This window comes from Manis javanica, chromosome 17 (assembly GCF_040802235.1).
Source record: "Manis javanica isolate MJ-LG chromosome 17, MJ_LKY, whole genome shotgun sequence".
In the NCBI taxonomy this organism is placed as follows: Eukaryota; Metazoa; Chordata; class Mammalia; order Pholidota; family Manidae; genus Manis; species Manis javanica.
Genome location: NC_133172.1, coordinates 13,810,978 through 13,955,156, shown reverse-complemented (window position 1 = coordinate 13,955,156; position 144,179 = coordinate 13,810,978). Strand labels below are relative to the sequence as shown.

At 43.8% G+C, this 144,179-nt stretch overlaps 1 protein-coding gene and 1 pseudogene across 1 annotated transcript; both read right to left on the bottom strand.

Moving 5' to 3' along the window:
- Positions 1-64,401: 64,401 nt before the first annotated feature.
- Positions 64,402-143,521, bottom strand: LOC140847038 (uncharacterized protein C2orf78-like; annotated as a pseudogene).
- On the bottom strand, positions 105,081-106,531 carry LEUTX (leucine twenty homeobox). Its single transcript, XM_037013912.2, has 2 exons — positions 106,463-106,531; positions 105,081-105,768 (listed from the first exon to the last, which is right to left on the bottom strand). Exons 1-2 carry the CDS (start codon positions 106,529-106,531, stop codon positions 105,319-105,321), a joined length of 519 nt encoding a protein of 172 aa, XP_036869807.1. The 3' UTR covers positions 105,081-105,318.
- Positions 143,522-144,179: the final 658 nt, after the last annotated feature.

The following is a 144,179-nucleotide window of genomic DNA, read 5'->3' as shown; positions in this document are numbered from 1 at the left end:
AAAAAGACACATGCACACCTACGTTTATTGCAGCACTATTTACAATAGCCAAGAAACGGAACCAACCTAAGTGTTCATCAGTAGATGAATGGATAAAGAAGATGTGGTATGTATACACAATGGAATATTATTCAACCGTAAGAAGGAAACAAACGCTACCATTTACAACAACATGGACGGAGCTAGAGGGTATTATGCTCAGTGACATAAGACTCCCAGAGAAAGACAAGTACCAAATGATTTCACTCATCTGTGGCATATCCAACAAAGCAAGAAGTGAAGGAACAAAACAGCAGCAGAGTCACAGAACCCAAGAACGCACTAACAGTTACCAAAGGGAAAGAGACTGGGGAGGGTGGGTGGGAAAGGAGGGATAAGGGGATTAACGGGCATTATGATTAGCATACATAATGTAGGGGGGCCACAGGGAAGGAGGTATAGCACAGAGAAGACAAGTAGTGACTCTATACCATCTTACTATGCTGATGCACAGTGACTGTAATGGGGTATGTGGTGTGGACTTGATAATGGGGGGAATCTGGTACCACAATGTTGCTCATGGGATTGCGTATCGATGATACCTTAATAAAATAAATACATAAATAACATCATTCCCTCTGGAGAATGTAGACTCTTTCACTTCTTAATGACAGTGCTAATAAACAACTCTAAAATTTTTTATTCAAAATATAAGAAGAAGAAAATAAAAAACAAATAAAAGACAAAAGCAGTCCCTTTCTCCCGCCTCCTGTTCTTTAGGGCACTGGTTCTCAACCAGGGCAGTTTTGCCCCTCAGAATCCATGAGGTCATGTCTGGCGACATTTTTGGTTGTCACAGTGGGGGTGCTACTGACATCTAGTGGGTACAGACCAGGGACACTGCTAAAAACCCTATAGCACACAGGACAGTCCCCACAGCAATGAATTATTACACCCCAAGTGTCAATACCACTGACAAACCCTTCCAGTAGTATGTGATCAAAAATCTAATGTGATATAATTGCTACGCATATATCATCTCTAGGACATATAAGAAACTAGTAAGAGTGACTGTCTCAGGGCAGGGGAAGTGAGGGTTTGGGGGAAAAGAGGCGCGGTAGGGAGACGTTGATTTTAAATACACACACACACACACACACACACACACACCGGTTTGTGCTTTCTGTATTTTGTATATGTACATGTCATCTATTCAAAAAATAATTTTACAATCATCAAAAAGTGGTCCGTGTGGCTCTAGACTATAATCTCAATAGACTACCTTCAGCTCACAGAGAATGACCAAACGTAAAACAAAAAGAATGTGGCCTATCATGTCGAGTGAATCCTGAAAGAAGAGCTAGAAAATCCAGGTTTTCTTACTCCAAATTGTGGAACAGAGCATGTCACTAGACCCAGAGAATGGTTCCTTACTCACAGAGTGAGGATAATGCGCCCAACTCAGAGCACACTGAACTGTGAAGACCAAATGCAGTAAAGGAGGTGAAATACTCTATGAACTATTAAAAACTATACAAAACACTATTATTTTTTTAAGAAGGACCTAGTATTATGAAAGATTAAGACTAAAAATGTAGATGAGACACTTTAACATTATTCCCTTCCTAAATTACACATCATTTCATTATCACTGCGGCTTTAGGAGTTGTTGCCTATCCACTGCACTGAAATCTTCTATTTATGCTGCCTACCTAAGATGTAAGTAACTCAGGGGAAGGTCTTACGATAAGCCACACAATCTGTAGGTGCTCAATACTTATTTGATGATTTGCATGATTACGATAAAGGTTAAGAAGAAAAAATTTTTCCTGAATCACTCAATTTGCTATAAAATAAGCAGAGATGAGGAATCTTGGCTCTGCTAATCTTAATAACAATCCTATGATGGGCTGCCTTAACACAGAAAAACATTATTCAAAACAAAACCTGTAATATTTAACCACCAACTCTCTTGCCTAACAGCTGGGCCATGTGGACACAGGCCAAAGAGCTAGGTCTCTTACTCATGAAGTTATTGCGTCATGAAAATAATACTTATGTGCTACTCATGTGTTTGAATGTCAAGGATAGCCAGTGCATAGGAGCTGCCAGTAAAAATGATCAATACGAACGATGGTGTCAAGTTCTCCAGTTTCAGCAATTCTGAGCGGAATAAAGGAGCACAAGAGAAGAATGAGTGAGGCGTCAGTCACGGGAAATGAAGAAGGAAACCGGAGGTGTCTTACGTGATGTGCCTGCTTCCCCGTCTTGAAAACAGACAAGGCAACAGAACAGTGCAAAGGGCTCAACAAATAAGACACATCTAAGACCACAGGTGGCCAGAACTCCTGCATCCCCAATGAAATCGAGCCCAATCGTGAGCACTAAGGCGTCATTAAATACACACATGTGGGTTGAAACCCTTTAACTCCAATTCTTTCACTTTACACTTTATTTTTGGTCCTAACACAACGGATGCCATCAAATGCAACCAGTAGTGAACCTCAAGTCCATATTTTAAAAGAAAAACCTGATCAAAAAGGGGCCTCTGAACTTCATTGAATAAGGCTGGGAGTGAGAGTAAAATGGTAGTATTTGAGCTGCCTTTGGTAGGATTTATATAGAATCAACTAAGGTTAGTTCAGCATTCCTGAAGTATAGACAGTGAGGGCAAAAGTGACACAAGATGGGGCTGGGCAAAGGGGGGGGGGGGTTCTAGACCACGCAGAGTCTTAAAGGTCATGGAAAAGAGTTTGTTTTTATTCTTAAGCAAAGTTTTTGAGCGATATTTATGAGAACTTTCCAAGTTACTTATTAAAAAAATGTCTTATGTGAAGAATGGACTGGAAGGAAACAAGAATCGATCAATATATACACTCATCAGGACAAATAGATGAGGCAAGTCCTATATTAGGATGCTGGTGGAGGAGAGAGGACAGATTCAAAAGATATTCAGGACATAAATCGAAGGAAGGGGATTGAATGAGGTATGAGATGGAGGAAAGCAAGGTCTCAAGGAAGACGGGTTCACTGAACATTTTTTTTGTTCAGTGAACATAATTTGAGGAAAGCAAAGCCTCAAAATTAATCGTTGGAATATACGGAAGCCGATTTCTCAAATGAGACCTCTTAGAAAGCAACAGGATGCCCTTGGCGATTCCTGGGAACAACACACACATTTTTTCGGTGAAAAGTTGGGTTGTACTGGTGGGTTTTTCTTTCAACCTTTGCTCTTCTTACTCCTATTTTCTGTGCCAAGATGGCACAGCTTGAGGAATGCGGCGGACCCCGTTTCGGTAAGTAAGGGCTGTCCCCAACACTGACAGGCCCATCTTAGAGAGCAGTCCGTCTCTCTGTTTCACCCGGGGAACCATGGCCCGCGCCTCCTGTCTAGAAGGATGGGGAGAAATCAAAAAACCAGGCTGTCCACATCACCTCCTGCGAGCGGAGCAGCGAAAGCGTCACAGCCTCCCGGGAAGAGGCGGGCGGGCCACGCGCGGCGGCAACGCTCAGGCAGCTACCGAGGCCCAGGAGCTGCGGGCGGGACGGGCCCGCACCGGGCCGAGGCTGCTCACCTTTCGGGGGCGTGGCCTGCACCCTTCCTCTTGCCGGAGGGCCGTCCGGAAAAGACGCGTCTCTGGCCCCAGCGGTGGCGGGCACGATGCCGTCGGCTCCTCTGCGCCCCAAGATGCCGCCCACGCCACGCCAAGAGCGACAGAGCCGCCGGGCCGGCGCCCTCGGCGACAACTGGGTTTCCGACGGGAAGACTTCACGCCGCAGCGCCTCGGCTCCTGCTGCTGCGCATGCGGCACCGCCCGCGGTGCTGTCATCCCCGCGCCGGCCGACGGGATTCTGCGGGCTACAGCGCCCTCCTCAGCCGGCGGTGGGTAGCGCAGATCCATGAGCCTGCAAACCCCTCAGAATCCGAAGAGCACACAGGTCACGGACAGAATCTAAGTGAAATCCCACCCCTCCGCTTCTTTGTGCGGTTCTTCAAACATTTTTCAAGGCGTACTATATTCCTTTTCGCTGTATATGGTTTTTTTTAAGCTTGTAAACTGATGGTTTTTCTTGGCTTTTTTTTTCTATCACTAATTGTATATGCATTTAAATATCTCAGTACCTACGTGTTCATATATGGGTGTCCTCTATTTTATATAAAAGCACCACACTAGACATATATATTCTTCAACCTATCTCAGATGCTGATTTTCCTGGTCAATTTATGCAAACAGCCTTTCTGTTCTTTCTAATGGCTGCAAAGTACTCCACTGATCATAAGTACCACCATTTACATAATCTGATTAACTTTCAGTTGCTTTCAATTTTCTGTCCTCCTTAAAGACAGGCTGCAATGTGAACATCCCTATACATGTATACAACTATATCTAAATTCGTACTAGAATTCTTGGAATGAAGGATATGCAAACTGAAAATTTTGCCAGATACTGCCTAACTACTCTCCAAAAATATTGTATCAACCTACCTTCCCACTCTTAGTGAAACTACTTTTGGGTTCCTGTCATGTGCCAGGTGTCACGCTAGAGGTGGACAAGTACGTATTTACATTTTAGAAAGTATCGAGAAATAACAGAGAGGTGAGAATGAAGCTTCAGTCTGAAATCTGCACACAGTACCAGGCATAAGGATCTGTACTTGTTAGAACAACTCTGAATTCTGCCACAGCGGGACAGCAAAGACAGCATGTCCTACAGTATGTCTGAAGGCAGAGTACAGTACTAAATGACAGATTAAACTGAGGAAAATTATAATACAGAATTTTTTTTCTAATTTCTGAAAGTACCTTACGTACACTGTTACTGTTCTTTGCAACCATCTAGAGATGGGAAAACAGAGAAGTCAGCGTTATTGAATGAATGAATGAATGAATGATTAAACGAACGAATGAACGAATGGGTAAAAAGACCACTAGCTTTAACATTCCTGGGACACTCATATTCTGGCCAAGTTTAAATCCACAAGCATTTACAATTTGAATTATGATCATTAAGAGGGGGTCAATGTTAGTAAATTGCTATTTGGAAAAAGAAAAGACGTAAATTAGCCTGGCATAGCTTGCAAAGTTACAATTAGGTAACTCAAATTTAGTGATAGATATTCTTTGAGAATTCATGAAAAAATACCCTTTAGAATAAAATCATAAAATATTAGAATTCATGAACAAGACAACCAATAGGCATGTAGAGCCCAAAAGAACAAATGGTACAAATATCTACAGACATGACTATATACAAACTGTGGTATGAATCTATCAGAAACTAGAAAAACTGTATTGATCCTGCACTTCCACTTTGCTAAAAGATAAAGTTTCAAGTGGAAACAAACTCAGTTATAGCAGACACAAGAAAATCCAGACTGAGGCACAACAGAGTTTCCAGAAAGTATGTGAACTAACAAGGATTGGGTCTTTGGGTGGGACTGCGTTCAGCATGAGGTAAAAAGAACGCCTTAATAGGTATGTAGTGGGATGGGAAATACAGGAATGAGGGCTATTTGGAGCACTGAACAACATAATTGACACTAACGAAATCTACTGCTATCTGGGAGGGCCCCCAGGTACCAAACTGCAGGGGTTTAAGGGATTCCAGTCTTGAATCAAATCAAAAAGTGACAATGGAGAGAGTAAGGAAGAGCCTCAGGGGTGGATGGACTTGTTCTGTTATACCAAGACACTCCCAGTTACCCCAAAGAAGAGTACGAAATACTGGAGGTGGGCCTCTGGGACAAGGCAATACCTAACCATAAACGTAAGTCTTTAAGTCAGGGAAGGGCTTAATGCTAAGTTCCAGAGTGTTAGACCAAAGCTCTTTAGGTTTTTCCTCCTACATTTAAGAGTCCTGTAGAGCTTAATGTGTGTTCAGCCTGCAGGTTAACATCAAAAGGCTGCATCTATGGAAAGAAAATAGTTACAAAGGTTGGGAACCAGGAAAGGCCTAATTAAGGACTTGCCTAAATAGAATTGAATGTTGGAACTGAATATTTTCATATGTAAACATTTTCCTGCTACCAGAATTTGTCTTACCACAATTACCACAATCTTACATGACCGAACTAACCTGCATTACCTATCGATGCCCTTGATTCCCATGGAAGCGGAGAAGACAGAGACTGGTGTGGCTTGCAGACATTTACCATATATCAGTAGCCTCACATTACATGCTAATATCACGGAAGAAGGCTATCTCAGATATGAAGCTTAGGGAGAAAATCTTAAGAAACATTTCTTTTCTTTTTTTCTTAATATATGTTTTTTTTTGTATCATTCATCTACAATTACATGAAAGACATTATGTTTCCTAGGCTCACCCCTTCACCAAGTCCCCCCCACATACCCCTTCACAGTCACTGTCCATCAGTGTAGTAAGATGCTATAAAATCACTACTCCTCTTCTCTGTATTGCACAGCCCACCAAGTGCCCCCCCCAACACTATACATGCTAATCATAATGCCCCCTTTCTCTTCCCCCACCCTTATCCCTCCGTTCCCACCCATCCTCCCCAGTCCCTGTCCCTTTGGTAACTGTTAGTCCATTCTTGGGTTCTGTGATTCTGCTGCTGTTTTGTTCCTTCCGTTTTCCTTTTTTCTTATACTCCACATATGAGTGAAATCATTTGGTACTTGTCTTTCTCTGCCTGGCTTATTTCACTGAGCATAACACCCTCTAGCTCCATCCATGTCGTTGCAAATGGTAGGATCTGTTTTTTCCTGTTACCTGAGTAATATTCCATTGTGTATGTGTACCACATCTTCTTTATCCATTCATCTACTGATGGACATTTAGGTTGCTTCCATATCTTGGCTATCGTAAATAGGGCAGCGATAAACATAGGGGTGCATCTGTCTTTTTCAAACTGGAGTGCTGCATTCTTAGGGTTTAAGAAACATTTCTAAGCTGAAGGTCCATCCTACACTTCGGTACCCATCACAATCTCTTCTCAGATAAGCATCAACCCCCATCACTGAAAAATCTCATATCTGCTAATAGGAAAAGTAAGTCTACAAGTGAAATATGTGTCTACAAGTGAATATGTGACCTATAAAGGAAAAAGAAGTTCCATCTATGCTCTATCCTCAGGTGGATTCTTGGCACGTCATATCACATACCTCGTGCTCATCACACTGGAAACGTCCCCAGATCAATCTAGGCACCTCTAAAAGCATGCCACAAGGAATAGATGCATACATTTCCTCCACCAAACCAGCTTACACCACATATACAGATCGCTAGCAACTCAGCCCTACCTCACTTCGTCACAGTTCACAGAGCCTTTAATGCGTTCCACTAAACAAGGGAGCAAAAACAAAAGCAATCCAGCCACTGGCTGCAGGCATCTGTCCTTATGTTTGCAGGCACATCGGGACTCACCAAAACGACCCTTTCACAGACTCCTTTTAAATCTCTCCACTAAATCCATCAAGTCAGGTTAGTTCACGATGCTTCAAAATAACAACCATCAGGAGGAAAACATGCACCATGTCGTACAATGTTGGGTTCCTTAAAAATGGGACAAGGAGAAACCATGTAGACGAAACCACAGCATTTAAAAACCACCCATAGTGTACACACCTGCCAGTGAGTGAGTAAATGAGGTGCTCTGACATCAAACAAGGAGGGAAAATATATTTAAGATTATTCTCTTTAGGGTACAGAATTCATGGCAATTGGTGCACTATCACGCTACATAAAATATATGTAATATATCTTGAACTGTCTCTTCTGTTAATAAGAGGCCAAAAATGTGTCAACTTAATTCTTACAGAAACTGAAAAATCCACACGAATCTCTCTTTTCCTCTATCTGTTCATCTTGCCTGTTCCCTGTTCTCCAGGAAGGGCCTCCTCTTTCTCTAACTATTCTCCTCTTCAGGTTGCCTGCCTTGCACCCAAGCATGGACCCAAGATTCTACAGTGGTGGGTTGCAAGGCGGGAGGACGCTACTCTGCCACACTGGGTACACTGTGTGAGAAGGAAAAGGGAAGATAAAGCGATGCCTCTCGTGTATAAAAGAGTGTGATGGCAGGGTGCCCAGGCAGCCCAAGGAGCCACAGGCAACGAATCATGGGCAAAAGAACTGCAACCAAAGGCTGGAAGAGGAAAGGTCTGCAATCAGCGATGTCTTCTAGCTGTCTGGCGTTTGCATCTAATGGGCAGAGTTCATTTTGCGAAGCATCAGGCACTGAGAAAGAGCACCCCTGCTGCTGAAAGTTGACGGAAAGTAACACTCACGAGCGGAAGAACGATAGATCAAGGCTTGTCCCAGAAACAATGCCTATAATGAAGAAAATGAGGAAAGCAGAAGAGAGAGAGAGAGAGATGCAAGAGCAACCTGGATTCGCCCACACCAGCCCAAGGAAGACAGGATTCAAGGGGAGGAAACCAAATGGACAGATCCTTGGACCACATCTCTCCTCGCAAGGTGCACTCAACAAACTCATCCAATTCTTGGACCAAGTTACAAAAAGAGCTCCTCAATCCCTTCTTGTGCTCCTCAAAAAGGGCAAGTTCATTAAGCAGATCAACTGATACGATGTCAGAACAAATGTAACCAACTGTTCAACGTAAATGCTGCTCCTTCCTAGGGATATTATATTAGTTAAGAGTACATATAATGGGTAGTGTTATGTCACAAAATGTATTACAAATAATTATTAGCTTTTTATATTAATGAATATCTGTAAGAAATGTTGGGATGATTTCCCTAACATAAGATCCTGGGGGGAATGGGGGCTATCACACCTGTCCTGTAGGATTCCCCCTTCACAGAGCACAGCCATTTAGGTGTTGTTTTAGCTCGCCTACTACTGCCTCCACCCAATCCTGTCTTCTTGTTGGGAAGCTGACCTCCCTATTGGCTACCTCGTACCTTTAAACTGCCAGCTTGCGACATCATTCTCCCACCAACCTATCACCACCTGTAGAATCTTGGGGTTCCCACGGAGCTGACTGTAAACAGACTTGGAGCACGGCAAGTGACCAGTGACCGGTAATCTTCGTGCTGGACACACGTACTCTCTGGCTTCAGCCACTCAGACATCCTCTAGCATCTTCTCCTCATCTCTGGGATCTACAGTTGGTGTTTCCTGTTCTTCTCTGACCATGTCAGGTAAGGAAAGAAACTCTTACAAGATTTTCATTAGATTTTTTTTTGCCCCTAAATTTAGTAGCAGGTTTAAAATAGCATGAAATCATGGGAGAAAGTGTTGAACTAGAACTCTGGAGACCTCGTTTCACTTTTGACTTTGACATTTACTAGCTGTGTGACTTTGGACAAGTCACTGACTCTCCAAGAAAATCTGGTTTTTGCTCATCTGTTACATTAGGATGGAAGATTGCTTCTCTCTGGTCCCTTTCTCTTCCAATATTGAGTCTTAACGGGCACCCATGTAGAAAATGAAATCAGAGGCATCTTGAAAGTCTTTCCACAGAAACAAGGGAAAACAAGGTGGTGTAGAAAACTGGCAGCATGTACTGAGATGTATCATCTGTAGTGGCCGCCCTCCCTCCACTAGTGTTTCAAATTTTCTATGTTTTAATTTAATGATATTTAAAAGGAAATAGCCACACATTTTGAAGTGTTCTATCTAAACCAGGTGAAAAGAGAAGTACGGGGAGAGGACAAAGAAAAGGCAACTCCAAGCAAGCTGAGGAGGGTGAGCCGTCCAGGAGCAAAGTCCGGGCAGAGGAAAAGCCAACCATGCCCAGAATGAAGCGCAAGAAAAACCAACCTGAGCTCAGCCAAGAGAACCGTAAAAGACATCGAAGCACGCTAGGCGTGCACACGCTGGAGCCTGTGCAGGTTCTTCACGCGCTGGGGAAGAAGGCTGATAAGGAAACTGGATTCTCTTCTTCCCAGGCCTTGGGAAATTCAAGGAACCCCAAAGACCCCCAGCCACCTCCGGCCACCAAACCGTGGCTGAATACTCCACATGAGGGTAAAGGCCTTGGGAAAACTCATGCCAGAGCCCAGAAACCAGACGGCTGTGTCCAAAGAGAGTGTCCATCTCCATCCCAGGATGAACGGCCACCTCCTGGGAAGGTCACGTTGGTGCCTCTGCCTTTTCTGACTGAGGACAGGCCTCAAGCTCGCCGAGTTCCTCGGAGGCCACAGTCTCTGGCCTCACGCCGGCCAGCTCTGGCTTCCTCTACCCGGCCTGGATCTACGGACGCAGCTCAACCTACTGCAGTCGGTTCGTCCCGGCAAGCAAGTGCATCTTTGACAGGTCCCGCCTGCTCATCTCTGTGTCCAGTCCAGACCAACTCAACCCAACCGCACTTCACCAACTCTACCCAGCCCAGGGTCACCCAGTCCGCTGCTTCTAGACCTGCACCCTACAGAACATCATCTCGCACTTCCCTCCAGCAGGAGCCCATTCCCACTGCTGTGCCCCAGCACGAGCCTCCACCCAAGCCTCAAACCCAGCTTCCACCCCAAGAATTCTGCTTCCAACCCCGGCCATGGGGGAAACCTGATATTTCTGGACCAGTAACATCAAAGCCCATCACAGAAGAGCAGAGGCCAGAGCGGGAGGCTATGAAGAGGCGGGCTCAACGAGAGCGGGAGAATGCTGCCAAATACACCTTTGCGGGGAAAATACAGTTTTTCATTGGGAGGGAAAAGGAAATGGGAATTGCTGACTTATACGGCTACATAAAGTAAGAGCTGATAGGATTGTTGGTGCCACTTTGGTTACCAGCTGTAGACAGACAGATAACAAGTTTCCCCACATAGACAGATAGATAGATAAAAGTTTCCACACATGGATAGACAGATAGGTTTCCACACGTAGGTAGATAGATATAAGATCCTCTATTTATACTCATAGATTTTAAAACAATAAAACATTAAATGTTAATAGAATTAATAGAGGTATAATAATAAGAAGCCTTTGGAGTTTTGATGTGCTTTCAACTGTGGTTTCTCTTTGGTGGGAGTGGGGATGAGAGCCTGTATGAGAAAGACAGACCTGGAAGGTGGACGGCACGTCAGGGAAAAGGGGTAAGAACTGGGGACAGAGGAAGGAACTCGGCCCAGGGTCAGGAAGGCCAAAGGGGGTGGGGGAGAGGTTACAGGTTTATAAAAAGGGAGCCGGCATGTGGGAAATGGAAGAAGTAAGAAGCGCATCAGGGCTAAGGGTCAGGGTTAACCCCTTTGAATAGTTGAAGATGGCAGGAGATGCATCTAGGTTGACCAGGAGAAACGTAGAAAGTCTCTCATGAGGGCTGACATCATGTCTCATGACCACCAGGTAGGTATTTTGGAAAACCAGGGATTCAGGACACAACTCCAAAACTTTGGGCTGCCTAATCCATGTATGATTCTGGCCGGGAGCGGCGAGCACAAATCAGAGAAGAATCTGCCAGATGAATGGCAGGGGCTCAGAGCTATCCTGGGGGCAGCTGATAACAGGGGCTGAGTCCAGCGAACTGCTGCGGCAGGAGCCCCAGCCAGAGCAGGGCCTGGGATTTAAATCACCGTTTACTCAACACCTGCGCACCAGGCCCGAGAGGCACACTACTGTCTCTATCACTGTGCCACTTCATTAGTGAGGCTCAGCCATGGACTGAGGTCACATTGCATGGGGGTAAATTCCACTCCTAGGAATTTACCCTAATATGCCTCCGAAGTCCTTGGTATTTCAGGCGCCCTTAGGTGGCCAACCTGGCTTTCAGAGCACGGCACCCGGAGCTTCACGGCGGACCAGATGAAACTTCGGACGGGCCTAAATGTTCACTTGACAGGGACAGTCCTCCTCCATCAACCCTGGCCCGTGCAGCCTCCTCTAAACATCACTAAACACCTAAGCCCACAAGAAATATCTCCCTGGAAGCACCCACTTCTTCCAGGTGTGAGCGATGGGAGTGTGTGCGTGCTGGGTTGCCCTGCCACCAACTGGAGGCCCAAGGCTCAGGATGGTCCAGAGGCGCTCCTCAGGAGAAGGCCCCTTCGGGCAGCCACGGGGAGGGCACGGGACTAGACAGGAAAGGGAATGGAGTGGGGAAAGGGGGAGAGGAGAACCGCAGATAATCACCCTGGGAAAATCGGTGATTTACATTACGAAAGTTATTGAGATATAATTCACCAACCATAAAATTCACCTCTAGAAACTTTGGTAAAATCAGTGGCATTCAGCACATTCACAAGCTTGTGCAACCGTCATCATTATCTAACCCACAACATTTTCATCATTCCCCAAAGAACTGCCCCTTACACATTAGCAGGCACTCCTCATTCCCTCCTCTCTGCACACCCTGGAAGCCTCTACTCTGTTTTCTCTGTGTGTGGATTTGCTTGTATGGACATTTCATACATATGAAATGATACAGTATGTGACTTTTGTGTCTGGCTGCTTTCACTTAGCCTAATGTTCTCAGAATACATCTATGTTCTACCATATGTCAGTATATTTTCATTCCTTTCTATGGCTTTATAATACTCCATGGTGTGGCTCTACCGTCAAAGACCTGAATGTAAGTCATAAAACCATAAAACTCTTAGAGAGACACATAGGCAAAAATCTCTTGGACATAAACATGACCAACTTCTTCCTGAATATATCTACGTGGGCCAGGGAAACAAAAGCAAAAATAAACAAGTGGGATTATATCAAAGTAAAACGCTACTGTACATCAAAGGACATCATCAGTAGAACAAAAAAGCATCCTACACTACGGGAGAATATATTTATAAATGATATATCCGATAAGGGTTTGACATCCAAATTATATAAACAGCTTACACACCACCAACAAAAAAGTAAATAAACCAATTAAAAAATGGGCAGAGGAGCTGAAAAGACACTTCTCCAAGGAAGAAATTCGGATGGCCAACAGGCACATGAAAAGGTGCTCCACGTTGCTAATCATGGGAGAAACGCAAATTAAAACCACAACGAGATATCACCTCACACCACGTAGGATGGCCAACATCCAAGAGACAAACAACAACAAATGTTGGCGAGGATGTGGAGAAAGGGGAACCCTCCTACACTGCTGGTGGGAAGGTAAATTAGTTCAACCATTGTGGAAAGCAGTGCGGAGGTTCCTCAAAAAGCTCAAAATAGAAATACCATTTCACCCAGGATTTCCACTCCTAGGAATTTACCCTAAGAATGCAGGAGCCCAGTTTGAAAAAGATGGATGCACCCCTATGTTTATCACAGCACTATTTACAGTAGCCATGAAATGGAAGCAACCTAAGTGTCCATCAGTAGATGAATCGATAAAGAAGATGTGGTGCACATACACAATGGAACATTAGTCAGCCTTAAAAAGAAAACAAATCCTATTATTTGCAACGATTATGCAACAACATGGATGGAGCTGGAGGGTATTATGCTCAGTGAAATAAGCCAGGCAGAGAAAGACAAGTATCATAGGATTTCATTCATCTCTGGATTATAAAAACAAAGCAAAAACTGAAGGAACAAAACAGGAGCACACTTGCAGAATCCAAGAAAGGACTAACAGTTACCAATGGAAAAGGCACTAGGGAGGACCGGTCGGAAGAGAGGGATAAGGGGGAAAAGCCGCAGCACGATTAGCACACATAACGTACAGGGGGGGTCGGGGGTGGGGCACAGGGAAGGCAGTATAGCACAGAGAAGGCAAGTAGTGATTCTGTACCATCTTACTACACTGATGGACAGTGACTGTAATGGGGTATGTGGGGGGACTTGATAATGGCGGGAATCTAGTAACCACAATGTTGTTCATGTTAGTGTATATATTAATGATACCAAAATAAAAAAAATTAATGAATCAATAAAACCACAATGATGTATCAGAACACACCAGTTAGGATGGCCACCATCCAAAACACAAACAACAACAAATGTTGGTGAGGATGTGGAGAAAGACGAACCCTCTTATGGTGCTGGTGAGAATGTAAATTATCAATTAGTTCAACCACTGCGGTAAGCAGTTTGGACGTTCCTCAAAAACTAAAACTGGAAATACCATTTGGCCCAGCAATTCCACTCCTAGGAATTCACCCTAAGAAAGCAGGAGCCCAATTTCAAAAAGACACATGCACACCTACGTTTATTGCAGCACTATTTACAATAGCCAAGAAACGGAACCAACCTAAGTGTTCATCAGTAGATGAATGGATAAAGAAGATGTGGTATGTATACACAATGGAATATTATTCAACCGTAAGAAGGAAACAAACGCTACCATTTACAACAACATGGACGGAGCTAGAGGGTATTATGCTCAGTGACATAAGACTCCCAGAGAAAGACAAGTACCAAATGATTTCACTCATCTGTGGCATATCCAACAAAGCAAGAAGTGAAGGAACAAAACAGCAGCAGAGTCACAGAACCCAAGAACGCACTAACAGTTACCAAAGGGAAAGAGACTGGGGAGGGTGGGTGGGAAAGGAGGGATAAGGGGATTAACGGGCATTATGATTAGCATACATAATGTAGGGGGGCCACAGGGAAGGAGGTATAGCACAGAGAAGACAAGTAGTGACTCTATACCATCTTACTATGCTGATGCACAGTGACTGTAATGGGGTATGTGGTGTGGACTTGATAATGGGGGGAATCTGGTACCACAATGTTGCTCATGGGATTGCGTATCGATGATACCTTAATAAAATAAATACATAAATAACATCATTCCCTCTGGAGAATGTAGACTCTTTCACTTCTTAATGACAGTGCTAATAAACAACTCTAAAATTTTTTATTCAAAATATAAGAAGAAGAAAATAAAAAACAAATAAAAGACAAAAGCAGTCCCTTTCTCCCGCCTCCTGTTCTTTAGGGCACTGGTTCTCAACCAGGGCAGTTTTGCCCCTCAGAATCCATGAGGTCATGTCTGGCGACATTTTTGGTTGTCACAGTGGGGGTGCTACTGACATCTAGTGGGTACAGACCAGGGACACTGCTAAAAACCCTATAGCACACAGGACAGTCCCCACAGCAATGAATTATTACACCCCAAGTGTCAATACCACTGACAAACCCTTCCAGTAGTATGTGATCAAAAATCTAATGTGATATAATTGCTACGCATATATCATCTCTAGGACATATAAGAAACTAGTAAGAGTGACTGTCTCAGGGCAGGGGAAGTGAGGGTTTGGGGGAAAAGAGGCGCGGTAGGGAGACGTTGATTTTAAATACACACACACACACACACACACACACACCGGTTTGTGCTTTCTGTATTTTGTATATGTACATGTCATCTATTCAAAAAATAATTTTACAATCATCAAAAAGTGGTCCGTGTGGCTCTAGACTATAATCTCAATAGACTACCTTCAGCTCACAGAGAATGACCAAACGTAAAACAAAAAGAATGTGGCCTATCATGTCGAGTGAATCCTGAAAGAAGAGCTAGAAAATCCAGGTTTTCTTACTCCAAATTGTGGAACAGAGCATGTCACTAGACCCAGAGAATGGTTCCTTACTCACAGAGTGAGGATAATGCGCCCAACTCAGAGCACACTGAACTGTGAAGACCAAATGCAGTAAAGGAGGTGAAATACTCTATGAACTATTAAAAACTATACAAAACACTATTATTTTTTTAAGAAGGACCTAGTATTATGAAAGATTAAGACTAAAAATGTAGATGAGACACTTTAACATTATTCCCTTCCTAAATTACACATCATTTCATTATCACTGCGGCTTTAGGAGTTGTTGCCTATCCACTGCACTGAAATCTTCTATTTATGCTGCCTACCTAAGATGTAAGTAACTCAGGGGAAGGTCTTACGATAAGCCACACAATCTGTAGGTGCTCAATACTTATTTGATGATTTGCATGATTACGATAAAGGTTAAGAAGAAAAAATTTTTCCTGAATCACTCAATTTGCTATAAAATAAGCAGAGATGAGGAATCTTGGCTCTGCTAATCTTAATAACAATCCTATGATGGGCTGCCTTAACACAGAAAAACATTATTCAAAACAAAACCTGTAATATTTAACCACCAACTCTCTTGCCTAACAGCTGGGCCATGTGGACACAGGCCAAAGAGCTAGGTCTCTTACTCATGAAGTTATTGCGTCATGAAAATAATACTTATGTGCTACTCATGTGTTTGAATGTCAAGGATAGCCAGTGCATAGGAGCTGCCAGTAAAAATGATCAATACGAACGATGGTGTCAAGTTCTCCAGTTTCAGCAATTCTGAGCGGAATAAAGGAGCACAAGAGAAGAATGAGTGAGGCGTCAGTCACGGGAAATGAAGAAGGAAACCGGAGGTGTCTTACGTGATGTGCCTGCTTCCCCGTCTTGAAAACAGACAAGGCAACAGAACAGTGCAAAGGGCTCAACAAATAAGACACATCTAAGACCACAGGTGGCCAGAACTCCTGCATCCCCAATGAAATCGAGCCCAATCGTGAGCACTAAGGCGTCATTAAATACACACATGTGGGTTGAAACCCTTTAACTCCAATTCTTTCACTTTACACTTTATTTTTGGTCCTAACACAACGGATGCCATCAAATGCAACCAGTAGTGAACCTCAAGTCCATATTTTAAAAGAAAAACCTGATCAAAAAGGGGCCTCTGAACTTCATTGAATAAGGCTGGGAGTGAGAGTAAAATGGTAGTATTTGAGCTGCCTTTGGTAGGATTTATATAGAATCAACTAAGGTTAGTTCAGCATTCCTGAAGTATAGACAGTGAGGGCAAAAGTGACACAAGATGGGGCTGGGCAAAGGGGGGGAGGGGTTCTAGACCACGCAGAGTCTTAAAGGTCATGGAAAAGAGTTTGTTTTTATTCTTAAGCAAAGTTTTTGAGCGATATTTATGAGAACTTTCCAAGTTACTTATTAAAAAAATGTCTTATGTGAAGAATGGACTGGAAGGAAACAAGAATCGATCAATATATACACTCATCAGGACAAATAGATGAGGCAAGTCCTATATTAGGATGCTGGTGGAGGAGAGAGGACAGATTCAAAAGATATTCAGGACATAAATCGAAGGAAGGGGATTGAATGAGGTATGAGATGGAGGAAAGCAAGGTCTCAAGGAAGACGGGTTCACTGAACATTTTTTTTGTTCAGTGAACATAATTTGAGGAAAGCAAAGCCTCAAAATTAATCGTTGGAATATACGGAAGCCGATTTCTCAAATGAGACCTCTTAGAAAGCAACAGGATGCCCTTGGCGATTCCTGGGAACAACACACACATTTTTTCGGTGAAAAGTTGGGTTGTACTGGTGGGTTTTTCTTTCAACCTTTGCTCTTCTTACTCCTATTTTCTGTGCCAAGATGGCACAGCTTGAGGAATGCGGCGGACCCCGTTTCGGTAAGTAAGGGCTGTCCCCAACACTGACAGGCCCATCTTAGAGAGCAGTCCGTCTCTCTGTTTCACCCGGGGAACCATGGCCCGCGCCTCCTGTCTAGAAGGATGGGGAGAAATCAAAAAACCAGGCTGTCCACATCACCTCCTGCGAGCGGAGCAGCGAAAGCGTCACAGCCTCCCGGGAAGAGGCGGGCGGGCCACGCGCGGCGGCAACGCTCAGGCAGCTACCGAGGCCCAGGAGCTGCGGGCGGGACGGGCCCGCACCGGGCCGAGGCTGCTCACCTTTCGGGGGCGTGGCCTGCACCCTTCCTCTTGCCGGAGGGCCGTCCGGAAAAGACGCGTCTCTGGCCCCAGCGGTGGCGGGCACGATGCCGTCGGCTCCTCTGCGCCCCAAGATGCCGCCCACGCCACGCCAAGAGCGACAGAGCCGCCGGGCCGGCGCCCTCGGCGACAACTGGGTTTCCGACGGGAAGACTTCACGCCGCAGCGCCTCGGCTCCTGCTGCTGCGCATGCGGCACCGCCCGCGGTGCTGTCATCCCCGCGCCGGCCGACGGGATTCTGCGGGCTACAGCGCCCTCCTCAGCCGGCGGTGGGTAGCGCAGATCCATGAGCCTGCAAACCCCTCAGAATCCGAAGAGCACACAGGTCACGGACAGAATCTAAGTGAAATCCCACCCCTCCGCTTCTTTGTGCGGTTCTTCAAACATTTTTCAAGGCGTACTATATTCCTTTTCGCTGTATATGGTTTTTTTTAAGCTTGTAAACTGATGGTTTTTCTTGGCTTTTTTTTTCTATCACTAATTGTATATGCATTTAAATATCTCAGTACCTACGTGTTCATATATGGGTGTCCTCTATTTTATATAAAAGCACCACACTAGACATATATATTCTTCAACCTATCTCAGATGCTGATTTTCCTGGTCAATTTATGCAAACAGCCTTTCTGTTCTTTCTAATGGCTGCAAAGTACTCCACTGATCATAAGTACCACCATTTACATAATCTGATTAACTTTCAGTTGCTTTCAATTTTCTGTCCTCCTTAAAGACAGGCTGCAATGTGAACATCCCTATACATGTATACAACTATATCTAAATTCGTACTAGAATTCTTGGAATGAAGGATATGCAAACTGAAAATTTTGCCAGATACTGCCTAACTACTCTCCAAAAATATTGTATCAACCTACCTTCCCACTCTTAGTGAAACTACTTTTGGGTTCCTGTCATGTGCCAGGTGTCACGCTAGAGGTGGACAAGTACGTATTTACATTTTAGAAAGTATCGAGAAATAACAGAGAGGTGAGAATGAAGCTTCAGTCTGAAATCTGCACACAGTACCAGGCATAAGGATCTGTACTTGTTAGAACAACTCTGAATTCTGCCACAGCGGGACAGCAAAGACAGCATGTCCTACAGTATGTCTGAAGGCAGAGTACAGTACTAAATGACAGATTAAACTGAGGAAAATTATAATACAGAATTTTTTTTCTAATTTCTGAAAGTACCTTACGTACACTGTTACTGTTCTTTGCAACCATCTAGAGATGGGAAAACAGAGAAGTCAGCGTTATTGAATGAATGAATGAATGAATGATTAAACGAACGAATGAACGAATGGGTAAAAAGACCACTAGCTTTAACATTCCTGGGACACTCATATTCTGGCCAAGTTTAAATCCACAAGCATTTACAATTTGAATTATGATCATTAAGAGGGGGTCAATGTTAGTAAATTGCTATTTGGAAAAAGAAAAGACGTAAATTAGCCTGGCATAGCTTGCAAAGTTACAATTAGGTAACTCAAATTTAGTGATAGATATTCTTTGAGAATTCATGAAAAAATACCCTTTAGAATAAAATCATAAAATATTAGAATTCATGAACAAGACAACCAATAGGCATGTAGAGCCCAAAAGAACAAATGGTACAAATATCTACAGACATGACTATATACAAACTGTGGTATGAATCTATCAGAAACTAGAAAAACTGTATTGATCCTGCACTTCCACTTTGCTAAAAGATAAAGTTTCAAGTGGAAACAAACTCAGTTATAGCAGACACAAGAAAATCCAGACTGAGGCACAACAGAGTTTCCAGAAAGTATGTGAACTAACAAGGATTGGGTCTTTGGGTGGGACTGCGTTCAGCATGAGGTAAAAAGAACGCCTTAATAGGTATGTAGTGGGATGGGAAATACAGGAATGAGGGCTATTTGGAGCACTGAACAACATAATTGACACTAACGAAATCTACTGCTATCTGGGAGGGCCCCCAGGTACCAAACTGCAGGGGTTTAAGGGATTCCAGTCTTGAATCAAATCAAAAAGTGACAATGGAGAGAGTAAGGAAGAGCCTCAGGGGTGGATGGACTTGTTCTGTTATACCAAGACACTCCCAGTTACCCCAAAGAAGAGTACGAAATACTGGAGGTGGGCCTCTGGGACAAGGCAATACCTAACCATAAACGTAAGTCTTTAAGTCAGGGAAGGGCTTAATGCTAAGTTCCAGAGTGTTAGACCAAAGCTCTTTAGGTTTTTCCTCCTACATTTAAGAGTCCTGTAGAGCTTAATGTGTGTTCAGCCTGCAGGTTAACATCAAAAGGCTGCATCTATGGAAAGAAAATAGTTACAAAGGTTGGGAACCAGGAAAGGCCTAATTAAGGACTTGCCTAAATAGAATTGAATGTTGGAACTGAATATTTTCATATGTAAACATTTTCCTGCTACCAGAATTTGTCTTACCACAATTACCACAATCTTACATGACCGAACTAACCTGCATTACCTATCGATGCCCTTGATTCCCATGGAAGCGGAGAAGACAGAGACTGGTGTGGCTTGCAGACATTTACCATATATCAGTAGCCTCACATTACATGCTAATATCACGGAAGAAGGCTATCTCAGATATGAAGCTTAGGGAGAAAATCTTAAGAAACATTTCTTTTCTTTTTTTCTTAATATATGTTTTTTTTTGTATCATTCATCTACAATTACATGAAAGACATTATGTTTCCTAGGCTCACCCCTTCACCAAGTCCCCCCCACATACCCCTTCACAGTCACTGTCCATCAGTGTAGTAAGATGCTATAAAATCACTACTCCTCTTCTCTGTATTGCACAGCCCACCAAGTGCCCCCCCCAACACTATACATGCTAATCATAATGCCCCCTTTCTCTTCCCCCACCCTTATCCCTCCGTTCCCACCCATCCTCCCCAGTCCCTGTCCCTTTGGTAACTGTTAGTCCATTCTTGGGTTCTGTGATTCTGCTGCTGTTTTGTTCCTTCCGTTTTCCTTTTTTCTTATACTCCACATATGAGTGAAATCATTTGGTACTTGTCTTTCTCTGCCTGGCTTATTTCACTGAGCATAACACCCTCTAGCTCCATCCATGTCGTTGCAAATGGTAGGATCTGTTTTTTCCTGTTACCTGAGTAATATTCCATTGTGTATGTGTACCACATCTTCTTTATCCATTCATCTACTGATGGACATTTAGGTTGCTTCCATATCTTGGCTATCGTAAATAGGGCAGCGATAAACATAGGGGTGCATCTGTCTTTTTCAAACTGGAGTGCTGCATTCTTAGGGTTTAAGAAACATTTCTAAGCTGAAGGTCCATCCTACACTTCGGTACCCATCACAATCTCTTCTCAGATAAGCATCAACCCCCATCACTGAAAAATCTCATATCTGCTAATAGGAAAAGTAAGTCTACAAGTGAAATATGTGTCTACAAGTGAATATGTGACCTATAAAGGAAAAAGAAGTTCCATCTATGCTCTATCCTCAGGTGGATTCTTGGCACGTCATATCACATACCTCGTGCTCATCACACTGGAAACGTCCCCAGATCAATCTAGGCACCTCTAAAAGCATGCCACAAGGAATAGATGCATACATTTCCTCCACCAAACCAGCTTACACCACATATACAGATCGCTAGCAACTCAGCCCTACCTCACTTCGTCACAGTTCACAGAGCCTTTAATGCGTTCCACTAAACAAGGGAGCAAAAACAAAAGCAATCCAGCCACTGGCTGCAGGCATCTGTCCTTATGTTTGCAGGCACATCGGGACTCACCAAAACGACCCTTTCACAGACTCCTTTTAAATCTCTCCACTAAATCCATCAAGTCAGGTTAGTTCACGATGCTTCAAAATAACAACCATCAGGAGGAAAACATGCACCATGTCGTACAATGTTGGGTTCCTTAAAAATGGGACAAGGAGAAACCATGTAGACGAAACCACAGCATTTAAAAACCACCCATAGTGTACACACCTGCCAGTGAGTGAGTAAATGAGGTGCTCTGACATCAAACAAGGAGGGAAAATATATTTAAGATTATTCTCTTTAGGGTACAGAATTCATGGCAATTGGTGCACTATCACGCTACATAAAATATATGTAATATATCTTGAACTGTCTCTTCTGTTAATAAGAGGCCAAAAATGTGTCAACTTAATTCTTACAGAAACTGAAAAATCCACACGAATCTCTCTTTTCCTCTATCTGTTCATCTTGCCTGTTCCCTGTTCTCCAGGAAGGGCCTCCTCTTTCTCTAACTATTCTCCTCTTCAGGTTGCCTGCCTTGCACCCAAGCATGGACCCAAGATTCTACAGTGGTGGGTTGCAAGGCGGGAGGACGCTACTCTGCCACACTGGGTACACTGTGTGAGAAGGAAAAGGGAAGATAAAGCGATGCCTCTCGTGTATAAAAGAGTGTGATGGCAGGGTGCCCAGGCAGCCCAAGGAGCCACAGGCAACGAATCATGGGCAAAAGAACTGCAACCAAAGGCTGGAAGAGGAAAGGTCTGCAATCAGCGATGTCTTCTAGCTGTCTGGCGTTTGCATCTAATGGGCAGAGTTCATTTTGCGAAGCATCAGGCACTGAGAAAGAGCACCCCTGCTGCTGAAAGTTGACGGAAAGTAACACTCACGAGCGGAAGAACGATAGATCAAGGCTTGTCCCAGAAACAATGCCTATAATGAAGAAAATGAGGAAAGCAGAAGAGAGAGAGAGAGAGATGCAAGAGCAACCTGGATTCGCCCACACCAGCCCAAGGAAGACAGGATTCAAGGGGAGGAAACCAAATGGACAGATCCTTGGACCACATCTCTCCTCGCAAGGTGCACTCAACAAACTCATCCAATTCTTGGACCAAGTTACAAAAAGAGCTCCTCAATCCCTTCTTGTGCTCCTCAAAAAGGGCAAGTTCATTAAGCAGATCAACTGATACGATGTCAGAACAAATGTAACCAACTGTTCAACGTAAATGCTGCTCCTTCCTAGGGATATTATATTAGTTAAGAGTACATATAATGGGTAGTGTTATGTCACAAAATGTATTACAAATAATTATTAGCTTTTTATATTAATGAATATCTGTAAGAAATGTTGGGATGATTTCCCTAACATAAGATCCTGGGGGGAATGGGGGCTATCACACCTGTCCTGTAGGATTCCCCCTTCACAGAGCACAGCCATTTAGGTGTTGTTTTAGCTCGCCTACTACTGCCTCCACCCAATCCTGTCTTCTTGTTGGGAAGCTGACCTCCCTATTGGCTACCTCGTACCTTTAAACTGCCAGCTTGCGACATCATTCTCCCACCAACCTATCACCACCTGTAGAATCTTGGGGTTCCCACGGAGCTGACTGTAAACAGACTTGGAGCACGGCAAGTGACCAGTGACCGGTAATCTTCGTGCTGGACACACGTACTCTCTGGCTTCAGCCACTCAGACATCCTCTAGCATCTTCTCCTCATCTCTGGGATCTACAGTTGGTGTTTCCTGTTCTTCTCTGACCATGTCAGGTAAGGAAAGAAACTCTTACAAGATTTTCATTAGATTTTTTTTTGCCCCTAAATTTAGTAGCAGGTTTAAAATAGCATGAAATCATGGGAGAAAGTGTTGAACTAGAACTCTGGAGACCTCGTTTCACTTTTGACTTTGACATTTACTAGCTGTGTGACTTTGGACAAGTCACTGACTCTCCAAGAAAATCTGGTTTTTGCTCATCTGTTACATTAGGATGGAAGATTGCTTCTCTCTGGTCCCTTTCTCTTCCAATATTGAGTCTTAACGGGCACCCATGTAGAAAATGAAATCAGAGGCATCTTGAAAGTCTTTCCACAGAAACAAGGGAAAACAAGGTGGTGTAGAAAACTGGCAGCATGTACTGAGATGTATCATCTGTAGTGGCCGCCCTCCCTCCACTAGTGTTTCAAATTTTCTATGTTTTAATTTAATGATATTTAAAAGGAAATAGCCACACATTTTGAAGTGTTCTATCTAAACCAGGTGAAAAGAGAAGTACGGGGAGAGGACAAAGAAAAGGCAACTCCAAGCAAGCTGAGGAGGGTGAGCCGTCCAGGAGCAAAGTCCGGGCAGAGGAAAAGCCAACCATGCCCAGAATGAAGCGCAAGAAAAACCAACCTGAGCTCAGCCAAGAGAACCGTAAAAGACATCGAAGCACGCTAGGCGTGCACACGCTGGAGCCTGTGCAGGTTCTTCACGCGCTGGGGAAGAAGGCTGATAAGGAAACTGGATTCTCTTCTTCCCAGGCCTTGGGAAATTCAAGGAACCCCAAAGACCCCCAGCCACCTCCGGCCACCAAACCGTGGCTGAATACTCCACATGAGGGTAAAGGCCTTGGGAAAACTCATGCCAGAGCCCAGAAACCAGACGGCTGTGTCCAAAGAGAGTGTCCATCTCCATCCCAGGATGAACGGCCACCTCCTGGGAAGGTCACGTTGGTGCCTCTGCCTTTTCTGACTGAGGACAGGCCTCAAGCTCGCCGAGTTCCTCGGAGGCCACAGTCTCTGGCCTCACGCCGGCCAGCTCTGGCTTCCTCTACCCGGCCTGGATCTACGGACGCAGCTCAACCTACTGCAGTCGGTTCGTCCCGGCAAGCAAGTGCATCTTTGACAGGTCCCGCCTGCTCATCTCTGTGTCCAGTCCAGACCAACTCAACCCAACCGCACTTCACCAACTCTACCCAGCCCAGGGTCACCCAGTCCGCTGCTTCTAGACCTGCACCCTACAGAACATCATCTCGCACTTCCCTCCAGCAGGAGCCCATTCCCACTGCTGTGCCCCAGCACGAGCCTCCACCCAAGCCTCAAACCCAGCTTCCACCCCAAGAATTCTGCTTCCAACCCCGGCCATGGGGGAAACCTGATATTTCTGGACCAGTAACATCAAAGCCCATCACAGAAGAGCAGAGGCCAGAGCGGGAGGCTATGAAGAGGCGGGCTCAACGAGAGCGGGAGAATGCTGCCAAATACACCTTTGCGGGGAAAATACAGTTTTTCATTGGGAGGGAAAAGGAAATGGGAATTGCTGACTTATACGGCTACATAAAGTAAGAGCTGATAGGATTGTTGGTGCCACTTTGGTTACCAGCTGTAGACAGACAGATAACAAGTTTCCCCACATAGACAGATAGATAGATAAAAGTTTCCACACATGGATAGACAGATAGGTTTCCACACGTAGGTAGATAGATATAAGATCCTCTATTTATACTCATAGATTTTAAAACAATAAAACATTAAATGTTAATAGAATTAATAGAGGTATAATAATAAGAAGCCTTTGGAGTTTTGATGTGCTTTCAACTGTGGTTTCTCTTTGGTGGGAGTGGGGATGAGAGCCTGTATGAGAAAGACAGACCTGGAAGGTGGACGGCACGTCAGGGAAAAGGGGTAAGAACTGGGGACAGAGGAAGGAACTCGGCCCAGGGTCAGGAAGGCCAAAGGGGGTGGGGGAGAGGTTACAGGTTTATAAAAAGGGAGCCGGCATGTGGGAAATGGAAGAAGTAAGAAGCGCATCAGGGCTAAGGGTCAGGGTTAACCCCTTTGAATAGTTGAAGATGGCAGGAGATGCATCTAGGTTGACCAGGAGAAACGTAGAAAGTCTCTCATGAGGGCTGACATCATGTCTCATGACCACCAGGTAGGTATTTTGGAAAACCAGGGATTCAGGACACAACTCCAAAACTTTGGGCTGCCTAATCCATGTATGATTCTGGCCGGGAGCGGCGAGCACAAATCAGAGAAGAATCTGCCAGATGAATGGCAGGGGCTCAGAGCTATCCTGGGGGCAGCTGATAACAGGGGCTGAGTCCAGCGAACTGCTGCGGCAGGAGCCCCAGCCAGAGCAGGGCCTGGGATTTAAATCACCGTTTACTCAACACCTGCGCACCAGGCCCGAGAGGCACACTACTGTCTCTATCACTGTGCCACTTCATTAGTGAGGCTCAGCCATGGACTGAGGTCACATTGCATGGGGGTAAATTCCACTCCTAGGAATTTACCCTAATATGCCTCCGAAGTCCTTGGTATTTCAGGCGCCCTTAGGTGGCCAACCTGGCTTTCAGAGCACGGCACCCGGAGCTTCACGGCGGACCAGATGAAACTTCGGACGGGCCTAAATGTTCACTTGACAGGGACAGTCCTCCTCCATCAACCCTGGCCCGTGCAGCCTCCTCTAAACATCACTAAACACCTAAGCCCACAAGAAATATCTCCCTGGAAGCACCCACTTCTTCCAGGTGTGAGCGATGGGAGTGTGTGCGTGCTGGGTTGCCCTGCCACCAACTGGAGGCCCAAGGCTCAGGATGGTCCAGAGGCGCTCCTCAGGAGAAGGCCCCTTCGGGCAGCCACGGGGAGGGCACGGGACTAGACAGGAAAGGGAATGGAGTGGGGAAAGGGGGAGAGGAGAACCGCAGATAATCACCCTGGGAAAATCGGTGATTTACATTACGAAAGTTATTGAGATATAATTCACCAACCATAAAATTCACCTCTAGAAACTTTGGTAAAATCAGTGGCATTCAGCACATTCACAAGCTTGTGCAACCGTCATCATTATCTAACCCACAACATTTTCATCATTCCCCAAAGAACTGCCCCTTACACATTAGCAGGCACTCCTCATTCCCTCCTCTCTGCACACCCTGGAAGCCTCTACTCTGTTTTCTCTGTGTGTGGATTTGCTTGTATGGACATTTCATACATATGAAATGATACAGTATGTGACTTTTGTGTCTGGCTGCTTTCACTTAGCCTAATGTTCTCAGAATACATCTATGTTCTACCATATGTCAGTATATTTTCATTCCTTTCTATGGCTTTATAATACTCCATGGTGTGGCTCTACCGTCAAAGACCTGAATGTAAGTCATAAAACCATAAAACTCTTAGAGAGACACATAGGCAAAAATCTCTTGGACATAAACATGACCAACTTCTTCCTGAATATATCTACGTGGGCCAGGGAAACAAAAGCAAAAATAAACAAGTGGGATTATATCAAAGTAAAACGCTACTGTACATCAAAGGACATCATCAGTAGAACAAAAAAGCATCCTACACTACGGGAGAATATATTTATAAATGATATATCCGATAAGGGTTTGACATCCAAATTATATAAACAGCTTACACACCACCAACAAAAAAGTAAATAAACCAATTAAAAAATGGGCAGAGGAGCTGAAAAGACACTTCTCCAAGGAAGAAATTCGGATGGCCAACAGGCACATGAAAAGGTGCTCCACGTTGCTAATCATGGGAGAAACGCAAATTAAAACCACAACGAGATATCACCTCACACCACGTAGGATGGCCAACATCCAAGAGACAAACAACAACAAATGTTGGCGAGGATGTGGAGAAAGGGGAACCCTCCTACACTGCTGGTGGGAAGGTAAATTAGTTCAACCATTGTGGAAAGCAGTGCGGAGGTTCCTCAAAAAGCTCAAAATAGAAATACCATTTCACCCAGGATTTCCACTCCTAGGAATTTACCCTAAGAATGCAGGAGCCCAGTTTGAAAAAGATGGATGCACCCCTATGTTTATCACAGCACTATTTACAGTAGCCATGAAATGGAAGCAACCTAAGTGTCCATCAGTAGATGAATCGATAAAGAAGATGTGGTGCACATACACAATGGAACATTAGTCAGCCTTAAAAAGAAAACAAATCCTATTATTTGCAACGATTATGCAACAACATGGATGGAGCTGGAGGGTATTATGCTCAGTGAAATAAGCCAGGCAGAGAAAGACAAGTATCATAGGATTTCATTCATCTCTGGATTATAAAAACAAAGCAAAAACTGAAGGAACAAAACAGGAGCACACTTGCAGAATCCAAGAAAGGACTAACAGTTACCAATGGAAAAGGCACTAGGGAGGACCGGTCGGAAGAGAGGGATAAGGGGGAAAAGCCGCAGCACGATTAGCACACATAACGTACAGGGGGGGTCGGGGGTGGGGCACAGGGAAGGCAGTATAGCACAGAGAAGGCAAGTAGTGATTCTGTACCATCTTACTACACTGATGGACAGTGACTGTAATGGGGTATGTGGGGGGACTTGATAATGGCAGGAATCTAGTAACCACAATGTTGTTCATGTTAGTGTATATATTAATGATACCAAAATAAAAAAAATTAATGAATCAATAAAACCACAATGATGTATCAGAACACACCAGTTAGGATGGCCACCATCCAAAACACAAACAACAACAAATGTTGGTGAGGATGTGGAGAAAGACGAACCCTCTTATGGTGCTGGTGAGAATGTAAATTATCAATTAGTTCAACCACTGCGGTAAGCAGTTTGGACGTTCCTCAAAAACTAAAACTGGAAATACCATTTGGCCCAGCAATTCCACTCCTAGGAATTCACCCTAAGAAAGCAGGAGCCCAATTTCAAAAAGACACATGCACACCTACGTTTATTGCAGCACTATTTACAATAGCCAAGAAACGGAACCAACCTAAGTGTTCATCAGTAGATGAATGGATAAAGAAGATGTGGTATGTATACACAATGGAATATTATTCAACCGTAAGAAGGAAACAAACGCTACCATTTACAACAACATGGACGGAGCTAGAGGGTATTATGCTCAGTGACATAAGACTCCCAGAGAAAGACAAGTACCAAATGATTTCACTCATCTGTGGCATATCCAACAAAGCAAGAAGTGAAGGAACAAAACAGCAGCAGAGTCACAGAACCCAAGAACGCACTAACAGTTACCAAAGGGAAAGAGACTGGGGAGGGTGGGTGGGAAAGGAGGGATAAGGGGATTAACGGGCATTATGATTAGCATACATAATGTAGGGGGGCCACAGGGAAGGAGGTATAGCACAGAGAAGACAAGTAGTGACTCTATACCATCTTACTATGCTGATGCACAGTGACTGTAATGGGGTATGTGGTGTGGACTTGATAATGGGGGGAATCTGGTACCACAATGTTGCTCATGGGATTGCGTATCGATGATACCTTAATAAAATAAATACATAAATAACATCATTCCCTCTGGAGAATGTAGACTCTTTCACTTCTTAATGACAGTGCTAATAAACAACTCTAAAATTTTTTATTCAAAATATAAGAAGAAGAAAATAAAAAACAAATAAAAGACAAAAGCAGTCCCTTTCTCCCGCCTCCTGTTCTTTAGGGCACTGGTTCTCAACCAGGGCAGTTTTGCCCCTCAGAATCCATGAGGTCATGTCTGGCGACATTTTTGGTTGTCACAGTGGGGGTGCTACTGACATCTAGTGGGTACAGACCAGGGACACTGCTAAAAACCCTATAGCACACAGGACAGTCCCCACAGCAATGAATTATTACACCCCAAGTGTCAATACCACTGACAAACCCTTCCAGTAGTATGTGATCAAAAATCTAATGTGATATAATTGCTACGCATATATCATCTCTAGGACATATAAGAAACTAGTAAGAGTGACTGTCTCAGGGCAGGGGAAGTGAGGGTTTGGGGGAAAAGAGGCGCGGTAGGGAGACGTTGATTTTAAATACACACACACACACACACACACACACACCGGTTTGTGCTTTCTGTATTTTGTATATGTACATGTCATCTATTCAAAAAATAATTTTACAATCATCAAAAAGTGGTCCGTGTGGCTCTAGACTATAATCTCAATAGACTACCTTCAGCTCACAGAGAATGACCAAACGTAAAACAAAAAGAATGTGGCCTATCATGTCGAGTGAATCCTGAAAGAAGAGCTAGAAAATCCAGGTTTTCTTACTCCAAATTGTGGAACAGAGCATGTCACTAGACCCAGAGAATGGTTCCTTACTCACAGAGTGAGGATAATGCGCCCAACTCAGAGCACACTGAACTGTGAAGACCAAATGCAGTAAAGGAGGTGAAATACTCTATGAACTATTAAAAACTATACAAAACACTATTATTTTTTTAAGAAGGACCTAGTATTATGAAAGATTAAGACTAAAAATGTAGATGAGACACTTTAACATTATTCCCTTCCTAAATTACACATCATTTCATTATCACTGCGGCTTTAGGAGTTGTTGCCTATCCACTGCACTGAAATCTTCTATTTATGCTGCCTACCTAAGATGTAAGTAACTCAGGGGAAGGTCTTACGATAAGCCACACAATCTGTAGGTGCTCAATACTTATTTGATGATTTGCATGATTACGATAAAGGTTAAGAAGAAAAAATTTTTCCTGAATCACTCAATTTGCTATAAAATAAGCAGAGATGAGGAATCTTGGCTCTGCTAATCTTAATAACAATCCTATGATGGGCTGCCTTAACACAGAAAAACATTATTCAAAACAAAACCTGTAATATTTAACCACCAACTCTCTTGCCTAACAGCTGGGCCATGTGGACACAGGCCAAAGAGCTAGGTCTCTTACTCATGAAGTTATTGCGTCATGAAAATAATACTTATGTGCTACTCATGTGTTTGAATGTCAAGGATAGCCAGTGCATAGGAGCTGCCAGTAAAAATGATCAATACGAACGATGGTGTCAAGTTCTCCAGTTTCAGCAATTCTGAGCGGAATAAAGGAGCACAAGAGAAGAATGAGTGAGGCGTCAGTCACGGGAAATGAAGAAGGAAACCGGAGGTGTCTTACGTGATGTGCCTGCTTCCCCGTCTTGAAAACAGACAAGGCAACAGAACAGTGCAAAGGGCTCAACAAATAAGACACATCTAAGACCACAGGTGGCCAGAACTCCTGCATCCCCAATGAAATCGAGCCCAATCGTGAGCACTAAGGCGTCATTAAATACACACATGTGGGTTGAAACCCTTTAACTCCAATTCTTTCACTTTACACTTTATTTTTGGTCCTAACACAACGGATGCCATCAAATGCAACCAGTAGTGAACCTCAAGTCCATATTTTAAAAGAAAAACCTGATCAAAAAGGGGCCTCTGAACTTCATTGAATAAGGCTGGGAGTGAGAGTAAAATGGTAGTATTTGAGCTGCCTTTGGTAGGATTTATATAGAATCAACTAAGGTTAGTTCAGCATTCCTGAAGTATAGACAGTGAGGGCAAAAGTGACACAAGATGGGGCTGGGCAAAGGGGGGGGGGGGTTCTAGACCACGCAGAGTCTTAAAGGTCATGGAAAAGAGTTTGTTTTTATTCTTAAGCAAAGTTTTTGAGCGATATTTATGAGAACTTTCCAAGTTACTTATTAAAAAAATGTCTTATGTGAAGAATGGACTGGAAGGAAACAAGAATCGATCAATATATACACTCATCAGGACAAATAGATGAGGCAAGTCCTATATTAGGATGCTGGTGGAGGAGAGAGGACAGATTCAAAAGATATTCAGGACATAAATCGAAGGAAGGGGATTGAATGAGGTATGAGATGGAGGAAAGCAAGGTCTCAAGGAAGACGGGTTCACTGAACACATAAAAGCAAAGCCACAAAATTAATCGTTGGAATATACGGAAGCCGATTTCTCAAATGAGACCTCTTAGAAAGCAACAGGATGCCCTTGGCGATTCCTGGGAACAACACACACATTTTTTCGGTGAAAAGTTGGGTTGTACTGGTGGGTTTTTCTTTCAACCTTTGCTCTTCGTACTCCTATTTTCTGTGCCAAGATGGCACAGCTTGAGGAATGCGGCGGACCCCATTTCGGTAAGTAAGGGCTGTCCCCAACACTGACAGGCCCATCTTAGAGAGCAGTCCGTCTCTCTATTTCACCCGGGGAACCATGGCCCGCGCCTCCTGTCTAGAAGGATGGGGAGAAATCAAAAAACCAGGCTGTCCACATCACCTCCTGCGAGCGGAGCAGCGAAAGCGTCACAGCCTCCCGGGAAGAGGCGGGCGGGCCACGCGCGGCGGCAACGCTCAGGCAGCTACCGAGGCCCAGGAGCTGCGGGCGGGACGGGCCCGCACCGGGCCGAGGCTGCTCACCTTTCGGGGGCGTGGCCTGCACCCTTCCTCTTGCCGGAGGGCCGTCCGGAAAAGACGCGTCTCTGGCCCCAGCGGTGGCGGGCACGATGCCGTCGGCTCCTCTGCGCCCCAAGATGCCGCCCACGCCACGCCAAGAGCGACAGAGCCGCCGGGCCGGCGCCCTCGGCGACAACTGGGTTTCCGACGGGAAGACTTCACGCCGCAGCGCCTCGGCTCCTGCTGCTGCGCATGCGGCACCGCCCGCGGTGCTGTCATCCAAGCGCCGGCCGACGGGATTCTGCGGGCTACAGCGCCCTCCTCAGCCGGCGGTGGGTAGCGCAGATCCATGAGCCTACAAACCCCTCAGAATCCGAAGAGCACACAGGTCACGGACAGAATCTAAGTGAAATCCCACCCCTCCGCTTCTTTGTGCGGTTCTTCAAACATTTTTCAAGGCGTACTATATTCCTTTTCGCTGTATATGGTTTTTTTTAAGCTTGTAAACTGATGGTTTTTCTTGGCTTTTTTTTTCTATCACTAATTGTATATGCATTTAAATATCTCAGTACCTACGTGTTCATATATGGGTGTCCTCTATTTTATATAAAAGCACCACACTAGACATATATATTCTTCAATCTATCTCAGATGCTGATTTTCCTGGTCAATTTATGCAAACAGCCTTTCTGTTCTTTCTAATGGCTGCAAAGTACTCCACTGATCATAAGTACCACCATTTACATAATCTGATTAACTTTCAGTTGCTTTCAATTTTCTGTCCTCCTTAAAGACAGGCTGCAATGTGAACATCCCTATACATGTATACAACTATATCTAAATTCGTACTAGAATTCTTGGAATGAAGGATATGCAAACTGAAAATTTTGCCAGATACTGCCTAACTACTCTCCAAAAATATTGTATCAACCTACCTTCCCACTCTTAGTGAAACTACTTTTGGGTTCCTGTCATGTGCCAGGTGTCACGCTAGAGGTGGACAAGTACGTATTTACATTTTAGAAAGTATCGAGAAATAACAGAGAGGTGAGAATGAAGCTTCAGTCTGAAATCTGCACACAGTACCAGGCATAAGGATCTGTACTTGTTAGAACAACTCTGAATTCTGCCACAGCGGGACAGCAAAGACAGCATGTCCTACAGTATGTCTGAAGGCAGAGTACAGTACTAAATGACAGATTAAACTGAGGAAAATTATAATACAGAATTTTTTTTCTAATTTCTGAAAGTACCTTACGTACACTGTTACTGTTCTTTGCAACCATCTAGAGATGGGAAAACAGAGAAGTCAGCGTTATTGAATGAATGAATGAATGAATGATTAAACGAACGAATGAACGAATGGGTAAAAAGACCACTAGCTTTAACATTCCTGGGACACTCATATTCTGGCCAAGTTTAAATCCACAAGCATTTACAATTTGAATTATGATCATTAAGAGGGGGTCAATGTTAGTAAATTGCTATTTGGAAAAAGAAAAGATATAAATTAGCCTGGCATAGCTTGCAAAGTTACAATTAGGTAACTCAAATTTAGTGATAGATATTCTTTGAGAATTCATGAAAAAATACCCTTTAGAATAAAATCATAAAATATTAGAATTCATGAACAAGACAACCAATAGGCATGTAGAGCCCAAAAGAACAAATGGTACAAATATCTACAGACATGACTATATACAAACTGTGGTATGAATCTATCAGAAACTAGAAAAACTGTATTGATCCTGCACTTCCACTTTGCTAAAAGATAAAGTTTCAAGTGGAAACAAACTCAGTTATAGCTGACACAAGAAAATCCAGACTGAGGCACAACAGAGTTTCCAGAAAGTATGTGAACTAACAAGGATTGGGTCTTTGGGTGGGACTGCGTTCAGCATGAGGTAAAAAGAACGCCTTAATAGGTATGTAGTGGGATGGGAAATACAGCAATGAGGGCTATTTGGAGCACTGAACAACATAATTGACACTAACGAAATCGACTGCTATCTGGGAGGGCCCCCAGGTACCAAACTGCAGGGGTTTAAGGGATTCCAGTCTTGAATCAAATCAAAAAGTGACAATGGAGAGAGTAAGGAAGAGCCTCAGGGGTGGATGGACTTGTTCTGTTATACCAAGACACTCCCAGTTACCCCAAAGAAGAGTACGAAATACTGGAGGTGGGCCTCTGGGACAAGGCAATACCTAACCATAAACGTAAGTCTTTAAGTCAGGGAAGGGCTTAATGCTAAGTTCCAGAGTGTTAGACCAAAGCTCTTTAGGTTTTTCCTCCTACATTTAAGAGTCCTGTAGAGCTTAATGTGTGTTCAGCCTGCAGGTTAACATCAAAAGGCTGCATCTATGGAAAGAAAACAGTTACAAAGGTTGGGAACCAGGAAAGGCCTAATTAAGGACTTGCCTAAATAGAATTGAATGTTGGAACTGAATATTTTCATATGTAAACATTTTCCTGCTACCAGAATTTGTCTTACCACAATTACCACAATCTTACATGACCAAACTAACCTGCATTACCTATCGATGCCCTTGATTCCCATGGAAGCGGAGAAGACAGAGACTGGTGTGGCTTGCAGACATTTACCATATATCAGTAGCCTCACATTACATGCTAATATCACGGAAGAAGGCTATCTCAGATATGAAGCTTAGGGAGAAAATCTTAAGAAACATTTCTTTTCTTTTTTTCTTAATATATGTTTTTTTTGTATCATTCATCTACAATTACATGAAAGACATTATGTTTCCTAGGCTCGCCCCTTCACCAAGTCCCCCCCACATACCCCTTCACAGTCACTGTCCATCAGTGTAGTAAGATGCTATAAAATCACTACTCCTCTTCTCTGTATTGCACAGCCCACCAAGTGCCCCCCCCAACACTATACATGCTAATCATAATGCCCCCTTTCTCTTCCCCCACCCTTATCCCTCCCTTCCCACCCGTCCTCCCCAGTCCCTGTCCCTTTGGTAACTGTTAGTCCATTCTTGGGTTCTGTGATTCTGCTGCTGTTTTGTTCCTTCCGTTTTCCTTTTTTCTTATACTCCACATATGAGTGAAATCATTTGGTACTTGTCTTTCTCTGCCTGGCTTATTTCACTGAGCATAACACCCTCTAGCTCCATCCATGTCGTTGCAAATGGTAGGATCTGTTTTTTCCTGTTACCTGAGTAATATTCCATTGTGTATGTGTACCACATCTTCTTTATCCATTCATCTACTGATGGACATTTAGGTTGCTTCCATATCTTGGCTATCGTAAATAGGGCAGCGATAAACATAGGGGTGCATCTGTCTTTTTCAAACTGGAGTGCTGCATTCTTAGGGTTTAAGAAACATTTCTAAGATGAAGGTCCACCTACACTTCGGTACCCTTCACAATCTCTTCTCAGGTAAGCATCAACCCCCATCACTGAAAAATCTCATATCTGCTAATAGGAAAAGTACGTCTACAAGTGAAATATGTGTCTACAAGTGAATATGTGACCTACAAAGGAAAAAGAAGTTCCATCTATGCTCTATCCTCAGGTGGATCCTTGGCACGTCATATCACATACCTCGTGCTCATCACACTGGAAACGTCCCCAGATCAATCTAGGCACCTCTAAAAGCATGCCACAAGGAATAGATGCATACATTTCCTCCACCAAACCAGCTTACACCACATATACAGATCGCTAGCAACTCAGCCCTACCTCACTTCGTCACAGTCACAGAGCCTTTAATGCGTTCCACTAAACAAGGGAGCAAAAACAGAAGCAATCCAGCAACTGGCTGCAGGCATCTGTCCTTATGTTTGCAGGCACATCGGGACTCACCAAAACGACCCTTTCACAGACTCCTTTTAAATCTCTCCACTAAATCCATCAAGTCAGGTTAGTTCACGATGCTTCAAAATAACAACCATCAGGAGGAAAACATGCACCATGTCGTACAATGTTGGGTTCCTTAAAAATGGGACAAGGAGAAACCATGTAGACGAAACCACACCATTTAAAAACTACCCATAGTGTACACACCTGCCAGTGAGTGAGTAAATGAGGTGCTCTGACATCAAACAAAGAGGGAAAATATATTTAAGATTATTCTCTTTAGGGTACGGAATTCATGGCAACTGCTGCACTATCACGCTACATAAAATATATGTAATATATCTTGAACTGTCTCTTCTGTTAATAAGAGGCCAAAAATGTGTCAACGTAATTCTTACAGAAACTGAAAAATCCACACGAATCTCTCTTTTCCTCTGTCTGTTCATCTTGCCTGTTCCCTGTTCTCCAGGAAGGGCCTCCTCTTTCTCTAACTATTGTCCTCTTCAGGTTGCCTGCCTTGCCCCCAAGCATGGACCCAAGATTCTACAGTGGTGGGTTGCAAGGCGGGAGGAGGCTACTCTGCCACACTGGGTACACTGTGTGAGAAGGAAAAGGGAAGATAAAGCAATGCCTCTCGTGTATAAAAGAGTGTGATGGCAGGGTGCCCAGGCAGCCCAAGGAGCCAGAGGCAACGAATCATGGGCAAAAGAACTGCAACCAAAGGCTGGAAGAGGAAAGGTCTGCAATCAGCGATGTCTTCTAGCTGTCTGGCGTTTGCATCTAATGGGCAGAGTTCATTTTGCGAAGCATCAGGCACTGAGAAAGAGCACCCCTGCTGCTGAAAGTTGACGGAAAGTAACACTCACGAGCGGAAGAACGACAGATCAAGGCTTGTCCCAGAAACAATGCCTATAATGAAGAAAATGAGGAAAGCAGAAGAGAGAGAGAGAGAGATGCAAGCGCAACCTGGATTCGCCCACACCAGCCCAAGGAAGACAGGATTCAAGGGGAGGAAACCAAATGGACAGATCCTTGGACCACATCTCTCCTCGCAAGGTGCACTCAACAAACTCATCCAATTCTTGGACCAAGTTACAAAAAGAGCTCCTCAATCCCTTCTTGTGCTCCTCAAAAAGGGCAAGTTCATTAAGCAGATCAACTGATACGATGTCAGAACAAATGTAACCAACTGTTCAACGTAAATGCTGCTCCTTCCTAGGGATATTATATTAGTTAAGAGTACATATAATGGGTAGTGTTATGTCACAAAATGTATTACAAATAATTATTAGCTTTTTATATTAATGAATATCTGTAAGAAATGTTGGGATGATTTCCCTAACATAAGATCCTGGGGGGAATGGGGGCTATCACACCTGTCCTGTAGGATTCCCCCTTCACAGAGCACAGCCATTTAGGTGTTGTTTTAGCTCGCCTACTACTGCCTCCACCCAATCCTGTCTTCTTGTTGGGAAGCTGACCTCCCTATTGGCTACCTCGTACCTTTAAACTGCCAGCTTGCGACATCATTCTCCCACCAACCTATCACCACCTGTAGAATCTTGGGGTTCCCACGGAGCTGACTGTAAACAGACTTGGAGCACGGCAAGTGACCAGTGACCGGTAATCTTCGTGCTGGACACACGTACTCTCTGGCTTCAGCCACTCAGACATCCTCTAGCATCTTCTCCTCATCTCTGGGATCTACAGTTGGTGTTTCCTGTTCTTCTCTGACCATGTCAGGTAAGGAAAGAAACTCTTACAAGATTTTCATTAGATTTTTTTTTGCCCCTAAATTTAGTAGCAGGTTTAAAATAGCATGAAATCATGGGAGAAAGTGTTGAACTAGAACTCTGGTGACCTCGTTTCACTTTTGACTTTGACATTTACTAGCTGTGTGACTTTGGACAAGTCACTGACTCTCCAAGAAAATCTGGTTTTTGCTCATCTGTTACATTAGGATGGAAGATTGCTTCTCTCTGGTCCCTTTCTCTTCCAATATTGAGTCTTAACGGGCACCCATGTAGAAAATGAAATCAGAGGCATCTTGAAAGTCTTTCCACAGAAACAAGGGAAAACAAGGTGGTGTAGAAAACTGGCAGCATGTACTGAGATGTATCATCTGTAGTGGCCACCCTCCCTCCACTAGTGTTTCAAATTTTCTATGTTTTAATTTAATGATATTTAAAAGGAAATAGCCACACATTTTGAAGTGTTCTATCTAAACCAGGTGAAAAGAGAAGTACGGGGAGAGGACAAAGAAAAGGCAACTCCAAGCAAGCTGAGGAGGGTGAGCCGTCCAGGAGCAAAGTCCGGGCAGAGGAAAAGCCAACCATGCCCAGAATGAAGCGCAAGAAAAACCAACCTGAGCTCAGCCAAGAGAACCGTAAAAGACATCGAAGCACGCTAGGCGTGCACACGCTGGAGCCTGTGCAGGTTCTTCACGCGCTGGGGAAGAAGGCTGATAAGGAAACTGGATTCTCTTCTTCCCAGGCCTTGGGAAATTCAAGGAACCCCAAAGACCCCCAGCCACCTCCGGCCACCAAACCGTGGCTGAATACTCCACATGAGGGTAAAGGCCTTGGGAAAACTCATGCCAGAGCCCAGAAACCAGACGGCTGTGTCCAAAGAGAGTGTCCATCTCCATCCCAGGATGAACGGCCACCTCCTGGGAAGGTCACGTTGGTGCCTCTGCCTTTTCTGACTGAGGACAGGCCTCAAGCTCGCCGAGTTCCTCGGAGGCCACAGTCTCTGGCCTCACGCCGGCCAGCTCTGGCTTCCTCTACCCGGCCTGGATCTACGGACGCAGCTCATCCTACTGCAGTCGGTTCGTCCCGGCAAGCAAGTGCATCTTTGACAGGTCCTGCCTGCTCATCTCTGGGTCCAGTCCAGACCAACTCAACCCAACCGCACTTCACCAACTCTACCCAGCCCAGGGTCACCCAGTCCGCTGCTTCTAGACCTGCACCCTACAGAACATCATCTCGCACTTCCCTCCAGCAGGAGCCCATTCCCACTGCTGTGCCCCAGCACGAGCCTCCACCCAAGCCTCAAACCCAGCTTCCACCCCAAGAATTCTGCTTCCAACCCCGGCCATGGGGGAAACCAGATATTTCTGGACCAGTAACATCAAAGCCCATCACAGAAGAGCAGAGGCCAGAGCGGGAGGCTATGAAGAGGCGGGCTCAACGAGAGCGGGAGAATGCTGCCAAATACACCTTTGCGGGGAAAATACAGTTTTTCATTGGGAGGGAAAAGGAAATGGGAATTGCTGACTTATACGGCTACATAAAGTAAGAGCTGATAGGATTGTTGGTGCCACTTTGGTTACCAGCTGTAGACAGACAGATAACAAGTTTCCACACATAGACAGATAGATAGATAAAAGTTTCCACACATAGATAGACAGATAGGTTTCCACACGTAGGTAGATAGATATAAGATCCTCTATTTATACTCATAGATTTTAAAACAATAAAACAATAAATGTTAATAGAATTAATAGAGGTATAATAATAAGAAGCCTTTGGAGTTTTGATGTGCTTTCAACTGTGGTTTCTCTTTGGTGGGAGTGGGGATGAGAGCCTGTATGAGAAAGACAGACCTGGAAGGTGGACGGCACGTCAGGGAAAAGGGGTAAGAACTGGGGACAGAGGAAGGAACTCGGCCCAGGGTCAGGAAGGCCAAAGGCGGGGGGGGAGAGGTTACAGGTTTATAAAAAGGGAGCCGGCATGTGGGAAACGGAAGAAGTAAGAAGCGCATCAGGGCTAAGGGTCAGGGTTAACCCCTTTGAATAGTTCAAGATGGCAGGAGATGCATCTAGGTTGACCAGGAGAAACGTAGAAAGTCTCTCATGAGGGCTGACATCATGTCTCATGACCACCAGGTAGGTATTTTGGAAAACCAGGGATTCAGGACACAACTCCAAAACTTTGGGCTGCCTAATCCATGTATGATTATGGCCGGGAGCGGCGAGCACAAATCAGAGAAGAATCTGCCAGATGAATGGCAGGGGCTCAGAGCTATCCTGGGGGCAGCTGATAACAGGGGCTGAGTCCAGCGAACTGCTGCGGCAGGAGCCCCAGCCAGAGCAGGGCCTGGGATTTAAATCACCGTTTACTCAACACCTGCGCACCAGGCCCGAGAGGCACACTACTGTCTCTATCACTGTGCCACTTCATTAGTGAGGCTCAGCCATGGACTGAGGTCACATTGCATGGGGGTAAATTCCACTCCTAGGAATTTACCCTAATATGCCTCCGAAGTCCTTGGTATTTCAGGCGCCCTTAGGTGGCCAACCTGGCTTTCAGAGCACGGCACCCAGAGCCCCATGGCGGACCAGATGAAACTTCGGACGGGCCTAAATGTTCACTTGACAGGGACAGTCCTCCTCCATCAACCCTGGCCCATGCAGCCTCCTCTAAACATCACTAAACACCTAAGCCCACAAGAAATATCTCCCTGGAAGCACCCACTTCTTCCAGGTGTGAGCGATGGGAGTGTGTGCATGCTGGGTTGCCCTGCCACCAACTGGAGGCCCAAGGCTCAGGATGGTCCAGAGGCGCTCCTCAGGAGAAGGCCCCTTCGGGCAGCCACGGGGAGGGCACGGGACTAGACAGGAAAGGGAATGGAGTGGGGAAAGGGGGAGAGGAGAACCGCAGATAATCACCCTGGGAAAATTGGTGATTTACATTACGAAAGTTATTGAGATATAATTCACCAACCATAAAATTCACCTCTAGAAACTTTGGTAAAATCAGTGGCATTCAGCACATTCACAAGCTTGTGCAACTGTCATCATTATCTAACCCACAACATTTTCATCATTCCCCAAAGAACTGCCCCTTACACATTAGCAGGCACTCCTCATTCCCTCCTCTCTGCACACCCTGGCAGCCTCTACTCTGTTTTCTCTGTGTGTGGATTTGCTTGTATGGACATTTCATACATATGAAATGATACAGTATGTGACTTTTGTGTCTGGCTGCTTTCACTTAGCCTAATGTTCTCAGAATACATCTATGTTCTACCATATGTCAGTATATTTTCATTCCTTTCTATGGCTTTATAATACTCCATGGTGTGGCTCTACCGTCAAAGACCTGAATGTAAGTCATAAAACCATAAAACTCTTAGAGAGACACATAGGCAAAAATCTCTTGGACATAAACATGACCAACTTCTTCCTGAATATATCTACGTGGGCCAGGGAAACAAAAGCAAAAATAAACAAGTGGGATTATATCAAAGTAAAACGCTACTGTACATCAAAGGACATCATCAGTAGAACAAAAAAGCATCCTACACTACGGGAGAATATATTTATAAATGATATATCCGATAAGGGTTTGACATCCAAATTATATAAACAGCTTACACACCACCAACAAAAAAGTAAATAAACCAATTAAAAAATGGGCAGAGGAGCTGAAAAGACACTTCTCCAAGGAAGAAATTCAGATGGCCAACAGGCACATGAAAAGGTGCTCCACGTTGCTAATCATGGGAGAAACGCAAATTAAAACAACAACGAGATATCACCTCACACCACGTAGGATGGCCAACATCCAAGAGACAAACAACAACAAATGTTGGCGAGGATGTGGAGAAAGGGGAACCCTCCTACACTGCTGGTGGGAAGGTAAATTAGTTCAACCATTGTGGAAAGCAGTGCGGAGGTTCCTCAAAAAGCTCAAAATAGAAATACCATTTCACCCAGGATTTCCACTCCTAGGAATTTACCCTAAGAATGCAGGAGCCCAGTTTGAAAAAGATGGATGCACCCCTATGTTTATCACAGCACTATTTACAGTAGCCATGAAATGGAAGCAACCTAAGTGTCCATCAGTAGATGAATCGATAAAGAAGATGTGGTGCACATACACAATGGAACATTAGTCAGCCTTAAAAAGAAAACAAATCCTATTATTTGCAACGATTATGCAACAACATGGATGGAGCTGGAGGGTATTATGCTCAGTGAAATAAGCCAGGCAGAGAAAGACAAGTATCATAGGATTTCATTCATCTCTGGATTATAAAAACAAAGCAAAAACTGAAGGAACAAAACAGGAGCACACTTGCAGAATCCAAGAAAGGACTAACAGTTACCAATGGAAAAGGCACTAGGGAGGACCGGTCGGAAGAGAGGGATAAGGGGGAAAAGCCGCAGCACGATTAGCACACATAACGTACAGGGGGTGTCGGGGGTGGGGCACAGGGAAGGCAGTATAGCACAGAGAAGGCAAGTAGTGATTCTGTACCATCTTACTACACTGATGGACAGTGACTGTAATGGGGTATGTGGGGGGACTTGATAATGGCGGGAATCTAGTAACCACAATGTTGTTCATGTTAGTGTATATATTAATGATACCAAAATAAAAAAAATTAATGAATCAATAAAACCACAATGATGTATCAGAACACACCAGTTAGGATGGCCACCATCCAAAACACAAACAACAACAAATGTTGGTGAGGATGTGGAGAAAGACGAACCCTCTTATGGTGCTGGTGAGAATGTAAATTATCAATTAGTTCAACCACTGCGGTAAGCAGTTTGGACGTTCCTCAAAAACTAAAACTGGAAATACCATTTGGCCCAGCAATTCCACTCCTAGGAATTCACCCTAAGAAAGCAGGAGCCCAATTTCAAAAAGACACATGCACACCTACGTTTATTGCAGCACTATTTACAATAGCCAAGAAACGGAACCAACCTAAGTGTTCATCAGTAGATGAATGGATAAAGAAGATGTGGTATGTATACACAATGGAATATTATTCAACCGTAAGAAGGAAACAAACGCTACCATTTACAACAACATGGACGGAGCTAGAGGGTATTATGCTCAGTGACATAAGACTCCCAGAGAAAGACAAGTACCAAATGATTTCACTCATCTGTGGCATATCCAACAAAGCAAGAAGTGAAGGAACAAAACAGCAGCAGAGTCACAGAACCCAAGAACGCACTAACAGTTACCAAAGGGAAAGAGACTGGGGAGGGTGGGTGGGAAAGGAGGGATAAGGGGATTAACGGGCATTATGATTAGCATACATAATGTAGGGGGGCCACAGGGAAGGAGGTATAGCACAGAGAAGACAAGTAGTGACTCTATACCATCTTACTATGCTGATGCACAGTGACTGTATTGGGGTATGTGGTGTGGACTTGATAATGGGGGGAATCTGGTACCACAATGTTGCTCATGGGATTGCGTATCGATGATACCTTAATAAAATAAATACATAAATAACATCATTCCCTCTGGAGAATGTAGACTCTTTCACTTCTTAATGACAGTGCTAATAAACAACTCTAAAATTTTTTATTCAAAATATAAGAAGAAGAAAATAAAAACAAATAAAAGACAAAAGCAGTCCCTTTCTCCCGCCTCCTGTTCTTTAGGGCACTGGTTCTCAACCAGGGCAGTTTTGCCCCTCAGAATCCATGAGGTCATGTCTGGCGACATTTTTGGTTGTCACAGTGGGGGTGCTACTGACATCTAGTGGGTACAGACCAGGGACACTGCTAAAAACCCTATAGCACACAGGACAGTCCCCACAGCAATGAATTATTACACCCCAGGTGTCAATACCACTGACAAACCATTCCAGTATTATGTGATCAAAAATCTAATGTGATATAATTGCTACGCATATATCATCTCTAGGACATATAAGAAACTAGTAAGAGTGACTGTCTCAGGGCAGGAAGTGAGGGTTTGGGGGAAAAGAGGCGCGGTAGGGAGACGTTGATTTTAAATACACACACACACACACACACACACACACACACACACACACAGACACACACACTCCGGTTTGTGCTTTCTGAATTTTGTATATGTACATGTCATCTATTCAAAAAATAATTTTACAATCATCAAAAAGTGGTCCGTGTGGCTCTAGACTATAATCTCAATAGACTACCTTCAGCTCACAGAGAATGACCAAACGTAAAACAAAAAGAATGTGGCCTATCATGTCGAGTGAATCCTGAAAGAAGAGCTAGAAAATCCAGGTTTTCTTACTCCAAATTGTGGAACAGAGCATGTCACTAGACCCAGAGAATGGTTCCTTACTCACAGAGTGAGGATAATGCGCCCAACTCAGAGCACACTGAACTGTGAAGACCAAATGCAGTAAAGGAGGTGAAATACTCTATGAACTATTAAAAACTATACAAAACACTATTATTTTTTTAAGAAGGACCTAGTATTATGAAAGATTAAGACTAAAAATGTAGATGAGACACTTTAACATTATTCCCTTCCTAAATTACACATCATTTCATTATCACTGCGGCTTTAGGAGTTGTTGCCTATCCACTGCACTGAAATCTTCTATTTATGCTGCCTACCTAAGATGTAAGTAACTCAGGGGAAGGTCTTACGATAAGCCACACAATCTGTAGGTGCTCAATACTTATTTGATGATTTGCATGATTACGATAAAGGTTAAGAAGAAAAAATTTTTCCTGAATCACTCAATTTGCTATAAAATAAGCAGAGATGAGGAATCTTGGCTCTGCTAATCTTAATAACAATCCTATGATGGGCTGCCTTAACACAGAAAAACATTATTCAAAACAAAACCTGTAATATTTAACCACCAACTCTCTTGCCTAACAGCTGGGCCATGTGGACACAGGCCAAAGAGCTAGGTCTCTTACTCATGAAGTTATTGCGTCATGAAAATAATACTTATGTGCTACTCATGTGTTTGAATGTCAAGGATAGCCAGTGCATAGGAGCTGCCAGTAAAAATGATCAATACGAACGATAGTGTCGTTACCCTTCAGGATCCGAAGCGACACGCCCAAGGTCTTGATTCTTCTCTAGGCTTTATTGTCTAATCTCTCGCGGAGGTTACAGCAGTTGTCGGGCAGCTCTTCTCCCTCCCGGCGGGCTCCCTTATATTCAGTCACCCAACCAATCCAGGACAGTATCATGCGTGACCTTTAAGTGGATAGGTGTCACACGCCACTCTAAGCGGGCAGCACGAGCTGTGCACGGGTACGGAAGTCTGCTGGGCCAATCCCCAACAGGGAAGAGGGCAAAGGGTGGTGAGCAGGTGTCCAGCTAGAGTGGGGCTCAGCCTCGGCCGTAGGCCGGACCCCCACATCTCCCCCTTTATTGTTTTATAACCAAAGGGCTGTCGGGATCATGCCTGTCTTAGGTCGTCCGGAGTCTGCGGCATTCTTACCCGTCCTCAGGCAACAGACAGCTTAGGTCTGTGCCCTGTCTTAGGTTGATATGCGCAGCTCCCGATCTTACCCGTCCTTGACTACTGATCCAGCATATTAAGCCATACTCTAGGGGAGATGCCTTCCTCTAGTGCTGCCAAGGCCTGCAACAGGACCTTCCGTTCTCCCCATTGCTGTTTATGTAACAGACTTTCCTCCCAAGCAGGAGAGGCCCACAATTAGCAATACCAGTAATACACCCTCATATACGCAGCCCACATACAAAACCTCCCCCAAGAGGTCCAATTGTTCTTGAAGAAGGTTCATGCGTTGGTTGACCAAGGCCATCCCATTCTTAAAATGTCCATTGATGACGTTCTGCGCTGTCATTGCCGAGGCAGTGGCCTGGGACAGACCATTCAGCGTCTTTGCCGTAGGAATGGTGATAGTCAGTGCGGCGGTGGCTGCAGCTGCAGCTTGGCTCCGCCGTCGCCTGCTGTAGGATCCACGGCAGGAGCAGAAGCAGTGCGATCATCTTGTACCTCTGCTCCGGGGTTTTCCACTCTGTGTATCAGACGTTCAGGCACCCAAACGGGGTTCTGCTGGTCCTGTGGAAAAACACAAACCGAGCCTCGGGTCCAGATTATCACTGGGTCCGGGCCTTTCCATGTTCCTTCCAACACATCCTTCCACAAAACTTTAGGCATATGTTTTGGATTGGATTGTTGGCTGTGCCGCTCTGCTGCACTGCGGCCATTTTTGTCCAGTGTTCTAAAGTCTTCTCCTATTCCCCCTTTTTGTTTATATAAGGCATTCTTGAGGGTGAGGTGGGTGCGTTCCACCATACCCTGACCCTGAGGGTTGTCTCTAGCTCCCTGCTGCTCTCATGACACAAAAGGATGTCATCCATATAATGATTGATGATTATCAGGGGAAACTGTTTCCTGACAGTTTGTAAGGCCTTCTTTAAATACACATGGTGGGGCTATTAGCCATGCCCTGTGGCAATAAACCTTTGACAGTCTCTGGGGTGAAGCGGGATGGAGAAGAAACAGTCTTTGATACTTTTTCCTAATTACAAAAATAGGTGTGTTCCATGGCGAGGTAGAGGGCTGGAGGTGACCAGCTGCTATGTTCTTGTACTAAAGTGTGGGCTGCTTCCTTCTTTTCTTTGGTGAGGGGCCACTGAGGTACCCACACAGGCCTTTTTAGGCTGTTTTCCCTCAGTGGCCCCGAAGAAAAACCCAATCCTGGTCTTCCGTCCCCATCCTCTCTCTAAAGGGGGAAGTATCCTAGTTATGATTTAGATGGACTACGTCGCTAATTCCACGAACCTTTTGATTTCGTCGCCACTCTGCAAACCTTTTGATTTCGTTGCTGCTCTGCGAACCTTCACTGGCACCTCCTCATTCCATATATTATAATAAACAATGTCACAAACACTAACAGGACACACACACTACACATAATATCACAAACACTAACAGGACACACACACTACACATAAACACCCACCGCAACTGCCTGCTGTCTGCCCTGCCACCTTACTTTCAGTTTACTCGCCGATCGACTCACCCTCCTCGGTTCCCTCTCCCGGTCTGGCCAGCCGACCGAACGGCGTCCAGCGACGTTCATCAGCAGGCACCAGGGTCAGCGGATCAGGTCGTGACGAGGTTTAGCGATTCCCGGGTTTCGGCACCACTTGTCGCGACCCTTCAGGAACCGAAGCAACACGCCCAAGGTCTTGATTCTTCTCTAGGCTTTATTGTCTAATCTCTCGCGGAGGTTACAGCAGTTGTCGGGCAGCTCTTCTCCCTCCCGGCGGGCTCCCTTATATTCAGTCACCCAACCAATCCGGGACAGTATCATGCGTGACCTTTAAGCGGATAGGTGTCACGCGCCACTCTAAGCGGGCAGCACGAGCTGTCCACAGGTACGGAAGTCTGCTGGGCCAATCCCCAACAGGGAAGAGGGGAAAGGGTGGTGAGCAGGTGTCCAGCTAGAGTGGGGCTCAGCCTCGGCCGTAGGCCGGACCCCCACAGATGGTGTCAAGTTCTCCAGTTTCAGCAATTCTGAGCAGAATAAAGGAGCACAAGAGCAGAATGAGTGAGGCGTCAGTCACCGGAAATGAAGAAGGAAACCGGAGGTGTCTTACGTGATGTGCCTGCTTCCCCGTCTTGAAAACAGACAAGGCAACAGAACAGTGCAAACGGCTCAACAAATAAGACACATCTAAGACCACAGGTGGCCAGGACTCCTGCATCCCCAATGAAATCTAGCCCAATTGTGAACACTAAGGCGTCATTAAATACACACATGTGGATTGAAACCCTCTAACTCCAATTCTTTCACTTTACACTTTATTTTTGGTCCTAACAAAACGGATGCCATCAAATGTAACCAGTAGTGAACCTCAAGTCCATATTTTAAAAGAAAAACCTGATCAAAAAGGGGCCTCTGAACTTCGTTGAATAAGGCTGGGAGTGAGAGTAAAATGGTAGTATTTGAGCTGCCTTTGGTAGGATTTATATAGAATCAACTAAGGTTAGTTCAGCATTCCTGAAGTATAGACAGTGAGGGCAAAAGTGACACAAGATGGGGCTGGGCAAAGGGGGGGGGGTTCTAGACACAGAGTCTTAAAGGTCATGGAAAAGAGTTTGTTTTTATTCTTAAGCAAAGTTTTTGAGCGATATTTATGAGAACTTTCCAAGTTACTTATTAAAAAAATGTCTTATGTGAAGAATGGACTGGAAGGAAACAAGAATCGATCAATATATACACTCATCAGGACAAATAGATGATCCTGGGGGGAATGGGGGCTGTCACACCTGTCCTGTAGGATTCCCCCTTCACAGAGCACAGCCATTTAGGTGTTGTTTTAGCTCGCCTACTACTGCCTCCACCCAATCCTGTCTTCTTGTTGGGAAGCTGACCTCCCTATTGGCTACCTTGTACCTTTAAACTGCCAGCTTGCAACATCATTCTCCCACCAACCTATCACCACCTGTAGAATCTTGGGGTTCCCACGGAGCTGACTGTAAACAGACTTGGAGCACGGCAAGTGACCAGTGACCGGTAATCTTCATGCTGGACACACGTACTCTTTGGCTTCAGCCACTCAGACATCCTCTAGCATCTTCTCCTCATCTCTGGGATCTACAGTTGGTGTTTCCTGTTCTTCTCTGACCATGTCAGGTAAGGAAAGAAACTCTTACAAGATTTTCATTAGATTTTTTTTTGCCCCTAAATTTAGTAGCAGGTTTAAAATAGCATGAAATCATGGGAGAAAGTGTTGAACTAGAACTCTGGAGACCTCGTTTCACTTTTGACTTTGACATTTACTAGCTGTGTGACTTTGGACAAGTCACTGACTCTCCAAGAAAATCTGGTTTTTGCTCATCTGTTACATTAGGATGGAAGATTGCTTCTCTCTGGTCCCTTTCTCTTCCAATATTGAGTCTTAACGGGCACCCATGTAGAAAATGAAATCAGAGGCATCTTGAAAGTCTTTCCACAGAAACAAGGGAAAACAAGGTGGTGTAGAAAACTGGCAGCATGTACTGAGATGTATCATCTGTAGTGGCCGCCCTCCCTCCACCAGTGTTTCAAATTTTCTATGTTTTAATTTAATGATATTTAAAAGGAAGTAGCCACGCATTTTGAAGTGTTCTATCTAAACCAGGTGAAAAGAGAAGTACGGGGAGAGGACAAAGAAAAGGCAACTCCAAGCAAGCTGAGGAGGGTGAGCCGTCCAGGAGCAAAGTCCGGGCAGAGGAAAAGCCAACCATGCCCAGAATGAAGCGCAAGAAAAACCAACCTGAGCTCAGCCAAGAGAACCGTAAAAGACATCGAAGCACGCTGGGCGTGCACACGCTGGAGCCTGTGCAGTTTCTTCATGCACTGGGGAAGAAGGCTGATAAGGAAACTGGATTCTCTTCTTCCCAGGCCTTGGGAAATTCAAGGAACCCCAAAGACCCCCAGCCACCTCCGGCCACCAAACCGTGGCTGAATACTCCACATGAGGGTAAAGGCCTTGGGAAAATTCATGCCAGAGCCCAGAAACCAGACGGCTGTGTCCAAAGAGAGTGTCCATCTCCATCCCAGGATGAACGGCCACCTCCTGGGAAGGTCAAGTTGGTGCCTCTGCCTTTTCTGACTGAGGACAGGCCTCAAGCTCGCCGAGTTCCTCGGAGGCCACAGTCTCTGGCCTCACGCCGGCCAGCTCTGGCTTCCTCTACCCAGCCTGGATCTACGGACGCAGCTCAACCTACTGCAGTCGGTTCATCCTGGCAAGCAAGTGCATCTTTGACAGGTCCTGCCTGCTCATCTCTGGGTCCAGTCCAGACCAACTCAACCCAACCACACCTGACCAACTCTACCCAGCTCAGGGTCACCCAGTCCGCTGTTTCTAGACCGGCACACTACAGAACATCATCTCACACTTCCCTCCAGCAGGAGCCCATTCCCACTGCTGTGCCCCAGCACAAGCCTCCACCCAAGCCTCAAACCCAGCTTCCACCCCAAGAATTCTGCTTCCAACCCCGGCCATGGGGGAAACCAGATATTTCTGGACCAGTAACATCAAAGCCCATCACAGAAGAGCAGAGGCCAGAGCGGGAGGCTATGAAGAGGCGGGCTCAACAAGAGCGGGAGAATGCTGCCAAATACACCTTTGCGGGGAAAATACAGTTTTTCATTGGGAGGGAAAAGGAAATGTTAATTGCTGACTTATACGGCTACATAAAGTAAGAGCTGATAGGATTGTTGGTGCCACTTTGGTTACCAGCTGTAGACAGACAGATAGCAAGTTTCCACACATAGACAGATAGATAGATAAAAGTTTCCACACATAGATAGACAGATAGGTTTCCACACGTAGGTAGATAGATATAAGATCCTCTATTTATACTCATAGATTTTAAAACAATAAAACAATAAATGTTAATAGAATTAATAGAGGTATAATAATAAGAAGCCTTTGGAGTTTTGATGTGCTTTCAACTGTGGTTTCTCTTTGGTGGGAGTGGGGATGAGAGCCTGTATGAGAAAGACAGACCTGGAAGGTGGACGGCACGTCAGGGAAAAGGGGTAAGAACTGGGGACAGAGGAAGGAGCTCGGCCCAGGGTCAGGAACGCCAAAGGGGGGGGAGGAGAGGTTACAGGTTTATAAAAAGGGAGCCGGCATGTGGGAAATGGAAGAAGTAAGAAGCGCATCAGGGCTAAGGGTCAGGGTTAACCTTTGAATAGTTGAAGATGGCAGGAGATGCATCTAGGTTGACCAGGAGAAACGTAGAAAGTCTCTCATGAGGGCTGACATCATGTCTCATGACCACCAGGTAGGTATTTTTGGAAACAAGGGATACAGGACACAACTCCAAAACTTTGGGCTGCCTAATCCATGTATGATTCTGGCCGGGAGCGGAGAGCACAAATCAGAGAAGAATCTGCCAGATGAATGGCAGGGGCTCAGAGCTATCCTGGGGGCAGCTGATAACAGGGGCTGAGTCCAGCGAACTGCTGCGGCAGGAGCCCCAGCCAGAGCAGGGCCTGGGATTTAAATCACCGTTTACTCAACACCTGCGCACCAGGCCCGAGAGGCACACTACTGTCTCTATCACTGTGCCACTTCATTAGTGAGGCTCAGCCATGGACTGAGGTCACATTCATTGGGGGTAAATTCCACTCCTCGGAATTTACCCTAATATGCCTCCGAAATCCTTGGTATTTCAGGCGCCCTTAGGTGGCCAACCTTGCTTTCAGAGCACGGCACCCGGAGCTTCACAGCGGACCAGATGAATCTTCGGACGGGCCTAAATGTTCACTTGATAGGAACAGTCCTGCTCCATCAACCCTGGCCCATGCACCTCCTCTAAACATCACTAAACACCTAAGCCCACAAGAAATATCTCCCTGGAAGCACCCACTTCTTTCAGGTGTGAGCGATGGGAGTGTGTGCGTCCTGGGTTACCCTGCCACCAACTGGAGGCCCAAGGCTCAGGATGGTCCAGATGAGCTCCTCAGGAGAAGGCCCCTTCGGGCAGCCACGGGGAGGGCACGGGACTAGACAGGAAAGGGAATGGAGTGGGACAGGGGGAGAGGAGAACAGCGGATAATCACCTTGGGAAAATTGGTGATTTACATTATGAAAGTTATTTAGATATAATTCACGAACCATAAAATTCACCTCTAGAACCTTTAGTAAAATCAGTGGCATTCAGGACATTCACAAGCTTGTGCAACTGTCATCATTATCTAACCCACAGCATTTTCATCATTCCCCAAAGAACCACCCGTTACACATTAGCAGGCACTCCTCATTCCCTCCTCTCTGCACACCCTGGCAGCGTCTACTCTGTTTTCTCTGTGTGTGGATATGCTTGTGTGGACATTTCATACATATGAAATGATACAGTATGTGACTTTTGTGTCTGGCTGCTTTCACTTAGCCTAATGTTCTCAGAATACATCTATGTCATACCATATGTCAGTATATTTTCATTCCTTTCTATGACTTTATAATACTCCATGGTGTGGCTCTACCATCAAAGACCTGAATGTAAGTCATAAAACCATAAAACTCTTAGAGAGACACATAGGCAAAAATCTCTTGGACATAAACATGACCAACTTCTTCCTGAATATATCTACCTGGGCAAGGGAAACAGAAGCAAAAATAAACAAGTGGGATTATATCAAAGTAAAACGCTACTGTACATCAAAGGACATCATCAGTAGAACAAAAAAGCATCCTACACTACGGGAGAATATATTTATAAATGATATATCCGATAAGGGTTTGACATCCAAATTATATAAACAGCTTACACACCACCAACAAAAAAGTAACTAAACCAATTAAAAAATGGGCAGAGGAGCTGAAAAGACACTTCTCCAAGGAAGAAATTCAGATGGCCAACAGGCACATGAAAAGGTGCTCCACGTTGCTAATCATCGGAGAAACGCAAATTTAAACCACAACGAGATATCACCTCACACCACGTAGGATGGCCAACATCCAAGAGACAAACAACAACAAATGTTGGCAAGGATGTGGAGAAAGGGGAACCCTCCTACACTGCTGGTGGGAAGGTAAATTAGTTCAACCATTGTGGAAAGCAGTATGGAGGCTCCTCAAAAAGCTCAAAATAGAAATACCATCTCATCCAGGATTTGCACTCCTAGGAATTTACTCTAAGAATGCAGGTACCCAGTTTGTAAAAGATGGATGCACCCCTATGTTTATCACAGCACTATTTACAGTAGCCATGAAATGGAAGCAACCTAAGTGTCCATCAGTAGATGAATGGATAAAGAAGATGTGGTGCATATACACAATGGAACATTAGTCAGCCTTAAAAAGAAAACAAATCCTATTATTTGCAACTATTATGCAACAACATGGATGGAGCTGGAGGGTATTATGCTCAGTGAAATAAGCCAGGCAGAGAAAGACAAGTATCATAGGATTTCATTCATCTCTGGATTATAAACACAAAGCAAAAACTGAAGGATCAAAACAGGAGCACACTTGCAGAATCCAAGAATGGACTAACAGTTACCTACGGAAAAGGCACTAGGGAGGACCGGTCGGAAGGGCGGGATAAGGGGAAAAAGCTGCAGCACGATTAGCACACATAAGATACAGGGGGGGTAGGGGGTGGGGCACAGGGAAGGCAGTATAGCACAGAGAAGGCAAGTAGTGATTCTGTACCATCTTACTACACTGATGGACAGTGACTGTAATTGGGTATGTGGGGGGACTTGATAATGGCGGGAATCTAGTAACCACAACGTTGTTCATGTTAGTGTATATATTAATGATACCAAAATAAAAAAATTAATAAATCAATAAAACCACAATGATATATCAGAACACACCAGTTAGGATGGCCACCATCCAAAACACAAACAACAACAAATGTTGGTGAGGATGTGGAGAAAGACGAACCCTCTTATGGTGCTGGTGAGAATGTAAGTTATCAATTAGTTCAACCACTGCGGTAAGCAGTTTGGACGTTCCTCAAAAACTAAAACTGGAAATACCAGTTGGCCCAGCAATTCCACTCCTAGGAATTCACCCTAAGAAAGCAGGAGACCAATTTCAAAAAGACACATGCACACCTACGTTTATTGCAGCACTATTTACAATAGCCAAGAATCGGAACCAACCTAAGTGTTCATCAGTAGATGAATGGATAAAGAAGATGTGGTATGTATACACAATGGAATATTATTCAACCGTAAGAAGGAAACAAATGCTACCATTTACAACAACATGGACGGAGCTAGAGGGTATTATGCTCAGTGACATAAGACTCCCAGAGAAAGACAAGTACCAAATGATTTCACTCATCTGTGGCATATCCAACAAAGCAAGAAGTGAAGGAACAAAACAGCAGCAGAGTCACAGAACCCAAGAACGCACTAACAGTTACCAAAGGGAAAGAGACTGGGGAGGGGAGGGTGGGTGGGAAAGGAGGGATGAGGGGATTAACGGGTATTATGATTAGCATACATAATGTAGGGGGGCCACAGGGAAGGAGGTATAGCACAGAGAAGACAAGTAGTGACTCTATACCATCTTACTATGGTGATGGACAGTGACTGTAATGGGGTATGTGGTGTGGACTTGATAATGGGGGGAATCTGGTACCACAATGTTGCTCATGGGATTGCGTATCGATGATACCTTAATAAAATAAATACATAAATAACATCATTCCCTCTGGAGAATGTAGACTCTTTCACTTCTTAATGACAGTGCTAATAAACAACTCTAAAATTTTTTATTCAAAATATAATAATAAGAGAATAAAATAAAAATAAAAGACAACAGCAGTCCCTTTCTACCGCCTCCTGTTCTTTAGGGCACTGGTTCTCAACCAGGGCAGTTTTGCCCCTCAGAATCCATGAGGTCATGTCTGACGACATTTTTGGTTATCACAGTTGGGGTGCTACTGACATCTAGTGCATACAGACCAGGGACACTGCTAAAAACCCTATAGCACACAGGACAGTCCCCACAGCAATGAATTATTACACCCCAGGTGTCAATACCACTGACAAACCCTTCCAGTAGTATGTGATCAAAAATCTAATGAGATATAATTGCTATGCATATATCATCTCCAGGACATATGAGAAACTAGTAAGAGTGACTGTCTCAGGGCAGGGGAAGTGAGGGTTTGGGATAAAAGAGGAGCGGTAGGGAGATGTTGATTTTAAATACATACACACACACACACACACAGACACACACCGGTTTGTGTTTTCTGAATTTTGTATATGTACATGTCATCTATTCAAAAAATAATCACCAAAAAGTGGTCCGTGTGGCTCTAGACTATAATCTCAATAGACTACCTTCAGCTCACAGAGAATGACCAAACGTAAAACAAAAAGAATGTGGCCTATCATGTCGAGTGAATCCTGAAAGAAGAGCTAGAAAATCCAGGTTTTCTTACTCCAAATTGTGGAACAGAGCATGTCACTAGACCCAGAGAATGGTTCCTTACTTACAGAGTGAGGATAATGCGCCCAACTCAGAGCACACTGAACTGTGAAGACCAAATGCAGTAAAGGAGGTGAAATAACTCTATGAACTATTAAAAACTATACAAAACACTATTATTTTTTTAAGAAGGACCTAGTATTATGAAAGATTAAGACTAAAAATGTAGATGAGACACTTTAACATTATTCCCTTCCTAAATTACACATCATTTCATTATCACTGCGGCTTTAGGAGTTGTTGCCTATCCACTGCACTGAAATCTTCTATTTATGCTGCCTACCTAAGATGTAAGTAACTCAGGGGAAGGTCTTACGATAAGCCACACAATCTGTAGGTGCTCAATACTTATTTGATGATTTGCATGATTACGATAAAGGTTAAGAAGAAAAAATTTTTCCTGAATCACTCAATTTGCTATAAAATAAGCAGAGATGAGGAATCTTGGCTCTGCTAATCTTAATAACAATCCTATGATGGGCTGCCTTAACACAGAAAAACATTATTCAAAACAAAACCTGTAATATTTAACCACCAACTCTCTTGCCTAACAGCTGGGCCATGTGGACACAGGCCAAAGAGCTAGGTCTCTTACTCATGAAGTTATTGCGTCATGAAAATAATACTTCTTTGGTACCCATGTGTTTGAATGTCAAGGATAGCCAGTACGTAGGAGCTGCCAGTAAAAATGATGAATACTAATGATGGTGTCATGTTCTCCAGTTTTAGCAATTCTGAGCAGAATAAAGGAGCACAAGAGCAGAATGAGTGAGGCGTCAGTCACCGGAAAAGAAAAAGGAAACCGGAGGTGTCTTACATGATGTGCTTGTTATGTAGGATGAAGGCATGTTCAATGTTGCCATCCTCAGAGTAAATGGAGCCCATCCTGCTCCTCTCAACTACAGAGCAGAAGTACCGACTGGGTGGAATGTCTTCATTTATTTCTACCGTGCTGCCCATCTGGAAGAGAGCCCTCACCCAGTCTTCAGGCGGAAAGCTTACATCTCCAGGGTCAAACATCAGGACCACGTGCTGAGCAGAAAAGAAAAAAACAGGTGTCATCAACCATGGCCCCATCATACCAGCACAGCCTAGCACACAGCGTGTTCATCCCACAAACCTCTACATGACAAGAAAATTAAGAGAAAAATACCCTATGTTATGGCTCCCATCAAATAAGGTCTCTTTCCCATGAAAAGACTGAAACCCTCAAGGAAACCCTTATCACAATGGTGAAAGGATCAGCGGACTCAAAAACTCACAATCCCTGCACCAAAACTAGGTGGTACAAGGAATAAAATTTACATTTCTTTCCATGCTAATCATTCACTATCATTAGGTGGCCCTGCCCTCAGCACCAAAACGAAGGAGCAGTATCTTAAATTTTTTGCATTATTTCTCTTCCCAGATACCCACTTCAATCCACTCCATGGCAGAGTATACTCAATGAACTGTCATAGTAATTGCTAAATGACGTAAGTTTGGTCATTGGTATTTAATGACAGAGCAATTGACATTTTTCTATGGTGTACTTTTTTCATACTTGAGCACTGTTAAAGGAAATGCTCTGGGAATGAACGCTCATAATTCTAACTCTGCTCACTAAAGCACTATTCCAGTTAATCTGTAACATTATATTCATCATATTAGGGCAAGGAATTTAGATCTTGAAAACAATTGATTCGAATCTATCTTCAAAGACCAACCACTCTTTGAATAACAAAAGGGCTCAAAGGTAACTTGGGATGCCAAAGGCAAACCAACAAAAAACCTGGGAGTTTCCCTCCCTGGGTCTCAAGCTGCAGTAATTCTACAATTTTTCTAGATATTGTTGCTATTAGAATGAGATTCCAACTTCTCATCAGGTATAAGTCTACACCATTTCCAAGAAGAATCTGGGTATCTGACACACATCAAAATACAGCACACAGTAGTATTTCGCATGCTTGAAAATATACAAGCTATAGAATTCACTTTGGAATTCAAGGCCCTGGGAGATGCAGCGTCCGCAGACACGGAAGGTGGCCTAAGGGCTGAAGGGGGCAGCGGGGCAGCGGAGGGGGCGTATACTGTCGGGAGGGGCCGCCTGACAACTGCTTGAGGCTCCCTTTTCGAAGGCAGTCAGGCCCACGTTGCAACCCCGGGCAAAAACATTCAAGGTTTCCAAATCCTTCGGGACACACACACACACACACACACACACACACACACACACACACACAGCCGCCCCCCTTCGGGACACACACACACACACACACACACACACAGCCGCCCCCCTTCGGGACACACACACACACACACACACACACACACACACACACACACACACACACACACACACACACACACACACACACACACACACACACACACACACACACACACACACACACACACGGCCGCCGCTCCGCTTCACAGTCGGCCCACGCTCGGCGCGCAGACCCCGCCACGTTCCCGGGATTCGTCCACAAGGACAACACTCCGAGCTTCCGGAAACGTCACATCCGCCGCCCGTGGACGCCGTGGACGCGGACTGTCTCCTCCACTCGGGAGAATTTAGGACCCAGCGGGGCTCATACCGCCGCCTGAGGAAAGTCCGGCCACTGGGGAACGAGCGCGGTGACGGCCGTTTGGGTCCAGTTAGATCGAGGCGGTAGCAGGGGAACCGAGCCGTTAAACGGACTGATACTCGAGCCGTTAAACTTTCCGTTTTAGAATTATTTTGGTTGCGGAGGTAGATAGCCGGCTAGATAGCCTCTCTGCCACACTCACAAAAATCCAGCGTTCAAGGAGGCATTGCTGACCCGAGTCCTGCCTCAACTACCCACGGTTTCTAAATCGGGCGAAGGAAAACTAATGAAAATTTCCGCTTGTTGTGTTGCTCTCTACACAAACTTGGTGGCCTGAGGTATTCAGCAGTCCCATTTACTGCCTAGAAGAGAATTGAAGACTACATCTTTAATATAAGAACACCAATAAAACTTAGTGAAAATGACTTTTTTCATTAAGAGTCACTTGAGGTAACGCAGACACAAAGATCTGTTTGACAGTTCCTGCCTCTGAGACGGTTATTGACAGCAAATTCAAATAGTGGCACTTTCTGCGTGTGGATGTGTGTATCCACGAGTGTGTGCACAGCTTCTTTCCAAAATGGCCCTTCAAGACAGCTAGTCATTCAGTCTCAGGGGACTTTGTATATAACCACTCTGAATGTTTATGCTTTGGTTTACAAGTTAAACTCTATGGGGATACTTGACACCCCATGGTTTGGAAGCCTCTCTGTATGTTTACGTGGTGACATGGCTTGTCCTTCACCGTCTAGTTTAAACCCCCTGCACAGGTGTTAAACACCCTCCTTCAGGCCAGTGTCCAGATCTCTAATTTCTCTCACTCCCTACTGTGTATATTTTTCTTTGCTGTTCCTGAAGTGATTCTGTGTCGTCATTGGCTTTTCAGACAGCAGTGAAAAAATTCAGCAGGTGGATACTTTTATTGTGGAAATATAGGCAAAAGCAGAGCTGGTGGGATGGGGAGCAGGGGCTCTGCTTCCATTGAGCACTGTCTCAAAAAAATAGTTCTTTTTAAAATTATGTTGAAATTAACAAATTAACAGAGTTTGCAAACATGCTAGATGTTAAGACTGTGTGTGATAAGAAGGCTTTACAATGCTATGACTGGGAAACATGTAGGCCCAGGTGCTGGCAGTTCTCACGCTGACTAACAAGATACAGGAAGCAGGACCTGGTCCTTTCAGGGAGGAAGTCTGTGAATACTGACCAGTGTTTGGTCTCTCGGGCAAGTGGTCAGCAGTCTTGGCTTTATAGAGACCAGAAACAAGCAAGAAAACCCTGGCCTAGGTGACCATCTCACATTCTTCACTTCCTGAGTAACTGGGATGTTAAAAAGTAGATAATTTTGTACATGCAACCAGGAAATTAAGGCTATACAGGGAAGGTATTCTGTCAGCAAATAGGGTTCAGCAGCTCACCTGATAGGCAATGGCCAGGCTAGGAATAACAGTCTCCATATGACCTCTCGCATACTTCAGTGTTACTCCCACGCTCCTGAGTGCTTATTCCTACCTGATCATTCCTGGAGAGCACCAAGGGACTCCAGAAGAAGAAATTCTTTCGTTGATATATTACACCAGGGTATAGCAAATAAATCCAGATGAGATTTCTGGGGGAGCAAAAATAAGGGTCAACTCCACGCAGATGGTACTTGCCTACTATTGGGTGATGAGTGCCACACCTGGAGGGGCAATCTCAGTACAGGAACAACCTCCATTCTTACGTACTGCATTCTTACAACAGCTCATATATTTTTTAAAACAGAAATCCGTTCTATTGCTCTAATAGAATTGCTCGGAGGGTATAAAGTGGGAGCACTTATTACCCCCAATTACTTCCCATGGCACTGGGAATTAAAAATTCCAGATTCCTTACCATTGCGTCCAGTGTGACTCAGTCCCTGTTGTCTCTGTGACCTTAAACCCCCTCTCCTCCTGCTTGCTCCTCTCTAGCCACACTGTCTGAATATCTGCTGCTCCACTCAAGACCTTTCCACAGTTTTGTCCTCTCCCTGGGATGCTCTCACGCTGATTTTCACCTGGCTGGCTCCATCTGCTCATTCGTATCTTGCTTACATGTCTCTTCTCAAAGATAACTTCTCTGACCACCCATTCTACGTAGCCCACCAGTCATCCTGTCACCTGGTCCTGTTTTAGCGCTTTTCAACGTCCTTACACTGCTGGCTATGATCTGGATTGTTCACTGTGTCTTCTTCCCCTGAGAAAGTAATTCCCAGGAAGACAGGAAAACTTCTCCCGACTTGCTTACAGCTCTATCCCCGGTGCCTGGAACATCCCAGGACCCCAGATGACACCCAATAAAGATTGTCGGATGTTCACCTGATGTTAAAATAAGTGTTGTCTCACTGTCACCAAAATGCACAAGGATGGGTAGTCTATTATGGTGATAATTGAGATGAACAATGAGAAACCCTGTCCATTATGCTCTTGGGATGAAGTCTTCTCTACCAGGCACTTAGAGCTTCATTAACAGAGCAAATTATTGAGTACCTATCACATTCATGAGGTCTGTGTCAGGCAATAGTTCTATAATAGTGAGCAAGAAAAACTCCGTTCTTGTTGTTTCAAAGCCCACATGGATAAGGGCTTATAGAGATCAAAAGGAAGAAAATCTTGACCTTTTAGGCCATCATAGAAACTTTGGCTTTAACTCAGAAAAATGAGGAACCATGGAAGGGTCTGAGCAGGACAGAATCTGCCATATGTTTTGAAAGGATCACTCCAGTGGCTATGTGACAAATTAGAGAGGCAAGGGTGGGAACAGGGATGCCAGTTAGGACTGTAGTTCACAGGGTAGATTGGGGAGGCCCCCAAGACACCCCAGCAAATTCACCAGGGTGCCGCAGGATACTTCAAAATCTTGAAGGGTTCACAGCAATACGTGCCATCTGTCAGATACCATGTGAGCTTCTAGCAGGTTCAGTAGTTTACAGACTGAACATAGAATCATGCTATTGTCCTTCAGTGCCATCATATTGTGAAGCGGGTTTTTGGCAGTACTTGTCACAGAAAGCAAGTACTGTTTGAAAATCGATGTGAAGCAGGAAATGAGACTGGCAGGTCAATTTAATTCTAAGGTTTGGTAAGTTGTACAGTGCCCAAAAATCACACAGTTTCCATTAACAAGATAACTGGGGTTATTTAAGAGTGAAATAAAAATAGTTTTCCTTTTATACTATTATTTCTTAAATGTCTACTTAGTTGTTATAATGTACTGTATTACTGGAGCATTATTTCCTATGGCTGCTCTAACAAATCTCCACACCTTGGTGGCTTAAAAAAACAAATTACTTGTTACTGTTCTGAAGGCCAGAAGTCTGGAATTGGTATCACTGGAACAAAATTAAGGTGTCATCAGGTCTGCACTCTCTCCGCAGGCTCTAGGGGGAGAGTTCATTCTTCGCTTCTTCCAATTTCTGGTGGCTGCTGGCATTGTTTGCCTGGTGACTGCAACACTCCAGTCTTTGCCTACACAACCACATTGCCTTCTCCTCTTCTGTCTGTATCAGATTTCCTTCCACCTCAATTTCATAAGGACATATGGTTGCATTTAGGGGTCACCCTGAAAATCAATGATAGCCTCCCCATCCCAAGATCCTTAATTTAATCAATATGCAAAGACCCTTTTTCTAAATAGGAGTAACATTGCAGGTTTCAAAGATCAGAACCGGATCTCTTTGGGTGGCCATGACCCATCCTACTACAAGCATTAATACTTGTTAGTTTGTTGGCACCTAACTACTTAATAAATGGAACTATAAAGTATTTCTTTTAGCCTAGAGGTGAGACACCAAAGGCTCTGTGAATATAAAGTTGGGGAACCTCTGAGGTAGGAGGCTCTCCCAGTAATCCTGGCAGAAAATGATGGGCTGTGAACTAGAGTGGATGGGGAGAAGTGATTGGACATGGGAAAGTTCTGGAAACAACTGCAAAGTAAGGCCGATGGAAATCGATTATTTCCTGGATGTGTGGTTGGGAGGGGGAGAGAGGAGTCAAAGGACTTTAAATGTTTGTGGCCTGAGCAATTTAAAAAAAAGGATTACTATGAACTGACATGAGGAAAACTGAACATGGACCAGGTTTTTTGCTGGGGAGGAGGACAAATTGGAGATTCCGTGTTGTACATGTTTAGGAAAGGAGATACACAGAGAAAAGAGGGAAGGAAAAGACACATTTTTTCCAGACTCCCCATGTGCCCACAGGCTTATTCCACCCCTTGTGGTGGCTAGATGTCCCTCCACTCTTGAGCTCATTATGTTGTTGTTTTGACTTCTTCAAAACCTGGACTGAGTAAATGCAGACAAGAGGTGCCATGTAAGACAGAGACTCAGAAAGCCTCATCTGACCCAGAGTCCTAACAGGAGAGGGCACAAGGAGCTCTGCTTTGGGGGACTGAAAATCACAGGACCCCCACCACGTAAACTAAGTACATCACATGAAGAAGTGGAATTCCAGAAAGGTAGGGTCAGGAGCATAGGTTTTGAATCTCCCCAAACCCTCCCATGGAAATACATCAACCAAAACCCAACAACCACAGGCAGCACTTAGCATAAAACCAGGAATCCCAAACACAAGTGTGTGGCTGACCACCACCATCAGCCACAGACCTTCCTGGAATCTCAGTGTCTGCTCCAGAAGAAGTGGCAGACAGGAGGATGGGCAGGAGGGCAGGAGGCCTTCAAAGTACCAGCAGGTAGCCACTGTGAAGCTCTGTGGGCCAATTTGAGAGCAGCAGAGACTAGGGGAGGGTTCCCCAACCGCAGAGTGAGTTAAGTCCAAGGGACCCGGGACAGAGTCCGCAGAGCTGGAGTAGTCCAGCCCCTCTACATGTAGAACCTGAGCGGCCAGAGCTCCTTTCCAGGCTGTGGCCCACACAGAGGAGAAGCTTCTCGGAGGAACACCTGACACAAAGGGAAATGTCTTGATAAAAGCTGGGGAGGAGAGCAGAGCCAGGAAACCTCAGAAAGCAAGCCACCATGTTTTCTTATTTATTTATCTATTTTTTTTAATTTAGTGGGCACAGAGTTTCTGTTTGGGATGATGAAAAACTTCTGGAAACAATAAATGCTACCTAGGAATGTTTGCTTTTGCTTGACCTATTTCCTTGAGAGGGTTTGGAGGCATCCAAAAACTGCTGCTGCCTCCATCTTTCTGAAGACCTGTTCAATCTTTTGACATAACTATTTTAAATGTGGAAAGTGGTGATGGCTGCACAGTCCTGTGAAGGTACTTAATGCCACTATTGTACACTTAAAAGTGGTTAAAATGGTCAATTTTGTGTTATGTCGATTTTGCCATGATAAAAAAAATGAAAGAACAACATAAATCAGAATGAGATAAGATGATAGACCTCAGGACTTAAACATTTTTTTCAATTTTCAGAAATGAAGCCAGAATTAAAAATAATGCCAGAGTGAATGAACATAGGGGATAATACCTGAAAGAAACAAATAAGAAAGGGAGAAAATGTTTAAAAATGAAAAAGAAGATAAAAGAATTTTAGTGACATGGCAATCTAAAAGGATTGGCAAAACAGGACAGTTCTGAAGAGTGATGCAAATATACCCAAGAATTTCATATCCCATAAAGTGACATTTCAAATCAGTGGGACAATAAGTTAGTCAATAAGTTGTGATACACAAACGTTGGGGTATAAATAGTTTCTCAGGAAGGACCCAGAGTGTGGCAAAAGTTGCTATGTCTAAAGAGGGAGGGAAATTGGCGGCTGTGGGACTTGGGGAAAGGGTGTATTTCCATTGCTTTCCTTTTGTAACTTTCTAGTGCTCTAGCACATGAATCTATTACCTCTCAAGTCTGATCTCTGAATGCAAACCCCAGCTCCTTCCGTTACCAGCTCAAACTTGGGCAAATTCTCTGCAGTCTCTAGGCTTATCTCATCTGTGAAATGGGGTGAATAACTTGGCCTGGTGTTGCCTGGCACAGAATAAACTCTCAATAAATGTATTTTACCAGTGGAAACAACCCAAATGTCCATCAGTAGATGAATGGATAAACAAAAATCATAGAGCCACACAATAGGGTATTATACAGTCATAAAAAGGAATTAAATGCTGACATGGTACAACATGGATGTATTTTGAAAACATTCGGCTAAATGACAGAAGCCAGATTCAGAAGTCACATACTGTATCATTTCATATATATGAGTGAAATGTCTGGACATGCAAATCCACAGACAGAGAAAACAGAGTAGAGGCTGCCTGGGTGCGCAGAGAGGAGGGAATGAGGAGTGCCTGCTAATGTGTAAGGGGGTTTCTACGGGGAATGATGAAATTGCTATGGGTTAGATGATGATGATGGTTGCACAAGATTGTGAATGTACTAAGTGCCACTGATTTTACAGTTTCTAAAGCTGAATTTTATGGTACATGAATTATGTCTGAATAGAAATGTTTTAAAATGTAAATTACCAATTTTCCCAAGGTGCTGACCTGCTGTTCACCCTTCAACCTCTCCCCACTCCATTCCCTTTCATGTCTAGTCCTGTGCCCTCCCTGTGGCTGCCCCCAGGGGCCTTCTAAGGAGTGCCTCAGATCATTCTGAGTCTTCAGCCTCCAGTTGTTGGCAGGGCAACCCAGCCCTCACACACTGCCATCACTTGCACCCAGAAGAAATGGATTCTTCCAGGGAGATTTTTCTTGTGAGCTTAGGTTGTTAGTGATGTTCAGAGCAGGCTGCATGCACCAGGGTTGATGGAGGATGACCGGTCCTGTCAAGTTAACATTTAGGCCTGTCCCAAAGTTTGATCTGGTCCACCATGAAGCTCTGGGTGCTGTGCTCTGAAAGGCAGGTTGGCCACCTAAGAGAACCTAAACACGGAAGAGTTCAGAAGCAATAGATAAATTGAGGCCTTGCCCCTCCCCATGCAATGTGACCTCAGTCCATGGCTGAACCTCACTAGTGAAGTGGCACAGTGATACAGACAATACTGTGCTCTTGGACCTGGTGTGCATGTGTTGAGTAAACGGTGATTTAAATCCCAGGCCCTGCTCTGGCTGGGGCTCCTGCCGCAGCAGTTCGTGGGGCACAGTCCCTGTTATCAGCTGTCCCCAGGATAGCTCTTGGCCACTGCCATTCATCTGGCAGATTCCCCTCTGATTTGTACTCACCTCTCCCACCCATAATCATACATGGATCAGGCAGCCCAAAGTTTTGGAGTTGTGTCCTGAATCCCTTGTTTCTAAAATACTTACCTGGTGATCATGAGACATGATGTCAGCCATCATGAGAGACTCTTGGCATTTCTCCTGGTCAACGTAGACACATCTCCTGCCATCTTCAACTATTCAAAAATCAACCCTGACCTTTAGTCCTGACATTCTTCTTACTTCTGCCATTTCCCGCATGCCAGCTCCTTTTTATAAACCTGTAACCTCTCCCCCCGCTTTGGCCTTCCTGACCCTGGGCTGAGTTCCTTCCTCCCTCCCCAGTTATTATCCCTTTTCCCTGACGTGCCATCCACCTTCCAGGTCTTTCTTTCTCATACAGGCTCTCATCCCCAATCCCACCAAAGAGAAACCACAGTTTAAAGCACTTCAAAACTCAAAAGGCTTATTAATCATCTACTAATTCTATTACATTTAATGTTTTACTGTTTTAAAATATATCAGAATAAATAGAGAAGCTTATATCTATCTACCTACATCTGGGAATTTACATCTATCTATGTGTGAAAACATATCTACACTTGGTAACCAAAATGGCACCAACAATTCTGTCGCCTCTTACATTGCATAGCCACAGCAGTCAGCAATTTTCATTTCCTTTTCCTTCTCAATAAAAAGCTGTACTTTTCCCAAAGTGGTGTATTTGGCAGCATTTTCTCATTCTTGTTGAACCTGCATATCCATAGCCTCATGCTCTGGCCTCTGCTCTTCTGTGCTGTGATGGGCTTTGACATTACTGGTCCAGAAATATAGGGTTTCCTCCATGGACAGGGTTGGAAGCAGAATTCTTAGGGTGGAAGCTGGCTTTGAGGCTTGGGTGGAGGCTCGTGCTGGGGCACAGCAGTGGGAATGGGCTCCTGCTGGAGGGAAGTGTGAGATGATGTTCTGTAGTGTGCCGGTCTAGAAGCAGCGGACTGGGTGACCCTGGGCTGGGTAGAGTTGGTCAGGTGTGGTTGGGTTGAGTTGGTCTGGACTGGACCCAGAGATGAGCAGGCAGGACCTGTCAAAGATGCACTTGCTTGCCGGGACGAACCGACTGCAGTAGGTTGAGCTGCGTCCCGTCCGTAGATCCAGGCCGGGTAGAGGAAGCCAGAGCTGGCCGGCGTGAGGCCAGAGACTGTGGCCTCCGAGGAACTCGGCGAGCTTGAGGCCTGTCCTCAGTCAGAAAAGGCAGAGGCACCAACTTGACCTTCCCAGGAGGTGGCCGTTCATCCTGGGATGGAGATGGACACTCTCTTTGGACACAGCCGTCTGGTTTCTGGGCTCTGGCATGAGTTTTCCCAAGGCCTTTACCCTCATGTGGAGTATTCAGCCACGGTTTGGTGGCCGGAGGTGGCTGGGGGTCTTTGGGGTTCCTTGAATTTCCCAAGGCCTGGGAAGAAGAGAATCCAGTTTCCTTATCAGCCTTCTTCCCCACTGCGTGAAGAACCTGCACAGGCTCCAGCGTGTGCACGCCTAGCGTGCTTCGATGTCTTTTACGGTTCTCTTGGCTGAGCTCAGGTTGGTTTTTCTTGCGCTTCATTCTGGGCATGGTTGGCCTTTCCTCTGCCCGGACTTTGCTCCTGGATGGCTCACCCTCCTCAGCTTGCTTGGAGTTGCCTTTTCTTTGTCCTCTCCCCGTACTTCTCTTTTCACCTGGTTTAGATAGAACACTTCAAAATGTGTGGCTACTTCCTTTTAAATATCATTAAATTAAAACATAGAAAATTTGAAACACTAGTGGAGGGAGGGCCGCCACTACAGATGATACATCCCAGTACATGCTGCCAGTTTTCTACACCACCTTGTTTTCCCTTGTTTCTGTGGAAAGACTTTCAAGATGCCTCTGATTTCATTTTCTACATGGGTGCCCGTTAAGACTCAATATTGGAAGAGAAAGGGACCAGAGAGAAGCAATCTTCCATCTTAATGTAACAGATGAGCAAAAACCAGATTTTCTTGGAGAGTCAGTGACTTGTCCAAAGTCACACAGCTAGTAAATGTCAAAGTCAAAAGTGAAACGAGGTCTCCAGAGTTCTAGTTCAACACTTTCTCCCATGATCTCATGCTATTTTAAACCTGCTACTAAATTTAGGGGCAAAAAAAAAATCTAATGAAAATCTTGTAAGAGTTTCTTTCCTTACCTGACATGGTCAGAGAAGAACAGGAAACACCAACTGTAGATCCCAGAGATGAGGAGAAGATGCTAGAGGATGTCTGAGTGGCTGAAGCCAAAGAGTACGTGTGTCCAGCACGAAGATTACCGGTCACTGGTCACTTGCCGTGCTCCAAGTCTGTTTACAGTCAGCTCCGTGGGAACCCCAAGATTCTACAGGTGGTGATAGGTTGGTGGGAGAATGATGTCGCAAGCTGGCAGTTTAAAGGTACGAGGTAGCCAATAGGGAGGTCAGCTTCCCAACAAGAAGACAGGATTGGATGGAGGCAGTAGTAGGCGAGCTAAAACAACACCTAAATGGCTGTGCTCTGTGAAGGGGGATTCCTACAGGACAGGTGTGACAGCCCCCATTCCCCCCAGGATCTTATGTTAGGGAAATCATCCCAACATTTCTTACAGATATTCATTAATATAAAAAGCTAATAATTATTTGTAATACATTTTGTGACATAACACTACCCATTATATGTACTCTTAACTAATATAATATCCCTAGGAAGGAGCAGCATTTACGTTGAACAGTTGGTTACATTTGTTCTGACATCGTATCAGTTGATCTGCTTAATGAACTAGCCCTTTTTGAGGAGCACAAGAAGGGATTGAGGAGCTCTTTTTGTAACTTGGTCCAAGAATTGGATGAGTTTGTTGAGTGCACCTTGCGAGGAGAGATGTGGTCCAAGGATCTGTCCATTTGGTTTCCTCCCCTTGAATCCTGTCTTCCTTGGGCTGGTGTGGGCGAATCCAGGTTGCGCTTGCATCTCTCTCTCTCTCTCTTCTGCTTTCCTGATTTTCTTCATTATAGGCATTGTTTCTGGGACAAGCCTTGATCTGTCGTTCTTCCGCTCGTGAGTGTTACTTTCCGTCAACTTTCAGCAGCAGGGGTGCTCTTTCTCAGTGCCTGATGCTTCGCAAAATGAACTCTGCCCATTAGATGCAAACGCCAGACAGCTAGAAGACATCGCTGATTGCAGGCCTTTCCTCTTCCAGCCTTTGGTTGCAGTTCTTTTGCCCATGATTCGTTGCCTCTGGCTCCTTGGGCTGCCTGGGCACCCTGCCATCACACTCTTTTATACACGAGAGGCATTGCTTTATCTTCCCTTTTCCTTCTCACACAGTGTACCCAGTGTGGCAGAGTAGCCTCCTCCCGCCTTGCAACCCACCACTGTAGAATCTTGGGTCCATGCTTGGGTGCAAGGCAGGCAACCTGAAGAGGAGAATAGTTAGAGAAAGAGGAGGCCCTTCCTGGAGAACAGGGAACAGGCAAGATGAACAGATAGAGGAAAAGAGAGATTCGTGTGGATTTTTCAGTTTCTGTAAGAATTAAGTTGACACATTTTTGGCCTCTTATTAACAGAAGAGACAGTTCAAGATATATTACATATATTTTATGTAGCGTGATAGTGCACCAATTGCCATGAATTCTGTACCCTAAAGAGAATAATCTTAAATATATTTTCCCTCTTTGTTTGATGTCAGAGCACCTCATTTACTCACTCACTGGCAGGTGTGTACACTATGGGTAGTTTTTAAATGCTGTGGTTTCGTCTACATGGTTTCTCCTTGTCCCATTTTTAAGGAACCCAACATTGTACGACATGGTGCATGTTTTCCTCCTGATGGTTGTTATTTTGAAGCATCGTGAACTAACCTGACTTGATGGATTTAGTGGAGAGATTTAAAAGGAGTCTGTGAAAGGGTTGTTTTGGTGAGTCCCAATGTGGCTGCAAACATAAGGACAGATGCCTGCAGCCAGTGGCTGGATTGCTTCTGTTTTTGCTCCCTTGTTTAGTGGAACGCATTAAAGGCTCTGTGACTGTGACGAAGTGAGGTAGGGCTGAGTTGCTAGCGATCTGTATATGTGGTGTAAGCTGGTTTGGTGGAGGAAATGTATGCATCTATTCCTTGTGGCATGCTTTTAGAGGTGCCTAGATTGATCTGGGGACGTTTCCAGTGTGATGAGCACGAGGTATGTGATATGACGTGCCAAGAATCCACCTGAGGATAGAGCATAGATGGAACTTCTTTTTCCTTTATAGGTCACATATTCACTTGTAGACACATATTTCACTTGTACACTTACTTTTCCTATTAGGAGATATGAGATTTTTCAGTGATGGGGGTTGATGCTTATCTGGGAAGAGATTGTGAAGGGTACTGAAGTGTAGAGATAGACCTTCAGCTAAGAAATGTTTCTTAAACCCTAAGAATGCAGCACTCCAGTTTGAAAAAGACAGATGCACCCCTATGTTTATCGCTGCCCTATTTACGATAGCCAAGATATGGAAGCAACCTAAATGTCCATCAGTAGATGAATGGATAAAGAAGATGAGGTACACATACACAATGGAATATTACTCAGGTAACAGGAAAAAACAGATCCTACCATTTGCAACGACATGGATGGAGCTAGAGGGTGTTATGCTCAGTGAAATAAGCCAGGCACAGAAAGACAAGTACCAAATGATTTCACTCATATGTGGAGTATAAGAAAAAAGGAAAACGGGAGGAACAAAACAGCAGCAGAATCCCAGAACCCAAGAATGGACTAACAGTTACCAAAGGGACAGGGACTGGGGAGGATGGGTGGGAAGGGAGGGATAAGGGCAGGGGAAGAGAAAGGGGGCATTATGATTAGCATGTATAGTGTTGGGGGGGGCACTTGGTGGGCTGTGCAATACAGAGAAGAGGAGTAGTGATTTTATAGCATCTTACTACACTGATGGACAGTGACTGTGAAGGGGTATGTGGGGGGGACTTGGTGAAGGGGCGAGCCTAGGAAACATAATGTCTTTCATGTAATTGTAGATGAATGATACAAAAAAAACACATATTAAAAAAAAAGAAAAGAAATGTTTCTTAAGATTTTCTCCCTAAGCTTCATATCTGACATAGCCTTCTTCCGTGATATTAGCATGTAATGTGAGGCTACTGATATATGGTAAATGTCTGCAAGCCACACCAGTCTCTGTCTTCTCCGCTTCCATGGGAATCAAGGGCATCGATAGGTAATGCAGGTTAGTTCGGTCATGTAAGATTGTGGTAATTGTGGTAAGACATATTCTGGTAGCAGGAAAATGTTTACATATGAAAATATTCAGTTCCAACATTCAATTCTATTTAGGCAAGTCCTTAATTAGGCCTTTCCTGGTTCCCAACCTTTGTAACTATTTTCTTTCCATAGATGCAGCCTTTTGATGTTAACCTGCAGGCTGAACACACATTAAGCTCTACAGGACTCTTAAATGTAGGAGGAAAAACCTAAAGAGCTTTGGTCTAACACTCTGGAACTTAGCATTAAGCCCTTCCCCGACTTAGACTTACGTTTATGGTTAGGTATTGCCTTGTCCCAGAGGCCCACCTCCAGTATTTCGTACTCTTCTTTGGGGTAACTGGGAGTGTCTTGGTATAACAGAACAAGTCCATCCACCCCTGAGGCTCTTCCTTACTCTCTCCATTGTCACTTTTTGATTTGATTCAAGACTGGAATCCCTTAAACCCCTGCAGTTTGGTACCTGGGGGCCCTCCCAGATAGCAGTAGATTTCGTTAGTGTCAATTATGTTGTTCAGTGCTCCAAATAGCCCTCATTCCTGTATTCCCCATCCCACTACATACCTATTAAGGCGTTCTTTTTACCTCATGCTGAACGCAGTCCCACCCAAAGACCCAATCCTTGTTAGTTCACATACTTTCTGGAAACTCTGTTATGCCCCAGTCTGGATTTTCTTGTGTCAGCTATAACTGAGTTTGTTTCCACTTGAAGCTTTATCTTTTAGCAAAGTGGAAGTGCAGGATCAATACAGTTTTTCTAGTTTCTGATAGATTCATACCACAGTTTGTATATAGTCATGTCTGTAGATATTTGTACCATTTGTTCTTTTGGGCTCTACATGCCTATTGGTTGTCTTGTTCATGATTTCTAATATTTTATGATTTTATTCTAAAGGGTATTTTTTCATGAATTCTCAAAGAATATCTATCACTAAATTTGAGTTACCTAATTGTAACTTTGCAAGCTATGCCAGGCTAATTTATGTCTTTTCTTTTTCCAAATAGCAATTTACTAACATTGACCCCCTCTTAATGATCATAATTCAAATTGTAAATGCTTGTGGATTTAAACTTGGCCAGAATATGAGTGTCCCAGGAATGTTAAAGCTAGTGGTCTTTTTACCCATTCGTTCATTCGTTCGTTCACTCATTCATTCATTCATTCATTCATTCAATAACGCTGACTTCTCTGTTTTCCCATCTCTAGATGGTTGCAAAGAACAGTAACAGTGTACGTAAGGTACTTTCAGAAATTAGAAAAAAAATTCTGTATTATAATTTTCCTCAGTTTAATCTGTCATTTAGTACTGTACTCTGCCTTCAGACATACTGTAGGACATGCTGTCTTTGCTGTCCCGCTGTGGCAGAATTCAGAGTTGTTCTAACAAGTACAGATCCTTTACCTGGTACTGTGTGCAAATTTCAGACTCAAGCTTCATTCTCACCTCTCTGTTATTTCTGGATACTTTCTAAAATGTAAATACGTACTTGTCCACCTCTAGCGTGACACCTGGCACATGACAGGAACCCAAAAGTAGTTTCACTAAGAGTGGAAAGGTAGGTTGATACAATATTTTTGGAGAGTAGTTGGGCAGTATTTCACAAAATTTTCAGTTTGCATATGCTTCATTCCAAGAATTCTACTACGAATTTAGATATAGTTGTATACATGTATAGGGATGTTCACATTGCAGCCTGTCTTTAAGGAGGACAGAAAATTGAAAGCAACTGAAAGTTAATCAGATTATGTAAATGGTGGTACTTATGATCAGTGGAGTACCTTGCAGCCATTAGAAAGAACAGAAAGGCTGTTTGCAAAAATTGACCAGGAAAATCAGCATCTAAAATAGGTTGAAGAATATATATATCTAGTGTGGTGCTTTTATATAAAATAGAGGACACCCATATATGAACAAGTAGGTACTGAGATATTTAAATACATATACAATTAGTGATAGAAAAAAAAGCCAAGAAAAACCATCAGTTTACAAGCTTAAAAAAAAAACATATACAGCGAAAAGGAATATAGTATGCCTTGAAAAATGTTCGAAGAACCGCACAAAGAAACGGAGGGGTGGGATTTCACTTTGATTCTGTCCGTGACCTGTGTGCTCTTCGGATTCTGAGGGGTTTGCAGGCTCATGGATCTGCGCTACCCACCGTCGGCGGAGGAGGGCGCTGTAGCCCGCAGAATCCCGTCGGCCGGCGCGGGGATGACAGCACCGCGGGCGGTGCCGCATGCGCAGCAGCAGGAGCCGAGGCGCTGCGGCGTGAAGTCTTCCCGTCGGAAATCCAGTTGTCGCCGAGGGCGCCGGCCCGGCGGCTCTGTCGCTCTTGGCGTTGCGTGGGCGGCATCTTTGGGCGCAGAGGAGCCGACGGCATCGTGCCCGCCACCGCTGGGGCCAGAGACGCGTCTTTTCCGGACGGCCCTCCGGCAAGAGGAAGGGTGCAGGCCACGCCCCCGAAAGGTGAGCAACCTCGGCCCGGTGCGGGCCCGTCCCGCCCGCAGCTCCTGGGCCTCGGTAGCTGCCTGAGCGTTGCCGCCGCGCGTGGCCCGCCCGCCTCTTCCCGGGAGGCTGTGACGCTTTCGCTGCTCCGCTCGCAGGAGGTGATGTGGACAGCCTGGTTTTTTGATTTCTCCCCATCCTTCTAGACAGGAGGCGCGGGCCATGGTTCCCCGGGTGAAATAGAGAGACGGACTGCTCTCTAAGATGGGCCTGTCAGTGTTGGGGACAGCCCTTACTTACCGAAATGGGGTCCGCCGCATTCCTCAAGCTGTGCCATCATGGCACAGAAAATAGGAGTAAGAAGAGCAAAGGTTGAAAGAAAAACCCACCAGTACAGCACAACTTTTCACGGAAAAAATGTGTGTGTTGTTTCCAGGAATCGCCAAGGGCATCCTGTTGCTTTCTAAGAGGTCTCATTTGAGAAATCGGCTTCCGTATATTCCAACGATTAATTTTGAGGCTTTGCTTTTATGTTCAGTGAACCCGTCTTCCTTGAGACCTTGCTTTCCTCCATCTCATACCTCATTCAATCCCCTTCCTTCGATTTATGTCCTGAATATCTTTTGAATCTGTCCTCTCTCCTCCACCAGCATCCTAATATAGAACTTGCCTCATCTATTTGTCCTGATGAGTGTATATATTGATCGATTCTTGTTTCCTTCCAGTCCATTCTTCACATAAGACATTTTTTTAATAGGTAACTTGGAAAGTTCTCATAAATATCGCACAAAAACTTTGCTTAAGAATAAAAACAAACTCTTTTCCATGACCTTTAAGACTCTGCGTGGTCTAGAACCCCCCCCCCCTTTGCCCAGCCCCATCTTGTGTCACTTTTGCCCTCACTGTCTATACTTCAGGAATGCTGAACTAACCTTAGTTGATTCTATATAAATCCTACCAAAGGCAGCTCAAATACTACCATTTTACTCTCACACCCAGCCTTATTCAATGAAGTTCAGAGGCCCCTTTTTGATCAGGTTTTTCTTTTAAAATATGGACTTGACGTTCACTACTGGTTGCATTTGATGGCATCCGTTGTGTTAGGACCAAAAATAAAGTGTAAAGTGAAAGAATTGGAGTTAAAGGGTTTCAACCCACATGTGTGTATTTAATGACGCCTTAGTGCTCACGATTGGGCTAGATTTCATTGGGGATGCAGGAGTCCTGGCCACCTGTGGTCTTAGATGTGTCTTATTTGTTGAGCCGTTTGCACTGTTCTGTTGCCTTGTCTGTTTTCAAGACGCGGAAGCAGGCACATCACGTAAGACACTTCCGGTTTCCTTCTTCATTTCCCGTGACTGACGCCTCACTCATTCTTCTCTTGTGCTCCTTTATTCTGCTCAGCATTGCTGAAACTGGAGAACTTGACACCATCGTTCGTATTGATCATTTTTACTGGCAGCTCCTATGCACTGGCTATCCTTGACATTCAAACACATGAGTAGCACATAAGTATTATTTTCATGACGCAATAACTTCATGAGTAAGAGACCTAGCTCTTTGGCCTGTGTCCACATGGCCCAGCTGTTAGGCAAGAGAGTTGGTGGTTAAATATTACAGGTTTTGTTTTGAATAATGTTTTTCTGTGTTAAGGCAGCCCATCATAGGATTGTTATTAAGATTAGCAGAGCCAAGATTCCTCATCTCTGCTTATTTTATAGCAAATTGAGTGATTCAGGAAAAATTTTTTCTTCTTAACCTTTATCGTAATCATGCAAATCATCAAATAAGTATTGAGCACCTACAGATTGTGTGGCTTATCGTAAGACCTTCCCCTGAGTTACTTACATCTTAGGTAGGCAGCATAAATAGAAGATTTCAGTGCAGTGGATAGGCAACAACTCCTAAAGCCGCAGTGATAATGAAATAATGTGTAATTTAGGAAGGGAATAATGTTAAAGTGTCTCATCTACATTTTTAGTCTTAATCTTTCATAATACTAGGTCCTTCTTTAAAAAATAATAGTGTTTTGGATAGTTTTTAATAGTTCATAGAGTATTTCACCTCCTTTACTTCATTTGGTCTTCACAGTTCAGTGTGCTCTGAGTTGGGCGCATTATCCTCACTCTGTGAGTAAGGAACCATTCTCTGGGTCTAGTGACATGCTCTGTTCCACAATTTGGAGTAAGAAAACCTGGATTTTCTAGCTCTTCTTTCAGGATTCACTCGACATGATAGGCCACATTCTTTTTGTTTTACGTTTGGTCATTCTCTGTGAGCTGAAGGTAGTCTATTGAGATTATAGTCTAGAGCCACATGGACCACTTTTTGGTGATTGTAAAATTATTTTTTGAATAGATGACATGTACATACACAAAATTCAGAAAGCACAAACCGGTGTGTGTGTGTGTATGTGTGTGTGTGTGTGTGTGTGTGTGTGTGTGTGTGTATTTAAAATCATCGTCTCCCTACCGCTCCTCTTTTCCCCCAAACCCTCACTTCCCCTGCCCTGAGACAGTCACTCTTACTAGTTTCTTATATGTCCTAGAGATGATATATGCATAGCAATTATATCACATTAGATTTTTGTTCACATACTACTGGAAGGGTTTGTCAGTGGTATTGACACTTGGGGTGTAATAATTCATTGCTGTGGGGACTGTCCTGTGTGCTATAGGGTTTTTAGCAGTGTCCCTTGTCTGTACCCACTAGGTGTCATGAGCACCCCCACTGTGACAACCAAAAATGTCGCCAGACATGACCTCATGGATTCTGAGGGGCAAAACTGCCCTGGTTGAGAACCAGTGCCCTAAGGAACAGGAGACGGGAGAAAGGGACTGCTGTTGTCTTTTATTTTTATTTTATTTTCTAATTATATTTTGAATAAAAAATTTTAGAGTTGTTTTTTAGCACTGTTATTAAGAAGTGAAAGAGTCTACATTCTCCAGAGGGAATGATGTTATTTATGTGTTCATTTTATTAAGGTATCATCGATACGCAATCCCATGAGCAACATTGTGGTACCAGATTCCCCCCATTATCAAGTCCCCCCCCACATACCCCATTACAGTCACTGTCCATCAGCATAGTAAGATGGTATAGAGTCACTACTTGTCTTCTCTGTGCTATACCTCCTTCCCTGTGGCCCCCCTACCCTTTTCCAACGTGAGAAGTGAGACAGAAAACTCCTCCCTAAACCACATATAATATAAAAATACAGCCGTTACAACTAATCCTGATGGAACAACGGGAAAAATTAGGACAGACTATGTACATCTGGGAAAAAGAGAACATCTCATGGAAAAGGGTAAAGTAGCAAAGCCACGATATGGCAGGACCCAACCCCTTCCCCCACCCCAGCCTACTGGCAGGAGGAAGAGAAACAGAGCAGGGAGGGGTTGGAGGCCTAAGACTGCTGAACACCCAGCCCTGGAGATCTGTTCTGGGAGCACAAACCTTCATTGCATGATGCTCTGGAGATTAGTGGGGTTTGAAAGCTAAAACAGGAGCAATACTCAGAGAGACTGATATTCCAGCTGTTTGTGGAGAACAGGTACCCGCAACTGGTGCTCTGGGACAAAGGAAAGGTGGGCACTCTGGGAGACTTACCAACAGCGAGAGGGATACCAAATGGGCAAGGATTGCAGAGAGCTTTCTGCTTGGTGGAAAGGACAGGTGGAAAAAATTGTCCTGGCACACTCAGTCCAGCAGGTTGGCAACTTTTGGGAGTTTCAGGTGCTCCATCGCCCTGGCTTGCAAAGAAGCCCCGAAGCTCCCCCAACATGATAAGCAGCCTGCTGTTCCTTCCTCCCAGCCAGCACCGGCTCACAAAACTGCTACACCCCACAATTACACCAGGCCAGCCCGATGGTGGTGCCACCTATGGCAGGTAGAGGAGTATAGCATAGAGGCTGCTCCCTATTCACTTGGCCCACTGGCCCTGGCACTGCAGTGGAGGCAGGCACTGCAGCCAGGAAGCAGGAAAGAGCTCTTTCCTCGTGGCAGGCACCAGCAATGCTCACCTGTGATGCCCTCCATTGCTCTAGGTGCTGAGCATCTGCAGAGAGTGGAGCTTCTGGGCACTAGTGGCACTACAGAAAGTTATTATTCCATGTTATTCATTACAAATATGAAACATCCAAAGAACCTGGTATAGAACATAATCCCACAAACACCAGAAAAAGGGCCAAATGAAACTAAAATCATTAATCTTCCTGAGAAATATTTCAAAATAAAAATCATAAACATGCTCACACAGCTACAGAAAAATATTCAAGACCTCAGGGAGGAATTCAAGAAAGAGTTATAAACTTTGAAAAATACAGTATCAAAATAAAAAAATATACAATGGAGGGATTGAAAAGCAGATTAGATGAGGTAGAGCAGATAGTAAATGAAATAGAAATTAGAGAACAGGAATACAAAGAAGCTCAGGCACAGAGAGAAAAAAGGATCTCTAGGAGTGAAAGAATATTGAGAGAACTGTGTACCCAATCCAAATGGAACAATATTCACATTATAGGAGTACCAGAAGAAGAAGAGAGAGAACAAGGTACAGAAAGTGTCTTTGAGGAGGTAATTGCTTAAAATTTCCCCAATCTGGGGAATGAGATAGTCTCTCAGGCCATGGAGGTGCACAGATACCACAGCAGAAGAAACCCAAGGAAGACAAGACCAAGACATATAATAATTAAAATGGCAAAGTTCAAGGATAAGAACAGAGTATTAAAAGCAGCCAGACAGAGAAAAAAAGATCACATGAAAAGGAAAATCCATTAGGCAATCATCAGATTTCTCAACAAAAACCTTACAGAATATAACATGTAATATATAAAAAGTGGAGGAGGAAGAAAAAGGGAGGAAAAAAAACTTTAGATTGTGTTTGAAATAGAGCACAGAGTGAGTTAAGATAGATAGTAAAGAAGATACCCCTAAACCTTTGGTAACCACGAATCTACAGCCTGCAATGGCATTAAGTATATATCTATCAATAATCACCCTAAACATAAATGGACTGAACGTGCCACTCAAAAGACAGAGTCACTGAATGGATAAAAAAAACAAGACCTGTCTATATGCTGCCTACAAGAGACTAACTTCAAACCCAAAGACATAAACAGACTGAAAAATGAAGGGGTGGAATAAGATATTTCATGCAAATAATAGGGAGAAAAAAGCAGGAATTGCAGTACTTGTATCAGACAAAATAGACAAAACAAAGAAAGTAAGAAGAGACAAAGAAGGACATTACATAATGATAAAGGGATCAGTCCAACAAGAGGATATACTGATTATAAATATATATGCACCCAACATAGGAGCACCTGCATATGTAAAATGAATAATAACAGAATTGAAGGGTGGAAATAGCATGTAATGCATTCATTTTAGGAGACTTCAATACACCATGCACTCCAAAGGACAGATCAACCAGACAGAAAATAAGTAAGGAGACAGAGGCACTGAACAACACATTAGAACAGATGGACCTAACAGACATATACACAACTCTACACAGAAAAGCAGCAGGGTAGACATTCTTCTCAACTGCACATGGAACTTTTTCAAGAATAGATCATATACTAGGCCAAAAAAAGAGCCTCAGTAAATTCAGAAGCATTGAAATTGTACCAACCAGCTTCTCAGACCACAATGGAATGAAAGTAGAAATAAATTATTCAAAGAAAACAAAAAAGCCCACACACACATGGAGGCTTAACAACATGCTCCTAAATAATCAGTGGATTGATGACCAAATAAAAACAGAGATGAAGCAATATATGGAGAGAAATGAAACACCCCAAAATCTGTGGGATTCAGTGAAGGCCTTGCTAAAAGGGAAGTATATTGCAATACAGGCTTACCTCAGGAAAGAAGAGTAATCCCATATGATCAGTCTAAACTCACAATTGATGAAACTAGGAAAAGAAGAACAAATAAGGTCTGAAGTCAGTAGAAGGAACAACATAATAAAGATCAGAGTAGAAATGAATAAAATCGAGAATAATAAAACAACAGAAAGAATCAATGAAACCAGGAGCTGATTCTTTGAGAGGAAATAAACAAAATAGATAACCCCCTAGCCAGGCTTATCAAAAAAAAAAGACAGAGTCTACACACATAAATAGAATCAGAAATGAGAAAGGAAAAATCACTACAGACACCACAGAAATACAAAGAATTATTAGAGAATACTATGAAAAGTTATATGCTAACTAATCAGCTAACCTAGAAGAAATGGACAACTTTCTAGAAAAATACAACTTTCCAAGACTGACCCAGGAAGAAACACAAAATCAGAAAAGACCAAAAACTACCTAAGACCAAAACCGCTGGTCCAGATGGCTTCACTGATGAATTTTATGAAACATTTAGAGGACACCTAATACTCATCCTCCTTAAAGTTTTCCAAAAAGTAGAAGAGGAGGGAATACTTCCAAACTCATTCTATGAGGCCGACATCACTCTAATACCAACACCAGGCAAAGACCCCCCCCACACACAAAAGAAGGCAGACCAATATCCCTGATGATCAAAGATGCAAAAATACTCAACAAAATATTAGCAAACTGAACTCAAAAATACATCAGAAAGATCATACATAGTGATCAAGTAGGATTTATTCCAGGGATGCAAAATGGTAACAGTATTAGATATCCATCAACATCATCCACCACATCAACAAAAAGAAGGACAAAAATCACATGATCATCTCCATAGATGTTGAAAAAGCATTCAACGAAATTCAACATCCATTCATGATAAAAACTCAATAAAATGGGCATAGAGGGCAAGTACCTCAACATAGTAAAGGCCACATATGACAAACCCACAGCCAACATCATAACTTAACAGTGTAAAGCTGAAAGTTTTTCCTCTAAGATCAGGAAACAAGACAAGGATGCCTACTTTCCTTACTTTTATTCAACATATCTCTGGAGGTCCTAGCCACGGCAATCAGACAACACAAAGAAATAAAAGACATTGAGATTGGTAAAGAAGAAGTTAAACTGTCGCTGTTAGCAGATGACAAGATGTTGTACATGAAAAATCTAAAGAATCCACTCCAAAACTACCAGAACCAATAACTGAATTCAGCAAAGTTACAGGATACAAAATTAATACATGGAAATCTGTTCCATTCCTATATACTAACAAGGAACTAGCAGAAAGAGAAATCAGGAAAACAATTCCATTTACAATTGTATCTAAAAGAATAAAATACCTAGGAATAAGCCTAACCAAGGAGGTGAAAGTTCTATACCCTGAAAACTACAAGATACTCAGGAGAAAAATTAAACAAGATATCAATTAATGGAAATAGATCCCATGCTCATGGATAGGAAGAATTAATATTGTCAAAATAGCCATCCCACCTAAAGCAATCTACAGATTCAATGCAATCCCCGTCAAAACACCAACAGCATTCTTCAACGAACTGGACCAAATAGTTCAACAATTCATATGGAAAAAAAAAGACCCCAAATAGCCAAATCAATCCTGAGAAGGAAAAATATGTTAGGGAGATTATGCTCTCCAACTTCAAGCTCTACTACAAAGCCACAGTAATCAAAAGAATTTGGTACTGGCACAAGAACAGACCCATAGATCAATGGAATAGAATATACAGAGTCCAGATATAAACCCACACATATATGGACAATTAATATATGATAAAAGAGCCATGGATATGCAGTGGGGAAATAACAGCCTCTTGAACAACTAGTGTTGGCAAAACTGGACAGCTACATGCAAGAGAATGAAAGTGGATTACTGTCTAACTCCATACACAAAAGTAAACTCAGAATGGATCAAATACCTGAACATAAGTCTTGCAACCATAAAACTTTTAGAAGAAAACATAGGCAAAAATCTCTTGAATATAAACATGAGAAAATTTTTCCTGAACACACTTCCTCGGGCAAGGGAAACAAAAACAAAAATGAAAAAATACGAGTACATCAAACTAAAAAGCTTCTGTACAGCCAAGGACACCATAAGTAGAACAAAATGGCATCCTACAGTATGGGAGAATATGTTCATAAATGACATATCCAATAAGGAGTTAACATCCAAAATATATAAAGAACTCACATGCCTCAACACCCAAAAAGCAAATAACGATTAAAAAATGGGTGGAGTATCTGAACAGACACTTCTCCAAAGAAATTCAGATGGCCAACAGGCACATGAAAAGATGCTCCACATCACTAATCATCAGAGAAATGCACATTTAAAACCAGAATGGGGTATAACTTCACACCAGTTAGGACAGCCAACATCCAAAAGACAGGGAACAGCAAATGCTTGTGAGGATGCAGAGAAAGGGGAACCCTTCTACACTGAGTGAGCTGAATGCAATGAAAGGGATTGAAGATAGAATCCCAGCTTCACTTCCTGACTTTGTCTGAGGAGATTATACCTTGTGGGATTGGCATAACATATGGGTTAGTTCCCAATAAACAGAATATACAGGTTCAGGAACACAAGAGGTGGAAGTCAAAGTGACTGCTGCACCATGATTCTCACGACCCCTTTGGGAATTGGTGTTTCTGACCCTGCAAATGCAGACCCTGCAGATCCAGGGGTCCTGGTTCCCAGGGAAGGGGACACTTCCAGCACAGTGCACAGCAGGAGCTGCATTAACTTTAAGCTTCGGTTGCCACCCAGTCATTTTGAGCTCCTCATGCCAAGAAACAAACAAGCAAAGAAAGAAATAACTATACTGGCGAGAGAGAGGACAGTTGCCATGTCATCAGGTGGAGGAGGGGGGTAAGGAAGAATATGTCTAGAGCTCTTGATGCTTCCATGTCAAGAAGTAACTGTAGATGGGGAATGGCAGTATCATCAGTGTGATGAAGGAAAAGCAACCAGGAGTTCAGACCCCAAAGACAGGAAAGTATGTGTTTACCCACCAAGTAAGCAACCTAGACTGAGAGAAGTACTGGTCAAGTAGGAGGAAAATCTTGACATCAGAGCAAAATTCTGACCGAGACCAACAAACTACAGTGTTGGAGACTTGCTCCTCCCATTCAGCTTGCCTTGCAAATGTACATTATTTTCTTTTAAGTGTGACTAGCTGCCAACCTGATGGAGCTTTGGCAGGATGGACTGGACTTCAGTGTGGCACCAGGGCATCTGAGTGGTGCAAAGGGTGGACTCCCAACAGATGCTTTCAGTGCCTTTCCCAGATCCCATGGACCTGCCCCGTGTGTGCCAGATTTCCGACTGCCACTATCTTCCGCTGTGCCTTACAATCCTTTCCTGGAAGTATAGAAAACCGTACTGCCCATGTATGCATGACAGTCTGGAAAATGCCAAGGAATTAACAAACTCCAGGGACAACACTAATCAGTGACACTCAGGAGTTGGTGTATAAATATAGGCCAAACTCCATCAACCATCCAGTGAGACAATTCTGTGGCATGTGTTTGGCACTGTGTTGCAATGTTTTCATGTGTCCTTGAACTTCAGGTTGCCATGCGGTCACTGGTAAGCCAGTAAAGCATCTTTCCTTCCCTGTAACACTTACCCATTCTCTTTAGCTTCACCTTCACTTCCCAAATAAACTGCTTGCACTTGTTTCCAGGTCTCAGGATCTACTTCTGGAAGAACCCAAACTAGAGACATTAGGTGACGTTTTTCATGTCTCCCTTCTTTGTTGCAGTTTAAAAACAGTTTATATTAAAATTTTGTTGTGCCTGAGACTCTTTGTATTTTCTCATTCAGACTTTACCTTCTAGTCTTCCATATACAAATGGTGCATTATTTTTGCATTCAGGTAAGGAAAGCACTTGATGTGTTCCTATAATTAGAGGTGTTATGAGTATTTCTACTGAATACATGCCAATTATTATTCCTGGTACCAGTAAAACAAAACCTGTAAAACATTTATCCATAAATTCTCTAAAAGCTACAAGCTAGGCAAACAGAATCCAGCTCCCAGTCTTGTGCAACCCCACTGCTTCTTCACAGATTCATGGACATTTTCTAGTTTGTGAGTCAAATGGGTACAATATTCCTTGCAGTGAGAACACACTTCCCTTCTACTAGTTAAGGTCTAGTGTAATTTAACAATTGCAGTATTATTCCTCCTAATCTCAGAGTGAAGTCCAGAGCCATGAATTCCATAGGACTAAAGTTCTTATAGCCACCATCTTGTAGTTATCTGATTTAAAGTTACTAGCAAGATATTTTAGCTAATGGAACATGCAGCCCCATTGATGGGTATTTGCTCCCCAAATACATTGTCCTTCCCCTGTATCACTGTGATGGATACACTGTGATTCTGCTAACTTTTTTATTATTTATTTATTTATTATTTTGGTATCATTAATCTATAATTACATGAAGAACATTATGATTACTAGGCTCCCCCCTTCACCAAGTCCCCCCCACATACCCCTTCACAGTCACTGTCCATCAGCATAGTAAGATGCTATAAAATCAATACTTGTCTTCTCTCTGTTGCACAGCCCTCCCTGTGCCCCCCACACAGTATACATACTAATTGTAAGGCCCCCTTTCTTTTTCCCCACCCTTGTCCCTCCCTTCCCACCCATCCTCCCCAGTCCCTTTCCCTTTGGTAACTGTTAGTCCATTCTTGGGTTCTTTGATTCTGCTGCTGTTTTGTTCCTTAAGTCTTTTTCTTTGTTCTTGAACTCCACAGATGAGTGAAATCATTTGATACTTGCCTTTTTTCGACTGGCTTATTTCACTGAGCATAATACCCTCTAGCTCCATCCATGTTGTCGCAAATGGTAGAATCTGTTTTTTTCTTATGGCTGAATAATATTCCACTGTGTATATGTACCACATCTTCTTTATCCATTCATTTACTGATGGGCACTTAGGTTTCTAACTTTTTACCAAATCCCTTTCCTCTTTTTCCCTCAGCGAGGAAATGCACTTCCCACCCTCCCTTGCAGTTAAGTGTAGCCAGTCACTGACTTCTGACCAATGGAACATGAGCAGATGTGGTGGGCACCACTTCCAGGCCTGTTCCATAAAAACCTCCTATGTTTGCCCCTCCATTCTTCCTTCTTCCCGCTGACTGGGATGCAAACCTCAAGGGCATCCTGCGCACCCACGTGCTGATGACGGCAGAGATGAAACCAACCTGGTTCCCTGACTGACAGCATGGAACAGGTACACACATACCACCCTACACCCCACACCCCACAGGTGTGAAACACCCCTTGACTGCTTTGTGAGTAAAAAATGAACCTCTATTGTACTAAGTCATTGCATGCTTTGGTCTATTTCTTAATGCATCCTAACCTACCCTGATTAGTAATTACCGTTCCCTTAGAGTTGGCAGATGACACATGATCTGGTGATACCACCTTTTGAGGAAAAGCCTGTGTGTGGGTCAATCACAGGGCAGTGGGGTTACAAAAATGAAATAGATGTTTTTGTGAATTCTCATAGCCTCTTTCTTAGAGCTTTAAGTGCCATGTAGAAAATAAGTAACAATATATTCTGCAATACTTTCCAGTAATACAGTGCCACCATTGACAAATTACAACTATCCAGGACATTAGTCGCTAAATAAAAAGGAAATGTCTTTGTATTTTCCTGCTGGGTCAAAAATACGAGGAGAACTGGATAAATCCACCAATCACTGTGAATATCTTAGCTTATCCCTCTTACAAACTGCTATATCAAACATATAAAAATTCAGTAATAATATAATTGAGTAATTCAGAAAATTGACCTATAAAAGTTGTAAGAATACTGTCCAACCACTGAGTATATACAGAATGTAGATTATGTATTTTTTCCAACATACATAAAATATTCACAGAAATTAACCAAATGTTATACCATAAAGCAAATAACAACAAATTTCAAAGCACTGACATGATTTAGATTCTAAATTTTTCGAGTATGTCCTCTCCTAAATTTATAAATAGATGTGTGAATTAGGGAAGAAACAAGCATTGAAATTAGAAAATACTTTTAATGAAACAGTAACAAAATTTCTACATATCAAAATTTACGGGGCGCCAAAAAAGGATTCACGCATGGAATTTATTTTTAACTCCTGCTAAAGGGATAGTGGAGGAGGGGAAGAGGGAGAAAAGCAAAGCGACGGGAAAGGCGGGAGAGGGGTGGGAGGGCGGAAGAGTATGCGCCCGACCAGGGACCTCACAGGGGCCGCGGGGGGACAGTGACAGGCGTCCAGAACCGCAAGCTGCGCTTTTCTGAACTAAGACAGGGACCAAGATATGGTCGTGTAGGTGTGTGTGACAAAGGGTGGCCAAGTATGAAGGGTCGTCGTCTTTCGTTGGGCGCCACGGCAGCCGCAGCCGCGCTGGAAGTCAGTCCGAGCAACCTTCTCCCGGGCGCGGTCTCCACCCAAAAGCGCACACGCACCGGCTCATGCGCACAACCACAATCGCGCATCCTTCCAGATTTTCTGGGAGCGGCGGGGTGCACCCCGCGATCGCAGCTGCCCGAGCTGCCCGCCGGCCGCGGTACCCAGCAGACGGGCGCGGCGAGGCGAGGGGGTGACGCCCCGCAGGCGGAGGCAGGTGGCGGGAGCGGCAGCCCGGGGCAGGCGGGATGACGGGCGAGGCCGGCGAAGGCAGGGAGGCCCCGAGAGGCGGCCCCACAAGCCCCGCGAGAGCCGGAAGGGCAGGGGCCGAACGGGGTCAGGCGCAGCCTTGGGGAGCAGATGCGCAGGCCCATGGCAGCCGGTCACAGGGCCCGATGGGCCCGACCGGGTGTGTGTGGATGTGCGCAGAGCACGGGAAACGGCCCGCGGTGCCAGCTGGCAAACGCGTATCCCCAGCGTCTGTCTGGATCATTTTCCATTTCTCCAAGATTTCTCTGCATCTGTGGCTCTCAGTTATCTGGCTGCAAAACTGGGCGGCGATCGGCTGAAAGACAGGGAATAGGGACACGTGATGTCCTTTCCTTCAAAGCTGGGGGGCCAGCACCAAAGAGACCTTTCATTCTCTTTGGGTTCATCAAAGACACATGTGCTTGCCCATCCTGCTGAGACGGGGACCGTGGTTGTAGTCAGAGTAGGGTGAGGGCCTTGGGAAAGAGAGGGCCTTGGGAAAGAGACCCCTACCAAAACTCGGTGTTAAACAAAGTCAGAGTCACATTAATTCTCCGAAGTACAATATCAAACTAGGAATACAAGCTTCTTCAGTGAGATTAGTTAAAACTAAAAAGCCAGGAGTAACTTGGCCTGGAGTGTTTGAACATCCCCAGATAAGAAAATGCCTCAGCATAGCCCATGTCTTCAGTGTGTCAATTAAATGAGGCTCTTGTAAAATCTACTTAAGCCTACTAAAAGGCCCAGCTTACCTTCTTTAACTTTACCCAGATGCTGCTTTCCCTCCTCCAGCCCCTAATCAAGTAATATATGACCTGGGCAATTAATAAAGCAGGCAGGCCCAGTCACAAACAACATAGTGGAAACAGGAAAGATTCCATCTTGAAGATAAGGTTGCATTTTAAAATCCAAAAAGAAAAAATAGGTTTCTTAACAGACAATAACCCAACCCACCTTGGGAGTGGGACAGGCAGTCTTGTTTAATGTGCTCCCAAACCAAGAAGCTGCTCTTTTGGGAAAGAATCAGAGCAGCAGATTTCTTGGGTTAACTCAGCAAAATAGTTCAGAAGACTGATAAGAAACTTAGTCTCTTCAAAGATAAACATCTGGGGACCATTTAGTGGGTCTGCATCCCTAGCCCTCTGTCTCTCAACTGCCTATAAAACCCCGAAACAACGCACCACCACGGGCTCTCTGGTCCCCTCCTGGTGTGAACCAGGAGCTCTGTCCTCTCACTCTATTCTCTCTCAAGGCTCTCCCTGGCTCTCCTACGTTGGGTGTTGCTAAATTCATTCTTCGACTCCGCAAACAAGAACCCCGGCATCACTACAACTAGAATGTGTTGCTTTGGGGTAAAAGTTGTAATTATCTTAACAGCTGAAAAAGAGGAGTACCACCAGGAAAAAACAAAACAAGTGGAACGATCCTTGGGTTGTTTGAAGCCTGTTGGCAGAAAAATCTGGATTGATGTAGATAGAGTCTTTTCCTTGCATTGTGGAAAGTATCTTGTATGTTTGTCTCACTGCAAACATTGGATTTGCAAAAAGAAATCTTGACTCAACAGTTTAGCAGTAATAGCACAAATATTAACCAAAATGAAGCAATAACCACAGACCCAGGTTTCTAAATGTACCTGGAAAATTAGGATTGAAAGACTATTGTGCAACTCTTGAAATTCCAGAATTTGTAATCCCTTCATGTCATAATCAACAAAGACGATTTACTTAGTGGAAGAATATTGTGTTTCCAAAGGTATTTAAAATTACAGGTAAAATCAAAACAGAAGAAAACTGAAAAATATATATATATTACATACATTCATTATGTGTTAAAAGTGTTTTCAAGAACATCTGAGATATGGCAAGGACATATTTTTGTTTAACTTTAACATTTTTTATTTATTTTCTGAATAAGTAATGCCTTCACAAGGCTCATTGGATTTGCAAAAAGAAATCTTGACTCAACAGTTTAGCAGTAATAGCACAAATATTAACCAAAATGAAGCAATAACCACAGACCCAGGTTTCTAAATGTACCTGGAAAATTAGGATTGAAAGACTATTGTGCAACTCTTGAAATTCCAGAATTTGTAATCCCTTCATGTCATAATCAACAAAGACGATTTACTTAGTGGAAGAATATTGTGTTTCCAAAGGTATTTAAAATTACAGGTAAAATCAAATTTGACAGAAGAAAACTGAAAAAAAAATAGGCAAAAATATATTGGGACTACATTAAGCTGAAAATACAGGCTTTCATTATGGGCAGAGGAACTGTGATTGAAAAAATCGCTAATTATCAGAGAAATGTGTATCACCTCACACCAGTAAGGATAGCTTTTCAAGAACATTTCTGATGTGGATATCAGCCATAAGGTGGAAAAATCCAACCATTTGCAGCAACAAGGACATATAAGATTTTTGTTTAGTAACCGTAATGTGGTTGTTAGGGGGGACCTGATATAGGGAGAGCATAGTAAACATAGTATTCTTCAGGTAAGTGTAGATTAAAAATTTAAAAAAAAAAAAAAGAAAGAAAGAAAGAAAAGGGGGATTATCTTTGGAGGTACTCTTTTCTGCTTAATTAAAAAAAAAAAAAAAAAGCAGTTACTGTGTGCTGACCTCCAAAGTTCTGCACAGTGGTATAGAGGGCATGTCAAAGTGTGGGCAAAGGGTCTGTTTGTTTCTACAGAAGATCAATAGCTTGGATACCCAGAAAATGAACTAAGATACGATATGAGAGGAGCTTTCAGCACTCTCTGGAGGACTCGTGCCGGGGGATGATCATCAAAAAGCCTCCACAGGGATCCGGACGATGCTGCGTTGTGGCTGCATCCAGCCCACCATCTCCTGGACTTGCCATAAGAAGGAGGAGGGAGATGTCTAGGCTGGCATGTGCATTGAGACAACGAATTTGACTGGATCTGTACTGTTGGAACTCAACCAGGAGTTGGGAGGGGTGCAAGTTGTAGCACCCCAAAATCTCATGACTATAGACTATCTATGGTTAAAAGAACATATGGGATGTTTTTTTATTTGTATTTTCATAATCAACAAAGAATTTAAGTGGAAGATCATAAAAAGAGAAAAGGTATAAAAAATAGAGGGAAAAGTCTTCCCTGCCTGTTCCCCACCCACACAGTTCTCATACAACCCCACAGGTAACTGTAGTTACTAGTTCTTTAAGTTCTCTTCCAAAGTGTCTTCCTAGATCAAAAGGCAAATATGGGGTTATATTCCCACCTTTTACACTAAAAGTATATATATATATATATATATATAGTAGCTCATGCCATGTTTTTTAATTTACCAAATCTTGGAGACCTTTCTAAAACACAGTAATATTCCTAATTATCTCCTACACAGGTGCACTATTCCATTCTATGGATGTACTGTAATCTATTTAACCAGTTACTTGTTGACAAACACTTGGGATTTCCTTTTCTTTTCTGTGACAAACAATATTACAGTGAGCGACTTTGCATGTATACATTAAAACAAGTGTGTAAGAAAATCCACAAGGTGAATTCCAATTGATCAAAGGGGTGTATGTATTTCTAATTGTAACAGCTTATGCCAAATTTTCCTCTGTCTGTGTTTTACTCATCTGCACGGCCAGCCACAGAAGATGTGTATGCTGTTGCCGCTCAGCCTAGCCAGTACACTGCATTCTCAAATTTCTGGACTGCTGACAAGTGTGACAGGTAAAAATACCTCTTTGAGCTCAGTTGAACATATTCTGGTATGTCTAACAGCTGTTGCAAAAGTTAGCCAACTTGCAGAGATGGAGGGAACCAGCTACACAAAACTGCCCTGTGGGTAAAATTGTAGTATTTCCAGAATATCAGGCCTGGCTTTAGTGCATCTGCATCCTAATGGATGGAGAGAAGTATGGCTTTAGTTCATCTGCATATCAATAGGCATTCCTCAGGGATGGAGAGTGATTCATCTCCGTATTAATGGGTAATTCATTACCTGGGCAATGGAGGGCTTAACTGAACCTGAGAGGTGAGGGGGCGGGCTGGTTTTGCTTCTGCTGGAGCATGAGAGAGATGGCTCCAGACTGCAGTTTGTAAGCAATAAATGGGTTTTAAACTTTATTTCTCCCTTTGACTGATTTTAGTTTTTAGAGGTATTTTGCCCTGGGATTTCCCCTCCCTGGAGTTACATGCCCCCACCTCTGATACCAGTTATGAGTTTGGGGGTCCCCACAACCATTCTTAGGTTCAGCAGTTCACCAGATACATGGAACCCACTGATAGCTGCTACAGGAACAGTTTATAACAGTTATCAAAGGGAAATCAGCCAAGGGAAGACATGTACAGGACAGAGTCGAAGAAGGTACCAAATGTGGAGCTTCCAGTTGTCTTCTCCTCTGAAGTCAGGGCAGTGTTAGTGAAGGGCCCCCTCCAGTAAGATGGCAAACTTCTGGCTTCTCTTCGGGGGGGGGGGGTCCTCGGTTCCCGCCGGCGCCACCTGAAGCCCAATCACCTCTCACTCCCCTCCCAATCCCAGCACCTAGCCAACAGCCACCAGCCCCGTAGAAGTGACACGTCAATCAATTCATGCCCCTTCCTATATAACCCAGCACCTTTCCCTAATAAAGCGGAACTCTCCGGTGAATTGCTGCTGTGTGTCGCTTCTTTCCTTTCATTGGTGCTGAAACCCGGGAGACGGGACACCCCAACTGGGCCCCGTCCTCCCCCAGACACCAGCAGCAGCTTGCCCTCGTCCTCTTTTTCCGGCGCTGGCTCATCACACTCACCACTCCTCTCTGGCCTTTAGGTAAGTTTTCCCCCCAGAGTGGGCCACTCTTCCCAGAGCTATCGCAGTGCCATTGACCGTAATCGTCCGGCAAGGCCCTGACGCTCAGGGATGAGGAGCGAACTCTCCCCGCCTCAGGCCTTCACGGCTGCGGCGGACCCTCAGGCCCCTCCTCCAACAGCCATAAATCCCCGCCTCAAGCCTTTATGGCTGCAGCGGACCCTCAGGCCCCTCCTCCAACAGTCATAAACGCATTCACCGTCCCTTCCATCAGTGCTGAAACTTTTTAAGCAAAATTTCCCTGGGGTGGGCCACTCTTCCCCGAGCTATCGCAGTGCCATTGACCGTGATCGTCCGGCAAGGCCCTGACGCTCGGGGACGAGGAGGGAACGCTCCCCGCCTCAGGCCTTCACGGCTGTGGCGGACCCTCAGGCCCCTCCTCCAAAAGCCATAAACGCATTCACCGTCCCTTCCATCAGTGCTGAAACTTTTTAAGCAAAATTTCCCCTGGGTGGGCCACTCTTCTCTGAGCTATCACAGTGCCATTGACCGTGATCGTCCTGCAAGGCTCTGACGCTCGGGGACGAAGAGGGAACTCTCCCCGCTTCAGGCCTTCACGGCTGCGGCGGACCCTCAGGCCCCTCCTCTGACAGCCATAAATCCCCGCCTCAGGCCTTCACAGCTGCAGCAGACTCTCAGGTGCCCCCCTCCAACAGCCATAAGCAAGGTGACTCCTTTGCAGATGAGTACGCTCCCTTTCCCTGCCCCCTCCTCCTTCTGTTCCGTCCGCCGAAATCTGTTCTGTCTGCTGAAAACGCCTAGCACTAGGTACCTCGTGACTCTGGCACTCTGCCTTCTTAGGGAAGTCTGGGTGACGACCCACACTTCCTAAGAAATTCCGACTCGTATATGAGTTTCCGCAGACCACCAAGGATCATCGGGGATGCCCTTTGTCTCCTTGTGGTCTGCTTCCAGTCCGAGGATCTCCGTTCGTCTTCCCCTGTTTGTCTCCTTCTCTGTCCTTTAGCCATGGGAGCCTCCTCATCCCTCCCTGAAAGTTCACCTCTTGAATGCCTGCTTAAGCATCTGGCTACCCTCTCCCTGACGCCTGATATAAAACCAAAACTTCTCCATAAATATTGCTCCCAAGATTGGCCAACATACCCCCTAGACAATAACAACCAATGGCCCGCAGGGGGAACTCTTGATCCTAACATCACTCATGATCTTTTTAACTACTGCCAGTGCCTGAAAAAATGGAAGGAGATTCCCTATATCGAAGCTTTCTGCCTCCTCCTCTCCCTGCCCCCTCCCAAGTTCTCCTAGCCTGCAAGCCGCCGCCCCCGCAGATGCCTCCCCTTCACTCCCTTCCCCTTCTTCTCCTACAACAGCCCTTCTCCCTTCCTCCCCCACCATCTCCTCCCCCATCTCACCTCCTCCACCTTCATTCCCTGCAGATTAATCCTGAGCCTTTCAGCCCCCCTTTAACTAGGTCCCAGGGGCCTCCTCCGTCTTTGCCCTCATCACCTGTTTCTCCCCTGTTAGGGACCGCCTTAGTCTTCTCACATGTTTGTAGGGAGAATGGGAAAGCACCTTCCCCCATGTCTGAACGCAGCATGAGAAAGCACAAGCTTGAGAACAACCAGTGCAGTCCTTAGAAGTTATCTGTCCACAAAAACATATCTTGTCCTTGAAGATGAACCAAGACTCCTCACTCTGAAAATAGGGAGACCTTGAAGATGTGTAGAGACACCGCCCCTGCTTCTAGATATGCCCTTCCCCCACTTGCCGATGTGGCAGGAATGGAGAACAAAGAACATTCTGTTTATGCATTCCATAAGCAATTAACTGGAGCCCTGCTGTAGCTCAGTTAGTAGAGCATGGGACTCTTAACCTCAGAGTCATGAGTTCAAGCCCAACTACAGTGGCACAGGAAAGCAGCTGGGCTGCTAGTTAGAGACACGTGGGTCCGATTCTATCTTTCTTTATTTTCTTTGCCCCCCTTCTGCACTTCAGGACCTGCTCGACTAGGCGCGGCTAGAGCGCGTCACTCCCCCACAGACTGAGCCAGAACCCTTCAGTCCCCCCCAGACTCGGTCCCGAGGGCCTCCCAAAATTATTGCGCCCCTCCAGGAAGTAGCAGGATCCGAAGGCATCGTGCACGTTCACGTCCCTTTCTCTTTACGAGATTTAGCCCAACTAGAGAAACGCCTAGGTTCCTTTTCCACTGATCCCACGACATATATCAGGGAGTTTCAATGGACCCTCCAGTCTTATAGCCTCACGCATCATGACATTTTCATGCTCCTGGCCAATACTCTCCTCCCTGAAGAGCGTAGACGAGCTTGGGACTTCGCCCAAACGCATGCTACCGAAACCCACAGGACTGACCCCACCTGTCCCCCTGGCCCTACTGCTGTCCCCGAACAAGACCCACACTGGGATTATAACACCGCTGTGGGTCTCCACTCTCGAGATATTTTTGCCTCCTGCTTAATAGCAGGTCTGAAAAAGGCAGCTCGTAGTCAATTTTCAAAAGCTCCAAGACATAATTCAAAAGAGAGACGAAACCCCCTCCGAGTTCTTAGACAGACTCACTCAAACCCTATTACAGTATACCAGCCTGGACCCAGAAATACCTGAAGGAAGACAGGTCCTTATGACATACTTTCTAGCTCAAAGCTACCCCGACATTAAAGCTAAACTCAAAAAGTTAGAACAGGGCCCCGCTACCCCACAGACTGAGATCCTAACAGTGGCCTTTAAAGTCTTCCATAACCAGGAGGAGGAGAAAGAATGCCGTAAACAAAAGGCTGATCAGGCCAATTTCCAGATGTTGGCCCAGCTGATAAAACCACAACCTGGGCGCCCCTCTACAGACAAGCCCCCCCCAGGAGCTTGTTTCAAGTGCAGAAAAGAGGGACATTGGTCAAGGGCGTGCCCCTCCCCCAGATCTCCTACCACCCCATGCCCCAGATGCCACAAAATGGGCCACTGGGGGTCTGATTGCCCAACCACCGGAAGGGGAGGTAAACAGATTTTCCCATTAAACCACCCCCCCTTTTATGCACAATCCTAGACAATCCCATACCTTTCTCCCACTCCTTCCTGGTTATGCCCCAGTGTCCCATCCCTTTACTAGGACGAGACATCCTTTCCCTCCTCCACGTTTCCATAACTATATCCACTCCCACAGCCCCCAGTACTCCCTTTCTGATGGCCCTCATAGCCAACGACCCCCCTCTACCCAATGAAAGCTCCAGTTCCGCCCTCATACACCCTGTAAATCCCAAAGTTTAGGACATTACAAGCCCCTCTGTAGCCCTATGTCCCCCTGCCTCTATCAAATTACGTGATCCCTCTCAGTATATCTGTCAGGCCCAATACCCCCTAACCACTTCAGCCCTCATAAGCCTCCAACCCATCATTCAAGATCTTTCAAACAAAAATTACCTCAGACCCACTCACTCCCCATTTAATACCCCCATATTAGCTGTTAAAAAAACCAACGGATCTTTCCACCTTATCCAAGACCTTTGCCTCATCAACATGGCCGTTGTCCCTATCCATCCCTTAGTTCCAAATCCATACAGCCTTTATCGCAGATCCCTGCCTCAGCATCCCACTTCTCAGTCCTAGATCTCAAAGACCCATTTTTCTATCTCTCTAGACCCCTGCTCCCAAGATTTTTTCATCTTCACCTGGACGGACCCATACACAAGACATTCTGAACAACTCACTTGGACAGTTTTGCCACAAAGCTTCCGAAATAGTCCCCATATTTTTAGACATGTCCTAGCTCAGGACCTCAGACAGTTTCATCATGACAACTGCTGCTTAACAGAGTTCCTTGAATTTCCCTGGATGTTAGAAACTGGCCCGCAGTCTATCTTCACAAGGTTCCTGTGGGTCACCAGGGAGGCCACACATACTGGGCAAGAGTTCCTGCTGCTGAGGAGAGCGCTTACCACCAAACAATGAGGATTTTGAGGACTTTCATTCCTCCGGTTTGTCAACAGCTTAGTCACCCGTGAGGTGACTTGAACTTGTGTGCACAGGTGAGAAGGCCAAAACAGACCGTGAAGAGCAGAGTTTCTGGGCTCAGAGAGCCTGGGCTCACAGCCTGGTGTTGCCACTGGCCAAAGTATGACACTTGTCATATTTCTAGACCCTTTGGAGCCTCACAAGTCCATCTAAAACCCTCTCTCCATTTTTTGCCTCCCCTATCCTTGTCAGTGACGCAGTGTTAGATGGAATGGGATGTGCGGGCCATTCAGGCCTGTGAGGGAAGGAGCCTCAGGCTCACACACGAGTCAGGTGGGTGTGTGCTGACAGATATATTCTCATTTCTCTTGGCCATAACCTGACTTTGTGAACTCACATCTGAGTTCCAGACTCAGCTGATTTTGGACAAATGCCAATCCTAGCCCTGCCCAGCTGCCCGTGCATGGGAAGAGCCTTCGTGACGAAGGCAGCAGCCAGCCAGCTCTGGGTGGGTGAGACTGCAGAGGGCACTTCTGAGATGAGAGCGGGGCCGACCAAGGTGTTCTTCCATCCCTTTGGCTGATGAAAATGGTTAAATGGTTATCATTTCCTCACACCATCTATCTTCTGCAAGAAAGAACTACATGTTCCCATCTCTCCTGGGGTGGGTAGTTCTTGGGGCACTGAGTAGATGGAAAGGAGAAGCATCCTCAAGAAAAAAAAGATTTCAAAAAATCTTTGAAATAAGAGAATGTCCTGATTTTTAAAAATACAGTAGTCCCACCTTATCCACAGGGGATATGTCCTGAAACCCCAGTGGATGCCTGAAACTGGATGGTACCGACTCCTGTATATACTGTATTTTTTCCTATACATGCATATTTGTGATAAAGTTTAACTTATAAATTAGGCACTGTAAGAGATTAACAATAATAACTAATAATAAAACAACAAATACAAAAACATTCTGTAATAGAGGTTATGTGAACCTGGTCTCTCTTCCTCTCAAAATATCTTACTGTTCTGTACTCTCCCTTCCTGTGAGGATGTGGGATGACAAAATGCCAGACGATGAAGGGAAGGGAGGGAACGGTGTTGGCGCTGTGATGTACCACCAACCTTCTGACCATGCAGCAGAAGGGCCATCATCTGCTTCCAGACCGCAGCTGACCACGGTAACTGAAGCTCTGGAAAGCAAAAGCACAGATAATGGGGACTGCTGTGCAGTGAGTATTTATATAGGACTTGTAAGACTCAGTAAAAATATTGAAAACTAAATGCTACAAGAAAATAAAATTTTTGCCCACAATCACAGCATTTCAGAGACCATCACTGTTAATATTTTGCTTTGTTCGTTTTTAAAACACATCTCTTTCAGAAGTGGCATCAGATACCATATTACTCTTCTGCAATTTTAACATTTAATGTAAAATTTTATAGCACTGTATTGGTTCTTAGGTATTTTTTACGACATAATGTGTAATTGCTGCAAAAAGCCCATCATTTGAATTAATTATAATGGACTTATCCAAGCTCCTATTATTGTTGGACAGACCCAAAGAGGGGACACAGGTGTCTCTGACTCCATCATCCTTACACCCTCCCTGACTCACTGCAGCCTGCCTACTCAGTCTCACCCCATGGCCTTTGCGCTCTCTGCTCCCTCTCTTTGAGATGCTCCTCCTCACATTCTCTCAGGCAGGATGAGGGATAAGTTGGTATTAAGGTGACCCTCAGGTTTCTGATTGAGAAGATCAAGTGTAGACTAGAGGCCTTAGGCTGTCCAGCCTCTCCCCCAACAGCTGAAGTTTCACATCATTTGGAGCCATGCAAATCTTATTTTCATTTTATTAGTGGTTTGTGATTGATAAATATCCTAATTCCATTGCTGGTACTGGCAAGTCACAAGTAGTAAGAGGTGCATTTGAAACTCAAGTAGGCTGTTGCTCTGGGTCATGCAAACAGCTGCCATGGCTGAAGAGCCATAGCCCTTCCTGCAAAGGTAATGCGTCCTAGACAAGAGATTAAAAGCATGGGTTATTTTCTTTGGTAGCTTCAGGGCTTTTTACAACATACAAATGAAAGAAAAACAAAAGGACACAGATAAAAGCCAAGCAAAATGATGCTTTTCTTTGCACACCTGTTGGATGAGTAGTACATTTTAAACCTCTTGAATGAATGTTTTTCATATCATCCATTTGGTTATTGGAATCTAGGAGGCTACAGAGGAGCTTCAGGAACATTGGAAACCTTAGTTTGTGAAAGGCAGTGAAGGGGGTGGGGTGGGGTGGTGAGATAATAAGTGTTGATGATGAAGTAGAGAAAAAGGAACACTTGTCCACTTTGGGCAAGAATGTACATCAGTACAGCCCCTATTGAAAACAGAAGTTTCACAGAAATATAAAAATAAAATCATATGATCCAGAAATCCTACTTCTGGGTCCATATATACAAAGGAAATTAAATCTGGATCTCAAAGAGATATCTGCACCCCTCGTGCTCACTGCAGCATTCACAAGAGCCAAGATACAGAAACAAGCTACAATGCTCTCTGTGACTGAATGGACAAAGATGTGAGACAAATACATATGATGGAGTATTGTTTAGCCATGAGAAACAAGGAGATCCTGCCATCTGCAACAACATGGATGGACCTCGAGAGCATTATGCTAAGTGAGATAAATCAGACCAAAAGACAAATACTGTATGATATCATTTATATTTGGAATCTAAAAAAGCCAAACCCATAGAAGCAGAGGGTAGAACAGTGATGCTAGGAGCTGGGGGGCAGGGGAACTGATGCGATGTTGGTCAAACGGTATGAATTTCTAGTTAATATTCAGCACAGTGATTACAATTAACAATACTGTGTTATACACTTACGAGTTACTAAGAGAGTAGACCTTAAATGTTTTTCCACACACAAAGTGTTTGTGTGAGGTGATGAATGTGTTAACTAAGCCTATTGTAATTATTTCATGATATGGAAGCTTATCAAGTCATAAAGTTGTATGAATTAAACTTACATAATGTTGGCAATTATATCTCAATAAAGCTAGTGGGGTGAGGGAGAGACACACCTTTCTCTAGATATTTTGCCATTTTAAAATCAGGTTTCTGAAGGATCATGCTCATAAGATTCCCAGAAGGCTCTCTACGCACTGCTTTATCTTTCTGAAGGTCTTTAACAGAAGGTCATGAGCCACACATTTAATTCGATCTATACTCACAGACTGTTTTTTACTTTAGTGATCTTTTGTGGCTTGAGAGGCTGGATTTAAGATAAAGTTTTCTTTTCCAACCTCACAAGTCATAGTCCCTCTGTATTTCCTCTAAATTCTTCTGGAAAATCAGCCAATTCCTTCTATAGGTCAACTCTCTCTTGCTATGCCTCATCATACTTATCACTGAGTAACCAGCATTATGCCTGGAGATCTGCCCAGCCAAACACAGCAGTTCATTAGAAATAGCTTCTAGCTTCTAAGTAACCACTGGCAACAGCTCACCAATTCTTTCACTACATCAGAACATGACTCACCATTTTTTCTGCTCCAGTAGCAATTTCCCCACTATTTTCCCTACATATATTAGTCTTTGTCAAGGCAATTTGATACCAGCTCCTGGTGCCAGTTTCTGGAACAGTTATCTATTGCCACGATAATATTGCATGACAAACTACATCGAACACTCTGGCATGAAACAATAAGCATTTATTTAACCTGTGAGATGAAGAGCCATCTGGTCTGTCAGCTGGGGACTGGCTGATCTTGAGTGCCTTGACTGACACCACTCTCCACAGCCCCATATTGTCTTCCTCCCTCCAGCAAGCTGGTTCTCATGGTGGACACAGGAGTCCAAGAGAGAGTGGAAGCAAAATGCTGCGGGGGCCCCAGGCCAGACACTGTCACACCATCATTTCTGCTGTATCCTGTTGATCAAAGCAAGTTATAATGCGGGCTCAGATTCCAGGGACAGGGAAAAAGAAACGACTTTTTGATGAGAGAAGCTGCAAGCCCCTAATTACAAATGGTGTAGACACAGAGAGGGTGGAGAATTGGGGTCATTTTTGCAATTAATATATCAGATAATCTTGGGAAAAGAGACCAGGCTTGTAACATGTTTAGAACCCACACAGCATTAAGTATGTGAGGAGACAAAAGAGAAATGAAAAATCCCCTAGTCAGAGTTTTGAGAAAGAAGCGCTTATGTCTACCAGTAAGTGGGCTCAGCCCCGTCTGGTGAGGAGAAGATGTAATGCCGAGAATAATCAGGGGTAATAAAGACAAGGAAGTGACGGAGTTTGGGGTTTTTTTCTTTTAAAGATATTTTGTCTTTATTTTGTATCGAGATATAATTGACATATAACATTACATTAGGTGTTCAACATAATGATTTGGAATTTTTATCTATTGGGAAATGATCACCACAGTAATTGTAATTAACATCCATCACCTCACATAGTTACCGATTTTTTCTTTTAACTAGTTGCTTATTTCTCTTAGCATCTTTAGCAACTTTCAAACATACAATACAGTATTATTAACTATGGTCTCCATGCTGTCCCTTACATCCCTGGACTTATTTCACATGGAAGTTTGTGCTTTTTGATGCCTTCAGTCATTTCGGCCCACATCCCCTTCCCCTGGCTCTGGCAATCACCAATCTGTTCTCTAGAAATGCATTTGGCTTTCAATTTCAGGAATAATCTATGCTCACACAAAAAAATGTTCCAACATTACACCTGTGTAAAACACACGTCCAGCCTGTGATCTCACCCTCCAGGCCAGAGGCAGCCAGGGAACAGGGCCAGGTATTCCTGTGTTTGCAAACCGGAACTCGCTGAGAGGCTGAGGATGGCAGGGAGGGCAGGTCACATCAGCAGGACCATCCTGTACACACCTTCTGCCGCTGCATCTCCATGTTTGCAGGCCTCCTCAGATCACCATCTGCTGCTTTAACCGTCTTGTTCACAGCTGCATAGAGTTAGATGTTCAGAGAAGTTTCCACTCTTCCTCCTTTTCATCCAGCTTTAGAGCCTAAGCACGTCTTCACATCAGTTGCTTGTGTGTTATTATTATTTAAGGGTTCTTGTTTCTTCTTCCAAAACTAGACAGGAGGTCCCTGATCAAGCTGAATTTTGCAAAGAACAATGAAGGTGAACACTTGTGTTTTACAGCCAATTCCAGAGATTCACTGGTAGAATACTGTCCACATTAAGTTCTCTTAGGGAAACATTCATTCCATTTTAATCAAGCTGGGAAGTTTTTTCATTCTTTCTTTTTTTATTGAATAGGTATTGTTGGAGCAGTTTCAGATTTACAAAAAAATTGTACCAGTACGTTATTGGTAACTGAAGTCCAGAATTTACATTAGGGTTTGCTCTTTGTTTTGCACATGGGTTTTGACAAATGCATGATGCCGTGTATCCACCATTACAGCATCATATGGAATAGACTCACTGCCGTGAAAATTCCCTGTGGATACCTATTCATCCTTCCGTCTCCCTCCACCCCAATCCCGTGACAACCACTTCTTAATGTCTCTATAGTTTTGCCTTCTATAGGCTAGCTTCTTTCACTATGCAATGTGCATTTAAGGTTTGTCCATCCCTTAATGGCTGGATAGCTCATTTTTTAAAAATCACTGAACAGTATTCCATTGTATGGATTTACTACAGTTTATTCATTCACCTACCAAAGGACACCTTAGTTGCTTCTGGTTTTTGGCAATTATGAATAAAACTTCAATAAACATTCGTGTGCAGTAAAAACCCAACACAGGGGACTTATTAATCAGTTCTTCCATCCTGCTAGAAAAACAGCATGGCATTTAGCCCACTGAACTAATTTTTTTTAGCTTTCTTCAGAGTGGTGGCCTTCCAAAGAGGATACTGTGCATTCCCCTTGGGCCTTGGCCCCACGACCTCGTCTCCCCCTCTGTCCCCTGGAAGCTGTGCTCCTGCATAAACTCTTTCTGTTTCGTTATGGGGCTCACCTGGCCACTGACATCCCCAGTGATGCGTTTCTCTGACATGCTGAAGATCATCATGTGTATTTCATGTTTCAAGATTTCAGGTCCCTTAGTGAGAGGGACAGTTTCATTAGTGTCCAAGGGCAAACTAGTAGAAACAGTAAGTTTGCCTCTCAAGCAGAAATTCTCTAGTCCAAAGCCCCAGTTTTCATCACTGGGAGATGCTCACAGGCTTTGCCATAAGCCCCAGTCTATACTCCATGGAGGCTACTGCACAGAGAATTTGTCCCTCCCACCACCCCAGCTTCTATCCACACCGTGTGGACTTGGGTAATCTTACTGGTTCCAAGTTAGAATGTCCAATTAATATTGTTTTACGGAGGATTTACATGCCTTCAGTTTTACCATCCTAGGCACGAGAAACATTCCCCTGCCAGACAGTGTCTGTCCTATGGTGCAATCAGCTAAGAGAGACACAGCCGCTTCACAGAAAGCTGCTTCACAGAAAGTTGAAACATAACCGTTCTCCAAAATTTCACTTTAATTCAATCAACTGTTTTCGTTCTTAACTGGCATTCCACCAGCCCTGGCATTTTTATCCTCTCTCAATCTAATGTAGCCCATGTCATGTCAGGGCGTCACGTGATGGGTTTGAGGCCACAGTTCATGGGGCACCCATGTCAAGGAGTCCTGGAAACTTCTCTTTGCCACCCCTGACATTTTACTCCCTTTTGTGCAAAAGACTTCAATTCCCTCAGCTGGAAGCAATGGTAGCTCGGGTTTCTTATTGTAATCTTTCATTCTTGGATTTTATAATTTCTCCAGAGTAGTGTAAACAGAACAGACTTGTTTAAGGCTCTTTAATGTTGGGGTCCCTGTCGGGGGGTCCTTTTGGCCCACCCAACCTTTGGTAACACTGTACTAAAACCTTTGTTTGAAGCTCTTTGATGTCCATTTATTCCTCCATTTCTTAATAATACCTAACTGTCAGGGTGCAGGTGTCCATGTGGGTGGGCCAGCACCGGTGTGGATGGGGTTGAAGCATCAGCTCCTGTTCTGGGGGCTGTTGATTCACAAGCTCCTAAGGAGCTTCCCAGGTAAAATCTCAAAATGCCTCCTGTAGGTGGAGATCAGAGAGAGACCAAAGAAAGAGGCAGACCCCTCCAGATTGACAGATGGCAGGTTTAACAAGCAAGGGCTCTTACAACTTGTCTTGGACAACCACAGGACAATTAAATCTTGGCACCTGCTCACCAAGTCTTAAAAATTTATATAGAGGACTTACCTGGGTTTAAGTTGTTCATACCATCCAGAAGGTGTCAACACAACATCACTCTCTCAAGGTCATGTCCTTGGGGAGCCTCAGGGAGCAGGGCGAGCAAGCTGACTGCAGATGCCAAGAACAAAGGAAAGGGTAGCTCTCCCTCACTCAGGAGTGCAAAGTAACTCACCCGTCCTAGCAGGATGTCTCACTGCAAATCTCAGTAGCTGATACCTCTCCCAGGTGTCAGCGGTGCTTGTGCTTAGGAGCATAGCTCCTTGATCTATGGTACAAGTCGGGGCACCGACTGCCTCCTGTGGCTTCCATGCCTTTATGGTACCAGGTGCCTCAGCAGGGGTGCCGAGTCTGGCAACAGGCCTTTCTGGTTGATCATTCAAATGTATTACAGCCTGGGACACGCTTTAGTCCACCAATGGTGATTTTAACTGGGAGCGATTTAATCTGTTGCCTTAATATTCCATTTTTCCTGTCTACCAGCCCTGCTGCTTGCAGATTCTAAGGGTTATAGGTTGTAGGTATGGAGCCCCCAATCAGTGCCATATTCTTGTGCCCAGTCTTGCTCTCTGAACCCCCCATCACTGTCCAGTCATTGATGGCATCTGTACATGACACTCGCCTCTCTAATCCCCTAATGGTGGCAGCCTGTTCACACAGTGACAAGAAAATGCTTGGGTTGGGCCAGATGGGGTGTCCACACAAGCCAAGGTATCTTTAGGAGCCTCATTCGGAGGGACAGGGCAAACATACTTAGTCTGCCAATCCTCACCAGTTGAGAACCCTGGGGGATGGCCCTAGGCTCCTTTGGCAGCCACCTTGGCTGTTGTTTAGAACGCACAGGACAAACTGTTACTGCTTTAACCATGTGACTGTGTTTCAGTGGCGCCTGGCATCCTTGGCAAGGTGCTGTGCACTCAGATGCTGTATCTCCCGAAGGGTCAGTGGCTAGAGCTTGTACAGGGCTAGGACGTCAACTCCATGGGCCACAGGTGAGGGTACCACACAAGCCGTGAGAACTGCCTCTGGCTCTTGCAGGTGAGCCCACATGTCTTTGGCTCCACCAGCGCTTATTCACGATCAACCACCCCTTGGCGTCCCATCGTCCTGGCCACAGGGTTAATGCCTTGAGAAAGGCCCAGCTGTCAGTGCAAAGGGTTAGCAGCCAGGGCTCGTTAGTGCTCACCGCCAAACCACTCCGAGTTCGACCCACTGCTGGTGCAGTTTGTTCTTCCCGGGGAGGCTCTACCTGGTGGATCACTGTGTACACTGCTAGGAGCTGTTGCTCTGTGGGGCTATATCAGGTTTCTGCCCCTTCCTGAGCTGGGACCAAAATCCTAGAGGCACTCTGCCCCCTATTGTCTCTGCCACAGCCCCCAGACCATACCTTCCAGAGTCAGACACATCTAGCTCACACAGTAGTCCTGCCTGGGAGGTGCCCAGAGCTTCAGTTGCTTCACTAGCATGTTTGCCATCTCAAAGGCTTGCTGCTCTGATCCCCGGTCCCACACGTGCCCTTTTTTTTTTTTACCAGGTAGTGTAAGGAATGGAGGCACAGTGCCTGGTGCAGAATAAAAGTCCTCCAACCCCCACAGTCCCTACAAGGGCTTACACTTCATTCACATTAGTAGTGACGGGCTAGCATCAGCCCAAGAAAAGCAAAGTTGTGAAACACTGAGTTGCATTTATTTGGGGATTTAGGGATGTCAATCCAAAGAGATACAGATTGAGGTAGCACTCCAAATTGTACTCCCAGCTGCCAACAAAGTTGAGAGATTTTAAAGGTAAATGACAGGTGTTAACTCATTTACATAAATTATTTTGAACATTTTGTGTTTGGAACCTGCAGAGAAGTCAGCACATTATTCAGTTTCTGATTGAACATCAGACAAGTGTCCGTATAGGCCCATTAACGATTGGTGCTCTCAGGAATGCAGTGTGATACTCTTCTGACATGAGTGGCCACCATACGTGGACCCCATTTCCTTAGTGGCCTCCCAGATCCATTTCCTTTGGCCAAGCTGACTCCATTTTTATTTGTTTGTCACATGGCACACTAGGCTTGCACCTACCACAGCTTCCGGGAACCACAAACCACTCCCACAACTGTATGGCGGTGCCTGGGCCTTGAGTTTTCTGGGGGTTCACCGCCCATCCTCTCCTTTGCAGATGTTCCAGCAAAGCCTGCAGAGCGTCCTGCAGCAGAGGCAAGTCCACATATTAAACATTTATATTATCAATGTAATGGGCCCATTTTATTGATGCAGGGAAGGAGAACAGAGAGAGCTCCCCAGCTACCATCTCCTGACACATAGTGGGGGGCTGTGCCAGTGGCCTTGGGGAAATATTTGGAAGATCCACTGCTGCCCCTCCCTCTCGAAGGCAAATTGATCTTGTGGCTCAGTGACCAGGGGAAAGGCCTTTGCTCAGTCCAGCACAGTGGCCTAGAATCGCAGCCAAGGTACCTAAGATGGTGGCAGTGTTGGGCACAGCCACATGGATGGGAGACACTCTTGTTGAATTCTCAGTCATCCACCACCATAGGCCACCTGGCTCTGTACTGGCCCTTCAGGGTTGTTGAAAGCACCATGGATGGGGCACCCAACACCCACTCAGAGCAGTTCTTGGGTAGTTTGGCCTATCTCCTCATGCCCCCAGGTAGTTTGACAGTTACCACTCCTGCAGGGGTGGCAGGTTTACAGGCTGCCAGTTGGTGCCTCCCCTTGGCACTGGTTTGTATTCTCAGTGTGGAGAATGCACAAATTGCATTGTCAAAGGACCTTCCTGACCATACCTGTTTGTCCTCTCTAACCATCAATGGCACTAAGAGGACCCGGAAACTTCAAGGGTTGCTGTGTATCCAAGTACATTCAGCGCCAGCATCCAGAGCTGTCACCTTCTGTTTATTTCTGGGGGACCGGTGACCAGTGAGCTCAACAAGGGGCCTCTGACCACCTCTAGTCGCCCACACCTGGAGGCAGTCTTGGTCTGCATCCTATACCCAAGTGTGGGAGGCACCCACCCTGAACAGGACTGTATCCTTGAGGCGTCTGCTGAAGCCAGCAGGGCAGCAGGGATGGGGGATGGTGGGGCAGGTCTAAACTGCTCTTCAGGTGTGAAGGTTTTCCACAGGCTGACAAACACAGTGTGGGGTTGTCAGTCTATCTGTTCAGGTGGGATACCTTTAGCAAAGAGGTCAAACACAAGAGCCTCTCAGTTCTTTTTAGTGGATGCTTCACAGCCGACTGGGATAGACTTTAGGCTACCTGAGCTGTTTTCCTCAGGTCTCTCCCACACCTGTACCTATTCCTGGGACTTGTCAGCATTGGATTGTTTAACACCATAAATGTCTCCTCCCACACCTGGGCTCAGCATGCATATCAGCATCCCACACCAGGGGCTGGGGGCAGACCTTCATTCCTGCAGTGAATGTGGCCTGATTAGGGCCTTCAAAGACAGGGCGCTGTCTCATTCCCAACTCCCTAAGATCTGTTGTACCTCCTCTGCAGATTCCTAGGGTCCCACATGCCTCACTGGGTCAAGCCTCCCTGAAGGCTGGAACAGTCCAGTCAGTAAAGGAGTGAGTCTTTGAACCCATGAGCACCATGCAGGTGCTGCCTGCAGGGAGGGTATGTGGTGACACTGCTCATTTTTTCTGCCTCCTGCCTGATCAGAGAAATGCCATCACCCCCATATCTCACACCCACTCTAACCACGCCTGGATACTTGCCCTGACCTGTGCTGGAACATGGCAGCTATTTCAGTAAGCCTAGAGGAAGTATATGCTTGCATCATGGAGGAGGGTGCCTGAACTGGGGGGCTGCCCCATCCCACCTGCTGGGGTCGCCTAATGCTGGCCTCTTTTCCTCTGTATTAGGAGTTGGACAGCAGGAGACGTTTGCTCTACTTCCCTGTCAATCACAACACCCTCCTCTTCCCTCTCCTCACTTCCCAGGGATTCTCTCTGCCACAGTGCACTCTGCACAGTTTCTCACACAAACCCATTAGGGCAGCCAGTGTTTCCAGGGCGTGTCTATGCTCATGTTGTGGTCCACAGGCGTTTGACATGTGGCTGTCCCTCCTCACACAGAAGTCAATGGCCAACCAGGGATTTCCCCCAATGATGCCTCTTCCCCAAGGTCCATTTCTTCCATCTCCTGGCTCAGGAAGACCCCTCCAGATTGGTAGGTGGCAGGTTTAACAAGCAAGAGAACTTACCTACACAGCTTGCCTTGGGTGACCGTGAGACCAATCCATTTCTGCACCCTTCCTCCAGAATCTTGAGTGTATAGAGCGGCTTTAACTGGGCTCAGTCATGTATATGGTCCAGATGGTCTCAGCACATCTCTCTCTCTCATGGCTGTGTCCTTGGGGCAGCTTCCCGGAGCAGGAAAACAAGCAGGATGCGCATCCCAAGGACAGGGGAGGAGGTGAGCAGCCCCTGATTGCTGAGGTCCAGCTCGCGGGCACACCAGGGGTCCTGCCTACTTGGGGACCTCCCCAAGCGGAGGCTCAGGGCTTGGACTCTGGGCAGCTCCATCAGCTGGCATCAACCCAGGCCAAGACTGAGGGAGTTGAAGGGCAGAAGCTGCTGGCGTTCTGACAGCCATGAGGGCTCCTGCTCTCCTGGGCTCCTGAAGGACGGGTCACACCAAGGGGATCCCTCGTGGCAGCAAGCCACGCAGGACTGGGGGATGGATAAAACGCCTCCTATGCTTTTCTATGTGGTCACCTTCACATTTTGGGCTCCACTGGGTTGCTGCAGCTTCTTAAGTGTTCTCCAGAGTGCTCAGGGCTGTTTTCATCAGCATGTGATTGTTAAATCATTGTTTCAGTGGAGGTCTTAGTGACCTCCTAGTCCACCATGTGCTGATGTCACTCCCCTAAATTTTCTTTTTAAGAGATAAAGATGGTCCATAAGGATCACATTTTTACATGGTATTGACTTTAGTTGGGCTGCATTCAGGGAGCTAGCCCAGCAAGGGCAAGCCAGGACCAAAGGAAAACTAGCTCATTTCTGCTCTCTTCTCCAAAGGCACATGATAACTGTCTTTGATGCTGAAGTTAGGTTAAGGAAGCACTCACAGGACAGAAGTTGAGGCAATGACAGAAGGTACAGTGATTTTCTTTTTCTGCTTACAAAGAAGATAAATTCCTGGGCCCTGATCCATTTACACTGGAGTCGACTCATTAAAGGTGTTGGAAATGTCTCTCAGTTGCTCAAGATTTGGATCACAGATCTTTCTCAGGAGCTGTGGGTGTGTCAGCCATCACACTGAAGGTCAGTGCCAGCCCTACCCCGCCAGCCAGGGGGCTTTGGAAGGAGGTATTGGTCTAGACCACAGGGGTCATCATCCACAGGTAAGGCATATGCTTGTATAAACTGATCTATGTCATAGGGAATGGAGGCCCAAGGAGCGTCAGAGACTCCCAGACATATCTGCTGGAGATCAGAAGGCTGAGGATCCCCTGATGAATTTCCCCCAGAGGCACCAACCCTTCTGGGTTGCTCGATACCAGAAGGCTCAGGTGACTCACGGTCGCAGTGGTCTGAAATGCTGAGGCTTGTGGGACTAGTGTTTGCAGACATCTCAGCTGAAGGGCTATCCTCTTCCTTCACGGAGGCAGTTTTGTATGGTGCTTCTAGTGATGGACTAGGTTGAGTGGGTCTCTGCTGTTTCCTCCTTTTGACACGCTGGTTCTTGAACCAAGTCTGGGAAGGGAGGAGGTGATCAGGAGAATAAAGGGGCATGGGTTCCAAGGTGGGCCCTCCTATTCTTCAGGAACTAGGTTGCTTGATGTGAGAAAGCTCATCTTGCATCTCTCTCTATTTGTCTAAACAAGGGAATTTCTTTCTATCCTCTGCTATCCTGGGCTCCAGAGGGCAAAGGGAGTGTGTGAATGTGTCTGCAATGCGTAGATCAGGAGGTATCAAGAAAAGGTATTGGTGAGCTCTGGGTTTTCAAATAGAGGATTCTGGAATCTGAGAATGTGAAGTGGGGGTCTAACATGAGGTTCTTATGCACTGAATACTCTGTGGACCTTCAGTGCAAGGCATCTAGATAACTATGAATGTCCTGATTCAGAAGCTAGAAATAAACAGGAACAGCCCCAAAGGGGAGTATCTGAGATCCAGCCCCCAAGGGGTCCTCTGTAGCATTGTGGGTGTGGAGTCAGAAGGTCTGGGTTCAAATTCTAGCTCTTGTGTTTATAATCCTAGGAAGACAGTTCATCTCTGGGAGCTTAGGGTTCCCAATAAAGTGGTGGTCATGAGAATAAAAATATAAAGTACTTAATATCTGCCCTGGCACATAGCAATTATTCAGTAAGTAGGAACTGCCTGCTGATGAAAAGTGTGGGAAGCTCTGGGCTAGATGTGCTACCTAGAGACACGTTCAGGGGCACACCTTTATTACGGATTCATCCAGACGGGTAACTGAAATCAGTTCATTCATGGTGATCCAACTTGGGTACATGGTCTTTTCGAATATATCTTTCAGTGCACGAACCTGTTCCAGAGTGAAGTTTGTGCGGCTCCGGCGAGCATACCTTGGCTTTTCTGCAAAGAGAATGGACAGAGAGTTTTCATTACAAAATGTAATCAAAAGTAAACTTCTTAACTGAGCCTGACCTGAGAATCAAGAGCTTGGTCTAAAAAGTAGACTCATGCAACCTATGCCTCAACGTCTTGCTGAAATTGTTCTGCACCCCAGAAAATCAGCACTAATTTCCAGAGTAGGACATACTTTAAGTCATAAATAGGGAAAGCTTATTTCTGGTGGCCTTGGTCTATAGCTCCTGGAAGATATATGCCAAAGTCTCCATGACTTTGGACATCATTTTGTCTTCCCACTAACCTGGGATCATCTTTTGGTTTTTCAGAAATTGTTTCATCGACTGGAAAATGGTTCAAGCCTGCTTTAAAGGCAAGTAACTGTCTACTTGTTCTAGAGGAATATACTAGGAATTCATAGCCTAGGAAAATGAATCAGACTAGTGGGAGAAAAGATACCTACCTGTCCTCATTAGGGTGGGGACGTGATGCCAACACTGGGTTCATGTGGTTCACAGAGTATTTGAGACCCTATTGCTCTATGCAGTCATAGACCCAGGGGCACTGCTGTCTGCAATGGTTGGCCTCTGAGATCCTGAAGCTATTGATGTGACCATTTATTAATGGGGCTAGTGAGGGAAGCAGGTATGAAGTTTAGAGACCTGAGAATGAATGTTGGTTCTCCCATTTGTCAGCCCTGTCCCTTATATTCTTTGCCTCCATTTCTCTATCAGTAAAATGGCCCCAGATAATTCTTGCTTTAGGGAAGACATGAGTATCCAAAATGGAAGTCTGTTAATTACAGATTTGGGCATAACAGGTGCAGAGTGGGAGGTGGGAGTTTTTACTATTGTTTAAAATATAAATAAAACCATGTCATCTCATAACACCTGATCTATTTTCCATAGAAGATTCTATTTATGTAGGAGACCCTTATTCTTCATACAAACACATGCAAAAACAAAAAGGCAGCATGCTACATGATCACCCACTTTGAAGACAAGAGGCCAAGCACACTGAGCTTTTTGGCATCTGTTTAAACACAAAGAGAGGGCAAAATTTGTAGGACATTGGAAATAGTCTTCAAACATGAGGGAGAGAGAGACATCCATAAAAAGAAATGATCCTTAGAATTCCACTGACCTTCAGGTTAAAAGACAATGAACTGAGGACTGTAACATTCTTAAGGGAACCATTTCAACCTAAAATTCTCCAAGCAGTCAAATTGATCCTTCCATGTGAGAACAGATTGAAAGTAGTGTCAGGTACTCATGGACTCAGCCAACTTACTTCCCACATACCCTCTCTTAAGGAACCACATGAGGATGCAGTTCAACCAAGCGGAATGAAAGGTACGGGTGGGGAGGGAATTTGTGTGGAAAAAGGAGGAGAGTGACAGGGAAGTCCCAGATTCACGCCACACATCAGACCTGGAAAGCAGAGGACACAAAGCCAGATGGATTTGAGAAAAAATACTGAATATGCCATAGGCTGAACTGATCAATCATGCAGTGGAAAATTAAGAAAGATGCCTCTTAAGCACATGAGAAAAAAAGGAAATTATTAATACCTCTACATAAGAAATAACACTATTATTTTCTTTCTTTTTTTATTAAGGTATCATTGATATACACTCTTATGAAGGTTTCACATTAAAAACAATGTGGTTACTACATTCACCCATAATATTGAGTCCCCCCCCACACCCCATTGCAATTACTGCCCATCAGTGTAGTAAGGTGCCACAGAGTCACTATTTGACTTCTCTTTTCTAAAGTCTTCCCCATGATCCCCCCACACCATGTGATAACACTGTTATTTTCATCACAACATATGCAATTTAGGTTAAATGAAGTGCTCTAGTATGAACTGATTCTGCAGGAAACTACTGATATAAGTCTGATGAAAATATGTTGATATTGACTTGATCAAATAGCTATAAGAGCAAAACTGAGGAGGGATGTGGCTGTGAGCCTAAAATCACCATCTATCAAAGAGGTCAATTATATAAGTGATGAACTAACCAATAATTTATTAGTTCATATTGAACAATATGGGGCAGTATCAGAAGAGCCTATTGCAAGTTCTGATAAGGGAGCAGGTTGAGGCATAATATTGCATTTTCTATTATTAAAATAGAATTGTTTACAAAAAATTTTAAGTGAAAGATGAATAAAGCTCTATTCATGTTCCTAGACATTTCTTCACAAGGCTTCCCGAGGACAGTAATCACAGAAAAACATTGGTAAATATCACATCAGTATTTAAAATACTTGGACAACACAACTCCTAAGAAAATTGTAAAACACAAGCCACAAACTAGGGTAATATATTTGCAACACTTATAAGGGATATTAGTCTGTAGCATACAGCACAAATGCTCTCCTAAGACTCAAGACAAAAAATACTAGAAAAATGGAAAAGGTGAGAAGTGAGAAATCAGCACAAGAGAAAAGCAGAATGGACTTAGAAATTGAGTGCAGAGTCTCAGTTGCACTGGGTGATAAAGAAATGGAAATTGGATCAAATATCAAGTATGATTTTACACCCACTGTTAAAAACAAGACAACAAGCCCCAAATGGAGTCACTTATGCTAAGCCCCAGGTTACCACACAGAAACTTAGAGTTCCAGCTCTCCCAGGAACAGAATCGCAAACCAGTCACTCAGGAATTGGTTGACCAGCACTGGTTAGGTAGGTACCTGATAGACCCCTGCCTTCCCCTAAAGGAAAGTAACTTTGTAATAACCAGTCTTTTTTTTTTTTTGCCCAGTATAGCTTCTTTGCCCAGAGCTCCTTTCCCTCTGCTAGATGGGATGCTGCCCAATTTATGAATTGCTGAATAAGATCTTTACAACTGACCCAGTTGAATTTTGGCTTCTACCACCACCAAATGGTTGACATTTAAATCATTTAAGTAACTACCACATCTTAAAAAGGATGTGGAGAAACAAAAAACTCATGTTACTGGTGGGAGTCCAGTTAACAAATTGTTCTCCAAGTGCTCCATATTAGTACAACCCAGTGGCCCCCCAAACAGGCAAGTTGGTGTTTGGGCGGCCCAGGGGCTGCCACAGAGTCTTAGCCCTCCCACCCCTCTCACTTTGGCACGTCTTCAACCCAGCCACCCAGCCTTGAGCACCCTGAGAAGATGCTGCCTCTGCCCCAGCTTACCTTCCATAGTCTCCTTCAACCACCACTGTGTGTTCTCTGAGCTGCTGAACTCAGTCTATGTATCTGCCGGGTTTAGAGTTCAAACATTTAAGCAAAATGTTAATGTGATCAGTCCTTGCCCATCCCTCCCTAAGGTCACACCCTGGGCTAATCCACTCAATCACCCTTATTGAAAACCTAATCCTATGTCTGGTGCCTTGTGGGGCACTGGGAATAAAACTGCTTTAAGACTTTACTTCTCTTAGAAGACAACATAGGCAAAAATCTCCTGAATATAAGCATGAGGAACTTCTTTCTTTCATCTCCTCGAGCAAGGGAAACAAAAGCAAAAATGAACACATAAGATTACATCAAACTAAAAAGCTTCTGTACAGCAAAGAACACCATCAACACAATAAAAAGGCATACTACAGTATGGGAGAATATATTTGTAAAGGACGTATCCGACAAGGGGTTAACATCCAGAATATATACAGAACTCACCAGCCTCAACACCCGAAAAGCAAACAAACCGATTAAAAAATGGGCAGAGGATATGAAGAGACAGTTCTCCAACAGGCACATGAAAAGATGCTACACATCGCTAATCATCAGGGAAATGCAAATTAAAACCACAAGGAGATATCACCTCACACCAGTAAGGATGGCAGCATCGAAAAGACTAAGAACAACAAATGCTGGCAAGGATGCGGAGAAAGAGGAACCCTCCTACACTACTGGTGGGAATGTTAACTAGTTCAACCATTGTGGAAAGCAGTATGGAGGTTCCTCAAAAAACTAAAAATAGAAATACCATTTGACCCAGAAATTCCACTCCTTGGAATTTACCCAAATAATACAACTTCTCAGACTCAAAAAGACATACATGCACCCCTATGTTTATTGCAGCACTATTTACAATAGCCAAGAAATGGAAGCAACCTAAGTGTTCATCAGTAGATGAATGGATAAAGAAGATGTGGTATGTATACACAATGGAATATGATTCAGCCATAAGAAGAAAACAAATAGTACCATTTGCAAGAACATGGATGGAGCTAGAGGGTATTATGCTCAGTGAAATAAGCCAGGCAGAATAAGACAACTATCAAATGATTTCACTCATCTGTGGAGTGTAAGAACAAAGAAAAAAACTGAAGGAACAAAACAGCAGCAGACTCACAGAACCCAAGAAAGGACTAACGGTTACCAAAGGGAAAGGGGCTGGGGGGGATGGGTGGGAAGGGAGGGGAAGGGAGGGATAAGGGCGGGGAAAGGGGCATTACGATTAGCACACATGTGTAAGGGGGTTGCCACGGGGAAGGCGGTATAGCACAGAGAAGACAAGTAGTGATTGTGTAGCATCTTACTACACTGATGGACAGTGACTGTAATGGGGTATGTGGTGGGGACTTGATGATGGGGGGAGTCCAGTAACCATAATGTTGCTCATATAATAATGATACCAAAAAAATGCAGATTTAAGACCAGACAACGATGAGACCCAGGGAGAAAAAAAATGATCGTAGAGGCGAGCAGCAGCAGCTTGACCTCCGGCCGGGCGTCCCGCTTGTCCCTGCGGAGCTGCCGCGCCCTCTCTCGCCTTCGATCCGTCGGGCTTCCTCGGCCTCCTCCCTCAGGCAGCGCGACGCGCTGACCCCGGGGTCATTCTCCCACAGCGCCTGCGCGGCAGCCCTGCCGGCCTCTCTGCTCACGCGCGCGCACACGCACCCTCCCGGTCTCGCTACCCTGAGGGCTCGCCGTCCGTCGAGCCTCCGGCGCCTGGGCAAGCGTTCGGTGCAAACTCGGGGACCTCCTGGGCCGGGGAGGCGGCGGGAGCGGCTGGGGCCACCCTAGGGAAGGCCTCCCCTTCCGGTCTCTCTCAGACGCCCGCGCCTCCTTCTCCGGGAAGCGGCGGCCCGCCTCGCTCCCCGCGCCGCTAAGGTTCCCTGAAGGTCTGCGCCAGGCGGCGAGAGCACAGCCACCGGGGCGTCCCTGCAGTGAGCGGCCTCCAACGGCTCCCCGCCCTCGGCGCGCCCGCCCTCGCTGCCGCCTGGCACCGCTCCGGGGCGCCCTCGGCCCTGCCCGCGCCCACCGCCCGGATGTCGCGCCCGTAATTGTGAGTTTTTAAGTGCTGCTAGATAATTCTAAAATTAATAGTTTTATAATTGAGATATACTGACATATCGCATTGTGTTAGTTTTAGGTGTACAGCATAATGATTTGATATATGTAAATATACATTGTGCAATGATTACAGCAGTAAGTTTAGTTAGCATCCATCACTATATATAGTTAGGAGTCTTTCCTTCTTGGGATGAGAACTTTTAATATCTACTCTCTCAACATTTAAATATACAAATAGAACATTATTAACTATATTCACCATGCTATCTATATATTACATCTCAGGACTTCTGCATCTGGTAACTGGAAGTTTGTAACTCTTGACCTTCACCTATTGTGCCCACCCCTACCCCTCTCGCCCGCCTTGTCTGGAATTCACCAGTCTGTTCTGTATATGTATGAATTTTTTGTTTTGTTTTGTTTTAGATTCCAAATGTAAGTGATATCATACAGTATTTGACTTATTTCACTTAGGGTACATCCATGTTGTTACAAGTGGCAGAATTTCATTTTTTTGGTAACTGAATAATATCCCGTTGTGTGTATGTGTGTGTATACAACATTTTCTTTATCCATTCATCCAGCAGTGGACACTTAGATTGTTTCTGTGTCCTGACTATTGTAAACAATGCTGCAGTGAACAGAGCAGTTATTTTAAGATTGTGATTTCACCTCCTTTGGACAAATACTCAGAAGTGGAATTGCTGGATCATGTGGTAGTTCCATTTTTTATTTTTTATTGAAGCTCCATACTGTTTTAGATAGTAACAGAACCAATTTACATTCTAACAGTGCACCAAAAGGGAACCCTTTTCTCCACATCCTCGCCAACACTTGGTATAACTTGCCTTTCTGATAATAAGGCGTTCTAACAGGTATGAGGTGATATCTCATTGTGGTTTTGATTTGCATTTCCTTATGATTTAGTGATGTGGAGCACTTTTTCATGTACCCGTTGGCTATTTGTATGTGTTCTTTGGAAAAATGTCTATTTACATCCCTGTCCATTTTGTAATTGGGTTGTTTGGTGGGTTTTTGCCCCTACTGAATTGTATTAAGTCTTCCTATATTTTAGATATTAATGTCTTATCAGATACGTGACTTGAAAATATTTTCTCTCAATCTATAGACTGTCTTTTTATTTTGTTGATTGCTTCCTTTGCTGTACAGAAGCCTTTTAGTTTGATATAACCCTAGTTTTTCTTTTTAATTTTGTTGCCTTCTTTCAGTCTTGGTGTCAAATTCAAAAAACCATCAACAAGACGTGTCAGTGAGCTTACCCTCTATGTTTTCTTCTAGGAAGTTCATGATTTCAAGTCTTAATGTTTCAGTCTTTGATCCATTTTGAGTTGCTTTTTGTGTATGGTTTAAGATAATCATCCAGTTTCATTATTTTGCTGTGCAGTTTTCCCAAGCATTTGTAGAAAAGACTGTCGTTTCCCACTGTATATTCCTGGCTCCTTTGTTGTAAGTTAATTAACCCTCTATGGCCGGGCTTATCTCTGAGCTGTCTGTTCTGTTCCATGGATCTAGGTGTCTGTCCTGTAGTGTTTTGATTATTATAGCTTTATTAATAAGTTTGAAATAAGGGGGCTTGATGCCTCCAGCTTTGTCGTTCTTTCTCAAGATTGCCTTGGCTATTCAGGCTTTTGTGGTCCCCTACGCATTTTAGGTTTGTTCTAGTTCCATGAAAAGTGCCACTGGGGTTTTGATAAGGGGTTACATTGAATCTGTGGATTGCTTGGGCGGTATGTCATGATAATTGTTTCAGTCTATGAGCACACACACTCTTTCCATTTCTTTACATATTCTTCAACTTCTTTCATCAGTGTCTGACAGTTTTCAGAATAAAGATTTTTCACCTCATTGGTTAGATTTATTCATGGGTATTTTATTATTTTCAATGCAATTATGAATGGGAGTATTTTATTAATATCTCTTTCTGATAGTTCACTATTAGTGTGTAGTAGTGCAGCTGCGTTTTGTATATTGATTTTGCATTCTCAATATTATTGACTTGATTCAGTTAGTTGTAACAGGTTTTTGAGTCTTCAGAGTTTTATATATATAATATGTCATATACAGATAATGACGGTTTTGTTTTTTTTGTTCTGACTTGGATGCCTTTTATTTCTTTTTCTTGCCTAATTGCTCTGGCTAGGACTTCCAGTACTTTGTTGAATAAAAATGCAGGAGTGCCGCCCTTGTCTTGCTCCTTATCTTAGAGGAAAAGCTTTAAGTTTTTCACATTGTTGATGATGTTAGCTGTTGTCTTACCACATATGACTTTTTTTATGTTGAGGTATATTCCCACTATACATACTTTGTTGAGAGCTTTTGTCATGAATAGATGTTAAACCATTTCTCAAATGCTTTTTCTGTGTCTCTTGAGATGATCATGTGATTTTTATCATTCACTTTCTGAACATGGTGTGTGACATTGATTGGTGGATGTGGAACCATCTTTGCATTGCTGGAATAAATCCCACTTGATTATGATGTGTGATCCTTTTAATGTATAGTTGAATTAATTTTGCTAGCATCTTGGAGGGTTTGCATCTATGTTCATTAGGGATATTGGCTTGCAATTTTCTGGGTGTCAGGCCTCTTCAAATGAGTTGAGAAGTGTTTCTCCTCTTCTACTTTTGTGGAGTGTGAGAATGTCCTGTATTAATTATTCTTTAAATGTTTGGTGGAGCTCATCAGTGAAGCCATCTGTGCCTGACATTTTGTTTTTCGGGAGTTTGAGAGTTTTTTGATACTTCAGATATTAAGAGAATATCTCGTGTATCTCACTGTATTCTGGGGAAATTGTCTTAGGGATTCCCAGAGTACTTAGTGAAAAGTCTAATAATCTTCTAGAGTATGGGGAAAAAGGATCCTAGTTACAAGTGTTTCCTTACTGAATCTATATGTCATTGTTTCTGCCTATGATTGGAACTCCAGAAATATGTATTGATAGCATATTAGTGTTTACAACTAGAGTTTATGATTGCAAATATGTTATTACATCTAAAAATCCCTGTTTGATATAGATAAATAACTGTGAAAAGTGAGGATGGAGTTAGACAACAATGCAATTTCATTCTCTTGCATGTAGCTGTCCAGTTTTTCCACCACCAGTTGTTGAAGAGGCTATTTCCCCATTGTATGTCTATGGCTCCTTTATTGCATATTAATTGACCCTATATGTGTGGGCTTATATCTGGGCTCTCTAGTCTGTTCCACCTGTCCATGGGTCTGTTCTTGTGCCAGTACCAAATTGTCTTGATTACTGTGGCTTTCTAGTAGAGCTTGAAGTTGGAGAGCGTAATCCCCCGAGCTATATTCTTCCTTCTCAGGATTGCTTTGGCTATTTGGGGTCTTTGTGGCTTCATATGAATCTTAGAACTATTTGCCTCAGTTTGTTGAAGAATGTTATTGATATTTTGAAAGGGATTGCATTGAATCTGTAGTCTGCTTTAGGCAGGATGGCCATTTTGACAGTATTTTCATTTTTCCTATCCATGAGCATGGGATGTATTTCCATTTATTGTTATCTTATTTAATTTTTCGTGAGTGTCTTGTAGTTTTTAGGGTATAGGTCTTTCACTTCCTTGTCTAGGTCTATTCCTAGGTATTTTGTGTTTTTTTATGCAATTTTGAATGGAACCGTTTTCCTGATTTCTCTTTCTTCTAGTTGATCTTTAGTGTATAGGAAAGCAACAGATTTCTGTATATCAATTTTGTATCCTGCAGCTTTGCTGAATTCAGGTATTAGTTCTGGTAGTTTTGGAGTGGTTTATTTAGCGTTTTGTATATACTATGTCATGTCATATGTAAACAGTGACAATTTAGCTTCTTTAGCAATCTGGATGCCTTTTATTTCTTTGTGCTGTCTGATTGCTGTGGCTAGGACCTCCAGTCCTATGTTGAATAAAAGTGGGGAGAGTGGGCATCCTTTTCTTGTTCCTGATGTTAACGGAAAAGCTTTCAGCGTTTCGCTGTTAAGTATGATGTTGGCTGTGGGTTTGTCATATATGGCTTTTATTATGTTGAGGAACCTGCCCTCTTTATCCATTTTGTTGAGAGTTTTTATCATTAATGGGTGTTGAATTTTGTCAGATGCTTTTTCAGCCTCTATGGAGATGATCATGTAATTTTTGTCCTTTTTATTGCTGTAGTGGATGACGTTCATGGATTTTCTAATGTGGTACCATCCTTGCATCCCTGGGACGAATCCCATTTTTTTATGATGTATGATCCATTTGATGTATTTTTGAATTCAGTTTGCTAATACTTTCTTGACTGTTTTTGCATCTATGTATGTCAGGGTTATCAGTCTGTGGTTTTCTTTTTTTGTGGTGTCTTTGCCTGGTTTTGGTATTAGAATGATGCTGGCTTCATAAAATGAGTTTGGAAGTATTTGCTCCTCTTCTATTTTTTGGAAAACTTTAAGGAGAATGGGTGTTATATCTTCCTTATATGTCCAATAAAATTCAGCGGTGAATCCATCTGTTCTTGTGTAGATTTTTGATTACCGATTCAATTTCCCTGCTGGTAATTGGTTTGTTTAGATTTTATGTTTCTTCCTTATTCAGTCTTGGGAGGTTGTATTTTTCTAGGAAGTTGTCCATTTCTTCTAGGTTATCCAGCTTGTTAGCATATAGATTATTCATAGTATTCTCTAATAATTTTTTTATATTTCTGTGGGGTCTGTCCTGATTTTTTCTTTCTCATTTCTGATTCTGTTTATGTGTGTAGATTCTCTTTTTACCTTAATAAGTCTGGCTAGGGTTTTATCTATTTTGTTTATTTTCTCAAAGAACCAGCTCTTGGTTTCATAGAATTTTTGTATTATTTTATTTTTTTCAATTTCCTTTATTTCTTTTCTAATCTTTATTATGTCCCTCCTTCTACTGACTTTGGGCCTCATTTGTTCTTCTTTTTCCAGTTTCAATAATAGTGAATCGAGGCTGTTCATTTGGAATTGTTCTTCTTTCTTTAAATTGGCCTGAGTTACTATAGACTTCTCTTACAACTGCCTTTGCTTGTCCCACAGAAGTTGGGGCGCTGTGCTGTTGCTTTCATTTGTCTCCATATAATATTTGATCTGTGTTTTAATTTGGTCATTGATTCATTGATTATTTTGAGCATGTAGTTAAGCCTCCATGTGTTTGTGAGCCCTATTGTTTTCTTTGTACAGTTTTTTTTCTAGGTTTATACCTTTGTAATCTGAGAAGTTATTTGTTATAATTTCAATTTGTTTGAATTTGCTGAGGCTCTTTTTGTGGCCTAGTATGTGGGCTCTTCTGGAAAATATTCCATGTGCACTTGAGAAGAATGTGTACCCTGCAGCTTTTGGGTGGAATGTTCTATAGATGTCTGTTAGGTCTATGTGTTGTAATGTGTTTTTCAGGGCCTCTGTCTCCTTACTTGTTTTCCATCTAGTTGATTTATTCTTTGGAGTGAGTGGTATGTTGAGGTCTCCTAAAATGAATCCACTGAATTCTGTTTTCCCCTTTAATTCTGTTAGTATTTGTTTCACATGTGTAGATGCTCCTGTGTTGGATGCATAGATATCTATAATGTTTATATCCTCTTGCTGGACTGACCCTTTATCATTATGTAATGTCCTTTGTCTCTTGTGACTTTCTTTCTTTTGAAGTCTGTTTTCTCTGATACAATTACTGCAACTCCTGCTTTTTTCTCCCTGTTAGTTGCATGAAATATCTTTTTCCATCCTTTCACTTTTAGTCTGTGTATGTCTTTGGGTTTGAAGTGAGTTTCTTGTAGGCAGTATGTAGACAGGTCTTGTTTTTGTTTATCCATTCTGTGACTCTGTGTGTTTTGATTGGTGCATTCAGACCATTTACATTTAGGGTGATTATTAATAGGTATGTGCTTATTGCCGTTGCAGGCTTTAGGTTAGTGGTTCTTTACTATCTAACAGTCTAATTTAACTTACTTTGTATGTTATCACAAACATAATCTAAAGGTTCTTTTTCCCCCCCTCCTTTTTCTTCCTCCTCCATTCTTTATATATTAGTTATCATATTCTGTATTCTTTGTGTATCCCTTGACTGACTTTGGGAGTAGTTGATTTTGATTTTGCATCTGCTTAGTAATTAATTGGTGGACTTCCATTACTGTGGTTTTGTTTCCTCTGGTGACAGCTATTTAGCTTTAGGTGCACTACCATCTGTAGCAGTCCCTCCAAAATACACTGTAGAGATAATTTGTGGGAGAGAAACTCTCTCAGCTTTTGCTTATCTGAAAATTGTTTAATCCCTCCTTCAAGTTTCAATGATAAACGTGTCGGCCAGAGTATTCTTGGTTTGAGGCCCTCGCGCTTTGTTGCATTAAATGTAAGGTTTCTGTTGAGAAGTCTGATGTGTTTTTTTTTGTAGGTGTTCTTTTTTCTCTCTCTGGCTGCTTTTAATATTCTGTCCTTGTCCTTGATCTTTGCCATTTTAATTATTATATGCCTTAGTGTTATCTTCCTTGGGTCCCTTGTGTTGGGAGATATGTGCACCTTCATGGCCTCAGAGACTTATCTCGTTCCCCAGATTGGGGCAGTTTTCAGCAATTACCTCCTCAAAGACACTTTCTATCCCTTTTTCTCCCTCTTCTTCTCCTGGTAGCCCTGTAATGTGAATATTGTTCTGTTTGGATTTGTCACACAGTTTTCTTTCTATTCTTACATTCCTAGAGAACCTTTTTTTCTCTCTGTGCCTCAGCTTCTTTGTATTCCTCTTCTCTAATTTCTATTCCATTTACCATCTCCTCCACTTTATCTAATGTACTTTCCAATCCCTCCAATTTAATTTTCATTTCAGGTATTGCATTCCTTAATGATTGAGTCTCCATCCAGAATTCTTCCCTGAGTTCTTGAATATTTTTCTGTACCTCCATGAGCATGCTTATGATTTGTATTTTGAAATCTGTTTGAGGAAGATTTTTGAGTTCAGTTACACTTGGCCCTAGTTTCTGGTGTTTTTGGGATTTTGATTTGAAGCAGCTTCCTTTGACCATTTATACTTGTATGTGGTGCCCTCTCATGCCCAAAAGCTCTACTCTGTGGAGCTGCTCAGCCCCTGATGCAATGTCCAGGGTCTCAGGGGAGTGGCACTGGTGCCCTGTTCCGTGAGGTCTGTTCTTTTCTCCAGGTTTATGCAGTCTTGTGCAACCTTCTTTCCTGGTGCTCTTTCAGGATTAGTTGTATTAATTATATTTTCATATTCTATGTGGCTTTGGGAGGAGGCCTCTGTCTCAACTCTCATGCCACCATCTTTATTCCCGACAACGCTACTGGTTTTAAATTCAATTTCTCTCTATATATTTTAAATAATGGACTAAGTAATAAATACTGTGGCATACTTGGAGAAATGTTAGACTTGATTCTAGTCTTTGTTGTGTTTGCCTGCTCTAAAGCTTTGATGTGCATTTTTTCAAGTCTTGCTTTTTCATCATAAAATAGCAACAGAGGTGTTCACTTGGATGCCTCATGGGGCACAGGGGTCTCTGGCAGTCAGGGAGCTGCCGGTGAGAAGAGTGGGAGGACCTTGGGGCCTGAAGGGAGCACTGCAGGAGCTGTTCTTTTTAATGCTCAGCAGCAAAAGTGAAGGCAATCCATTTGTGTCACTCAAAGCAAATTTCATTCTTGTTCTGGCTTGTTTGTTTATTTTTTCCAGTCCCTTTTCCTGGACTAAAATCAATTACTGATGAGCATTCCCTATTAAGACAGATGTGTTTGTCTCAGTATGGCTTAGCTGTTTGGACCTGACCAGGCCTTCACCCGTCTGTATGCTTGCATCTAACTGGGGGCTCTGCACCATTTCCCAGAGACAGTGAATTTTGACTTTGTGTTAGATAATTCTTTATAATATGTTTGTAAGGAAAACGCACTCCTCTTCAGAGTTACTCCTTTTCAGCGTAGTGGTAGTATTCTGTGACTAAGAAGTGTTACTCCTCAGAAAAGGGCATCACTTGTGGGTAGTGTGTCAACTCGACTTTGTTTAACTCTGTTCCCTGTTTTACAGACAAACTTATTGGTGTCCACTGTACCCACAGTGTAAACAGGACTGGGTACCTAATCTGCAGGTGAGTTGCCAACCGCGAGAGGCAGACCCTATTTGAGTTGTTTGGTTTGCAATAGTAATGTAAGCTAGTTGCAAAACCCAGTGTAGAAGTTTATGAAGGAGAAATCGTTGTTAAGCCCACCCAGAGTTACCACCAGTATTCACCCTGTTTTTCTCAGACTTCAAAAATACAGGCATAAGCATATACATGTACTTTAATGGTGTAATATTTACTTATTTCTTTTGAGAAGGGATGTTATTTTTTATTTTTATTTATTTTAACTATTTTTGTTGAAGTATAGTTGACATACCACTTTCAGGTTAATGGTCTATTATTTAGACATGCTGCTTTATAACTCAGTGTATGTTAGGTATCTTCCTATACAAGTATTTGGAGACCTCATTCTTTCTTAAGGTTGCATTGCTCCTTCACTTACTGATGAATATAAGAAAGTCACAAGTTGTTATAAAATATTGAAGTAGTAAATATTCCTGTATGAACATCTTTGAATAAATATTCTGTGTTCTCAGGGACCGTTTCACTCTGATTGGAATTTCTGAATAAGGGAATTTGTACCCTTGTGTTTTTGTGGATATTGCTACACTGTGACAATTTATGTTCATTAAGAAAATACCTTTAGGAGTCTTCTATGTGTAAAACTTATGAAACTTTGTGAGCTAAGAGACTTGACCAGCCTTCTCTGAATCCTACCAGTTTAGGGAGGGACTAGATACTTGAGAATCTCATAATTGCCTATAGAAATACAACGCTAACAAGTGTGAGGACGGATGGGACATGGTACTGTGAGAGCATGTTCATAGGAGGATTTGGCCTCATCACAGAGATTAGAGGTTTCCATACAGATATTTGAGCTGATACCTGACAGAGGAGCAGGCATTAAGCAGATAGGGACATTGGGGAGCGAATCCTGGGTGGAAGGAAGAGCAAAGACTGACAGCAGGAAAGCATGTACTGTGTTGGAGGGACTGGCCAAGGGCCGGGGCCTGGGCAGTTTGGCATTAAAATGGAGCTGGAAGTATGGAGCTAGGTCATGCAGGCCACTTTTTAAGATTTTTAGACTTTGTCTGAAGAGTAAGAGAAAACTGAGGCGGAGCCAACATGGCGGTGTGAGTAGGACAGTGGAATCTCCTCCCAAAAACATATATTTCTGAAAATACAAAAAAATACAACTAATCCTAAAAGAGAGACCAGAAGACAAGGACAACAGCCAGACTACATCCACATGTGTGAGAGCCCAGCGCCTGGTGAAAGGGGTGACATACAACCCCCAGCCCAGCGGGACCCGAGCACACCTCCCCCCAGCTCCCGGCGGGAGGGAGAGGAAGCCCAGGACTGCTAAACACCCAGCCCCAGCCACCCGCACCAGAGCGCAGACACAGTGCATGCGTGGTGGGCTGGAAACTAGGGAAACAGGGCAACAAGACCTCTGAGCGGGTTCTGAAGCTGATGCCCCTGTGACAAAGAAAAGAGAGTGCTTTTTGAAAGTCTTAAGGGGACAGGGACGTAACAGCTGGATGGAAACAACACACGTCACAGCCCAGTGACTGGAAATTACAGGGAAAACCGGGCGCACTAACCCCCTGGGCAACAGCTCTGAGACCCCACACGAAGGTAAACAGCCAAACAGCGCCCCCCCCATCCATTACCGGGCGCTGCGAAAGCAGAGAAGCAGCCTAAGGCAGGCCCCGCCCTCAGAAAGGGAGCTTCCTCCATATCAGCCAGGCAAGACACAAACACCCAGTCTACACGCAATTACCCAATACAAGCCACTAGGGGACACAGTTGTCCCAGTAAAGAAAGGCCAGTAGCAAGTGAAAAGTTTGGCCCTCCCAGCTGACAGTCAATAGCACCTGTCAACATGAAAAGGCAAAAAAATATGATCCAGACAAGACTAACCCAGATAGCTTCAGCATCTGCTACATCTTCCCTTGAGAAGGAACCTGGGGATATAGATTTAACCAGTCTTCCTGAAAAAGAATTCAAAACAAAAGTCATAACCATGCTGATGGACTTGCAGAGAAATATGCAAGAACTAAGGAAGGAGAATACAGAAATAAAACAAGCTCTGGAAGGACTTCAAAACAGAATGGACGAGATGCAAAAGACCATTAATGGTCTAGAAAACAGAGAACAGGAACACAGAGAAGCTGATGCAGAGAGAGATAAAAGGATCTCCAGGAATGAAAGAATTCTAAGAGAGCTGAGTGACCAATCAAAACAGAACAATATCCACATTATAGGGGTACCAGAAGAAGAAGAGAGAGAAAAAGGGATAGAAAGTGTCTTTGAAGAAATAATTGCCAAAAACTTCCCCAAACTAGGGGAAGAAATGGCCTCTCAGACCACAGAGTACATAGAACTCCCATGACAAGGGATCCAAGGAGGGCAACACCAAGACACATAATAATTAAAATGGCAAAGATCAAAGACAAGGACAAAGTATTAAAGGCAGCCAGAGAGAAAAAAAAAGGTTACCTACAAAGGAAAACCCATCAGGCTATCATCAGACTTCTCAACAGAAACCTTATAGGCCAGAAGAGAATGCCATGATATACTTAATGCAATGAAACAGAAGGGCCTCAAACCAAGACTACTGTATCCAGCACGAATATCATTTAAATATGAAGGAGGGATTAAACAATTCCCAGACAAACAAAAGTTGAGGGAATTTGCCTCCCATAAACCACCTCTACAGGGCATCCTACAGGGACTGCTCTAGATAGGAGCTCTCCTAAAAAGAGCACAGAACAAAACACCCAACATATGAAGAAGGGAGGAGGAGGAATAAGAAGGGAGAGAAATAAAGAATCATCAGATTGTGTTTATAATAGCTCAACAAGCAAGTTAAGTTAGACAGTAAGATAGTAAAGAAGCTAACCCTGAACCTTTGGTAACCACAAACTTAAAGCCTGCAATGGCAGTAAGTACATACCTTTCAATAATCACCCTAAATGTAAATGGACTGAATGCACCAATCAAAAGACACAGAGTAATAGAATGGTTAAAAAAGCTAGATCCATCCATATGCTGCTTACAAGAGACTCACCTCAAACCCAAAGACATGCACAGACTTAAAGTCAAGGGATGGAAAAAGATATTTCATGCAAAACAACAGAGAGAAGAAAGCAGGTGTTGCAATTCTGGTATCAGACAAAACAGACTTCAAAATAAAGAAAGTAACAAAAGATAAAGAAGGACATTACATAATGATAAAGGGCTCAGTCTAACAAGAGGATATAACCATTATAAATATATATGCACCCAATACAGGAGCACCAACATACCTGAAACAAATACTAACAGAACTAAAGGAGGAAATAGAATGCAATGCATTCATTCTAGGAGCCTTCAACCACCACTAACTCCAAAGGACAGATCCACCAGAAAGAAAATAAGTAAGGACACAGAGGCACTGAACAACACACTACAACAGATGGACCTAATAGACATCTACAGAAGTCTACATCCAAAAGCAACAGGATACACATTCTTCTCAAGTGCACATGGAACATTCTCCAGAATAGACCACATACTAGGCCAAAAAAAGAGCCTCAGTAAATTCCAAAAGATTGAAATCCTACCAACCAACTTTTCAGACCACAAAGACATAAACTAGGAAAGCAAAAAGGCTCACAAACACATGGAGGCTTAACAACACACTCCTAAATAATCAATGGATCAATGACCAAATCAAAATTGAGATCCAGCAATATATGGAAACAAATGACAACAACAACAAAAAGCCCCAACTACTGTGGGACACAGCAAAAGCAGTCTTAAGTGGAAAGTATATAGCAATCCAGGCATATTTAAAAAAGGAAGAACAATCCCAAATGAATGGTCTAATGTCACAATTATCGAAATTGGATAAAGAAGAACAAATGAGGCCTAAGGTCAGCAGAAGGAGGGACATAGTAAAGATCAGAGAAGAAATAAATAAAATTGAGAAGAATAAAACAGTAGCAAAAATCAATGAAACCAAGACCTGGTTCTTAAAGAAAACAAACAAAATAGATAAGCCTCTAGCCAGACTTATTAAGAGGAAAAGAGAGTCAACACAAATCAACAGTATCAGAAACGAGAAAGGAAAAATCACGACGGACCCCACAGAAATACAAAGAATTATTAGAGAATACTATGAAAACCTATATGCTAACAAGCTGGGAAACCTAGGAGAAATGGACAACTTCCTAGAAAAATACAGCCTTCCAAGACTGACCCAGAAAGAAGCAGAAAATCTAAACAGACCAATTACCAGCAACGAAATTGAAGCGGTAATCAAAAAACTACCAAAGAACAAAACCCCCGGGCCAGATGGATTCACCTTGGAATTTTATCAGACATACAGGGAAGACATAATACCCATTCTCCTTAAAGTTTTCCAAAAAATAGAAGAGGAGGGGATACTCCCAAACTCATTCTACGAAGCTAACATCACCCTAATACCAAAACCAGGCAAAGACCCCACCAAAAAAGAAAACTGCAGACCAGTATCCCTGATGAATGTAGATGCAAAAATACTCAACTAAATATTAGGAAACCAAATTCAAAAATACATCAAAAAGATCGTACACCATAACCAAGTGGGATTCATCCCAGGGATGCAAGGATGGTACAACATTCGAAAGTCCATCAATATCATCTACCTCGTCAACAAAAAGAAAGACAAAAACCACATGATCATCTCCACAGATGCTGAAAAAGCATTTGACAAAGTTCAACATCCATTCATGATAAAAACTCTCAGCAAAATGGGAATAGAGGGCAAGTACCTCAACATAATAAATGCCATTTATGATAAACCCACAGCCAGCATTATACTGAACAGCGAGAAGCTGAAAGCTTTTCCTCTGAGATCAGAAACCAGACAGGGATGCCCACTCTCCCCACTGTTATTTAACATAGTACTGGAGGTCCTAGCCACGGCAATCAGACAAAACAAAGAAATACAAGGAATCCAGATTGGTAAAGAAGAAGTTAAACTGTCACTATTTGCGGATGACATGATACTGTACATAAAAAACCCTAAAGACTCCACCCCAAAACTACTAGAACTGATATCAGAATACAGCAAAGTTGCAGGATACAAAATTAACACACAGAAATCTGTGGCTTTCCTATACACTAACAATGAACCAACAGAAAGAGAAATCAGGAAAACAACTCCATTCACAATTGCATCAAAAAAAAAATACCTAGGAATAAACCTAACCAAAGAAGTGAAAGACTTATACTCTGAAAACTACAAGTCACTCTTAAGAGAAATTAAAGGGAACACTAACAGATGGAAACTCATCCCGTGCTCGTGGCTAGGAAGAATTAATATAGTCAAAATGGCCATCCTGCCCAAAGCAATATACAGATTTGATGCAATCCCTATGAAACTACCAGCAACATTCTTCAATGAACTGGAACAAATCAAAAATTCATATGGAAACACCAAAGACCCCGAATAGCCAAAGCAATCCTGAGAAAGAAGAATAAAGTAGGGGGGATCTCACTCTCCAACTTCAAGCTCTACTATAAAGCCATAGTAATCAAGACAATTTGGTACTGGCACAAGAACAGAGCCACAGACCAATGGAACAGACTAGGGAATCCAGACATTAACCCAGACATATATGGTCAATTAATATTTGATAAAGGAGCCATGGACATACAATGGTGAAATGACAGTCTCTTCAACAGATGGTTCTGGCAAAACTGGACAGCTACATGTAGGAGAATGAAACTGGACCATTGTCTAACCCCATATACAAAAGTAAACTCAAAATGGATCAAAGACATGAATGTAAGTCATGAAACCATTAAACTCTTGGAAAAAAACATAGGCAAAAACCTCTTAAACATAAACATGAGTGACCTCTTCTTGAACATATCTCCCCGGGCAAGGAAAGCAGCAGCAAAAATGAGCAAGTGGGACTATATTAAGCTGAAAAGCTTCTGTACAGAAAAAGACACCATCAATAGAACAAAAAGGAACCCTACAGTATGGGAGTATATATTTGAAAATGACAGATCTGATAAAGGCTTGACATCCAGAATATATAAAGAGCTCACATGCCTCAACAAACAAAAAACAAATAACCCAATTAAAAAATGGGCAGAGGAACTGAACAGACAGTTCTCCAAAAAAGAAATACAGATGGCCAACAGACACATGAAAAGATGCTCCACATCGCTAATTATCAGAGAAATGCAAATTAAAACTACAATGAGGTATCACCTCACACCAGTAAGAATGGCTGCCATCCAAGAGACAAACAACAACAAATGTTGGTGAGGCTGTGAAGAAAGGGGAACCCTCCTACACTGCTGGTGGGAATGTAAATTAGTTCAACCATTGTGGAAAGCAGTATGGAGGTACATCAAAATGCTCAAAACAGACTTACCATTTGACCCAGGAATTCCACTCCTAGGAATTTACCCTAAGAATGCAGCAATCAAGTTTGAGAAAGACAGATGCGATGCACCCCTATGTTTATCGCAGCACTATTTACAATAGCCAAGAATTGGAAGCAACCTAAATGTCCATCAATAAATGAATGGATAAAGAAGATGTAGTATACATACACAATGGAATACTATTCAGCCATAAGAAGAGGGCAAATCCTACCATTTGCAGCAACATGGATGGAGCTGGAGGGTATTATGCTCAGTGAAATAAGCCAAGTGGAGAAAGAGAAATACAAAATAATTTCACTCATCTGAGGAGTATAAGAACAAAGGAAAAACTGAAGGAACAAAACAGCAGCGGAATCACAGAACCCAAGAATGGACTAACAGGTACCAAAGGGAAAGGGACTGGGGAGGATGGGTGGGCAGGAGGGATAAGGGGGGGAAGAAGAAGGGGGTATTAAGATTAGCATGCATGGGGGGTGGGAGAAAGGGGAGGGCTGTACAACACAGAGAAGACAAGTAGTGATTCTACAACATTTTGCTATGCTAATGGACAGTGACTGTAAAGGGGTTTATAGGGGGGACCTGGTATAGGGGAGAGCCTAGTAAACATAATATTCTTCATGTAAGTGTAGATTAATGATAACAATAAAAAAAGAAAGAAAAGGGGGATTACTTCCTGATAGGGTAAAACTAACTGTAAATCAACGATTAATGCATGCTTTAAATATCCTTTATTTTGACCACTTAAAGGGTGTCAGATGATCGGCTATGGAGGTACATTTTTCTGATAATATTCCTTACTCTTAAAAAGAAAAAAAGCAGTTTCTGTGTGGTGACCTCCAATGAGTTCTACACAATGGTATAAAGGGCATATTAAAGTGTAGTCAAAGGGTCTGTTTGTGTTTATACAGAGGATCAAAGCCTAATTTGGCTACCCAGAAAATGAATTAAGATACGATATGAAGAACTTCCAACATCAGCACTCTCTGGAAGACTCATACCAGAAGATGATCATCAAAAAACCCCAACAAAGATCCACGCGCTGCTACAGCTGTAGATGCACTCATCCCACCGGTTCCTGGACTTGCCATTGGAATGAAGGAGATATCTAAGCTGGCCTGTGCATACAGTAAAACCACAAATTTGTCTGGATCTATACTGTTGGAAATAAACCAAGAATTAGGAGAAGTGCAAATTCTAGCGCTCCCAAAATCCTACAACTACAGACTATCTACTGTTAAAAGAACATATGGGATGTGAACAGTCCCCAGGAATGGGTTGTTTTAATTTGTCCAATTTCTCTCAGACTGTTCAAGTTCAGTTGGACAATATCCACCATATCATAGACAAGTTTTCACAAATGCCTAAGGTGCCTAACTGGTTTTCTTGGTTTCACTGGAGATGGCTGGTAATTATAGGTCTGCTTTGGTTATGTAACTGTACTCCTATTATGTTAATGTGTGTGCGCAATTTAATTAGTAGTTTAAAACCTATACATGCTGAAGTCACTCTACAAAAAGATATGTCAAAGAAATAATCAATCTTCCCATGTTTTCTTCCGCCTGCTACTTCTATAGCTTTTCTTCTTCCTTCCTAATTACAACCCTTAAATAGAATTCATGCCGCATATCAAATTTACTGAGTATCATAATTCTTCCAAGTGGTAAAGATACCTCAAGACAAATGCTGGGCATAGAAGCCACAGGGCATATGCAAAGAAGTAAAAAGCTAACCTTTTCAAACAATATTTCTTCTCACTTACCAACTTTACATCTCCCTGTATGCCCCTGGAAGATGACTGGTTAGCCAGAGACGGGTAAGATTCCTCAAGGGAAGAACAACCTAAGACAGGCACAGTCGCAAGGGGGCCATCAGGTGAGAAATTGGGGATCAACAGAGGTGAGGCTTAGAACCTCACCCCCCCCCCCCGTTTTGAGAGAAATCTTCTGCATCCATGGATGTTTTATTGCCCTTGTCTAGCTTGGATTAACACTTAGTCTACAGGCACACACCTGATCATCTACATTTGCTCTCTTACAACACTAAACTATGTTTTCTACCTTTATCTTGCATCTACCTACCACTTCAACATTTTATTAAAAATAATAATAATAAAGAGAGAAATGTGGGATTCACATATAACTCAAGAATAAAAATCAAATGAATATTCATATTTGAACTGATTGTTTATAGTTCATAATGCATGATCAAAACCGAAAGTTTCTGTGATGACTGCCCTTGTACTGTTCACCATGTAACTTACTCACTACGTAAGAATTTGTTCTCCATGTAAGAACTTGTTCGTTATGCTTCAGAAGATTGGAGACTGATGAAAATTAGGCTTGGGGTGGGTTAATGATTGTGCATTGAGCATTGACTCCCCTATACAGAATTTTATTGTTGTTAACAACCATTTGATCAATAAATATGAGAGATGCCCTCTCAAAAAACAAAAAACAAACAAAAAGTACAGAGTTCCAATTGTAAAATAAATAAGTAACCGTGATGTAATGTATAGCATAAGGAATATAGTCAAAATATTGTAACAACTTTGTATGGTGATAGCTGGTAGCTAGAATTATCATGTATATAAATGTTGAATCACTGTGTTGTACACCTGAAACTAATGTAATACTGTGAGTCAACTACCCTTCAATAAAAAAAAAAGAGTAAGAGAAAACTGTTGAACTGTTTCTGTTGATGGTGAGTGTATGGATCCCAATCAGATATGAATTTTCAACCTATTGTTTTGCCACCGAGTGGAGAATACATTGTACGGAAAAGAGTGGAAGCAAGGAGACAAGTTAGGAGGTTTTCGTGGAAGGGGCATAATGGTGGCTCGGGTGTGGGGCGGTTGGTCATTTTGGTGGAAAGATGTGAACATATTCTGGAGATACTTAGGTAATACCTTTGTTACAACTTGGTGGTGGTTTGAGGAGGAGGAGGGTCAAGAAGAAACGGCTGACAGTGGTGGTGACTTCCAAGTTTCTGGCCCTTACAGTTGGTAAGATAGTATTTTTTAGATAAGGTGTTAATATTTTTCCCAGTTTGCCTTTTGGTGTTTGTTGGTTCCTGATAAATACGCCATCAGAATAAGTCTTCTGTTTTTAAATTAATGCATTTTGATAAAATGACTGTTGTAGTTGTATTCATTTATTTGTTTATTTATTTATTTTGGTATCATTAATGTGCAGTTATATGAGCAACATCATGGTTACTAGACTCCTCCCGGCATCAAGTCCCCACCACATACCCCATTACAATCACTGTCCTTCAGCATTGTAAGATGATAATCACTACTTGTCTTCTCTGTGCTATACTGCCTTCCCTGTGGCAGCGCCCCCATGTTATGTGTCCTAATTGTAATTCCCCTTTTCCCCCATAATCCCTCCCTTCCCACCCATCCTCCCCAGTCCCTTTCCCTTTGGTAACTGTTAGTCCATTCCTGGGTACTGTGAGTCTGTTGCTGTTTTGTTCCTTCAGTTTTTGCTTAGTTCTCATATTCCACAGGTAATTGAAATCATTTGATACTTGTCTTTCTCTACTGCCTTATTTCACTGAGCGTAATACTTTCTAGCTCCATCAATGTTGTTGCAAATGGTACTATTTGTTTTCTTCTTATGGCTGAATCATATTCCATTTGTATATATACCACATTTTCTTTATCCAATTATCTACTGATGGATGCTTAGGTTGCTTCCATTTCTTGGATATTGTAAATAGTGCTGCCATAAAGATAGCAGTGCATATGTGTTTTTCAAACTGGGCTCTTCCATTTTTAGTGTAAATTCCCAAAAGTGGAATTTTGAATCAAATGTATTTCTATTTTTAGTTTTTTGAGGAACATCCGTACTGCTTTTCGCCATGGTTGAACTAATTGACATTCCCACCAGCAGTGTAGGAAGGTTCCCCTTTCTCCACATCCTCACCAACATTTGTTGTTGTTTGTCTTTTGGATGCTGGCCTTCCTAACTGGTGTGAGGTGATATCTCATTGTGCTTTGAATTTGCATTTCTCCGATGATTAGTGATGTGGAGCATCTTTTCATGTGCCTGTTCTCCATCTGAATTTCTTCTTTGAAGAAGTGTCTTTTCAGCTCCTCTGCCCATTTTTTAATTGGTTTATTTGCTCTTTGTTTGTTAAGGTGTTTGAGCTCTTCATATATTTTCTATGTCAATGCCTTGTCGGATATATTATTTGTGAATGTGCTTTCCCTTACTGTAGGATGTCTCTTTGTTCTACTGATGGTGTCCTTTGCTGTACAGAAGCTTTTTAGTTGGATTTAGTCCCACTTGTTCATTTTTACTTTTGTTCCCCTTGCCTGTGGAGATATATTTATGAAGAAGTTGCTCATGTTTATGTCCAAGAGAGTTTTGCGTATGTTTTTTCTAAGAATCTTATGGTTTCATGACTTACATTCAGGTCTTTAATCCATTTTGTGTTTACTTTTGTGTATGGGTTAGACAGTAATCCAGTTTCATTCTCTTACATGTAGCTACCCAATTTTGCCAACACCTGCTGTTGAAGAGGCTGTCATTTCCCCATTGTATATCTATGGCTCCTTTATCATATATTAATTGACCATATATTCTTGGGTTAATATCTGGACTCTCTATGCTGTTCCACTGGTCTGTGGGTCTGTTCTTGTGCCACTACCAAATTGTCTTGATTACTGTGGCTTTGTAGTAGAGCTTGAAGTTGTAAGCGAGATCCCCCCTGCTTTATTGTTCCTTCTCAGTATTGCTTTGGCTATTTGGCATCTTTTGTAGTTCCATATGAATTTTAGAACTGTTTGTTCCAGTTCATTGAAGAATGCTGCCTGTATTTTGATAGGGATTGCATTAAATCTGTAGGTTGCTTTAGGCGGGATGGCCATTTTGACAATAGTAATTCTTCCTACCCAAAAGCATGGGATAAATTTTCATTAATCTATGTCCTCTTTAATTTCTCTTAAAGGAAAGGTGTTCACCTTTTCATTGTTAACTATCCTTTTCGTTGTTAGCAGCTTATGGCTGTTTGTCATATATGGCCTTTATTATGTTGAGGTACTTGCTGTCTATACCCATTTTGTTTTTATCATGGGAGAGTTTTTATCATGAATAAATGTTGAATGTTGTGAAATGCTTTTCAGCATCTATGGAGATGATAATATGGTTTTTGTCCTCTTTTTGATGTCGTGGATGTTGATGATGGATTTTCAAATGCTGTACCATCCTTGTATCCCTGGGATGAATCGCACTTGATCATGGTGTATGATCCTCTTGATGTATTTTTGGATTCGGTGCATTCAGTCCATTTACATTTAGGGTGATTGTGATAGACATGCACTTATTACCATTGCACGCTTTGGATTCATGATTACCAAAGGTTCAAGGGTAGCTTCCTTACTATCTAACTGTCTAAATTAACTCACTTATTACGCTATTATAAACACTGTCTGATGATTCTTTATTTCTCTCCCTTCTTTTTCTTCTTCCTCCCCTCTTTATATGTGTGGTGTTTTATTATGTACTCTTGTGTGTTTTCCCTTGAGTCATTTTGTGGATAGCTAATTTTTTTTCATTAAATTAGTAGTTGGTTGTTTTACTCTCTTTGCTGTGGTTTTGTTTCCTCCTGTAACATCTATTTAGCCTTAGGAGCACTTCCATCTAGAGCAGTCCATTTAAAATACACTGTAGGGATGGTTTCTGGTAGGTAACTTCCATCCACTTTTGCTTATCTGGGAATTGTTTAATCCCTCTTTCAAATTTAAATGATAATCTTGCTGGATACAGTATTCTTGGTTTGAGGCCATTCTCTTTCATTGCATGGAATATATCATGCCATTCCCTTCTGGACTGTAAGGTTTCTGCTGAGAAGTCTGATGATAGTCTGATGTGTTTTCCTTTGTAGGTGATGTTTTTTCTCTCTCTGGTTGCTTTTAATACTCTGTCTTTTTCTTTGATCTTTGCCATTTTAGTTATTATGTGTCTTTTCTTGGTGTTGTCCTCCTTGGGTTCCTTGTGTTGGGAGATCTGTGGACTTCCATGGTCTGAGAGACTATTTCCTTCCCCAGATTGGGGAAGTTTTCAGCAATTGTTTCTTCAAAGACACTTTCTATCCCTTTTTCTTCCTCTTCTTATTCTGGTGCCCCTGTAATGCGAATATTGTTCCGTTTGGGTTGGTCACACAGTTCTCTTAATATTCTTTCATTCCTGGAGAGCTTTCAACTCTCTCTGCCTCAGCTTCTCTGTATTCCTGTTCTCTGATTTCTATTGCATTAACAGTCTCTTGCACCTCATCCAGTCTGCTCTTCAGTCCTTCCATTGTTTGTTTCATTTCTGGTAACTCCCTCCAGAATTCATCCCTTAGCTCTTGCATTTTTCTCTGTAGTTCCATCAGCATGCTTATGACTTTTGGGTTCCTTTTCAGGAAGATTGGTGATTTCGGTGTCACCAGGCCCCTCTGTCTGGTGTTTGAGAGATTTTTGGCCTGAACAAGGTTCTTCTGCCTTTTCATGGCGATGCAAGTGATTGCCAGTGAGTGGCATGTTTGTCAGCTGGGAGAAGAACGTCCCTTCCTGCTTGCTGGTTGCTTTGCACGTCTCCGCTGCCTGTGAGGGACACCTGCACACAGGGAGCAGCTTTGGGCTGTGATGCCCTGATGGGGGTGACCCTCTGGATGGCCTTGGGCACTTGTGGGGGTCGCAGCAAGCAGCGTGTGTTCGCCGTGAGAATGAAGCCCCTTTGTGCCTTCTGGACTCTGCCGGTCTCTGGTGTCTGTGCCAGTCAGCTGCGGACAGGGTGCAGCCTCTGGGTCTGACCTGGTAAACTACACACTGGGAGAAGCCTCTGTGTGGTTGCTGTGGGCGGGGCTGCTCTGCAGCAATGGCAGGTCAGCCGGTTCGCTTGCAGTGCCAGCTGGGGTGAATGAACGGAGCTGCGTCACCACCCAGAAAGTTAGGGCGCCTGCAGTTCCTTAAAGGTCCCAGCCTGCTGGGCTGAGTGTGCCATGATGATTTTGTCCACCTGTTAAACCCTTGTCCCTTGAAGACTTTTAAAGCATTCACATTTCTTTTGTCCCAGGGCAGCAGTTCACAGTCTTAGTCTCGAATTTTGCTTTTCTCCTCCTCTAATATCCAGTACACCATGTAGTGTGTGTCTATGCTCACGGTGCAGAAGCTTAGGCCTGGTTATCCAGCAGACCTGTGTTTCCATGCCCTCCCCACTCTGATTCTTTTCCTCCCACCAGTGAGCTGTGGTGGGGATAGTTCTTGGGTCCCGCTGGGTCACGGCTTTGTATCTTACTCTTTTCATGACATGTTGTGTTCTCGGAGATATAGATGTAGCCTGGCTGGTGTTCTGTATCACCTGGTAACTCTTCTAGGAATAGTTGTATTTGCTGTATTTTCTAAATATATATGGTTCTTGGAGAAGATCTCTGACACCGTACCCATGCTGCCATCTTGAGAATCCCTCTGTTTGCCTACTATTACCTGTGTGATGAGTGCCACACCTGGAGGGGTAATCTCAGTACAGGAACAACATCCATTGTCACGTACTTCATTCTTACAACAGCTAATATATTTTTTAAAACAAAAATCTGTTCTGTTGCTCTAATAGAATTGATTGGAGGGTATAAAGTGGGAGCATTTACAACCCCCCAGTTACTTCCCATGGCACTTGGAATTAAAAATTCCAAATTCCTTACCATTGCTCCCAATGTGACTCGGTCCCTGTTGTCGCTGTGACCTCAAACCCCCTCTCCTTGCTTGCTCATCTCCAGCCACCCTGTCTGAATTTCTACTGCTCCACTCAAGACAGTTCCACAGTTTTTTCCTCTTCCTGGAATGGTCTTACCCTGATCTTCACCTGGCTGGCTCCATCTTGTCTATCATTCATGCCTTACTTACATGTCTCTTCTCAAAGATAACTTCTCTGACCATGCACTCTAAGGAGCCCCCCAGTCATCCTCTATCATCTGATCCTGTTTTAGCTCTTTTCAACTTCCTTACCACTGTCCGCTATGATCTGGATTGTTCACTGTATCTCCTTGCCCCAAGAATGTAATCTCCTGGAAGACAGGAAAACTTCTCCTGACTCGCTTACAGCTCTGTCCCCCATGCCTGGAACATCCTGGGACCCCAGATGACACTCCATAAAGATTGTAGGATGTTCAGCTGATGTTAAAATAAGTGTTGCCTCACTGGCACCAAGATGAATTACAAGGATGGGTAGTCAGTTATGGTGATAAATGAGATGAACAACAAGAAACCCTGGCCATTGTGCTCTTGGGAACAAATGTTGTCTTCCAGGCAGTTAGAGCTTCATTAAGAGAGCAAATATTTATTGAGTACCTATCACACTCGTGGGTCTGTGTCAGGCAATAGGTCAATAATAGTGAGCAAGAAAAACTCAGTTCTTGTTTCAAAGCCCACATGGACAAGGGCTTATAGGGATCAAAAGGAAGAAAATCTGGACTTTTTAGGCCATCGTAGAGATGTTGGCTTTGACTCAGAAAAATGAAGAATCATGGAAGTGTCTGAGCAGGACAGAATCTGCCTTATGTTTTGAAAGAATCACTCCGGTGGCTATGTGACAAATTAGGGAAGTGTGGGAATAGGGAAGCCAGTTAGGACTGTAGTTCACAGGGTACATTGGGGAGGCCCCCAGGACACCCCAGCAAATTCACCAGGGTGCCAAAAGATACTTCAAAATTTTGAGGGAAGCACAGCAATACTTGCCATCTGTCAGATACGATGTGAGCTTCTAGCTAGTTCAGTAGTTTACAGACTGAACATCAAATCATGCTATTGTCCTTTCAGTGCCATCATATTTTTATGAAGCTGGTTTTTGGCAGTAGCTGTCACAGGAAGCAAGTACTGTTTGAAAATCAATGTGAAGCAAGATATGAGGCTGGCACTTCGATTTAATTCTAAGTTTTGGGAAGTTGTACAGTGCCCAACAAACACACACTTTCCATTATCAAGGGAATCAATTGGGGTAAAGATTGAAATAAAAATATTTTTCCTTTTATATTCTTATTTCCAAGTGTCTACTTAGTTGTTGCTGTAATGTACGGGATCACTGGATCATGTTTCTTGTGGCTGCTCTAACAAATGTCTGCACGTCAGCAGCTTAAATAAGCAGAAATTACTTTTTACAGTTCTGGAAGCCAGAAGTCTGAAATCAGTATCACTGGGATGAATTTAGAGTGTTGTCAGGGCTGCACTCCTTCCGCAGGCTCTTGGGGGAGAGTTCATTCTTCGCCTCTTCCAATTTCTGGTGGCTGCTGGCATTGCTTGCCTGGTGACTGCAACACTCCAGTCTTTGCCTACACGATCACATTGCCTTCTCCTCGTCTGTCTGTACCATATTTTCATCCGCCTCCATTTTATAAGGACATGTGGTTGCATTTAGGGATCACCCTGATAATCGAGGAAAGCGTCCCCATCTCAAGATCCTTAATTTAATCAGTATGCAAAGACCTTTTTTCTCAATAAGGTAGTGGTATTGCAGGTGTAAGAGATTAGGACCTGATCTTTTTGGGTGGCCATGACCCATCCTACTACAAGCATGAATACTTGTTAGATTGTTGTCACCTAACTACTTAATAAATAGAACTATGAAGTATTTCTTTTAGCCTAGAGGTGAGACACCAGAGGCTCTGTGAATCTAGAAAGTTTGGGAACCTCTGAGATAGAAGGCTCTCCCAGTAGTCCAGGTATAAAATGATGGGAGCTTGAACTAGAGTGGATGGAGATAAAAGTGATTGGACATGGAAAAGTTCTGGAAACAACTAGAAAGTAAGGCAGATGGAAGTTGCTGATGTTCTGGATGTGTGGTTGGGAGGGGAAGAGAGGAGTGAAAGGACTTTATATGTTTGTGGCCTGAGGAATTAAAAAAAAGGATTGGCATGAACTGAGATGAGGAAAACTGAACATGGACCAGGTTTTTTGCTGGGGAGGAAGACAGATTGGAGATTCCATATTGTACATGTTTACGAAAGGAGATACAAAGAGGAAAAGAGGGAAGGAAAAGACACATTTTTTCCAGACTCCCCATGTGCCCACAGGCTTATTCCACCCCTTGTGGTGGCTAGATGTCCCTCCACTCTTGAGCTCATTATGTTGTTGTTTTGACTTCTTCACAACCTGGACTGAGCAAATGCAGGCAGGAGGAGCCATGTAAGACAGAGGAGACTCAGAAAGCCTCATCTGACCCAGAGTCCTAACAGGAGAGGGCACGAGGAGCTCTGCTTTGGGGGACTGAAAATCACAGGACCCCCACCATGTAAACTAAGTACGTCACATGAAGAAGTGGAATTCCAGAAAGGTAGGGTCAGGAGCATAGGTTTTGAATCTCCCCAAACCCTCCCATGGAAATACATCAACCAAAACCCAACACCCACGGGCAACACTTAGCATGAAACCAGGAATCCCAAACACGAGTGTGGGGCTGACCACCACCGCCAGGCACAGACCTTCCTGGAATCTCAGTGTCTGCTCCAGAAGAAGTGGCAGACGGGAGGATGGGCATGAGGGCAGGAGGCCTTCAAAGTGCCAGCAGGTGGTCACTGGGAAGCACTGTGGGCCAATTTGAGAACAGCAGCAGAGACTAGGGGAGGTTTCCCCAACCGCAGAGTGAGTTAAGTCCAAGGGACCCAGGATAGAGTCTGTGTAGAGGTGGAGTAGTCCAGCCCCTGCACATCTTGAAACTGATCAGCGAGAGCTCCTCTCCGGGCTGTGGCCCACACAGAGGAGAAGCTTCTCAGAGGAACACCAGACACAAAGGGAAATGTTTTGAAAAAAGTGTGGAGGAGGAAAAGAGTCAGAAAACCTCAGAAAGCAAACCACCATGTTTTCTTATTTATTTATTTATTTATGTGTTTAATGTAGTGGGCACAGGGTTTCTGTTTGGGATGAAGAAAAACTTCTGGAAACAATAAATGCTACCTAGGAATGTTTGGTTTTCTTTGACCTATTTCCATGAGATGGTTTGGAGGGATCCAGAAACTATGCTGCTGCCTCCATCTTTCTGAAGACCTGCTCAGTCTTTTGACATGATTATTTTAAATTTGGGCAGTTGTGATGGCTACACAATCATGTGAAGGTACTTAATGCTACTATTGTATACTTAAAAGTGTTTAAAATGGTCAATTTTGTGTTATGTCGATTTTGCCATGATAAAAAAAATGGAAGAACAGCATAAGTCAGAATGAGGTAAGATGGTAGACCTCAGGACTGAATTTCAACATTTTTTCAATTTTCAGAAATGAAGCCTGAATTAAAAATTAAGCCAGAGTGAATGAACACGGGATAATACCTGAGAGAAAGAAACCAGAAAGGGAGGAAATGTTTAAGAATGTAAAAGAAGATAGAAAGAATTTTAGTGAAATGGCAATCTAAAGGGATAAGCGAAAAAGGACAGTTCTGGAAAGAGTAATACAAATACACCGAAGAATTTCTTATCCCATAAAGTGACGTTTCACATCAGTGGAACAATAAGTCATCAATAAGTGTGATACACAAACGTTGGGGTATAAATAGTTTCTCAGGAAGGACCCACAGTGTGGCAAAAGTCACTGTGTCTAAAGAGGGAGGGAAATGGGCGGCTGTGGGACTCGGGGAAAGGGTGCATTTCCATTGCTTTCCTTTTGTAACTTTCTACTGCTATAGCATATGAATCTATTACCTCTCAAGTCCATTCCCTGAGTTCAAACCCCAGTTCCTTCCGTTCCCAGCTCAAACTTGGGCAAATTCTCCGCACTCTCTAGGCTTATCTCCTTATCTATTAAACGGGGTGAATAACTTAGACTGGCTCTGGCTGGCACAGAATAGAACTCTCAATAAATGTGTTTTACTAGTGGAAACAACCCAAATGTCCATCATCAGATGAATGGATAAATAAAAATCATAGAGCCACACAACAGGGTATTATGCAGTCATCAGAAGAAATGAAATTCCATATGGTACAACATGGATGAATTTTGAAAACATTTGGTGGAATGAAAGAAGCCAGACTGAGAAGTAACATACTGTATCATTTCATATATATGAAATGTCGAGACAAGCAAATCCATAGAGAGAGAAGAGAGACTAGAGGCTGCGAGGGTGTGCAGAGAGGAGGGAATGAGTGCCTGCTAATGTGTAAGGGGTGGTTCTTTGGGGAATGATGAAAATGCTATGGGTTAGATAAAGGTGACGGTTGCACAAACTTGTGAATGTAGTAAATGCCACTGATTTTATAGTTTCTAGAGGTGAATTTTATGGTACGTGAATTAGCTCTCAATAGGATTAAGTTTTAAATATAACTTACCAATTTTCCCTAGGTGCTGATCTGCTGTTTGCCCTTCACTCGCTCCCTACTCCATTCCCTTTGATGTCTAGTCCCATGCCCTCCCAGTGGCTACCCCAAGGGGCCTTCTAAGGAGCACCTCTGCACCATTCTGAGCCTTTGGCCTCCAGTTGTTGGCAGGGCAACCCAGCCCACACACACTCCCATCACTTGCACCTGGAAGAAACAGATTCTTCCAGGGAGATTTTTCTTGTGAGCTTAGGTTGTTAGTGATGTTTAGAGCAGGCTGCATGTGCCAGGGTTGATTGAGGAGGACCGGTCCTGTCAAGTTAACATTTAGGCCCGTCCCGAAGTTTGATCTGGTCCCCCATGAAGCTCTGGGTGCCATTCCCTGAAAGCCAGGTTGGCCGCCAAAGGGCGCCTGAAACAATGAGGACTTCAGAGGCAAATAGGCCTCAAAATGAGGCCTTGCCCCTCCCCATTGAATGTGACTTCTTTCCGATGCTGAACCTCACTAGTGAAGTGGCACAGTGATATGGACCTTGCATGTCACAGTTCTGTGCTCTTGTACCTGGTGCCCAGGTGTTGAGTAAAATGGTGGTTCAGATCTGAGCCCCTGCTCTGGGTGGGCCTCCTGCTGCAGAATTTTGCTGGGCTCAGCCCCTCTTATCAGTTGCCCCCAGGATAGCTCTGAGCCCCTGCCATTCATCTGCCAGATTCCCCTCTGATTTGTACTCACCTCCCCCAGCCATAATCATACATGGATTAGGCAGCCCTAATTGGAGTTGTGTCCTGAATGCCTTGTTTTCTAAAATATTTACCTGGTGGCCATGAGACATGAAATCAGCCCTCAGGAGAGACTTTCGGCATTTCTCCTGGTCAACCTAGACGCATCTCCTGCCATCTTCAACTATTCAGAGGTCAACCCTGACCCTTAGCCCTGATGCGCTTCTTTTGCCATTTCCCACATTCCGGCTCCTTTCTATAAACCTGTAACCTCTCTCCCCCTTTCGCCTTCCTGACCCTGTCCTGAGTTTCTTCCTCTCTCCCAAGTTCTTATCCCTTTTCCCTGATGTGCCGTCCACCTTCCAGGTCTTTCTTTCTCATACAGGCTCTCATCCCCACTCCCACCAAAGAGAAACCACAGTTAGAAGCACTTCAAAACTCAAAAGGCTACTTTATTACTCATGTATTAATTCTATTAAGTTTATTGTTTTATTCTTCTAAAATCAATCACAATAAATAGAGAAACATATCTACATGTGGAAACATTATCTGTGTAATTATTCGTATCTGTCTACATGTAGAAACATATCTATCTTCATGTGGAAACTTAGATCTATGTATGTATGTGTGGAAACATATCTGTCTTTCTATAGCTGGTAACCAAAGTGGCACCGACAGTCCTGTCAGCTCTTATGTTGTATAGCCACAGCAGTCAGCAATTTCAATTTCCTTTTCCCTCTCAGTGAAAAGCTGTACGTTTTCCAAAGTGGTGTATTTGGCAGCATCTTCTCATTCTTGTTGAGCCTGCCTCTCCATTTCCTCGTGCGCTGGCCTCTGCTCTTCTGTGCTGTGATGGGCTTTGACATTACTGGCTCTTAGGAATACTGGGTCTCCTCCATTTACATGGTTGGTAGCAGAATTTTTGGGGTGGAAGCTAGGTTTGAGGCTTTGGTGGAGACTGATGCTGGGGCGCAGCAGTGGGAATGGGATCCTGATGGAGAGAAGTGCAAGATAATGTTTTCTGGGTACAGGTCTAGAAGCAGCAGATGGTGGCATGCCAGGCTGGGTAGAGTTGCTGAAGCCTGGTTGAGTTGAGCTGGCCGACACAGGATGAGATGAGCAGACAGAACGTGTAAAAAATGCAGTAGCTTTCCAGGATGCACTGACTGCAGTAGGTCGAGCTGCGTCAGTAGAACCAGGCCGGATAGAGGAAGCTTTGGCCTGTGTGAAGCCAGAGACTGTGGTCTCCAAGGAACTCAATGAATTGGAGTCCTCTCCTCAATCAGAGGAGGCCAAAGCACCAACTTGAACTTTCCAGGAGATGGCCGTTCATCCTCGGATGGAGGTGGACACTCTTTTTTGACACTGCCCTCTGGTTTCTGGGCTTTGACGTGAGTTTTCTCAGGACCTTGTCCCTCACATGGAGTATGCAGCCTTGGTTTGGTGGCCGGGGATGACTGGGGGCGTTTGGGGTTCCTATAATTTCCCCAGTCCCAGAAAGAACAAAATTCAGGTTTCCTATCAGTCTCCTTCCCCTGTGTATGAAAACCCTGCAGAGACTCCAGCATGTCCATAGTTAGGCTGCTTCAGTGTTTTTTAAAGTTGTCCTAGCTGAGCTGAGGTTGATTTTTCTTCCACTTCATCTTGGGAATGGTTGGCTTTTCTTCTGCCATGACTTTACTCCTGGACTGCTTAGCCTCTGTAGCTTCCTTAGAGTTGCTTTTTCTGGTTCTTTCAGTCTTTTCCTGTTCATGGCTCCTGGTTTTGCTGGTCCTGCTCGATGCAGCTTTAGGAGATTTGCCATTAGAATGCTTGGTCGTGGTCACAGGGGCCTTGTCGCTATCTGCAACACTGCGAATACACAGGTCTCTCCTGAACAGACCACCTGTGTCCTGTGGCTGGATTTTGGCCTTGGGTGCAGCACTGAGGCTCAGAGGCTTTATTTATGTTTTTCTTGGCTTGACCAGAGGACCTCTTTTTGGTATGTGAGCTTTCCCGCACCTGGTTTAACTCGATGGCTCTGGTAATTTTGTCTTCGATCACCTTGGGACCTGTGAACTGATCAAGGTCTTTGAAGACACTGAAGAGCTGAGGAAGGTGACTGTCCCCTACCACGGCAGCAACGTTTTCAAAACTGCCACTCGATTTAGTCTCATGTCCAAGTGTCCATTGGCCCTCAAGGCTCAGACTGGTCTTTCCCAGATGAGTGTTTCCAGGACCAGGCTGTTTCTCTTGGCCAAGGGGGTCCATGCAGGCCGGGAGCTAGTGAATATCAGGGATTTGTAAAGGGAGGAGTGCACCATCTTGGTTTTCTCTTGATTTCTGGGGGGAATCCAGAGGCTTTGAAAGCTTGGTTTTAATATCCTCCAAATCGTTGTTCTCTTTTTGTTCCTTATTTTTATCTGGAGGCAGTGCCAAGAGATTACTAGAAGTCTGAGTTGAAGGTATCACTGAAATGCCCCCAAGCTCAGGTGGTAGGTTTCTCTCAAGTGACTGGACATTTTTGCTGCTGCAGGTCTCAGGGAATTCTGGAGTTTGTGGCAGAGAAAATGTCTGGCTTGGAAGCTGTAAACCCAGGGAAGTCTCCATCCCCACAGAAGTCTCCATCACTACCAAAGAACAAGGAAGAAGTCAGTGTTTGGTAAGTGAGATGCTTCTAGACACAACACAGCAATCATGCACTGTTAAACATGGACAAGACATTTGTCCCAGTTCTTAAGAATCACGGGCAGCACCCTGTGTGAGATAGAGGAGGCATCTGTTCTAGCTCTTACTGGGGAATCACTTGATGTCACTGTTGCTTGATTTCCTTTGTACTTAATAGGGTTTTTGTAAATCAGATAAAATGTAGAAATGATTTTTAAAATATGAAATGTTTCACAAGGCCTAGGAGTCTTACATGGAGTCTTAAATACTATGTACTCTCCTGAGAAGTTAAGAACACCTCACCCCATAGACTACAAGAGAGAATGGAGCTCTTCCTGTTGAAACATATAAGCAAGGACAGATTCATAGCCTGCTTCCTTGGACAAGATCCCAGAACACAGGTTCTTAAGTTCTGCTGTCAATTATGGAAGTGCAGGAAAGTTAAACTGGTACTAGTACAATAAGTGAAATGCCTTCCAAAAATCAGGAATAGATGAGGAAAGTGGAGTTCCTTACAGTGTGGGAGAATACAGGGGGCCTGATTGGCTAGGGCTCTGAAAAGCATCGTGTTGCTTGGTACCCTCTTGGGTTTTATGTGCATGTTTCATAGGCGGCCATTACAGTGTCTTGCCTTCACACCTCTGTTAGGTCCGAAAAAGAGGACAGGGTGAGGGTGGTGGTTATTAAAGTCTCAGGCCTTAAACTCTACCTGTCTGTGAACTCACTTCTTTCCAGCTGAGGATTTGATCTTTCTTTTGAATGCTGACCTTATTCCTCTCCCTACTTGCTGTTTGCACTCACCTTGAAGCTGTGGTTGTGTGATGGGTGGAGCAGACGAGTGTAGTCAATTCCAGATGTGGAGGCTGGTGGTAGATTTTCTGTGGGCTGAATCTCCTTTAGCACCATCACCATTCCTGGTTGAGCGGCTATGACACACAGAAATCAGATTGCAGGCAGGGGCCCCAGTGTGCCTTGATGATAATAATATACCTGGCTCCCTTGCTGGTAAAGAAGTGACAGGCTATGCCCCTGATTTGGAATCTGAGATGGTGTTCCCTGAACAAGAGTGGCAGAAAGTGAATGACACAGAGGGACCATGTCATTGGCATCTGAAGTGTTACCATATTGGGCTCGCATAGACATGGCTGTCTTCTGGTCAGTGACAGTCTCAGTGAAGACTCCAAGGGAAGAGGACTTCTTTTCAGTGCTTCCTGTGATATCCCACGCAAAACCACATGGGAAGGAAGCAGCTGAAGTGGAGATCTGGCTCTGGCCTGTAACTCCAGACCATACAGCTGTGCTGGAATGTTGGTAAAGGTAGGCACTATGCATGCGTGGCTGGAAGAGGTGCCAGAGGCTGATGGCAGCAGCCACATCGAACTGGCAGTGGGAGCAGAGACTCTGGACAAATTGTAGACACTTCTTGTTAAGGAAGAAGCCACATGGCTCACCACAGGAAGGGAGAGCTGCAGAGAATTTGGAGTTCCCAGTAAAAATGGATTTTGGAAATTTTATGTAGGGAAAAAAAACCGTGAGGCTGAATATTCTGTGTTGGAGGAGTCCCATTACCTTAAGGTTGCTGCTCTCAGGAAGACTCTAATACCAACTCACTGGAGATAGCAAGAACCAGTCTGTTTGTGATGGCTCTCTGTGCCAGAGCAGTGTGGTATCCTTGGGTGCTCACTGCCTGTGCTGCCAGCTTGGGCAGATGTGCGGAAGAGCCAGGAGAGGGGTTCCTAATGGTTCCCTAGGCTAGAAGCAAGCTGCTCCCTGTCCTTCCCTGTGAGCCTGCATTAGTGTCTTGTCCTGTGCTATTTCCTAGAATTGAAGCATTTTAGAGCTCAGAGGTCCCTCAGGAACTTGTAACACTCTTGTTTTACAAGTGAGGAAACTGAGTCTTAGAGAGGTCAGATGGGCTGTTCAAGTTCTTCCATTCTGTGTATGGCATTACCAGGTGACAGGACCCTAAGTATCCTGACTTCCTTGCCAAGGTGCTGCTCTGAGCATTATACTGCCAGAAACTAGGAGAAATGGAACTTTTCATGTGAGCCTTTTTTTTATTTGTCAATTGGAAAATAGCACAGCTGCTCCTGTTGTACTCCTCAGTGTCTCATTTTGCTTGTGCAGTTCACATGCTCTTACCCAGAGTTCATGTATAGC

Bases quoted from the DNA above. Each gene is read 5' to 3' on its own strand.
- LEUTX (XM_037013912.2), bottom strand. From the start codon at position 106,531: ATGTACCCAAGTTGGATCACCATGAATGAACTGATTTCAGTTACCCGT. The intron at 105,769-106,462 runs GTGTGCCCCTGA...CTCCCTTCCCAG, and splicing joins TGGATGAATCCGTAATAAAG to ACTTGGTTCAAGAACCAGCG.